Raw genomic sequence first — 138,014 nt, 5'->3', positions numbered from 1 at the left:
AAAAAACATGGAGTATAATTTTAATTATCTATATGAAAATATAAGTTCTATACATATTATGACCAAAATTATCGTAGCAAGGTACACATATTATATGGTCTTTTCATCATGCCAATTATGTATGTATTACTATATGATAGTATCATTCGTTATCATTATAGTTACGTAAGAGTTACACGTTCACCACAAGTTACATGACATGTTAGGCCATGTTTGGTAGGGTAGATAACACATCCAAAAGTATGTTACATGATCATGTTTGAAAGAGTATTTATCCCACTACCTATATAATTGTAATTATTATTATATTTCTATTACAGTTACATGTTGGATAGTACGTTGCAAGATCATATTGCATGTCAAAGTGGAATGACGTGCAAAGCACATAAATAACGACCATTGTCAACTAATTATTTGGATAATCGAGATACTTTCCACTTTTCATACGTAAGAATAGCTAAAAGAGTATTCATCCTATATAGGTCTGACATAATCATTATAGTTATGATACGGTTACACATTTGACAGTACATATGTTACAATTACACATTTGGCAATACATTATATGATTATGTTTGAAGTCAGCTATATAGTCCGTGCGTGCGTATGTTAACCTGGTCAAGAGGGACACCCTAGACCTAGTCGTGTCGTTGAGTGCTTGGCTCTAGTCTATCAAAACCTTAACCCACTAGATATTAACTAGCACAGGGAAGTAAGGATCGATCCCATAAAGACGGATGAAACGTAACGTTCATGTGTAGATATTTCGGGATGTTTTGGCCACTGTCACGCTATTTGAGTGGGTTAAGTTTAACTATTAACCCTGGCGGTTATCAGTGTTGATGATTAACTATGGAAAACATGTTCTTATACCATTGATGAGGATTTGGTCAATGAAGTCGTCAACTCTTCGAGGTAAGGAGTTTCAAAGCTCCATACCCAAGAGAGACCAAGAAAGCAGCATGATATTTTCATCATGAATGCCACTTTTATTTTCAAAATGGTGGTGGAGGTTCGCAAACAAACAAATGCAATTATGGAAAAATATTAAATCTAATCATAAAACTAAGTGTACCAAGTAGATGACCAATCATGAGAGAAGAAGAATGAATGTCATATATATGTATTAAAAATCAGATAGCCACCTCTAAGAGCTTCCACACTAGAAATGTAGATAAATGTAGGGAATGAAGCTCAAATGAGATTAGGGGTGAGCAAAAAAACCGAAAACCAAATATCCGAACCGAATCAAACCGAAATTTTGAAATTTGGTTCGATTTTTTCGGTTTTCCTGTTTGGTTCGGTTTTAAAAATACAAAAATTTCAGTTTTTCGGTTCGGTTCGGGCGAAAAAAATCGAAAAAACCGAATTATATTTAAATATAATATTATATATATTTATTCTATTAATTTAATATATTATATCATATATATAATACATATTCTTTTAATATATTTTATATAATATGTATTATATATATTCTATTAATTTTATATTATATATATTTATATTCTATTAGTATATATAAAATAAATTATATATATATATATATTAATATATACTATTTTTTTCGGTTTTTCGGTTTTTTTGAAAATTTCGGTTTAGTTCGGTTTTTGGAGTTTGGTTTTCTGTTTTTCAGTTTCGATTTTTCGGGTTCGGTTCGGTTTGGGTTTTGAACAAATTCGGTTTTTCGGGTTCAGTTCGGTTTTGGCAACAAATCGAACCGAAACCCGAATGCTCACCCCTAAATGAGATTATGACTTGACCATTGGACGTGAAAGAAAAAGTTCAATACATTTCTACAACTCGATCCACCATTCTCATTATTCACAATACATTTCTAAATCAATTTTGTCAAGGGCTATTCCTGTAAAATAGCTTTAATTTGGACCTCATAGTGATTTTTAGCCCAATTTGCAATAACTATACTTACTTTTGTCTTTCATTTTATAGCCAAAGTTTAATTCTCATCCCGCTGGCATCAAATATATACTGATGAAAATTTAAATTTGGCATTCAAATAAAATAATAATAACATCACAAAAAAAGTATACCGAAAGTCATTATGGAGGCAGGTTTGATAAATAAAGATATTTTATTAAGTTGAGTAAATTGACAAACTCTTGGTCCTTTATTTAATACTATAATAATAAATAAATAAATGTAATGAAAACAAAAATAAAAATTAAATAATTGTTTTATATAAATTAACTAAAATTGAAAATAAAACATAAATAAAAATGCATAAGATGAAACGAAATGTTTTGCCACCATTTCGGTATGAGCCGTGATTTATTCTTGCGCATAGCCAACAACATTGGTAGCGAAAAAGAGCATTTACAATAGTAATGCGAAAATACTAGTTGCCTAGGCCTGCAAATAAAGTGCACGTGGTAGTTCGACAACTTGCAACCAGTGGAGGTTCAAACATGTTCGACGAGTACTTACACGTTAAAGCACGAGGCAAGAGTGCTGAAGCGTTTCTGCAAAGCCATTCGAGACACATTCGAGCACGTGTACTTGAGATCACCAACAACCATTGACTGTCAGTACCTGATTTAAATGCATGAGATTATGCACGACTTCCTTGATATGCTTGGCAACATCATAATTGGGATGTTGTCCATCTGCCATGAGGGGCACATATACTAGCGATCATGGATCACACTGTCCATCATCTTAGGAGCATTTGCCAACCAACGACTATAGATATTATATGCGTTCTTCAGAGTCACTAGGTCGAATAACGACATCAAGTATTGAATCACTCCGACAACATCAATAATGTCATGACAGGAAGGAAACCCTCTATAAACTTCACCGAGCTATTACTTCAAAGACATGGTCGGCTCCTAAATTGCAAGCGACACTCCCATTTAAGGTGCTCCTCTATAATTATGAGCGTACGCAACTCGTCATGAGTCGATATATGTTAGAGATCAACATGATCTACTCCTACAAGTGTAGTTGAGAAAATATGGAAATACTTCGGCTACGTCGATTATGCACAAAACTTTAATTGATTAATGCATGGTTTTATTTGGTTTTTAATTATGTATTTTTTAATTTATTTTATAAATTTTTTAATTGTGCAATTTTTAGTTATTTAATAAAATTAAATACTTTATTTTTTATTCATAAATTTTAATTGTTATAATTACTAAGAAAAATGTAATAATAAATGTAAATAGTGTTAACTGCTTTTGCACGAACAAGAATATATATTGAAGATAATGACATAAATAGTTTAAATGCTTAAGATTAAATTATTTTTCCACTCAGTGAGATGTCATTGCCCTTAAGTCACAATTATCCATCTATGGATCTTTACATGCAAGTTATATTAATCATAATTATTTTGATAAGTTCTTAAGACATTACATCTTATAATTTCTTGAAGTATCTTAAATTAAATTAAATTTTTGGATATAATTTCTTGAAGTATCTTAAATTATAGTACTACTTAATTAAATTGGTGGAGCTTATAACCTCTCTTATATACCAAACACGCCTAAGTTAAGTAGAAACACACGGATGTAGTATCATAGAATCATTATGTACATACATAATTAAATAAATGAATATTATATTATATTCAAATATTCTTAAGTTGGTGTAACAATAAAACTTTGTCACGACATAAGTGTGACGAGAATAAAAGTTTACCAAAATAGATAGAATCATTGAATATGGTACAAGAGTGATCAAGTGCACATAGTATGTGTGAGGTGATATTGTTGTAGTAACGGAATTGATTTTGTGATTTTTGCCTCGATTTCTGCAAAATACCTACTTGCCTTTGTGTGCGACAGTACATCCATCGTATGCGTTCCACAAACCAAAATCCCTTCCCTTTATATTCAATCAACATTCACCAACTGGTTTTATTAGTATATGAATTTGAATATTATTAATTGATAACGCCAACATTATAGTAGTAGTAATTACTTCAAACCCCACTTAATTATAAACATATATACTTTCTCCAAATTTAGTCAACATCTTATATTTCTACGTTACAAGATAATAGAGCCATTTCTTTTCGGCATAAAATTAAGAAATACTTCTTAGATGTTCAGTATATTAAGTGGTGAGAAGATAAAATAAGAGAAAGAAGAAAATAATAAGAGAAAAGAGAATAAAATAGAAGAGGTAAAATTGAAAAAAATAAAGTAGGAGATGAAATAAGATATGATAGATCGACAAGATGTGTTAATTTTTGTCAAAAAATTGAAATGACTCTATTATTCTCCCCGTAAACTGCTAATTTGCAAAGGTACATGTTTTATTGCACAATTAGTATAATAAGAAAGCGAACGAAAAAATACGTATGAAGTAGTGTTAGTGGATAATGACGTGTATAAAATATTAAATTATTGATTCTAATGATACAAGTTGTAACTAAGATGACGTGTATGGTAATTTATTGTTCAAAACATTTCTAAATGAGAATTGCATAATTTTAAGAGAGACTAAAATGAAAACACTTGCTATTGTTAAGAGACAGAGGAAGATATTAGAACGTCCCAAATAAGAACCCGACTTCATTATTATGGAACGAAGTTATATACTCAATGAGCACTTTAAATAAAGGCTACAAATTATCCAACTCCTGTATAAATATACAAAACATAAAATAACTTTGGTGCAAAAGATAGGTTGTTAAAATTGGCACTAAATCCATTGAAGAAACTGTGGTGTCTATGTTAATCACAGACTTCTATCTAAAGTAGTAGTTGTCGAAATTAAATGGCACTAAATCCATTGAAGAAACTGTGGTGTCTATGTTAATCACAGACTTCTATCTAAAGTAGTAGTTGTCTAAATTACATGAATGGCTTATATATGTATGTACACGCAGACACAGAAAACTGTCTGAATCAACTGGATTTTGTTTATACTAGACTTTGGCTCAGTATGCAATGCCAATTGCTATGCATGCCTATAATATGGAAACAAATAAACTCTTTCCTATAAAATTCAACAAATATATATATATATATATATATATATATATATATAGGGATGTATTCATTTCCTTTTCCTATATTTCCTCCTTTTTCCTTCTTAATATCAGCCATTAGATTAGAGAAATGGACGGTCAAGATCAACATTGGGTAATTAATCCCGTGTTGCATTATTTGTCATATTTTGTGCATTATGAGGGTACAATAGTAATCTAATAATGGCTGGAAACCGCTACGAATAATGCACCACATGGTCACGAGTAATGCATATAATTGCCTATATAATGCACAATATGTGAACTGCAATGCATACGAACAAGATGTGTTGTGTTATGATGTTTGACACACGTTTCTTGTTTCCCCTAAGGGTTTAATAAGCTTAGTGCCTAGGGTATAGTACGTAGACAAGTATGTAATCTTCACATGGTAACGAGTAATGGATATATTTGTCTATATAATGCACAATTTGTGAACTGCAATGCATACGAACAAGATGTGCTGTGTTATGATGTTTGACACACGTTTCTTGTTTCCCCTAAGGGTTTAATAAGCTTAGGGGCTAGGGTATAGTACGTACGCATTAATAACAAATTATAAAACGATACGAATAATTCACCAAATTGTCACGAGTAATGGATGTTATTAACTATATAATGCACAATATGTGAACTGCAATGCATACGAATAAGATGTACCATGTTATGATGTTTGACACACGTTTCTTGTTTCCCCTAAGGGTTTAATAAGCCTAGGGGCTAGGGTATAGTACGTAGACATTACTAAATGCACGTATGTAATCTTCAATCCGTTGATTAACCCATATACACAATACCTCTAATAATGCATAATATACTGAGATAATGACAATTAACAGCTACATAATGCACTACCTAAACCAAATAATGCACATACGTATATTCCAATAACAACAATTTGTTAGTAATGTCTACGTACTATACCCTAGCCTCTAAGCTTATTAAACCCTTAGGGGAAACAAGAAACGTGTGTCAAACATCATAACATGGTACATCTTATTCGTATGCATTGCAGTTCACAAATTGTGCATTATACAGTTAATAACATCCATTACTCGTGACAATTTGGTGAATTATTCGTATCGTTTTATAATTTGTTATTAATGCGTACGTACTATACCCTAGCCCCTAAGCTTATTAAACCCTTAGGGGAAACAAGAAACGTGTGTCAAACATCATAACACAGCACATCTTGTTCGTATGCATTGCAGTTCACAAATTGTGCATTATATAGTCAATTATATCCATTACTCGTTACCATGTGAAGATTACATACGTGTCTACGTACTATACCCTAGCCCCTAAGCTTATTAAACCCGTAGGGGAAACAAGAAACGTGTGTCCAAACATCATAACATGGTACATCTTATTCGTATGCATTGCAGTTCACATATTGTGCATTATATAGTCAATTATATGCATTACTCGTGACCATGTGGTGCATTATTCGCAGATACTAAAATGTGGCAGTTACTTTTCCGTCAAATGTCAATAATAACCCTGTAATGCATACAACCACCTTCTATAATGCAACACAGTACCAGTTTTATAGAATCAATCTGATCCGTTGATGCCTTAGATCTAATGCGTAATATTAAGAAGGAAAAAGGATCTAAGATGTGAAAAGGAGATTAACGCTCCCCTATATATATATATATATATATATATATAGGGATATATTCATTTCCTTTTCCTATATTTCCTCCTTTTTCCTTCTTAATATCAGCCATTAGATTAGAGAAATGGACGGTGAAGATCAACATTGAGTAATTAATCCCGTGTTGCATTATTTGTCATATTTTGTGCATTATGAGGGTACAATAGTAATCTAATAATGGCTGGAAACCGCTACGAATAATGCACCACATGGTCACGAGTAATGCATATAATTGCCTATATAATGCACAATATGTGAACTGCAATGCATACGAACAAGATGTGCTGTGTTATGATGTTTGACAAACGTTTCTTGTTTCCCCTAAGGGTTTAATAAGCTTAGGGGCTAGGGTATAGTACGTAGACATGTATGTAATCTTCACATGGTAACGAGTAATAGATATAATTGACTATATAATGCACAATTTGTGAACTGCAATGCATACGAACAAGATGTGTTGTGTTATGATGTTTGACACACATTTCTTGTTTCCCCTAAGGGTTTAATAAGCTTAGGGGCTAGGGTATAGTACGTACGCATTAATAACAAATTATAAAACGATACGAATAATTCACCAAATTGTCACGAGTAATGGATGTTATTAACTATATAATGCACAATATGTGAACTGCAATGCATACGAATAAGATGTACCATGTTATGATGTTTGACACACGTTTCTTGTTTCCCCTAAGGGTTTAATAAGCTTAGGGGCTAGGGTATAGTACGTAGACATTACTAACAAATTGTTGTTATTGGAATATACGTATGTGCATTATTTGGTTTAGGTAGTGCATTATGTAGCTGTTAATTGTCATTATCTCAGTATATTATGCATTATTAGAGGTATTGTGTATATGGGTTAATCAACGGATTGAAGATTACATACTTGCATTTAGTAATGTCTACGTACTATACCCTAGCCCCTAAGCTTATTAAACCCTTAGGGGAAACAAGAAACGTGTGTCAAACATCATAACATGGTACATCTTATTCGTATGCATTGCAGTTCACATATTGTGCATTATATAGTTAATAACATCCATTACTCGTGACAATTTGATGAATTATTCGTATCGTTTTATAATTTGTTATTAATGCGTACGTACTATACCCTAGCCTCTAAGCTTATTAAACCCTTAGGGGAAACAAGAAACGTGTGTCAAACATCATAACACAGCACATCTTGTTCGTATGCATTGCAGTTCACAAATTGTGCATTATATAGTCAATTATATCCATTACTCGTTACCATGTGAAGATTACATACATGTCTACGTACTATACCCTAGCCCATAAGCTTATTAAACCCTTAGGGGAAACAAGAAACGTGTGTCAAACATCATAACACAGCACATCTTGTTCGTATGCATTGCAGTTCACATATTGTGCATTATATAGGCAATTATATGCATTACTCGTGACCATGTGGTGCATTATTCGCAGATACCAAAATGTGGCAGTTACTTTTCCTTCAAATGTCAATAATAACCCTGTAATGCATACAACCACCTTCTATAATGCAACACGGAACCAGTTTTATAGAATCAATCTGATCCGTTGATGCCTTATATCTAACGCGTAATATTAAGAAGGAAAAAGGATCTAAGATGTGAAAAGGAGAATAACGCTCCCCTATATATATATATATATATATATATATATATAGGGATGTATTCATTTCCTTTTTGCATTATATTTCCTCCTTTTTCCTTCTTGGTCTCAGCCCCACAATTTTGTCATCTGACGGTTAGATTGATGCCATGTGTCATTTAATAATGCAGATTTTCAGTTGAATAATGTACACCGACTAATAATGCAGATCATCTGGACCGTTGATGAATGAGATCTAACGGCCCATACTAAGAAGAATAAAGGATCTAAGGGATGAATAGGAGAATAACGCTCCCATATATTGTAACAACCCAGAATTTTATAAGGGGTTTTTACGAGATCAAATAAGAGCACGGTACAGCTGATACTGAGAATTTTCAAGGCAGCACTAAAGTTTTAAATAATCTTACGTCAAGTGAGGAGAATCTAGACAAGGCAACTTATAACTTTTGTGCGTTATTTAGCAATTATTTTCGATGAATATCCATAGAATAAATCCAAAATAAAAGTTGTTAATGCCCAGCATATCCATCGGAAGTTCGAAAAAGTCTTATGATACCAATTTATCGAATCCTAATCTAAATCAATTGGAGAGAAACGTGCGAGTGCCGAATAACCAGTTCGATGGTTGTAGTATATTCCCAAGGAAGCCCGATGTATCACCAATGTTCCCTACATAGAGAAAGAATTTAAAAAAAAAGTGATTTAAATAAATAGAAAAAGAAATTGGAAAATTGAATGAGATCTTTATCCATTTCTCTCCCATTTACGGGAACCATCTACACACTTTCAACTCCCACTTCTACACCGCCACACACATACACACACTAAATATCTCTCCCTCTGAACATTTCCCCACTCTCTTTCTAAACATACAAATACACGTAATGTTGGGAAGGAGGTGGACTCCCCCAAGACAGCCATCTACTGCTCCTCCGGCGACGAGCTCTTTCCCTACTAACTTCTTTTCCACCGATTCTCAATTCGAAGAATTCAGAGGCGGCGTCCTTTCTCCTCTGGCGGATTCGCCACCATCTCGTCGGAAATCTGGGGTCCCAGTGAGAGTGGTATCAGAGCATCCTTTCTCGCTCTGAACCCGAGAGTCTTCTTTGAAAGTCTTTGGTCTAGCCTTGTTCCACTAGACTGTCTAATCGATGAAAATTCTCTTAGCACTCCCACCAATCGCGCTCAATGAGGAAAAAGGTAACTTGTTCTTTTTCAAAAGAAAGTCGAGATGTTTGAAAGTTTGAAATGGAGGAATAACTCATGCAGTTAATTTGAGTGAACAAATGAAAATGCCAAGTTTAAAGAAAGAGTTGATGTTTCTTGATTTGGTAGTGTGCTTAAAGAAAGAGTTAGTATGTCTTTTCTTGGCTAAAGATTGAATGTATGAATAAAAGAAATAACTTTCCTAAATGGAAAAATGTACTGAAATGTGAAAGTATAAAGTGTACGAGTCTGGTACCAATTGGTGAAATGACACATCTTTTTGAGTTAGTCATTTAATCATGTTGCCAGTATGGGGAAATCGAAATTTTCAAGAACTTAGAATACTTAGTTATGCGTTCCTTCTAGAACACAATATGAACTCGAACTTAGAAGTACAGTATGAACATTTCTCGCTTTCCCGAGCGACGAAAAGAAAAGGACGCGATAAGAAAGAAACTTCGTCACGAGAAAAGCAATCTAACATAGAACAAAACAATGTTTCTAGAAAGATGGTAGGGGTTAGATGCTTTTTTTTACATCCCAATGACATGAATAATCTGGGTTAGCCATTGTCTTTCTTGACAATTCAATCACTCCAAAGGATCATACCTTTGATCAAACTAAGCGATGTACACATACATAGCAAGAAAATATGATTACAATGTAAAGATAGAACCTAGCTCTACAATATAAGTAAAAAGAAACGACGTGTTACGAGGATGAGCTTTATGAAGAACCGAGAGTACCAGAGAGTCGTAATCGCCACATATGGTCATCTGACGTGATCGTATGGTGAAAGTAGCTTGTGACCAAAGTTTCCCATAACTCGTTTACCATCCTCTCTAAAGAGTTAAACAAGGGAATACCACCATTGTAGTTAACCAGGAAAATTCATCAGCAACGCTTACTTGGGTTCCCATGAATTCCAATTTCTCGAATTCCCCTGATCAAAATACTTTTGTTGAATTAAGATCTTAAATGACTTTCTTTGCAAGGTAATGTGCCATTATTTTCCCTCTTATATGTCTAGGTTGTGAATCACTTTCAGTTTTGAGCTTGCTCCCTCATGTTTTCTGATAACCTCCAGTGACTACGGTCCTTCTTTACTCATTCTGTATAAAAGCAATATTTTGACTCTCTGAATTCTTGCCACCAAACTCTTATACTCGGAGCTGCTTTATTTATAGCCTTCAGAATGAACATGTTTCCCTAAACTATTGTCTCTTCAATGATAATATATTCTTCAAAGATCGTTGGTAGACCTTTTGTGATTTCAAATGTACTTATTGACAAGCTCATTAATAGTCACCTCTTCTTAATTCCACTATAATTATTCCATCATGTTTTGAGCTCTTCAGCAACTCCAGGTCTAAAGCAAATTGCTCTCTCCCTGAACTAGGTTGTTTTGATTGTCTTCTCTACTAGTTAATTTCCGTGAATTGATTATAAACGTTGTGAATTCATTAACGTGATATAGTATCACGATGTTGTTGACCCAAAAGGGTAGTTCCTTGTTATTCTTCTTTCTCAAATCCACTTGAGACCAATCATTTTCAGTCTTACTATTTTGGAGCAGCCATATGGTGAGACTTTAAACCTTTTAATTTGACTCTTTGTGTTTTCAGACATACTTATTGACAAGCTCTTTGTTTTACATGAGTACTCTCATCTTCTGAATTCAAATATGACTGTTGTCTCTTGATTTGAGCTTTTCTGCAAGCTCCATGTTAAAGCTGACACATTGCTTCTCCCTTGGCTAGTTTTCTCTTGTTGCCCTCTTTATTAGTTAGTTTCCTTGAACTGCTTATAAACTCTAAAAATTTCGTTGATATGATCTTCTATCACAGTGTTGTTGGGCAAATTGCAACTGTTTGTTTTTCCTATTCTTTTCAAATCCATTTGTAACCAACCATCTCAGGTCTTCCTGTTATCATCTAGGAATACTTGAAACTTTTCTACTTGACCGTTCATTTTGAATATAATATTGGCAACATATTATTGACATCTACATTTTATTCATCATACCCACACTTTCGCAATTTATTCCATCTAGCAAGCTCTTCCCACAATAAAATTTCCAAGCTCTATGGGTATAGGTCAAGCCCTTTAAAGTTGTATCTTTTCTTTTCTGGGAGTGAGCATAATGAGCCCAATTGAGCATAGTCTTTGCACTTCATGAAAATTTTATTGCGAGCTATCGGTGAGAGTTTGTGATGAACCAAATTACTCACGTAATCGAACTAATTAAGTCGTTTATTTCCATGGTGACCTTGGAGCCTCCCAGAGTAAAAACCATTCGAATGATTCTCTTTGAATCCCAAATTCGATTCCTATCAAAGTTAAAACTGTTAGACCACCTCAAAATTTACTCGCGCGAGACCCTCAAGGAATGCAAGACATTGACCGCTGAAAAAAAAAAACCCACGGACCGGAAGAGGCAACGTGGGAGCTAGAAGAGAAAATGAAGGAGCAATATCCCAAGCTTTTTGTCTAAATACTTTCTAAATTTCGGGATGAAATTTCTTTTAAGGAGGGTAGAATGTAACAACCCAGAATTTTATAAGGGGTTTTTACGAGATCAAATAAGAGCACGGTACAGCTGATACTGAGATTTTTCAAGGCAGCACTAAAGTTTTAAATAATCTTACGTCAAGTGAGGAGAATCTAGACAAGGCAACTTATAACTTTTGTGCGTTATTTAGCAATTATTTTCGATGAATATCCATAGAATAAATCCAAAATAAAAGTTGTTAATGCCCAGCATATCCATCGGAAGTTCGAAAAAGTCTTATGATACCAATTTATCGAATCCTAATCTAAATCAATTGGAGAGAAACGTGCGAGAGCCGAATAACCAGTTCGATGGTTGTAGTATATTCCCAAGGAAGCCCGATGTATCACCAATGTTCCCTACATAGAGAAAGAATTTTAAAAAAAAAGTGATTTAAATAAATAGAAAAAGAAATTGGAAAATTGAATGAGATCTTTATCCATTTCTCTCCCATTTACGGGAACCATCTACACACTTTCAACTCCCACTTCTACACCGCCACACACATACACACACTAAATATCTCTCCCTCTGAACATCTCCCCACTCTCTTTCTAAACATACAAATACACGTAATGTTGGGAAGGAGGTGGACTCCCCCAAGACAGCCATCTACTGCTCCTCCGGCGACGAGCTCTTTCCCTACTAACTTCTTTTCCACCGATTCTCAATTCGAAGAATTCAGAGGCGGCGTCCTTTCTCCTCTGGCGGATTCGCCACCATCTCGTCGGAAATCTGGGGTCCCGTCGGTGCGTGTTTCTCATCTCCAAAGGTACCTCAATTCCTCTACAATAGCCTCAATTTTGTGCATCTCATAGCTATGTAACCAATCCAATAATCTAGTAACCAAAACAAAACCGAATCAAAGAATCGAACTTTAATTTCACGAAATCAACGTAAGAACTTTACTTGCAGGATGGTTCGGGTTGGTTTCGGGGCTGCGCGGTGTCGTTTCGGAGCTGTTCGGGGACCATCGAGCAGCCACCGGACAACAACAACGGGCAGCGATAGCAGGCGCTGAACTTGGCGCTGCTGTACGTCAGCGGTGACCCCATGTGGCATGCGACGGAGGGGTGAGTAGTAGCTGACCGACGAGCAAAGGCTGCCGGCGTGGGGGTTGGCGCGATGGTGGAGGGTCTGGACGCGCGGCAGCAGCGTCTCACGGCGCCGAGCGACGGCGATTTCACAGCAGCGACCGTCGGCGAACAGCAGCGACGGCGATGCACGGCGAGGTCCGTTGCTATCTAAATCGGAGGCGACGAACAGGCTGACCGCCGGCGAGCCACGACGAATTCTGGAATTGGGCGTTTGGAAATCGAATGGATTGTTGTAATCTGAGATAGAGTCGAAGGAATATTAGAGACGACGTGCAACGGAGGAACGATCGACGGCGTCGTGGGGTGAATTGGAGAAAGCCGACGGAAATTGGGAGAGAGTAGTACCGGTTTGGTCGATTAGAGAGAGAGAAGCGTGGAGATGGTGGGAGTTAATATTGGGCCTTTGTGTGTTTTTTTTAAAAAAAAGAAGAAGAGAGAAATGGGGCCTTATAAATCAAATTGGATTTTATTTAGTTTGGGCTCCATTTAATTATTTTGGGGCTTTTAAGTAAATCTTTGGGCCGATAATTAATCGTGACGAAATTATGTAATTAATCCCGGAATATTTTGGAGGATGAATAATTTTATCCTAAGTCCGAAATAAATATATTTTCGAAGGGAAATGGTCGCGATAATTTAATTATGTACTTTTCTAATTTTGGATTTTTAATTCGACATCGTGGTTGAAAATACGAGGAGCCAACGGATGAATTATGGGCGTAAGCGGCCGACTGGCATTACCCCGCGACGCCTCGGGCGGCCGCTAAGGAAATGGAAAGAAAGAGGGAGACGACGTTCTCAAGTCACAGAAATAATTAAATTTAATAAAGAAGTGCTATTAATTAAATTTCCCAATTTAATTAATATGCAAGCTTCTAAAATTTTCTAACGGTGAACAAATGATAAAAGAAATAAAGTAGGGGCATGCATTTCTATAAGTATGTGAATTTCTATTAAGTACGTTGTTTGTTTTCAAAGGCTATCTCCGTGAGTTAAGGGTGGAGTCGGAACGAAAGATTCAAGTTAAGGGAACTAAACGATCAAGGTGAGCTTTCTTATACTAAAATACAAATCGTATTTTATGAAAAAAAGAACACATGTTCGTGATCTTTAAAGATGTTGTCATGCCATAAATGTTTTGTGTATGATGCCTATCTGTTTGGCTAAGGCCAAGTGAATTATGAACGATGATATAAGTCGAATTCGGGTCCCAGTGAGGGTGGTGTCCCGCTCGGACTAGTGTACACAAGCTACCTCTGACATGTTGGGCAGAGCAGGTGACCGTGGAAGGTGGCCACCTTCCCGGCACAAGAATACCTCTGACATGATGGGCAGAGAAGGTGACCGTGCGAGAACACCATCTCGACGGCACAATGTGATCAGATATGGCTAAGTACCGAAAAAAGGGTTGCAACCCAATGTGATATTTTTAGTAAGCTCGGGTCTTTTCAACAACACCCCGAGTGTTACTGTGATGATGGCTTGACAATATTTTCAAATGTATATGTGTAATTTTTGGCAATGGGTTCACTGAGTACTTTTGTACTCAACCCTGCATATAATTCTAAATGTGCAGGTTGAGCAGCGAAGTGGTGGAGGAAGTGCTATTGAGACAAGACATTTAATTCAGTCAGATTTTGACTCTCGGAGGTTCATGTCTTCACACATGGAACCGCGTTCATTTGCTTCCGTTGTGCATCTTAAAAGACTCAAGTCTATTTTGTTCAAAACTCTGATTTTATTTCGAGTTATTCCCATTTGTTTTGAGCTATGGTCGAATTGTGTTTTCCCCTTTCTTCTCCGCTTCTTTAATCCTCCCCTAGTCGCGATCAACCGTGTTTTCTATCCTTAGAAAATGCGGTCGTGACATATATACTATTCATCCCTTAGATCCTTTATTCTTCTTAATATGGGCCGTTAGATCTCATTCATCAACGGTCCAGATGATCTGCATTATTACACTATAATGGTGCATTATTAGTCGGTGTGCATTATTCAACTGAAAATCTGCATTATTAAATGACACGTGACACCAATCTAACCGTTGGATGACAAAATCGTGGGACTGAGATTAAAAAGAACAAAGAACAAAAGATACAAAAAGGAAATGAATACATCCATATATATATATATGTAGGGATATATATATATATAGGATTGTATTCAAATCCTTTTTCCACTATTAATCCAATCTCCTTTTTAATCTCAGCCGTGGATTTGTTGTGATCGGATGGTTAAAACATTGACAGATAATTAGTTAATTTCTTAAATTTTAACCGTTTAAAGGCATAATAGAGATTAACATTTGTAGTTAGTTATGGAATGCTCCATAATTTTAGCCGTATTATTTTATGCAGATTTCCCACTAAATATTTGTGCAGATTTTCATATTATTTTATGCAGATTTCGTTTAATTTTTAATCTCAGCCATATTTAGCTTCGAAGGAGGCATGTTGACATATAAAAACAGAAATGAACATAATGCAGGCACATAGGCAAATAATGTAAGCACATCAACTAATAATGAAGAGCTTATACCGAGTAATGAACTAACAAATATTCGATCAACTCCTTGACAATATAAAAAAACTTTGACATGATGCATGATACATGACATATAATGAATACAAATATACACATTAATGAACATAATCATTTACTTAATGAGCATAAGCTATTTCAACAATGACCAACGGCAATTCATGCATATATGAAAATAATTCATTAACATATGAACGTAATGCAGAGATTATATGAGGTAATGAATAAACAAATATTCCATTTGGCTGTTGACAATTAAAAACAGAAATGAACATAATGCATGCACATAGGCAAATAATGTAATCACATCACCTAATAATGAACAGCTTATGCCAAGTAATGAACAAACAAATATTCGATCAACTCCTTGACAATATTATAATTTAAGTTGTGCCGTGTGTCGTTGTTTGGCGAACGTTTCTTGTTCGCCCTAAGGGTTTGACAAGCCTAGGGGCTAGGGTGTAGTATGTTCTAAGTCTAAAAAATGTTGTCCAAATACACAAGCTGGAGTAATTCGTCTGGGGTTGCACATGCATAACGCGTGGGTATATTTTAAAACAGATATACGTAATGTACATATTGTGTAGTATAATGCGTAGTTTAGTTTCTGTAACGCATTGTTTGTGATATGTAATAAACATTTATCCTTACCCGTTTAGTTTAGGTTCTATAATGAACATTGTTTGTGGTATGTAATGAACACTTATCCTAGCCCCTAGTTTAGGTTGTGCCGTAATTCGATGTTTTACCCACGTTTCTTGTTTTCCCTAACGGTTTAACAAGCCTAGGGGCTAGGGTGTAGTATGTTCTAAGTCTAAAAAACGTTGTCCAAATACACGAGCTGCAGTAATTCCTCGGGGTTGCACATGCATAGCGCGTAGGCATTTTTTAAAACAGATATACATAATGTACATATTATGTAGTGTAATGCGTGACTTTAGTTTCTGTAATGCATTATTTGTGATATGTAATGAACATTTATCCAGCCCCGTTTCATTTAAGGTGTGCCGTGTTTCGATGTTTGGTGCACGTTCCTTGTTTTCCCTAAGGGTTTAACAAGCCTAGGGGCTAGGGTCTAGTACGTACAACAGCAACCACGTGATGCATAAAACAAGATAAATAATGCATTCAAATAGCCAAATAATGTTCAGAATCAATCAAGTAATGAACATACAAATAATGCTCTGAATGTTAACGAACAATGTATATTATTGGCTATATAATGGACCATATGTGAACTGCAATGAACACGAATAAGATGTGCCGTGTTTCGATGTTTGGCACACGTTTCTTGTTTCCCCTTAGGGTTTAATAAGTCTAGGGGCTAGGGTATAGTACGTACACATAAATAACAACGTTTAAACTGATACTAATAATGCATCGAATGGTTACGAATAATGGATATTATTGATTATATAATGCACCATATATGAACTGCAATGTATACAATTAAGATGTGTCGTGTTTCGATGATTGACACACGTTTTTTGTTTCCCCTAAGGGTTTAATAAGCCTAGGGGCTAGGGTATAGTACGTACTCATTAATAACAATGTTTAAACATAAACGTATAATGCACCGAATGGTAACGAGTAATGGATATTGTGGACTATATAATGCACCATTTGTGAACTGCAATGTATACGTATAAGATGTGTCGTGTTTCGATATTTGGCACACGTTTCTTGTTTCCCCTTAGGGTTTAATAAGCCTAGGGGCTAGGGTATAGTACGTACTCATTAATAACAACGTTTAAACCGATACGAATAATGCACCGAATGGAAACGAACTGATACAAATAATGCACCGAATGTTAACGAGTAATGGATTTTATTGACTATATAATGCACCATATTTGAACTGCAATGTATACGAATAAGATGTGACGTGTTTCGATGTTTGCCACACGTTTCTTGTTACCCCTAAGTGTTTAATAAGTGTAGGGGTTAGGGTGTAGTACGCACTCAATAATAACAACGTTTAAACTGATACATGCACCGAATTTTTGTTCGTTATTGGATTCTATAACACTGAATTACTCTAATAACTATGCGGTTAACTCATTGAAGTACTCATCAGCCCGTTGATAGTTCGTATTTCCTACAACAATCAAAATAATGACAACTACTATCTGGTGCCTTCAGCTTCTCCATGTTATTCAAGTAAGAGCACCAAGTGTCTATAATGACCGGGCTGACAGCTTTGAACGGTTCCAACGAAAGGAACTCACTCTGCACCGTTTGTTTTTAGTTGTCCTCATACACAATTGCATCTCTGCATATCAAAATCAAACGTAATGTAAACAAACAGGCTACATAATGCACTATCAAATCCAAATAATGAAATAATATACCATAATGCATTCACATATTCAAATAATGTAGTCATATTGGCAAATAATGAAGAAATTTTAACAAGTAATGAACAAGCAGATTTTCAATGTACTCGTTCACAATCTATAACCACACCAACAACTTTAATAATGTAATCATATAGGAAAATAATGCATTGATATACAGTTTTAATACACAGAATCTAACACTAAATACCCTTCCGCTTTTACGGTATAACACAGAATTACACATAATTCAAGAATATATGAAAATAATGCATTCACATATGAACATAATGCAGAGATTATATGAATTAATGAATATATTAATTTTAGATTTGTTATTTGACAATATAAAACAGAAATGACCATAATTCATTCACATTTTAAAATAATGTAGACACATTGGCAAATAATGAAGAGATTTTAAAAATTAATGAACAAGCAGATTTTCAATTTACTCTTCCGCAATCTATAACTGATGCGAAGCATATTTCTTATACTTTTCCCCCTAAACTACACACTTTTATGTTAATTATAACTCATCAAGTTGTATTTGTATTGAAGTTCAGGAGGGTTGGAAGCTGGAAGTTCGCCGGGTGAAATTGGCAAAGCAAGTAGAGATCAGAAACTTCGCCCGGTCGGGCGATTATGAGCTTCAAAACGCCCGGTCGGGCGAAACGCGTAAAAGCATGAGGAGAGTCCAGAAAGTTCGCCCGGTCGGGCGATTCTTCAAGACACTAAACGCCCGGTCGGGCGTTTCCTGCGAAACCATGCAGCAGACTTTCGCCCGGTCGGGCGATTCCCTCTTCTAATATCGCCCGGTCGGGCGTTCGGAATGTCAAGCAGTTTTCAGCAGTTTCAATCGACGGTTGAGTATAAAAAATAAGCGAAAAAGGAATCAGAGAAGGGGGGAATATACATAGAAAAAGACAGAGGGAGAGAAAGGAGGAGAGGAAGAAGAGAAGGAAGACATTCCGACCATTATTCCAACCATCAATTCCCGAATCCCGACTCCACTCGAAGAGAGCCACACACCTATGGTTTTGTTTCTACATTCTACTATGTGTATAGGCTAGACTCTCTTTGTTGCTCCAAGTTGTAATCTAGGCTTGTGCATTTGTTTTAACACCTTGAATCGTATGTTCGATACCAACAATGTGTTTGATAATTAAAATGCTACGTTTTTGGCTAATGATGTAGTGTTGTTAAATCTTAACTATCGTCTCTTTAACATAGCTTAGGATTGATCGTTTGTTGGTATGCTATCGATTTAGAACTGTTCAGGGGATAAATTGATAGTGGATTAGGTAAGTAATTATAGTAGACGACGTTTGTTCCCGCGCGTCTGCAGGAATTAAATGTCGTTGAAAGCTGGTTCATGGAACAAGTGTTCAGCTGACTGTGAACTATACGTCGTAGACATGTTCAGTGCACGCGATTAGGTTGATAATTCTAATCCCGTCATATGGTTCGTTGTAATGGTGTGTAACAACGCAAGCTCAGAGAGCAACTTGGAGTGACTTGTCTTTCACGTGTTAAAAACCTCACTTTAGTAGCTTAAGTTAGTTAACCTTCTCAAAATCAAAACAAAATCTTTACATGCTTTGTGTAGTCCTATTAAGTGTAAGCAATCTCGCCTCCCTGTGGATCGACACTTGAAATACTACTACGATACTGTATTCTTGCAGTAGTGTAGTATTATTAGAGTTTAAATAATTGAACTTGATAATCTTTATACATTGTTTGAGAACTCTAAAATATCGCATCAAGTTTTGGCGCCGTTGCCGGGGAGGCAATAGCTTGTTTATGCTTAATTGTTTTAGTTTTTATTTTGTTTTGTTTGATTTTTCTTTTTGAGTTTTATAGGTACATTGTTCGTGTTCTACGGTGTGATAGCCATCTACCACGTCCGGACTTGAAGACGAAGGAGTGTATTATTTTAGGTAATATTTAGCTTACTCTTAGTTTAGTTTTAGGTAATTTTGTTTGCACACTAGCACACACGATTTATAGGACTTACCCCGAAGTTGTCGAGAGGTCTCGCTTTCGGTAATAGGAATATTTTGTGCTTGTGCTTGGTGTATTTTCTGTTGTGTAGGTAAAAAAAAATAAAAAAAAGGAAAAGTGAATGCACACGCGATCACAGGGTACACCACCGTTTGGACTACTCTGTTATCAAAGAAGAAGGGTTAGAGGTTCAGAGTTTGAGATCTTCCCGGACTATTCGAGTCCATTCAGAAATAACCGAGAAGAAAGGGATCAGGATTCAGACGGTGAATCAATGGCTGAGAATAATGAGATTCCACCACCCGTGGTACGGTTTGGCGACACTCTTAGGTCGGGAATTGAGCACCCGGGGGAGTTCGCTTATGCAAACGACAACGTCAACATTCCACCTCACTACATTAGTTTGGTGAATGGAGGAAATCTTTTCCACGGACGGGATGAAGAAGATCCGGTGAGCCACCTCAATGCCTTTTATGAGCTGACAAACTCGCATAGACCTCCAAATGTGGAGCATCATCGGATTAAGAGGGCCCTATTTCCGTTCTCGTTGAGGGAGAACGCAAGAGCGTGGTATGACTCACTCCCGGGCTACAACATAGCAACGTTCCAAGAGTTGAAGACGCTGTTCCTCTTGGAATACAACTCTCCAATGAAGATTGAGAAATTGAGAGAGGAAATCACTTCATTCCGCCAGAAGTATGACGAGTCCTTCGCGGAAGCATGGAAGAGATTCACAGAGTTGATAAGGAAATGTCCAAGTCACGGACTAGCTCCGGGGCATGACCTTTTGAAATTCTACAAGGGACTCAACAGTGAAGGCACGGGATTGGTGACTGCAGGTTCGAATGGGAACCTAGATGATCTAACTCACGATGAGGTGAGGGCTTTGTTTCAACGGCTGGCCAACAATCAACGGAATTGGCACAATCCAAGGCGAGGGGCTGATAGAGCAGGAGATACATTTGGTGCTACAAAGGATGCGGAAAGAGTGACCGCAATTGAGGCTCAACTGGCGGACATTAGCACTCAAATGTCGTCGATGACAAAGGCAGTTAAATCCCTTCAACTGACTCCTCAACCCCAAGCTGTGACGGTGATGAGATGTGGGTTGTGCCAAGGCGGGCATCATACTGATCAGTGCCCAAGTCTTCAAGGACCACCTGTGGAAGATGTGAACTATATTGGCAACAATCGCCAAGGGTTCAATCAGGGCAACCAATACAACAATCAGCAAAATTGGAGGCCTCAACAAACGGGATGGAATCAGGCTGGTCCTAGCAACAACTCGGGAAATCAATGGAGGAACAACACTCAACCGCCGGGTTATGAGAAGAAGCCAACCGTCGAGGATCAGTTGGGGCAGATTCTCTCTTTCATGACTAAGAGTCAAAAGGAGAACGAAAATTTCAAGGAAAGGACGGTGGAAAAGTTTGGGCAGATGGAGGCGACAATGAGGAATCTTGAGACGCAGATAGGGCAGCTTGCCACGGCATCACACACGAGGATTCCTAACACCATCCCGAGCAATACCGTACCTAATCCGAGAGGCAATGAACAGTGTAAGGCAGTGGTCTTGAGAAGTGGTCGTGAGTTGGATTCGACACCATCAATGGACGGCCAAGGTACTTCCAGCATCTCACACGCAGGGGCGGATGAGATGTTAGGCTTGCATTCCTCGCACGCAAGGGCGGACGAAGCATGTAAGGGAAGTCCCGCGTTGGTGCAGGGTGCCCAACATGGTCAAGAACAGGCTGCATCCGGCAGCAAGGAAAATGGTGTGGAATCCAAGTTAAGCGAGAAGTTTTTGGCAGAGAAGAAGGGAAAGCAGAAAGTAGAGATGGGATCAAAGGAACAGCTGATGACAAGTCCGGCATTAGACCCGAAAAGCAAGTTCAACTTCCCTGATCACATTCCTCCTCCACCATATCCACCGAAGAGGAAGAAGAGAGCTCCAAAGGAGAAAAGCTTCGAGTGGATGATGAACGTGATTCGAAAAGTGAATGTGGATGTATCGTTGGTGGACCTCTTCACTAATTTCCCCAAGTTCTCCAAGTTCTTCAAGGACATGATGGCAAACAAGGAGAAACTTCAAGACGAGGGAATAGTGGCATTGAGCATGAATTGCTCACAACTGATTTCGGGAATGATGCCCATGAAGAAGAGGGATCCGGGAAGTTGTGTGATTCCTTGTGAGATAGGCAACACAATTTTCACCAAATGTCTATTGGATCAAGGATCGGGGATCTCACTGATGGCGTTGAAAACAGCACGTGCCATTGGACTGGAGAACAGAATGGAGCCCATCGACATTGCTCTACAATTGGCTGATCACTCCATTGTGAAGCCCACAGGAATAGTAGAGGATGTCTTGGTCAAGGTAGATAAGTTCGTCATCCCCGTTGATTTCATAGTATTGGATATGCCTGAGGACAAAGAGGTGCCAATTCTGTTTGGCAGACCGTTTCTTGCCACAGGGGACGTGTTGCTAGGAGCAAAGGACAACTCAGTCACGTTTAGAATTAATGGTGAGCAAGTGACCATTAATGTGGAGAAAGCGATGAAGCATCCTAGTGATGCAAAAGCGTGCTTTAGAGTTGATGTCCTCGACAAGTGTATCTTTGACAAGATGCGTTGCTCGGCAAGTATAGAAGGAAGCGTTTATGATAAGGGGAGCTTGGAAAGAGACTTTGGTTCGACAATTAAAGTTGATTTTGATTTTGATGAAAGTGAGGATGCTCAAATTGATCAACCAAGTCTCGAGAATGAATGTATGGTGGATACTTTCGTGGCGGATGTGCAGCCTTCAATTGAAGTACCACCAAAGCTAGAATTGAAGCCACTCCCGACAAATCTGAAATACGCATTCCTTGGTGAGAATGAATCTTTACCGGTTGTGATATCGGCGATGTTGAATGATGAAGAAGAATTGAAGTTGATAGAGCTACTGAAGTCACACAAGAAAGCTCTAGGTTGGTCCATTGCCGACATCAAAGGAATTAGCCCCGCAATATGCATGCATAAAATCTTGATGGAAGATGGAGCTAAGCCGGTAAGAGAGAGACAAAGGAGGTTGAACCCACTTATGCAAGAAGTGGTTGAAAAAGAAGTGAAGAAATTGTTGAAATATGGGATGATCTATCCCATTTCCGATAGTGAGTGGGTTAGCCCGGTGCAATGTGTACCAAAGAAAGGGGGAATAACCGTGACTGTCAATGAGAAGAATGAAGTTTTGGCAACTCGATTGGTGAACTCATGGAGAGTGTGCATGGATTATAGAAAGTTGAACACGGCGACGAGAAAAGATCACTTCCCGTTGCCATTTCTGGATCAGTTGCTCGATAGGATCGCGGGTTATTCCCATTATTGTTTTCTAGATGGATATTCGGGGTACAATCAGATTGCAATTGCCCCGGAAGATCAGGAAAAGACGACATTCACATGTCCTATTGGAACTTATGCCTTCCGCCGGATGCCTTTTGGTTTGTGTAATGCACCGGCTACATTCCAACGTTGCATGATGGCAATTTTTTCCGATATGAATGAAGATATCATGGAGATCTTCATGGATGATTTCTCCGTCTTTGGATCCTCATTTGACTTTTGCTTAGAAAACTTGAGACGGGTCCTACAAAGATGTGAGGAGTCAAATCTCGTGCTAAATTGGGAAAAGTGTCAATTTATGGTCAAGGAGGGCATAGTGTTGGGACACAAGGTGTCGGAGTTGGGGTTGGAGATGGATAAGGCGAAGATTGATGTGATCTCGAAGTTACCTCCCCCAACGAATGTGAAGGGCATCCGTAGTTTCCTTGGTCATGCGGGATTCTACCGACGGTTTATAAAAGATTTTTCAAAGATTGCAAAGCCACTTTACAACTTGCTTGAAAAGGATGCCAAGTTCGTCTTTGATGGGAAATGCCTTGAGGCATTTGAATTGTTGAAGAAAAAGCTAGTCAAAGCTCCTATTATTATCACACCCGATTGGTCAAAGCCGTTTGAGTTGATGTGTGATGCTTCGGACTATGCTGTGGGGGCCGTTCTAGGCCAAAGGAGAGACAAGGTCCTACACGCCGTCTACTATGCTAGCAAAGTACTCAATGAAGCTCAACTGAATTACACCACGACAGAGAAGGAAATGTTAGCAGTTGTGTATGCTTTCGAGAAGTTTCGTGCTTACTTACTTGGCACGAAAGTGGTAGTGTTCACGGACCATTCAGCTATCAAATATTTGATGAATAAGAAAGATGCAAAGCCTCGGTTGGTGAGGTGGATCCTCTTACTACAAGAGTTTGATGTGGAGATTAAAGACAAAAAGGGGACCGAGAACTTGGTAGCTGATCATCTCTCTAGACTAGAGGGATTGGAAGAGACGGAGGATGAAAGAAAGAAAAGGATAAATGAGAAATTTCCCGACGAGCAAGTGTTGCAAGTGGAGGCTCGGGAAACATATGTGCCGTGGTTTGCCAATTTGGCGAACTACCTTGTCACGGGCATTATACCAGAAGGGTTGTCTTCTAACCAAAAGAAGAAATTTTTGAGTGACACCCGCACGTATGTTTGGGAAGATCCGTTTCTCTTCCGCATTTGTAGTGATGGAGTTATTCGAAGGTGCGTTGGAGAGCATGAGCACCTTCAGATTTTGTCTGCATGCCATGATTCGTTGTATGGCGGCCACTTTGGAGCACGACGAACGGCTTTTAAAGTGCTTCAGTCCGGATTCTTTTGGCCATCGATCTTCAAGGATGCAAAAGCCTATGTAGAGAGATGTGACAGTTGCCAAAGAACCGGCAATATCTCGTGGAGAAATGAAATGCCGATGAATAATATTCACGAGGTAAAACTTTTTGATGTTTGGGGAATAGACTTCATGGGACCGTTTCCCAAGTCTAATGGGCAGCAATACATTCTCGTTGCTGTTGACTACGTTTCTAAGTGGGTAGAGGCAGTGGCCTCGGCGACCAATGATGCTAAAGTGGTGCTGAAGTTTATCAAGAGTCACATCTTTAACCGCTTTGGGATACCACGAGCCATTATCAGTGATGGAGGAACTCATTTTTGCAATAAGTTATTTGAGAACCTCCTAGGTAAGTATGGTGTCCAACACAAGGTTGCTACCCCTTATCATCCCCAAACGAGTGGTCAAGTTGAAGTATCCAATCGTGAGATAAAGCGGGTGCTTGAGAAAGTTGTAAGGCCGTCTCGGAAGGATTGGGCTCAAAAGTTAGATGATGCTTTGTGGGCATATCGAACGGCGTATAAGACTCCGATTGGAACTTCACCATACAAGTTGGTCTTTGGAAAGGCTTGCCATTTGCCGGTAGAGCTTGAGCATAAAGCTTTTTGGGCTTTGCAAAAGCTTAATTTGGATTATGATGCTGCAGCCGAGAAAAGGGTGTGTGATATGAATGAAATGGACGAGTTTAGGCTTCATGCATACGAGAGTGTTGATCTCTACAAAGAGCGTGCTAAGAGGGTACATGATGCAGCCATTAAGCCTCGTCAATTTCATGAGGGACAACGGGTCCTTTTGTACAACTCTCGGCTTAAACTGTTTCCGGGCAAGCTCAAGTCAAGATGGTGGGGGCCTTATGTGGTGCACAAGGTATACCCCTATGGTGCTGTGGATGTTCAGGATGAGAAGAATGGGAGCATTTGGAAGGTGAATGGCCAACGCTTGAAGGCCTATGTTGGAATTGAAGGTGGCATGGAGACAGAAGAGGTGGTCACACTAGAGAATCCGAAAGTGTAGACCAAGGATGAAGAAGGTCGAGCCAACGACTATAAACAAAGGCGCTGATTGGGAGGCAACCCAAGTTTTTTTTTTGTTTTTATTTTTGATTTCATTTGTTGGAGGTTTTGTTTGCTCAATTCTTTCCTCTAACGTTTTTTTGAATTGAGTGTTTCTTTTTGTAGTTTTTGTTCTTTTTGTAGGAGCAACTGGGAGTTAGGATTGGAGCTTAGGAGGAAGCACACCTGCAAAGGATTTTTACACCCACCCTCCCACCCGAATGCACTATGGACGTCATGCCAAGTTTGGGGGAGTTTCCTTTCCCTTTACTTTATTTATCTTTTTTGCATGCATTGAGGACAATGACGCATTCAAGTTTGGGGGGGTTATGAATGATTTGTGATGTATGTTTTTGGGTGTTTTGCGTGATAAAGATGTTTTGAATCTATGTAGTTGACGGGTGCATGCTTTATCTTCGGCTTTCTGGTTAGGAAATCTTACTTAATTTTACTTGAACTTTGAAGCTTAGGATGAATGGAATGGGTGCATGAATTTATTTGAAAGAGCATGTTGTGATTACATCCGATTTCTTGAGTTGAGGAGAGTGTGAAAATCGCATGACTTGTGGAAATTATGTTGGATTGATTTGCTTTATCGAGTGAAGTGCTTGCGTTCGTTTGTGTTAACGATATGGGAGGATAAGGCACTAGGATGAACTCCATGGCCAAATGATCACATGCCTAGTCCATCAAATGATCCCCTAGAAGCCACCTTGAGCTTAATTTCTTATTCTTTGTGTAAACACTTAGCCAAACACTTAGCCACTGAAATAAGCCTAATTTTAGCCTCATCGATAGACCTTGCTACTATTTGGGTGCTAAATACAAGTTGAGCTTTGTGGTTTGAGTTTGAGTGTGGGTGGTGAATTGTAAAGAGTAGACATTTCTAGACTTGATAGAAGGTGAAAAGAATGAAGTTCTAAGAAGAAAAAAAAACAAGAAAAAGAAAAAGACGACCTCCAAATTCACAAAAGTCGAGGTCTTTACAAAAACAAAAAAAAAGAATAAGTTGATGAAATAAAGATAGAGCTTCTATGTTTGTTTGTGTAATCTCGTCTGGAATAGATCTCAAGTTTGGGGGAGTGTGGGTTTGGTTGTAATTTTTCGTTGGTTAATCTTTGGAAGGAAGTTGTAGGAGGGAAGATTTTGGCACTCAAATGTGTAGCCTTTGAGCTCACTATCCATATTGATCCTACCTCGTCCCTAGCCCCATTACAACCTTGAAACAAGACCTTTGACCTTATCGTTGATGTGTGGATGTTGTGTAAATAACTTGGTAGAGTTAAAGAAGTTCGGTTTGAAATCCGTGTGTCTATGTGATTAGTAGTGCTTGATGAGTCGATGATGATGGTTTGAGTTGTTTGATCGCATGCTTGGACTTATTTTGAAGTGCACCTTAACTTGACGTTCTAGGAGGATGAGTGATTGTTCTTGAGAGTGGGAAATCTCGATTGGAAATGTTGGGGGTTTGGATTTTGTCACTCACGTCCCTACATGATTCTTTTTGATGAAAATCTCTTTGCGGGTGAAGTTTGGGTGAGTTGTCGTGCTTAAAATGTACCTTGCTCGGGGCGAGCAAGAGATCAAGTTTGGGGGTATTTGATGCGAAGCATATTTCTTATACTTTTCCCCCTAAACTACACACTTTTATGTTAATTATAACTCATCAAGTTGTATTTGTATTGAAGTTCAGGAGGGTTGGAAGCTGGAAGTTCGCCGGGTGAAATTGGCAAAGCAAGTAGAGATCAGAAACTTCGCCCGGTCGGGCGATTATGAGCTTCAAAACGCCCGGTCGGGCGAAACGCGTAAAAGCATGAGGAGAGTCCAGAAAGTTCGCCCGGTCGGGCGATTCTTCAAGACACTAAACGCCCGGTCGGGCGTTTCCTGCGAAACCATGTAGCAGACTTTCGCCCGGTCGGGCGATTCCCTCTTCTAATATCGCCCGGTCGGGCGTTCAGAATGTCAAGCAGTTTTCAGCAGTTTCAATCGACGGTTGAGTATAAAAAATAAGCGAAAAAGGAATCAGAGAAGGGGGGAATATACATAGAAAAAGACAGAGGGAGAGAAAGGAGGAGAGGAAGAAGAGAAGGAAGGCATTCCGACCATTATTCCAACCATCAATTCCCGAATCCCGACTCCACTCGAAGAGAGCCACACACCTATGGTTTTGTTTCTACATTCTACTATGTGTATAGGCTAGACTCTCTTTGTTGCTCCAAGTTGTAATCTAGGCTTGTGCATTTGTTTTAACACCTTGAATCGTATGTTCGATACCAACAATGTGTTTGATAATTAAAATGCTACGTTTTTGGCTAATGATGTAGTGTTGTTAAATCTTAACTATCGTCTCTTTAACATAGCTTAGGATTGATCGTTTGTTGGTATGCTATCGATTTAGAACTGTTCAGGGGATAAATTGATAGTGGATTAGGTAAGTAATTATAGTAGACGACGTTTGTTCCCGCGCGTCTGCAGGAATTAAATGTCGTTGAAAGCTGGTTCATGGAACAAGTGTTCAGCTGACTGTGAACTATACGTCGTAGACATGTTCAGTGCACGCGATTAGGTTGATAATTCTAATCCCGTCATATGGTTCGTTGTAATGGTGTGTAACAACGCAAGCTCAGAGAGCAACTTGGAGTGACTTGTCTTTCACGTGTTAAAAACCTCACTTTAGTAGCTTAAGTTAGTTAACCTTCTCAAAATCAAAACAAAATCTTTACATGCTTTGTGTAGTCCTATTAAGTGTAAGCAATCTAACCTCCCTGTGGATCGACACTTGAAATACTACTACGATACTGTATTCTTGCATTAGTGTAGTATTATTAGAGTTTAAATAATTGAACTTGATAATCTTTATACATTGTTTGAGAACTCTAAAATATCGCATCAATAACCACACCAACAACATTCATAATGTAATCATATAGGTAAATAATGCATTGATATACAGTTTTAATACACAGAATGTAACACTAAATACCTTTCCTCTTTTACTGTATAAAACAGCATTACACATAATTCAAGGATATAGTAAAATAATGCAATCACATTTGAACATAATGCAGAGATTATATGAATTAATGAGTATACTAATATTACATTTGTTATTTGACAATTTAAAACAGAAATGACCATAATGCATTCACATATTCAAATAATGTAGTAACATTGGCAAATAATGAAGAGATTTTAACAAGTACAGAACAAGCAGATATTTTGCAAATAAAATATCAATTCGAATTGCAAAATTATGTTAAACCATGTCAGAGTAAAATCCAAAAATAAACATCAATTCGAATTGCAAATGAAAAACAAAGGCTCACCCTCTTGCTGGGATTGTTGTGAATTTGTTGGTCGTCCTCTTTTTGTCATTTTAAGAACTGCGAAGGAATCCAACAAAACAAAGGGGAATTAGACTGTATTAACAAATACGGCCGGTCGGTGGTATGCAGTTGAATTGTGGTGTGTTACAGGCGAAACTTGGAGAAAGGGTTGTTGCAACTCGAAAATTAAACTAGTACATACACATTCGAAAACCCTACCTCTTCTTATTGGTGAAAACGGTGATGGTGGCGGTGGAGTATTGTTCAGAACAGAACGGATGACTGAAAATCGAAGGTAACAGCAGATGAATTTAAGCTTGTATCGGCGAAAACGGTGGTGGAGGCGGCTAGGGTTTGGCTGGAATTTGAGAAGTCAAAAATGGAGAGAGAAGCTGGAGTAATTAAGGATGATGATGAATGAGGCGTGGAGTACATGGAAAGTAGTGGGTGTATCCCGCTAAAATCTCGGCTCCTCGGTTTCTCCAGATTTGAGCACATATAATTACTAATTCACCCTCATAATGCACGAAATAAACTAAATAATGAACTACAGAATGCTACTATAAGAATTAAATCTAGATCGTTCATCCTCAAGATCCAACGATCCCAATAAAAACAGAACTTAAATCTAAGTGGTATATAGGATTTTAACACTACCCTATATTTATATATAGAGTTGTGATCAATGTCGAACCAATTTTAAAGACCGAACTAGAGACCAAATCTGAGCCATTAGATCTAGTTTTTTTGATGAGATGTGTTGCTGTGTAAATTTTTCGGTCTTCATTACAAGCCCATTTTACTTCATTGTATAGGTTTATTACTTCATTCCGTTCGTAATACCTTGAAACTACAACATGTTTTTACTTTCTTCCAGTAGGTTTTGAAATGATTCAACATATGTTTCATTTGAATTCATTGACCTGGGTTTTTACTTTATTTACATTAAAAAATGCACTTTATTCAAGGGCGTTTATTACTTCATTCAGAAACGTTATTACTTCATTGGATAAGGTTTTTACTTCATTCCAGTAGGACTTCAAATGCTTCTACACATACTTCATTCCAATAATTTATTACATCATTCTATGTGTTTATTACACCATATCAGCGTTGTGGCGGTGGTGACAGATATTGTAGAGAGAAAGAACGGCACGCGACGATGAAACCGCATTTACGTACTGGAATGAAGTAATAATCCTACTGGAATGAAGTAAAAACCAACTAGAATGAAGAAAAAACCTACTGGAATGAAGTTAAATCTTCGTAACATGTTAGTGTGACTTATTTACCTTCAGATGAATTAAAATAGGCTCGTGATGTAGGTGAAAATAATTGATAAATTTGTGTCTCTCATCCATAAAAAACTAGATCTAAAAACCCTAATTTGGTATGGTTCGGTGGTTCGGTCTTTAAGAGTGGATTTGTGAATAATGGGACTCTATATATATATATATATAGGGAGATGATCAAAATAAAAATGCATTTAAATCCAGAAATGCAGCCCAAATCTTGGCCCTAGGATTAGATGATCTAATGGTCATCCATTTTCTTAATATTGTGGTTAGGATTAATTTATAATTAATTTAATATTTTATTCAATAAAAACTTTTTTTTTATTTTTTAAAATTTTTATTTTTTTTTAATTTTAAAAAAAAAATTAATTTTTTTATTCAATAAAAACTTACCGGGGTAAATAATGAACTATATTAACTAAATAAGGAACTAAATGAAGTATGTTATGAAGTAATTTTGACATGTTATTGAAATACATTAATGATACAACAAATTTTAGTGTTAAACGTTAAGCGGTAGTAATGAACTATATCCAATAAATAATGAACCAAATGAACGCTAGTAATGAAGTACATATGACATTTTATTGAAATACAATGTTAACTGCGTTAAATGTCAAGCAGTAGTAATGAACTTATTATTTCATTCAGTCATATGCTATTATTTCATTCCATTAGTTTATTACTTCATTCCGTTAGTTTATTACTTCATTCAGTCATGCTATTATTTCTTTCCATTAGTTTATTACTTTATTCCATTAGTTTATTACTTCATAATGTGTTATGACATAATTATCTTTCAGTTGAAGTAAATTCGGTATGTAATGAATGCGAAAAATTACTTCATAACATACGTTCATTTAGTTCATTATGTAGTGAATATAGTTCATTATTTACTCCGATAAGTTTTGATTGAATAAAAAAAAGTTAAAATCATTTATTATTTTGATATATAGTCATTTATTATTGCATATTTATAATGTTATTTACATAATTATATGTTATATATATATATATATATATATATATATAGGGATATATATATAGGAAAATGATCAATACAAAACTTGACCTCAATACAAAATCCAGACCAAATCCTGACCATGAGATTTGACAATCCAATGGTCAATAATTAAACAAAAACACGGAGGGTCATTGTAAAGCAGTTTTAGGTCATATTATAAACTTTGGGTTTGAGGTCATGTTAAGATCATTTCATGTCATCCTTACTATAATGACGTAAAAATAAGCTTACAATGACCTAAAAATGACTTTTGTATGCTTGGTTCTGCATTTTTGTATTAAGAATGGTTTTGCATGGATCAAAACCCTATATAGGAAAATGTATATATATATATAAAAGTGTGCATGGGTATGTGACCTTGAATAGCTAATTTAAGTACAAATGCATGTGTAATAATACGTATGTGTGTGCATGGGAGTGTGTAGTGCATGGAAAATATATATATTTTGATAGTGATCCTAAATGAGATATAAATAATAGTAGTAGCATAGTTTAAAAAAATATATGTGTATGTGTTAGCATGTACGTTGCCACTAGTTAATAGTGCCACTAATCTTATTGGACAAATGTCAAAGAATGGACTATATAGTATGCATGCTGTTTTTTATTTTAATATTTATAATTGATATCAGTATCTTTAAGTTAATTTTTTTAATAACTGCCTTTGCATGTTTATATATATATACGCAGAGTTAGTGAGTTTGGAAGAAGATAAAAAGGGAGAAAAGGAAAAATGTAAAAGAAAGAAACATAGAATAGTAGTTGGAGACGGGAGCAGAAATTAGAAGAAGAAATAAGGGTAGTAGATCGCAAAGCAGAATTGAGATTTTAGTTAAATTGCTTATTTGTATGTATAAATTATACTTTTAATTTTATATGTATCATGTGGCTGATTGCTATGTGTTGAATTTGAATGAGAAATTGAATTATATGATGTGAAACTAATATGATACTCCCTCCTTCCCGCACTACTTGCACTTATTTCCTTTCTGGGCGTCCCAAGTTATTTGCACTCTTTCCATTTTTAGTAACAATTTATACCTACAGCCGTAATTGTTGACTTTGTATATCACTCATTCCTTAATCTCCGTGCCCAAAAGGAAAGGTGCGAGTAGTGCGGGACGGAAGAAGTATGTTTTATATATTGTGTTGGAATTATTTGGTGGAGTATGATATGGATATGTGATTGATTCAATGAATAAGTTTTGTATCATGACATTAGAAGTATTTGCATCATTGGATTAAAGAGGATATGTGATAGTCTTGCCCTAGGTCTGGTATCAAGAGTAATGGAAATACACATACGGGTCGTATACAATGATAATGAACCTACGAGTCAAAGAAAATATGCAAAGAGGGATCTTCGTGGAAAGGTCAAATCAAAGATGGGCCTGTAGAAAGGTCAAAATGCAAAGAGGGGCCTTCGTGGAAAGGTCAAATCAAAGATGGGCCTTCGTAGAAAGGTCAAAATGCAAAGAGGGGCCTTCGTGGAAAGGTCAAATCAAAGAGGGACCTTCGTGGAAAGGTCAAATAATTAAAAGGGACCTTCAGGTCGTATACAATGGAAATCCCAGGCAGATACCAGGCTTGATCCGTCACAGAATAATAAAAAGAATATAGAGGCATATGCATATGAATATTAAATTGTTTATGATATTTATTACTTCTGGTGATATATTTTGGCGAAAGAATGTGTTTGATCTTTGGGCTGTAGAATTAAAGGTAAAGTTTATATACACTGAGTTGTGACTCATCTAAACCACTATTATTTTTCAGGAATACGATATAAGTGAAGTTTTTGGTTGACGTGAGTCGTAGGAATTGCACGTATTATCAGGTTCGACGGCTGACACATTTTGGCAACTTTCTCCTACTCGTCATTTTTGCATGTAGATAAATGTATAGTATATAGAGTGGTGAGAGGGTCCCACTATTGTTCAGAATGTTTTGAAATATGCACCTGATAAATGTTGGATTTTGAACTTATATGGAGTATGTGTGTTTCATTTACTTGCATGTTGAATTATTTGTGATAAATGTTGGATTTATTTATTATAAGTCTATACCTTAGAAAGGATTGGGGTGTGACAGTTTAGGTGGTATCAGAGCGGGGATAGAGTTCCGCTAGGACATGGCATTTATAATTATCGTATGCTACATTTCGGTTAGAAGTTTAATTTGCATTTCAATTATCATGAACATGTGTCACCAAGGAGAGAAGGGTCGGCCGCCTGCATCATCAGTTAACTGTAAAAAACATCTCATTTACATGTTGCATCATATGAGAATTACCAGCAAATACATAGGCTTTTGGTGAAGGGGTTGACAGCGGAAGCGTGCGTTCTAACGGATCACATAAAACTGATCTATTTAGCAGATTATTTAGATAAATTCTATTCGCGCAATTATCATATGTATCATGCTCATAACTTGAATTCTAAACACGTTTTAGTACAAATAATCCCTAAAACATGCGTACTACGGAGTTAGCCAATTTACCTCGTTGATTAACTTAAGAATCGAAGATGGCTTGCGCCTTCTCCACATGAAGATCTTGAGAACTCGATCTCGGATCTTCTAACTGGTGTCCCTGACTGTAGACTGATATTTGTGTGGGCAAATCTCACCAGTGTACTAGGACTTAAATAATGAAGACAGAAATCTGCTCACGGAAGGAGAGCAATTTTCGATCCTTTCTCAACGATAGGGGGACGAAAATTATGATGTGGAAAAAGTGTTTATTTTGTCTCCTTTATTCTCCTATTTATATTAAGTCACATAGTGGACCCAGTCAGGGATCTAAGGAAGAATTTAGACATGGCCTCACCCAATTAGCTTTTCACTAATTAAATTGAACCCACAATTTAATACAAGCTTATATTGGAATATTACAAGCAGCCACTACAAAAGTAATATTGCACTGCCTTTCCAAATCCGAAATTACAAGTATTCCGGGTTTCCTTTTAGTGTGTTACATTCATTTCCCGCGCTTAAGATAGAAACATCCATTAATTAATCAATGTATGCTATGGACTTAATTAATTAACATATTTTAATCTTCAAGAGTGGACTTAGCAAGAAACTCTTATTTATTATTCATAGAGTAATCAAACTCTAACTAGCTAGGTTCCGAATAATAAAACCCTGTTTCGAGCTCCACTTGTGGATGTTATCAAACGAGACTCTCCTCGCGCACGATTCAACATAATAACAATCCTAGCACCGCTAGATAATGATCACCACTACCCAATATACCTGGATCGTTGGGTGACGAAAAACCCGCACCTTTGGTAAGTCAAAGTAGTAGATACTCAATATCGTATGCTCAATGCTAACGTACATTGATTAAGAAATTAATTATCAAGACCTCGTCTTTCAGTACATAGCATAAAGACTCGTCTTGCCGTTTAGATCCAATTCAGTGCTATACCACACCAACGTCATCTTATTTCAATAAGGCTTAGAAATAATCGGACTGACATTGCAACCTTTCACGATAGGTAGTCTAGGCCTATCTAGGTTGTGAAATTCTTATTTTTCTTTGTTCAGAACTGACCGTGTTACCTTAAATTGGACGCGGTCCACAACCGGTCTACTAAAACAAAGAATTAGACTTTGTTACGTTCGCTTATACATTTAAATATGCAATAAACATCCATTAAATGTAAAACATAACAACATTATGACAAAAATAATCTGTTGCATTTATTGGAAAATAATAAATAGAGTTTTACAGTATTCAGTCACTCGAAAGGTGATTTCTAGTATACAAACCCTAACATTTGGATCAAAAAGTACACAGACCAATGATGAGTCAAAGAGGTAGAAACATTAAATAACACCGAAAAATGGAATTGTTGATTTTATGAGACTACTGATCTGGCCGAGGCTGAGATATGGTTGAAAAGGATAGAACATGTGTTCAGTCAGATGAGTTGTATGTAAGAGAACGTTTTGATTACACAGTGTCTCTTCTTTGAACCAATACTTACTATTGGTGAAAAACAGGCCCACAAGCTATGATACAACCTCTAGTGCTCAGTTGGGATAACATTCTCAGAGACTTCAGTGATAATTATATACCAGCAATGTATTGCTATGAGATGTAAAGAGAGTTTTTTGTCTTTAAAGAATGAACTATGCTTGTTGTTGATTATGAGCAGTCGTTGCTTCTATAAACCCAGTTTATCGTGATTGCGTATTGTGAGTTAATTCAATAGAGCCATTTGCAGATTTGATTCTCTTATTCATACATGAGTTTGATATCATCATGATTATAGATTGGTTGTTACTTCACCAAACTAAGGTAGATTGTTTTTGTAAAAGAAATGGTAACAGAATCATCGAGAGGAGATCGAGTGATATTTTATGGTAACCGAAAAATTGTTCTAACTTGTTATATCAGCTACATCACCTTTTCGATTGATTTGAAGTGGGGATTCACCGGGATTTTTGCTTTAGACAAAATTCACTATTGAGTTACTACCAGGTATTACATCTATATATGTTCATCCTTATCAAATGTCTTCATTAAAGTTTCAAGAGTTGGGAAAACAATTACAAGAGTTGTTAGATAAGAGATTTGTATGATCTAATGTTTACCTTGGAGAGTACCAATATTATTTGCGAAGCAGAAAGAAGGCACATTGTGACTTTGTATACACTATTGAAAGTTGAATCAAGTGACAGTGAAGAATAAATATCCATCACCGAGAATTGAAGACCTATTTGATCAATTTCAAGGTACGCAAGTGTTTTCGAATATAAATCTTTGATCAAGGTACTATCAGTTGAAGATAGCTAAAGAGAACATTGACACAAATTTTCGAACTCAATACAACCATTATGAGTTTTGCTTATCCCTTTCGAATTGACAAATGTCCTACAATTTTTATGGCATTGATGAACAGTCTCTCAACCATTCAGGGATCAGTTAGTGGTTATTTTTATCGGTGACTTACTAGTATACGCAAAAACTACGTATGAGCATGTTAATCACTTGTAGTCAGTATTATATGTTCTGCGAGATGAATACCTCTATGCTAAGTTGAGTAAATGTTAGTTTTAACTAGATCATGTGGTATTATTGGGACACGTTGTGTCAGATCGAGGAATAGAAGTGGACCTATATAAGAAGATTCAAGTAGTTGGCAACTGGAAAAGATTCTCAATTATTGTTGAATTGATGACAAAGTTATTACAGAAGAGTTTTTCTTTTATGCGGAGTGAAACATGTCAAAAGTGCTTTGACGAGTCGAAGTATTGATTGACGTTCTTCTGCATTGATTATTTCCATAGGTAGATGATATTATGTTATTTATAGTGATGCATTGCAATATGGACTTGTTATCTTTTGATGAGAAATGGATATTTTATTACTTATGCGCTGGGACAATCACGAGTACATGAAGCTTCTTATTCTATTTCTGATCTAGATTTAGCAGTGTTGTTTTCCTTCGAAGATTTGGCATCATTATCTGTATGGAGAGACTTTGTCGAATTCTGATTGATCATGAGAGTTTGAAATATTTGAAGAGTGAAAAGGAGTTGAATATGAGACAAAGACGTTGGATAGATTTTCTAAAAGATTATGATTACCCCATGGAAATACCATCTTAAGAAGGAGAATGTTGTTACGGATGCTTTGAGTTACAAGTTTGAGCGACAGATGAGCGCTTCCATTCCACGTCAGAAGATTCCTTTTTTATCTATGAATTTCTCTCTCATCAACCTCTCTCCCTACTTGAACACCGCTCTCCAATCTCCATTTCTCTTTACAAAATGAAGCTCCAGGTCTCGTTCTTTTCTTCATCTTCTCTCTAATATTATTTTCACATATAGAACTTGGAAATTGCAACATCGTTTTTTCACTGTGAAATATGAATTCCCAGCACCTGTATTCCTTTCCTTCAATAATGTATCTATTCCCTCCCCGGCTTCACGATATTTGCTACCCCAATTTAATAATTTCATTGAAAATTTTAATCATCTCAACTAATTTCAATACGGAATATAACTTTATTTTAGATCTCTTTCAAGTAGTTATTCGACCACCCATTTTTCACTCTCCAATAACGTTTTAATTTTCTTCATCATTGTGCAAATTTTAAGCTTTTCTACTTTAACCCTTTACTACCCTTCTTCCATCTCCCCACAATCTGATCCTTTTTTGTTTTGACGACATACTTCTACCTCTTTCCTTTCTCTTAAAAAACCGTTAACATCATAGTTTCTATGTTCATAGATTCGGATATTTGGGGATAAGTCCAGTGGTCGGCGGTGGAATTCCAAATTTGGGAGAGTTGGAATTGTGGAAGCATCGTTGAGTCTTGTGAAGAAATAAGAGTAGTGGTTGGTGATGATGTTGTGTTTAGGGAAGGAAAATTTCTAAGTAGTTTATGACCTTTTAGAAAGAATGATGAATTGTGGTTTAAGAATTGATAAGAAAGGTTGGAATTCCGTAAGAATGAAGAGCAGTTTTTGCAGCTCATTTAGGGGAAGTTAAATTCAACGAAACTTTGTCTATTTGCCATTTTTGAGATAAAATTTCAATTGAAATAGTAGCCTCAACTTCGAAAATTGGTGAGCTTTGTTAGATACCTATCTTCTCTACTTGACTTGTATGCCAAAATTCTTGAAAATGTAGTCAAAACAATGGAAGGATAAAATTACGCAGAGTTCAATTTTATAAAAGAATGGTGGAGAGAGATTATTTGATGAGTTTATTTCTCAATTGGAAAAAAACAGAAGGAAGTGGAGCGGTGTTGACGAAGCAAAGAGGTGAGATCATTTAATATTGATAATACACGCAAAAGAAGTAAACATTTGTCTGACGTGGAATGGCGCTCATCTACCGCATAACATTTATATATATATATATATAGATGATCAAAATAAAAATGCATTTAAATCCAGAAATGCAGTCCAAATCTTGACCCTAAGATTAAATGATCTAATGGTCAATAATTAGCCAAAAACACGGAAGGTCATAATTAAACAATTTTAGGTAGGGGTGAGCAAAAAAACCGGAAACCGAATATCCGAACCGAACCAAACCGAAATTTTGAAATTCGGTTCGGTTTTTTCGGTTTTTCGGTTCAATTCGGTTTTAAAAATAAAAAAATTTCAGTTTTTCGGTTCGGTTCGGGTGAAGAAAAAAACCGAAAAGCCAAAAAACCGAATTATATATATATTCTATTAATTTAATATATTATATTATATATAATATATATATATTCTTTTAATATATTCTACTATATAATATATATTATATGTATTGTTAATTTTATATTATATATAAATATTCTATTAGTATATATAAAATAAAATAAAATACACATATATAAATATATATTTATATTATATTTATTTTTTAGGTTTTTCGGGTTTTTTCGGGTTTTTCGGTTTTTTTCGGGTTTTTCGGTTTTTTAAGTTCGGTTTTCAGTTTTTCGGTTTTTCGGTTTTTCGGGTTCGGTTCGGTTTGGATTTTGAACTAAATTCAGTTTTTCGGTTTTGGCAAAAAACCGAACTGAAACCCGAATGCACACCCCTAATTTTAGGTCATATTATAATATTTGGGTTTAATGTCATGCTAAGATCATTTTAGGCCATGCTTTGTTAGCATGACCTAAAAATTAACTAACTATGACCTAAAAGTGCCCTACGTATGATATTGTTCAGCGTTTCTGTATTTAAATCTAGTTTTCCATTGATCATATATATATATATATATATGGGAGTGACCAATTGCTAAGTCATCATTTAATTGCTAACTACAACTAATTTAAGACCATAAGATTTTACAAATCTTGTGGTCTACAATCTGCCATGTGTAATTTCATTTTTCATTATTTAATATTAAAAAGATAATAGCAACTATCAAATTTCGGGTTTAGAAACATAATGTCAATACAGTGTATGAAATACATCAACATAAAGACATGGCAATGTCAATACAATTTCATATTGACATTGTACAAGCATTGTATTAACATATTATATGTCGTGTATTGATATTAAGATGTTAACGAAATTTATGAAAATTTTTTATTTTTATTTCAAATTTTGACATCGGAACATATGCAAGTGAGATCTCGTTAGAATCCTTATGAAATTATCTTTAATTTATATATGTTGTGTGAAAAAATATTTTAAATCGAGAAAGTTATATGCGTTTTAAAGTTATGTGATATTTTTCAAAAGTTAGTTACAACTAATTTATTGTAAATTGACCTTAATACCCTTATTGACGTTTTTTGTTGATCATATTGACATTCCGAGGCTGATGATCTTGGCCCTTGATTTGAATATCTAATGGCTATTATTTAATTGTAGTTAGCAATTAAGTATAGAGTTAACAAGCGCATTTAGGTCCTAATGCCCTACAAGCCTTAAACATAGCACTAAATCAATCCGTCGGGTGTAGTAATCTAATGGCCCTGATTTAATGACATTCGGTACATTATATTAGTTTTTCGGTACATTAAGGGCAATTTGGTAGGCGTGTCATTTGTTGAAACCACTAATGCTAAAAATCCGGAATTTAATTTCATTGACGATTCATTTTCTCTCCCACTCTCTCTCTCTCCCACCCCCCATTACGCCTCTTTTCTCTTCTCCCTCATCAGATGATTTTGGTCCCAAAACCCTAACCTCCGTCGCGCCTCTACAATCCTATCATTTCTGACGGTGAAGTCGACGAAGAAGAAGTTGATTTGCTACCACCACCAAGTTGCTGTCACTTGACGACGAGGTATTGACAAAAATGAAACCCTTTCGACATCTTCGAATCGATTCGGGACCTGACAACCGGTTTTCAACTATTTTCGTACATGATTTCTTACCAATCGGTTTGCCTGGTGTAATTTATTTTTATGTAGGGTTTTTGGGTGAATCGTAGTCAGATTCGTCAAATTTGTGGATTGATTTTAATCATGTTGCTCTAAAATTCCATTTTGGATTTCGTACATTCGTTGTCTTTTGTTTACCTTTTATCATTATGGGTTCGATTATAAGATGATGGTTTTTGGTTTTATGTTGTGGTAGATTGTTGTTGCTGTACATTTTTGGGGAAGTTTCTAATGCTCTTTTTCCCCTCTCTTTTCTGTAAACTACAATGATACAGTGACTGACCGAAGAAGACGAATTTCAAGTAGAAAATGGTGAACAAACGAGGCAGGTCGAAGAGTCAGCCTACTCAAACGACATGTAATATTTGTTTTTGGGTTAACATTACATTAGTCATCACCTCTTATACATCATTGTAGAGTAAATCGTACATTACATAATGAATAGGTGTACATGATTTTAGAACAGATTTCTATGTAGTATGACGTTCTGGGCATTATACATCACACTATTTATATTATACATCATATTGCACATTACATTATGTGCATTACACATTACATTATGTACATTAGTATACCATAACTGATACATTATACATCAAACCTTGTACAAGAAGGGAAAATATTCTGCTGTTGTACAGCCTATACATTTAGTTTGAACTTGTCAACATTGTATGCTACATTATTTAATCTCTGAAGTACATTGTCTAACCTTTTTATCTTGGTACATTATTGTGACATTATGCATCACAATGCATACAATAATATAGGGTACACAGTAGTACATTATACATGATTGCTTGTACATTACTTCAAGTCATTCTAGTTTTGTACATCATTTAGTTCGAAGTACTACATTAACCAGATGCGACTTCATGTAGGTAAAACTTTGCTTCGTGTGCTTATACTTTATGTAATGGCTGATGTACATTCTTAAATATGTTTTTTACATTACCTACTGTAGACAGTCGACAAGATTAGTTTTCCTCATTTTTTTTATCAAAATGTCTTTGAATAGGGTCGAAGCGCCGAAGAAATCTTGAGGATGAGGATGAGCCTGAGGTTGCGGCGCGTAAATCTAGAAACAAGAAGGATAATAATCTGTATTTCAGGAGATCTCCAAATGAGTTTGTTAAGTATATAAAGAGACTCAATCCATGACAGAGAGAGGCAGTAAACGAATTAGGTTTTGGACCAATACTACACTACAACATACCCTACCTTCTCGTTATGTTGGCACACTGGATACTGTTGGTGTTCAACCCAGACCGATGCAGGATTGAGTTTTCCTCTGAAGAAAGCCTACCTATTTTTGAGGAAGACGTTCATCTGACGTTTGGTTTCCCAAAAGGAGCTACGCTGATTGAATGCCCTGATAAGGCTCACACCAATTTCGCGTTCCTTGATGATGTAGCTGGATGTTTAGGTAAAGACCGATATATGTGCACAGCGTCGGAGATAGGGGATCTAATGCTTCTGGACGTTGACGGTGGTCCTGAATTCAAGAAGCTCTTCATGTTCTTGCTGGAGAACGCACTAATTGAGATGCCTGGAGATGGAATGATGAAGCCAAAGGTTTTGCATTTCATCGAAGATGTTGATGAGATAAAGAACATGAACTGATGTGGCTACCTGCTATCTGTCCTCGAGTATACGTATGGGAGATGGAAATCAAAAAATAGTGTGTCATTTACCGGCCCAGTTAGCTTTCTTATGGTGAGTGATGTACTGAATATGTTGTTAGGGTTTTGTATACTAGAAATCACCTTTCGAGTGATTGGATACTGTAAAACTCTAATGGTTATTTTCCAATAAATGCAACAGATTATTTTTGTCATAATGTTGTTATGTTTTACATTTAATGGTTGTTTATTGCATATTTAAATGTATGAGCAAACGTAACAAAGTCTAAGTCTTTGTTTTAGTAGACCGGTTGTGGGCGTCGTCCAATTTAAGGTAACACGGTCAGTTCTAAACAAAGAAAAAAAAGAATTTCACAACCTAGATAGGCCTAGACTACCTATCGCGAAAGGTTGCAATGTCAGTCCGATTATTTCTAAACCTTATTGAAATAAGATGACGTTGGTGTGGTATAGCACTGAATGGATCTAACAGCAAGACGAGTCTTTATACTATCTACTGAAAGACGAGGTCTTGAGAATTAATTTCTTAATCAATGTACGTTAGCATTGAGCATACGATATTGAGTATCCACTACTTTGACTTACCAAAGGTGCGGGTTTTTTCGTAACCCAACGATCCAGGTATATTGGGTAGTGGTGATCATTATCTAGAGGTGCTAGGATTGCTATTATGTTGAAACGTGCGCGAGGAGAGTCTCGTTTGATAACATCCACAAGAGGAGCTCGAAACGAGGTTTTATTATTTGGAACCTAGCTAGTTGGAGTTTGATTACTCTATGAATAATAAATAAGAGTTTCTTGCTAAGTCCACTCTTGGAATTCGAAATATGTTAATTAATTAAGTCTATAGCGCGGGAAATAAATCAAATACAATTAAAGGAAACCCGGAATACTTGTAATTTCGGATTTGGAAGGCAGTGCAATATTACTTCTGTAGTGGCTGCTCGTAATATTCCAATATAAGCTTATATTAAATTGTGGGTTCAATTTAATTAGTAAAAAGCTAATTGGGTGAGGCCTGTTCCAGATTCTTCCTTAGATCCCTGACTGGGCCCAATATGTGACTTATATAAATAGGAGAATAAAGGAGACAGAAAAAAACAACAATTTATTCATAAAATTTTCATCCCCCTCCTTTAAGAGAATTTTCAAAAATTGTGCTCTCCTCTGTGAGCTGAGTTCTGTCTTCCATTATTCGAGTCCTAGTACGTTGGTGAGATTTGCCCACACAAATATCAGCGTGTAGTCCGGGACACCAGTCAGAAGATCCGAGGTCTTGTATTGAAGATCTTCACGTGGAGACGGAGCAAGCCATCATCGATTCTTGATTGAATCAACGAGGTAAATTGGCTAATTCCGTAGTAATCATGTTTTAGGAATATAATGTGCTAAAGCATGTTTTAATTCAAGTTATGAGCATGATACATGTGATAATCACGCGAATAGATTTTGTCTAAATAATCTGCTAAATAGATCAAATTCATGTGATCCGTTTTGTCTCGCACGCTTCCGCTGCCAGCCCCTTCAGTGGGTATCAGAGCCAGTCTTTGGCTCTGATTATTTGGATTTAAATTTCGCGAAATTCATGTATGCATGTATTATTTGATTGCGAAGCATGTTCTTGGTGTTTTGTTTAATTTATTATGCATGGTGAACTCAAGAACTAACGAATCAAGAACTTGAATTACTCGATTGTACGAGACGTGCGATCGAGATAGGGATGTCGAGACAGTGGGAGCCGGGGAGCCGGGATCACGGGGCGACGCGCAGGCGAGCAGGGGCTCGCGCGCGCTGCCGGCCAAGACCGCTGGCCCTAGACTCACCTGCGTCGAGAGAAACATGGTGGCTGGCGTGGTGTGGTGGCTCGTAATTGAACCACCGAGACACTGGGCGCCGGGAGCCGCAACCCTAGGCGGAAGGCCGAGAGCGGGCGCACCTCTGTGTGCGCCGCTGGCCGAGAAGCTCGCGCCGCCGGATGGCTTGGTTGTCCGAGACGGGCGCCGAGACACTGGCCGAGAGCGGGCGCGCCACCGTGCGCGCCGCTGGCCGAGAGATGTCGGTACCCGACGAGCCGAGAAGCCGCGACGGATGCGCGCCGCTGGCCGAGAGATGTCGGCACCCGACGGGCCGAGAAGCCGCGACAGATGCTCGCCGCTGGCCGAGAGGAGCTGCGCCTCCGCGCACGTCCTGGCCGAGACGCTGGCGAACCGCGACTACCCGCTGGCCGAGACGATGGCGCGCCACCTGCGCGCCTGTGGCCAAGACGCCATGTGCGTCGTGATCCAAAGACGAACTCGTCGGATTTTCGTCGTTCATCGTTCGTGCGAACCTCGTACAATGAGATAACGATGAAGAATTATTTTAATGATTATTTAATTATCTTATTAAAAGATATCATTAAAATATTATTATTTAATGGAAATAAAATCTTTTTGGAAGATTTATCTAGATTTTAGGAATATTTTGATTATTATCTATATCTATGGAATTAAATAATATTATTTTATTCTTAGAAGATATGGATGAGAATAATTTAATAGTTTCCTAATATTTTATCTAGATTTAAGGAATATCTTATTATTTTCTATATCTATGGAAATAAATAATATTATTTTGATTCCTAGATGATATAGATAAGAATAATATAATAGTTTCCTAATGTTTACATATCTAAGATCCTAATAAGGATAGATATGTATCAATACGTTAAATATCTCTTCCTAATCTTGAACATGGAAATAATTTGAATTTAATTTTTCATGTCTTATTAAGAATTAAGTAATTTAATTATTTTAGATATATCTTATAGTAGACATGAATAAGAATTAAATTCTAGAACAATAATTCCTAATGGAGGATACCAATTAATAAAAGATTTAATTATCCGGTAGATTAAATACCAACAGAATTTAATTAAGCCTTCAACTGCCTCAAGGCTAAGGATAATTAAAGAAAAACCATAACCCAAATATCTAAGCTATAATTATGAACTCAACATTTGTATATGGTCTCCAACAATTGGTCTGCAATTCATGAAGCCTTTTTCTAATATTATCGCCACATGCTCTGTGGGGACAATAATCCTAAGAAAATAGCAAGTTCATGAGGGCGGACTTCTCAAATATAAATAGTATGAACTGGAATGTAGTTTCGAATATTATCGCCACCTGCTCTGTGGGGACAATAATCCTAAGAAACTGCGAGATTCAGAAGTTCACACAGAATTTATGAGATAGCTTGATCTTGTTAGCAACACATAAGCATTATTATGGGAGTGTGTTGTAGAAATGAGACTCTGTAATGCTAAAGAGATGGTCTTGCTAAGGCAACATTAGGCGGCCATGCCACTCTGTGGTCTCTGGACTATTCGTCGGTGTTGTGACCAGTAAAATTGTAAGATTTTAATGCGTATTGACTTCCTCTAGAGGGTACAAAATTTTAATTTTACAGTTGTAAGATTTTGAAAAGTCTTATGGTTAATCTAATCAAACTTCTTACATAAGTTTATGACAATAGTAAAATACTCTATTTTGCAGTGCAAATCAAATCGTCAATATGTCATTCAATCCTCTTTCCGCAATTCTCAAAGAAAATAAATTCGAGGGCCAAAATTACATAGAATGGAAACAAAATTTGGGCATCGTTCTCACAGCAGATGAATACATCTTTGTGCTCACCACCCCGCGACCTCCAGTGCCGGTGGCTACCGCTGCGGCAGGAGTCAGAGATGCACACAGACGGTGGAATAAGGCGAATGAGATGGCTAAGTGCTACATGTTGGCTTCTATATCTTCAGTACTCAAGCATCAGCATTCAGCCATGGAAACAGCCGCCGAGATTATGCAGAATCTCAAAAATCTTTTTGGTACTCAGAATCGAACGGCGAAGTCTCAAGCCTTTCGGAGTATCATGTCGAAGACAATGAAGGAAGGCTCATCTGTGAGGGACCACGTCCTCAAGATGATGGGCAACCTCAACCAAATTGAGGTCTTGGGAGGGACGATCGATCCCGAGTCCCAGGTGACTATCATCCTTCAAAGTCTTCCCCCTAGCTTCCAACAGTTCAAGCTCAACTTCGAGATGAACAAAAGGAATTATACCTTGGCAGAGCTGTTGACTGAACTCCAGTCGGCCCTTATGGTCCAGGCTAAGGCGGCCATGATGATTTCGGCACCTCGTTCCTCTGGCTTAAAGCCTAGCAAAGGAAAAAGGCAGGCACCGAACTCAGGACCGGCCAAGATAGCTAAGGGAAAGAAGAAAAAGAGGGCTAACAAGAAGCCCACGGGGAAGTGTTTCAAGTGTGGAGGAAAGGGGCATTGGCAGCCAGACTGTCCTAAACGGGGCAAGGCTACAAGTATGCACCAGGATCTAGTTGTCGAGTCTTGTTTGACTTCGACATCAATTTGCACTTGGGTTATTGACACAGGAGCCACTGATCATATTTGTTTTGATCCTGACTTATTGCAGGTGACAAGACGGCTACATGATCGTGAGATCGAAGTCCAGCTGGGCGACGCTACCAAAGTGGCGGCCGTTGCAGTGGGAGACATTTATTTGCATTTTAGTAGTGATAGATTTTTTATTTTGAAGAATGTTTTGTTGATACCTTCTTTTAGAAGAAATTTAATTTCAGTTTCTAAATTGGTTTATGATGGATATTCGATTTCTTTTAATGACAACTGCGTTATTAAGAAAGATGGTTCTTATATCTGTAGTGGTATCATGGAAAACAATCTGTACACAATCACTTCTACACAGTTTAATAATCGCAAATCAGAACTCAATACAACATCAAAAATTTCAAAGAAACGAAAAGAACCTTCAAGTTCAATGAACGAAACGTACTTGTGGCACCTTAGACTTGGTCATGCCAATGAAAGGAGGATCCATTCTCTTGTTCAACAAGATCTTATCAAAGGTCTAGAGGAGGAACCTTTTCATAGGTGTGAGTCATGCTTAGAAGGCAAGATGACCAAGAGGCCTTTTTAGGCTAAGAGCAATAGGTCCAAGGAAGTACTTGAGCTCGTTCATTCCGATGTATGTGGACCAATGTCAACTGAGGCAAGAGGTGGTTTTCGATACTTCATCACATTTATTGATGACTTCTCGAAAATTGGATATGTCTACTTGATGCGTCACAAGTCAGAGTCTTTTGACAAGTTTAAAGACTTTAAGACTCTTGTGGAGAAGTATCATGGGAAGAATATCAAATGCCTACGATCTGATCGTGGAGGCGAATACATCAGTGCCGAATTCTTGGACTACTTATTGGAAGTGGGAATTCAATCCCAACTGACTGCACCGGGCACGCCCCAGCAGAACGGCGTGGCTGAAAGAAGGAACAGGACCTTATTAAACATGGTTCGATCGATGATGAGTTATGCACGTCTGCCTATTTCGTTTTGGGGACATGCCTTGCTTTCCGCAAGTCACATTTTAGACAATTTACCATCAAAATCCGTACCTAAAACTCCATATGAGTTGTGGACTGGGCGTAAGCCCAATCTAGCACATCTCAAGGTTTGGGGTTTCCCGGCTCATGTATTGGAAAAGGATCCAACTAAGCTAGGATCTAGGACGGAGGTATGTTTGTTTATAGGATACCCCAAAGGAACGAAAGGTTATGAATTCTTTAGTCTCCGAGATAAGAAAGTCATTATGAGCACTCACGCGACATTCTTAGAGGAAGACTATGTAATGAATCATAAACCCAGCAGTGAAGTGGCTCTTGATGAGCTAACTTCAGTCACAAGTTCCATTAACCAAGAACAAGTACCAAGTGTACAAACAATTCCCGAAACTTAAACTTCTACTCAAAATATTGTAGTGCCGCGCCGCAGTGGGAGGGTCTCACATGAGCCCGACAGATACATTGGTTTGGGAGAATCTATGGATCACTCCTCGGACAGCAATGTATTAGATCCCTGGAACTTTGCGGAGACGCAGGCAGATATCGATCATTGCGAATGGGTAAAAGCAATGGATTCGGAACTAAAATCTATGATAGACAAAGACGTCTACGATTTGTCCGTCCTACCCGAAGGTTGTACTGCCATTGGGAGCAAGTGGATATATAAACGTAAACGTGGACCCGATGGACGAGTTAAAGTCTTCAAAGCAAGACTAGTGGCCAAGGGGTATACCTAAAAGGAAGGCATCGATTATGATGAGACCTTCTCCCCAGTGGCCATGCTCAAATCGATCCGGATACTGTTGTCTATTGCAGCTTATATGGATTGGGATGTATGGCAGATGGACGTTAAGACTGCATTTCTAAACGGCAGTCTTGAGGAGACCATCTACATGGAACAACCCGAAGGATATGCCATAAAGGGCAAAGAACACATGGTTTGGAAGCTTAAGAAGGCCATTTATGGCCTCAAGCAAGCATCTAGATCGTGGAACCAATGTTTCGATCAAACTGTTTGCAAGTTTGGATTCGAAAAGTACCCAAGTGAAAGCTGTGTGTATAAGAAAGTTGATAAGAGGAATGTGGTGTTCTTAGTTTTATATGTAGATGACATTCTTCTAATTGGAAACAATAAAAAGATGTTGTCATCAGTTCAAACATGGTTATCAAACCAGTTCAAGATATCAGTCGAATCCAGGCCAAGGACATTGGACTGCCGTAAAGAACATACTCAAGTACCTTAAACGGACTAAGGACTATGCTCTAGTTAACAATACAGCGGAGCTCTGTCCTTTGGGATATACTGACTCAGACTTTCAAGCTGATCAGGACTCGAGAAAATCTACTTCAGGATATGTGTTCACCTTAGGAGGTGGAGCCGTAATTTGGAAGAGTGTGAAGCAGAAATCCATCGCGGACTCGACCATGGAAGCCGAGTATGTGGCCGCTTCAAAGGCTGCAAAAGAGGCTGTATAGTTCAAGAACTTCCTTATGGATTTAGGTGTGGTTTCGAATCTGCCCAAGAGCATCAACATTTATTGTGACAATTCTGGTGCTGTGGCAAACTCGAAAGAACCAAGAGCTCACAAAGCGAGCAAACACATAGAGCGGAAGTATCATATCATTAGAGATATAGTGCAGAGAGAAGACATAAAAGTGGTCAAGATTGCGTCAGAGAACAACCTGACAGATCCTTTTACAAAGGCTTTGGCGGTAAAACCGTTCGATTGCCACGTTGAAGGGATCGGAGTTCGACTCATTCAAGACCTCAACTCGCTTTCAGTATAAGTGGGAGAAATTTAGACGTGTGCACTACTATTTTGTATACTCGAAAGCTGTTTTGAGTATAAGTGGGAGATATGTTAGGGTTTTGTATACTAGAAATCACCTTTCGAGTGATTGGATACTGTAAAACTCTAATGGTTATTTTCCAATAAATGCAACAGATTATTTTTGTCATAATGTTGTTATGTTTTACATTTAATGGTTGTTTATTGCATATTTAAATGTATGAGCAAACGTAACAAAGTCTAAGTCTTTGTTTTAGTAGACCGGTTGTGGGCGTCGTCCAATTTAAGGTAACACGGTCAGTTCTAAACAAAGAAAAAAAAAGAATTTCACAACCTAGATAGGCCTAGACTACCTATCGCGAAAGGTTGCAATGTCAGTCCGATTATTTCTAAACCTTATTGAAATAAGATGACGTTGGTGTGGTATAGCACTGAATGGATCTAACAGCAAGACGAGTCTTTATGCTATCTACTGAAAGACGAGGTCTTGAGAATTAATTTCTTAATCAATGTACGTTAGCATTGAGCATACGATATTGAGTATCCACTACTTTGACTTACCAAAGGTGCGGGTTTTTTCGTAACCCAACGATCCAGGTATATTGGGTAGTGGTGATCATTATCTAGAGGTGCTAGGATTGCTATTATGTTGAAACGTGCGCGAGGAGAGTCTCGTTTGATAACATCCACAAGAGGAGCTCGAAACGAGGTTTTATTATTCGGAACCTAGCTAGTTGGAATTTGATTACTCTATGAATAATAAATAAGAGTTTCTTGCTAAGTCCACTCTTGGAATTCGAAATATGTTAATTAATTAAGTCTATAGCAGACATTAATTAATTAATGGATGTTTCTATCTTAAGCGCGAGAAATAAATCAAATACAATTAAAGGAAACCCGGAATACTTGTAATTTCGGATTTGGAAGGCAGTGCAATATTACTTCTGTAGTGGCTGCTCGTAATATTCCAATATAAGCTTATATTAAATTGTGGGTTCAATTTAATTAGTAAAAAGCTAATTGGGTGAGGCCTGTTCCAGATTCTTCCTTAGATCCCTGACTGGACCCAATATGTGACTTATATAAATAGGAGAATAAAGGAGACAGAAAATACAACAATTTATTCATAAAATTTTCGTCCCCCTCCTTTAAGAGAATTTTTGAAAATTGTGCTCTCCTCCGTGAGCTGAGTTTTGTCTTCCATTATTCGAGTCCTAGTACGTTGGTGAGATTTGCCCACACAAATATCAGTGTGTAGTCCGGGACACCAGTCAGAAGATCCGAGGTCTTGTATTGAAGATCTTCACGTAGAGACGAAGCAAGCCATCATCGATTCTTGATTGAATCAACGAGGTAAATTGGCTAATTCCGTAGTAAGCATGTTTTAGGAATTTAATGTGCTAAAGCATGTTTTAATTCAAGTTATGAGCATGATACATGTGATAATTACGCGAATAGATTTTGTCTAAATAATCTGCTAAATAGATCAAATTCATGTGATCCGTTTTGTCTCGCACGCTTCCGCTGCCAGCCCCTTCATATGTGTCATTATTCATATGAAATACAGTTACAATAACTCTAACATGATTCTGTGGTTTGTTGTCAGTGCGCGTATGTCAATAGAGTTGTTCACCGCCGGCGTACAGTCATTCGTGCATGGCCAATCGTAAAAGGGTGGACAACCAATGCACTTAAAGTACGACAGGAGAAAGAGTTGGAGGTTAAGAAATTAGGATCAGGAAGCTTGGAAGGCATAATCAACAAAGAGCAATACTTAATTGAGGAAGAAACGAGGAGGGTACAGGGCATGACCACATAGGAAAGGGAAGAGGGCACCCGACATAGAGCTAAACAAATAAAGGATGAATTCATCGCATCTAGTGGACACATGGCCAAATCAATCACGGAGTGGGTTGATCAATTTAAGCGTATACCGGTTCAGTTAATGAAAGAAGAATATTTCAGACTTGGATGCCTAATTGCCAAGAAGCTGCTTAGAATGGAGGTTGATGAAGGCCAACCAGATGAAGACATTGTTGCTACCCTAACTCAAAAAAATGAAGCAACGGAAGATGACGAGGAATTCAGTCTAGAGTGGATTGCCGAGATGGAGGTCATGATACAAGTGTATGACAAAACGAAGTCCATAAACTTGGACTTTGAAAGGCCGTTGTTCATACTACCAGGATTCCCAGATGGCTTTTTTGATTCCCAGCCTACTGATATGCCAGAGTCAAGTAGACGTGCGGAGGCAGCATGAACAAGCCAGCAAGGCAATCAATGTGCACCAGACCCCTTCTCAACAGCCTTTGGTAATGACGAATGTTGCATATTCTAATGAAGAAGATCATTCTATTGAGCATCATGTGCTGGACATGTTCTATGGTGCTTGTCCACAACAGGACCCACCTCCTTCTGACAAAGTTATGGCCACCGTTCTCCGCATATCAACAGATGGTGAAAGATCAAGATCCGATCAGCGTAGATCGAAAGGCGGGGCGGATGGTGACACCCACATTCTGGAACACAATCAGAAGGTATATTGTTACATTCAAATTATACATTAAATAATAAAACATTCTTAAATGTTGCTGACATACAGTGATGTTGTTTAGAAGAAATCTGATGGTGGTGTAAAGGAAAAAGATGTTGCTGTGGCAGATAAACAACCCCCCAAAATGCAAAAAAGAACCTGCATCTCGTCAACCAAAAGGGGTTCAAAAGACTACTAAAGTTGTCGGGGAGGCTGCACAAGGAAAGGGAAAAACTGTGGCAGCAATATTGGGGGATGCATCTGCATCAAAGAAGAAGACCTTTGTCGATTGTGTTGACCATAACAAGGTTCAGTACTGTATTAGTATTCTACATTTAATATATGTGATGACCCTTGTTGTAATAGTAAAGTACAGTATCTGTTTAATTTGTGGTTTACATTACAGGCAAGTGGAAAAGCTACTCTGGATGGTATGGTTAAAGGCAAGACTGTTGTTGTGCCCGTGAAACAGCCGGCGAAGAAGCAAATAGTTGCTGCATCGAGTAAGGAAAAATGGGTTCCGTTGACTGGTGAAACGCAGTTGATTGGCGGAAAAGTGGATGCAGCTTGTACACTTAAGGGCAAAGCCGTGGAAAGCACAGTCAAGGGAAAAGGTGTAGAAATCCCAACTGAGCGTGTGGATGATAAGGTTTTGCACCGTATACCTATTTTTGTTACATATTGTCCTTATTGTAATCTCACATTAAGCAATACATTGTGCATTAATGCATGGGGGGTCATGAATGCTGCTGGAACGCATTTTAAGAAGGAATGTTTTGCGCTGCGATCTCCTTTCTATGATAGAGAGGTCAGAATAACAATGAAGCCCAACCAACAGGACATGGAGCTGTTTTACTGGATACTAAACACGATTGACAAGGAACTGTAAGTTTCAAAACAATGTTGTTAAGTGTTGAAGTTTGTACGGTGTACATAACCTCATATTATTTATAGCAAAGTCGTTGTTTACCAAGACAACGTGGTGACGACTCCAAAGATTGAGTTTCTGTCTCTTGGCCCCTACAAGTTGGTGTCCATTGGAATCATAGATGCGTGGGCCGCATACCTAAACAACATGGAGAATTTGAAAGCGCCCGAAACATTGTCCATATTCTTCTTCTCAACACAGACATTCGTGAGTCAAAATTTTTGAGCCATGGTTTTTTTTTTATAGTTTTTGTGTGTTAACACTTGATATCGTTGTAAATCAGGAGCACCCCCTCGTGGGCAAAGGGGCTGGAGGTGTTGGACCAAGCTTGTCTGACTTCTTCTAGAAAAACCTTCTGAGTGACACTTTTAAAGCACCGCAATTCGAATCGGAAAGCTACGATCTGGTACCAATACATGGTTAACTTGTACATTAAGTGTCACTGATGTTACATTAAACTACTCATATATAGGGTTGAATACATCATACATCACATTATGTACATTAGTATATTTTAAGTGATACATTATACATTATACATTTTGTAGTACATCAGATAGAAATTGATGCTTCATCATGTACATCATCTAATCTCATTCGTACATGACCAAAATCAGATAAGTGTAACCATACATTTTATAGTCTATGTTGTACATCATTTGTCGTAGCTATGACACCTTATCTGTTCTTCTTCTGATGTAGTTTTTCTTCCCGGTTTACACCAACAATTCTTACTACCTCATTTGTTTTGATCTCGTTCACAACTTTATGAAAGTCATAGACCATACACCTGCCGAAACTCATATGCGTTTCAGTACAAAGTATGGGACAACACCTTCTATGCTGGTACGATGTTTTTGTTATGTTTTTAATGTTTTTACTTTTTATTTCTTTGTCGTATGTTATTCTGATTTTGTCGTATTATGTAATAGCAAAAATTCTTTGTTGAGGCCCTAGAGAAGTTAAGGCTTCCTAAACTAGCTGATCAAGTGCACAAATGTGCAGTCCATCTCTTGACATTGCCGTGGAGAAACAGACACAACCACACCGATGGTGGTGTATATTTGATGCGGCATATGGAGACATATTTTGGAGCATCAGACAAGGAATGCGATTGCGGTCTCACAAGTAAGGGGTTGAAGAGCTTGACGATGTTGAGGATTAAGTACGTTCATACCATGCTGACTTGTACTCACAATACGATGGTTGCCGTTAACCAGGAAAATGCATCGAGTCATTGGAAAGAACGTCCGGCTAAATTTGTCTTCGTAAAGTGGTTCGAAGCGTATGGTTTATGAGTAGGGAATCTTCATGGATTACATTAGGGTTTAGTAATAGATATTTGGTTTGGTAATATTTTGTTTTGGTAATGGATTACATTAGTCTATGTGGATATCTGTTTTGTTTGTGGGAAGGACCTGGATAATGTTTTGCAAAACAATGTGGTTGGTAGTGCGTTGGTTTTTGTGTATGGGTTAATTGAAAGTCGATGGTTTGGTCATATCTTGATGTTGTTTAGTAACCTGGTCTTGATGTATGTCAATATGTAACTAATGTATATTGATGTACTTAGTAATGTATGTTGATGTATGTGAATCTTTAACTAATGTACCGTAACGTACTTAGTAATGTACTATTTTCATAAACAATGTTATATTACACTACAAGCAACTATGAAAACAGTATGCACGTCACTAAGGTTGTTAAAGGCAAGCATAATCGAATTTGTAATGTACTTGAACCATACACTAATAACTTTGGCATAAGCATAGCTTATGTATAGTAACGTAGTGGTGAAATAGCAGTATAATGTACGCGATACAAAAAAGAATGTATATTCCAACATAATGTAGCATTTCGTAGGCATAATGTAGCATTGTTTTAGTTCCGTAAAGGCCTGAAAGTAAAACTATTTCCATTTGGGTTCAATAGTGCATTGGGCTTGGGTGTAGTATACACACATTCACACGTTATAGACAATGTACGTACATAAAATTATTATGTACATTATTTTTTTTACAATTGGATGTGAAAGCCAAACATAATCGATAATGTACGTCTACAAACTAACTAATGTACTTGAAATTACACAATGAATAACTTCTGCAAAATTACTCCTTTACATTACCAATGTAGATATAAGGTCGCATAATGTACGTCTGGAAAAAGGTACAATGACAGAATACATGGTGAATCAAATTAAACGTGTGCAAAAGTCAATTGATGGAAAACAAACAGTAAGACATCAAAGTTTCTCCTTGCCCTTGCCCTTTTCCTTCTCCAACTCCTTCTCCTTCACACGGTTGCAATTCCGGGAATCATGATGACCTAACTCTTGGAATTTACCGCATCTTCTAACAGGGCAGTTGAACTCATTTTTAGCCTTCTTTCTCTTCGAAATGATACGCTTATCTTTCGTACTACATGATCCTTTTGTCTGGACAACATCTAGAGCGTGAACTTCAACAACTTGGGTTTCACCATTCCATAGAATTCTTCTACCATCCTCCTATTTTCAGGTGCAGATATAGGAGGGGTCTCTGAATCTAGACTAACAGCAAGCTCGCTCACACCACTAACAAACGCCCGCAATGTATCAACATTGGCCTGGTACCGACCAAGGCAACTGTAAAACAGAGTGGTGGCTTCATTAGATAATTCATCTTCTCATCAACCACGTATGTGTTTTCCAAAGAGTCAGCCATGTGTCCATGTACAACTTTTGCTAACGGCGTCTTCATCCATCTGCTTTCAGCATACTTATCTGGGATGACACGCACTTCATTGTTCTTGAACAAGTAAATTATGTGGCAGCATAAAAATCCGTGCCTACCAAACAACTTGCATTCGCAGGCATATGAGTCATGATTCTTGTCGTGCGTTACAACAAATGTGTTGCGGTAGCTGTCACCAAATTTGTAAAAATGAATCATGCCTTCTGACGTCAAACCAACAATGCGACATCTGTTACAACCCTCCACAATTTCTACTTGCACTTTTCTGAACATGCTGTCGTTAAATAATGTGGATGCATGTTTTTCAAATGGTTGGTCAGTAGCCAATATTGGGACAAGAGTAGAATCAGCATAGTCCAACTTTGCAGAAGAATGTCGTTGAGATTCCAATGCATTATTAAAACTCAAGTAGAATTCTGCATGATTTAACCGAGGCTTCAAAAAGTTCTTGTAAAAACTATTTTCTGACTCAGAAACAGATGTAGTCCTTATCATTGAGCCCAGGGGGAAATCCCTAAAGTACGCAATATCCAATACTTCCGGTGGCGATACATGGTGTTGAACCACTCCACATCTTGAAGACCATATTCTTCAATGATTCCATTCCATATTACTTCAAACTCCGCCGGTTCATGTAAGTCGGACCACACGCAAGCGTTGAACTCCTTCTTGAAATGGTCATCTGTGAGGAGCTTCTTCGGCGCCTTGACAGCTAGCTTGTACGTTACATGCCACATACACCAACGATGTTTTGTGCCAACAAGAATTTCCTCAATAGCAGACCGCATAGCCATATCCTAGTCAGTTACGATCATTTTGGGAGCGACACCCATGCACTAGATGAAATGTTTAAACAACCATGCAAATGCACCTGTTTTCTCGTTCGAAACCAGCCCAGCTGCGAAAGTAACATGTTTCCCATGATTATCCTTCCCAGTGAATGGGGTAAATATCATACAGTACCTAGTGGTTGCAAAACGGAACATCATGTAAGCTGCAACACTATATGATGTACAAACTTATACTTTGTAGGGGGTGCAATTGTAATGTAGTTTCTATCATATTATAATGAGATTTGCTAAAAGTAAGTAATCAATACTTGTTTGTATTATATGTGGAGTCGAAAGCAACAATGTCACCAAACATGTGGTAATTCCTCTTCGACACACCATCGCACCAAAAAAGGGCTTGCAACTGGTTCTCACTGTTCACTTCGTAGTGATAAGTAAATGCATCAGATAGTTCATTCTTCCTACGCATGTTGTCCAACACCATTTGAACATCTCACCCATGTGTGTATGCTTTGATGTCTCGAGACGCATTACGTATATCACCAACGATGCACCCCATCATTTCATAGCCTCCCAATACCTCTTTCAAGAATCTGAAAGTCAGCATAGGCCCAATGTTAGCCTTGGAACAGTCGAGAATAAAATTTTCATGAACGTCACTCAATTTTTGATTTATACTCATGTATGGCTGATGTTGCACCTCTACCATGGTATGGTTATGTGTCTCCACAATCTCATGAAACTTGTAACCGGGAACTCCATCTTCACAGAAATACCGAAAGGATATCCTGGCTGGACAACCACAACTGTTTGTCAGGCGTCTGCGTTTTATTGAGAACCCCTTACTGGCATACAACCTGTCCTCCTCCTCTGTCTTCTACTTACCTTGTCGACTAAAAACCACATACTACCAAATAGTAATTAAAACTGCCTAAGGAAACAGTGTGTGCTTTTGTGCTAGGTCAAGCTCTCAGATCCAGAGAATCCGCTAGATCACAAGGTCTAGGAACTCAGAGGATTCTGGAAGTCTCAGTCGCCAGACACACTAATTCCGCGTTCAAAACCCTCAACCCGCTATATTATGAATTAGTACAGGGAAGTAGGGATCGATCCCACGAAGATGGACGCGAAAGAATGCATTCAAAAGACTCTGGAAAGGTGAATGGCTGCTGCCACACAAATTTGGGTTGAGGCAACTATTACTAAACCTAGGGATAAAATCTAACACTAGACGTAGGAAATTAAAAACATCATGCAGACACGGATTATCATTTAAACAGCAATAAGTCAAACGAACTTCCTTGACCTAGTAAACGGATACCTGATTTAGCTAAACAGAAAGCAACGTGCAGTTGGGACCATCGATAAGGCTAATTTCATGCATAAGTCTAGGGGATAAATTCATATAATTACGGGGTCTAACACACGTTTTAAGCCAGGTATGTAGAAGAATTTCGCCAGATGCAGGAAAGAGAGAGGACAATCACGTGGTCCGAGGAAACTGGCGAATGAGTGAGCATTGTGGAGCAAATTGCAAGACGGAGGAAATCTCGGAGCTGAATGGTAGAAGGGAGATTTCTACGAAGGCTTCTAGAAGATTATGTCCGCACCTATATAAGGAAGGAAGCATGCATTCTGGAGGGATCTTCTCGGTGGAGGCCTCATTAACAGTCTGTGGCTCGTAGCTCACTTTTACACACTTGGGTTCTTTAGAGGGAAATTCTAGGGGTTTGCATTTTGGGTTCACTTTTCGCTTTCTCACATTTCAGTTGGGTTGTAACACCGTCCTGTCGAGGGCGAAGAAACAAGTTCCATTTTAGTTTCTCGTATTTTGTGGATTTCACCGAGCTTCGCTGTTCGGAGCTCGGCCCTCTGTTTTTTTTACCGAATATTTCTGTGTTTAATGCAAGTTTAATTTTCTGTCATCTCGTTGATGTTGATTTCTGATTTCCTTTCTGTGATGATCTGGAGTTTGAGTTAGTTTACTTGTGTTGGATGCGTTTCGCAATTGTTCACTGAATCTGTGCAGAGTAATGGCTGGATCGGGTTGATCAGAGTTGTTGTTGGTTGAATCGGAGGTTTGAATTTGGTGTTGTAGCTGAGTTGAGGGGAATCGTTTGAATTCGGTGTTGATCGGTTTAGATTTGTTAGATCGGAAGTTATGGAGTTGATTGAGGTTGTTGTTTGGTTCGGATCGCTTGGATCCGGAGTGGATTAAGCATCCGACGTGAATCCGAGCAGAGTTGGTTTAAATTTATGCCTAGCCTTTGTGTTTTCATTTCATTCCGTCGAGTATATGTAGATCATTGTTATTTTCGGTTTGTTGCAAGTTTCCGACGACCCAACTTTTATATTCTGTTCGAATCTAGGTACATGCTCTGTTTTATTCATCTTCGTTTTTGATTCAGTTAAAAAATGCATGTCGTTGTTAGTTAGAGTTTCAGTTTGTTATTTGCAGCCTTTCTGCCGTACTTGCTAATTCTGGAATTATGGTTCCCACTGTTATATGCTTCATGTCTGGTACTATTAGGTAGCCGTTTACACGGTTTAGGAAGGGAATTTAATATCCCGTAGTCTTGATGATGTTTGATCTCAGCATGTTTACAGTTTCCTAGGTCTAGTGTTTACATTTCTTACCTAGGTCTAGTAGTAGTTATACCTCAACCCAGTTTGCGTGGCAGCAGCCGCCTTTGTCAAGAGTCTCTAAACGCTTTCTTACGTGTCCATCTTCGTGGGATCGACCCCTGCTTCTCTATACTAATCTATAGTATTCGAGTTGAGGGATCATTGAAGGGGAGTTTTGTGTGTACAACGACAGAGTATTCCGTGTTCCATTGAGTTCCTAGACCAAGTGATCTAGTGGATTCATAGGACTTGGTATCTCGACCTAGCATAGCACATCGCATTTTCACAACACGAACACACTTCTTTCTCTCTCTCCCTTCAACCATCTTCCAGAAACTTCAAGTACGGAAATAAAGCTGCAGATAACAAACTAAGAATTTAATTAACAACGACGTACATCTCATTACCTGATTTAAACGCGAACATGAAGCAACCATAGTAAATATTCAGATTCAAACAGAATGTAAAAGTTCGGACGTCGGAAACTTGCGATTAGCCGGAAATAAAATAGATCTACGTATACTAGACGAAGGGAAACAAAAATATGGAAACGAGACATCAACTATGATCAACTTTGGTTCAGATCCACCTGTCGGATGCTTAATCCACTCCGGATCCAAGCAATCCGAACCCAACCACAAACAAAATCAACTCCATAAACTCCGATTTGACTAATCTGTTCCGATCACAACAACTAACCACTACTCTACTCCGACTCTACAGATCAGCGCGAAAAGCATCCAGATCAGTAAACAACGACAAACTCAAAACAAATACCATCCATGCCACGAAATCAACAGCATCAAAGCAGAAAATAGGAATTGCATAGATCACGATAATTCGACGGAAAAACAGAGCCGAGCTTCAAACAGCGAAGCTCGCTGAAATTCACAGCAGCAAAATGAAATTAAAACAATAAATTGTATCTTCGCCCCACGTGAGGACGATGTTACGCAACAACTAACGGAAGTAAAACCCGAAACCCCTGCCTATTCCCGGAATTCTCAAGTGTGTAGAAGTGTATATGTGAGCTCCTCCCCGAAAGCAAAAGTTTTCCCCAGTTTTTATAGGTGTGGAGGTGATCTTCTAGAAGCCTTCGCAGAAATCTCAATTCTGCCCTTCAGCTTTGCGATCTCCTCCGTCAGGTCATTTTTCCTTCATACTGCTCACTTTATCGCCAATTTCCTTTCGCCGTGCAATTGTCTTCTTTTCTTCCTGGACCTGGCGAAACCTTCTACACACCTGGCTTAAAAAATGCGTTAGACCCCGTAAATGCATGAATTCCACCCTTTAACTAATGTATGAAATTAGCCTTATCAGTAATACCATCCACTTTTTTAATACCTTATTTGCGCGTGTCAAAACCAACGGCGCAGGCATACACGTCATAAAATGCAGTGGCATAATCTACTGATTTGAAACACTGACCAACGAAGGGCTTCAGTTCTTCAGAGCAATGAGGTACAACAACAACTGTTTCAATAAATGAGAGATCAGTTGGCCTTCACAGAAACACATATCGACAAAAACACATCAAACAAAAAACAAACAATATATATTATACGAGAATAGTAATATCCATTATCATTCGAATATCGTACATTACTAACAGCAAGTGAATGTGTGGATACTACCACCCAGCCCACATGGAATAATAAACCCTAGGGATGTGGTGTTATCTTCAGGCGTTGACGGAACTCAAATAATGCTACATTACGGCTTAAAAATGCTACACTATGCCTATGAAATGCTACATTACAGAGTAATATACATTATCAATAGATTATCGTACATTACTTACAGCATGTGAATGTGTGGATACTATACCCTAGCCCACATGGACTACTAAACCCTAGGGATGTGGTGTTATCTTCAGGCATTGACGAAACTCAAATAATGATACATCACGGCTTAAAAATGCTACATTATGCCTATGAAATGTCCACCTTTGCCCAATCATCAAGTAACATAGTGACTTCCATGTTTTTGGTGGAGAGATTGCTCATTTTGTCGTCTAGGACACAATCGCCGACACTAAAAGCTTGCTTAACAGCGACGGTGGAAGCAGGAACGACGAAAATCTCCTTAGCCATTATCGAGAGTATCGGAAACTCTTTGTCATGTGTTCTCCACCAATCAAGGACGTCAATTTATTGAGTAGGAGGACCTGCATCTTGAATAATAGAGCGCTATTCTAAATATATATCTAACTCACTAGTAGCTCTAGTCCTATTGGTTGTAGCACCGTATAGATCTTGCAATTGTGATACTACGTCTGGATCAATCATGACATTCCTATAGTTCCCGCCACCAAAATCAAATGTAGAAGGACTAGGAGGAGCACGTACCTGGTGAGTGGTGTTATACCGCATTTCATATTCCGCGTAGAGAGCACGAAGTGCACTATCTAACCTTAGTTTGATTTCATCAACATTCGGAAGATTTAGTTCGAAGCCTTCTCCTCTTGTCAAGCCCATTTCACGAAGTTGAGAAAAATCTAAATCGTGCAAACAACCATAGTATATGTCTAAAATTTTATGAACACCATGCAACTTCCACTTTGGATCCAAGCATTTTGCAATCAAAAACACATTTGGAATACGCGCAAAATATTTCAATCATTTTTCAACCATATAAAGCAAAATAGCCTTAAACTCTATGAATTGAGTATTTTTCACACATGTCTTAAAACCAATTGCCACATACATGCAATGCTCCAAAATCGCGCACAGAAGTAGGATAATATACACCGGATAACTCAACAGTGGCATTTTTGAAAGCTTGTAATAATCAAAACAAATCCATGCTGTGATCCCAACAAGAGGGTATCAAAAGCAAATCAGAAGGAACATGCGGGTAACTTCTAAACAATCACATAAATATTCAATGTGGTTCAAGGTCGACTCCAACATATCGTACGTCGAGTTCCAACGAGTTGAAACATCCAAACGAAAATTGGTGTACCTGCACTGCTTGCTATGACAATATTTCTTCCAAGCTCTACCAATAGGAGCTTTGCTATGAATCAACTTAACAACATTTCTAATATGATCAACATACTTTTGCCACAAATCGATCGCATCTTGAACACACAAATTCAAAATATGAGCAATACATCGCACATGAAAAAATTTGCCATCAATAACAGGAGAACATGCACTGATGAGTTCATCTATACTAGCAGTGTTAGCGCTTGCATTATCAAAACCAACAGAAAAATTTTTATTGATCAATTGAGCAATTGCTTGTGCAGTGTGTGGTGCGGGAAATTCCCAAAATGCAATCAAATGTTTGTTTAAAGTCCAACTGTGATCAACGAAATGCACAGTGATGCCCATATATGAATTTTTGCAAAAACAATCAGTCCACACATCAGAGCAAATAGAAACTTTATGACCCAAGTTAACAATAAACGTACCTAATTGCGCCTTCTTTTCCAAGCATTGTCTAACAATAGCTCGAGTCATAGAAGTTCGACTCAATTTTCTTGCAGCGGCATTTTAAACTTGTCGCATACTCGACTCAAACGCATCGTTATCAAAAGCATTGAACGGAAAATGTTTCATCACAGCAAATCTAGACATCACATTCAGAACATTTTTGTGATCATATTTTAAAAGAGTATTGCTACACATACCTGATGTTTGGGATGAACCCGTCCCACTCTCGGTCCCGACTCCATGTTGAAAGTTGAGTTGAGTTTGGGTTGGAGAGATACCAAACTCGACCGGATGTGCTTTCTCCATGTGACGGGAAAATGTACCATATCCTCCACCCTTTCGTACACATACCTGATGTTTGGGATGAACCCGTCCCACTCTCGGTCCCGACTCCATGATGAATGTTGAGTTGAGTTTGGGTTGGAGCGATACCAAACTCGACCGGATGCGCTTTCTCCATGTGACGGGAAAATGTACCATATCCTCCACCCTTTCGTAATGTGTATACGTTTTCGCAATAGTTGCAATACACATTATAAATGTCCGGATCGGTACTATCTCGTACCTTCTTGAAATGTTTCACCATGATGTTTGAGGTTAAAGACCTTTCAATTGGTTTAGGAGGTTGAGAAGGGTGTCCACGACCACGACGACTCCTTGTCCTTGGTGGTGGTGGGGGTGGCATTTCTTGTTGTTGTTCCTCTTCCACCTCTTCCTCCTCGTCGTCATCATCATCATCATCATCATCGTCGTCAAGATTCCCCGGGGTTGGAATTTGTTGAGAATAGGCATCGGGACCGGAAGCACCACTACCCGTACCAACATAAGCATCCCCACCACCATATCCACGTCCGCCTTGGAATTGAGAGCGAGTGAGAGCAATAGCATTGACCATATCTTGCTTTTCCTGAATCTACAAAATAATATTTGTATTGTAAATATCAAATAGAATTATGAATAATAATGTACTGTAATTCATAATTAATAATATTAGTAGATAATAATTATTAACCTGCCACATATCCATATTCCTTTGAGAAATCTCATCAATAACGGATTTTCGACTTGGCCTCTTGGACTTTCTCTTTCCCTTATCAACACGACCTTCTCGGAATGAAGACATCTTGATAGTAACAAATTATATAGTAGAAATATGGAATTATAGAAATTTTTTGTTTTAGCAATTGAGAAAGACAACTTATAGAACTACGGAACAAGTATAACAATGCGTAATATAAGAGTAGCACTTGAATAATTCAAATGTAAGAACAATAGCACAAATGAGAAATGAGAGACAAAGAGAGAGAATTGGGAGATTGAAGAGAGAAACTCTTGTTAACACAAGAATGAGGTGAATGTAAGTGAGGATAGAAGGGTATTTATAGATAAAAATGGGGGAAATGGATCAATTTGAATTCAAAATCAGAATTTTTAAAAAAAAATTAAAAATCGGACGAATGGTCAACAAACCGCCTGCAAAACCGCCTGCTGACCTGCATGAAACATCCCATCGGCTCTGCAACGTGTCAGCCTTGTGTTCCGCACCGGAACCGGAAAACCGCCGGTTTCACAGTTAACCGTCGGTTCCGGTAAAAAAAAAACGCCTGAAAAAGCCGCCAACGGCTGACGCCTCGGATACCTCGCCGGAACCGTGAAACCGCCGGTTAACCGGCGTTTCATAAAATCTTGAAACGGAACCGGCCCGCGGTTCTGGTTCGTAAAAATTGTCACGGTTCCGGTTCGGAGGTTAACCGCTGGAACCGGAAACCGTAGGCATGTCTAGTTTAGCCCGTAACCCGAGTAGGGTTGGCCCGATTGAAATCCATCCCTACTTCAAATAACCCTAATTTTGAACTGAATATCCTTTTATTTGCAGAAGCAGGTTTATAATAGAGCTGCAATATCTTTTCTCTAAGAATTAATAGATTCGGTTTTTGTAATTTATTCACTACCTAATCGTTTTGAAAAAAAATAAGTTCAGCAAAATATGCATCAACAGTACTCAATTATTACAATGAACTGGGGTCCACATGAGATTGGATGAAAACATGATTTTCCTGGGATATACGATGAACTTAGAAATTGAGTAAATCAAATGATTAAATACAGTATGCATAGAATAAAAGAAATGAAATTGCCTTCATTCAATTATTTCTATATTTGATATCTAGAATTAAGTTTCGAATGAAATAATAGTATCATTTTATATTGTATAAAATTTACAGTATTAGTAGTACTATTTAGCATCTCTATTCAACTTGGATTGTTGGATTACGTTAAAATTCGACATTATTTTGTAAATATTATGAAATTAATGAAAGAGGGAACATATTTTTTAGTCTACGAACTTTGCTAAGGTATTATTTTTTGTGCATAATGTTTTAAAATAGCATTTGACATTCATATATTTCGATTTAATATCATATGGACTTCTTTTTTCCCGTTTTAAAATATTTTAGACAACAATACAATCAAAATCATGAAGGGTAATATTTACTTTTTCCTTTTTTTATTAGACAGAATTGCCCTTTATGATGTTGAGGTATCTTTTAAAAAGAGTAGTGCATTGTGTACTAAAAAAAGTTATTGGTGATTGCATATATTGGGTTGGTGGATTGTATGGGTTGCCAAGTTTGGGCCTTCTGCTCAAGGCCCATTTTCTTCTCTTATTTGCTTCTTCATGTTCGAAATCACTCCAAACAAAAAAAGTTACATACAATTGTAAGATTTCTCTGGATCACCTATTTGAAAGATTTCTACAAAGACAACGATTAGTTGAAAGCAGGCAGCTAAACATTGCGATGATAAATAAAACGTTCAACATCTCATTTTCAATCAATACTATATATGAACAAATTATATTACTCATTTACTGATTTCTTTTCGTACTAGAAAAAAAAAACAAATCCAGAGTATGCTTGATTTAATTTGTGAAAGGAAAATCTAAATTGCAGGAGCAATTTTATACAATAAAGTACAATTTCTTATAACAAGTAGCAGTATAATTGAACATAACTTACATAGTGTGTGAGACGTTTTGAGGCTAAAAAAGAAACAAATGTAAAATAATCGAATCAGTTATTCTGCATTTACAGAACTTCGCTATTGTTGGAAAAAACATTTAAACCAAGGAAAAAGAGGGGAAATGGAAAAGGCAAAAAAAAAAGACGACAGAGAGAACAGAGAAGAGACACACATACATCGACATGTTTAAGTATTAATTATTTGCAATGTGGAAAAATTTAAGGCAACTAGTAATATTTCGTGCAGAAGTTTAGATCACTCACTATTAATTGTCAAAATTAATGAAAAATGTGAGTGCAAGTTGCAGTTTTGGCGAGTTTTAAAACTCAAATGGTGTATTTCATGCCAATTATGAGATATTTTTTAGTTTAACGAATTTGTTGACAACGTGCAAGAAAATTGGTGAATACGTGCCAAAAAGAAATATTATCACTCAAGACAAAGTGGACAAATGAATGAAGTTAGAATGTTAATAGTAATTGGGGCTACCAAGATGATCTCCAAATGCTATTTCAAGACTAGTGTCCTCTTCTATTTTAAAAGAGCTTCGCGTGGATACCTAGCATGCCTAAATCGGGGTCCGACAGAGGAAGTTATGACTGTTTTACGAATCCTGCGTTGCTCTAGAAACTTCTTCCAGGCCACTTTGGACACAAGTGACCCGGGCGGACCAATTTCGCAAGCCTTGGAGATTTTAGAAAGTTTGACCCAGATGGGTCAATCTGGACCCTTATTTTGAACCAACCGGGTCAACACGGTGGATTTTCAGCTGTGCACAGTCGATTTTGAAAAGGAAAAGAGAATTAAAAAAGAAAAGACACGCATAAAATTCATTTGAGTTCTTATCCCTCAAGGATGCTCTGGGACACGAAATTGAAGATTGAAGACTTTGAATTGAATATTGAAGCTTCCACTTCGATTATTCGTTCCTTGGGAGTGTCTATTTTGCTGTCACTTGTGTTTCTGATTGAATTCTTGTTTTCAAACTTTGCTTTCATAATGAGCATGAGTAGGGGTGGTTCGGTACGGTATACCGTACTGTGAATGTCATACCTTATACCGTACCAAAATTTACAGTATGACAAAATACCATACCGATACCGTACCGAATTTTTCGGTATACCGGAGTTCGGTATAACGGAAATTCGGTAAGGTAGTTTTTGATACAGTTACCATACCGTATTTTCGGTATATCGTACTTTTGCATTATACCGAACTGCGGTACGACATACCATTACACTTGTTATACCGGAAAAAAATCTATTATACCCAAAATATTCAAAAAAATAATTCTAGTGTTTAACTAATTCAAAAAGTCCAAAATAATTAAACTTCATCACAATCAAATCATGTTCATACAGTCATTCTTTTTAAATTTTAGTATAAATATAACATATATATGTATGTTTATATATATAATAATCAATCAGTATACCGGTATACCATGGTATACCGAAGCGTCGGTATGTCGGTATATACCGGTATACCGCGGTATAAGAAATCTAATACCGTTACCGTACCGAATCTTTCGGTACGATATGATACCGTACCAAAAACTACGGTATACCGAAAATAGTTATTATCGGTATTTTTTCGATACGGTAAGTCCGATATTCCGGTATTTTGGTATAATTCCCCACCCCTAAGCATGAGTAGCTAACCATTTTTGTAGTATTCTTGGTGAAGATGTATTAATTTCGTATAGTTTTTATCCCGATTGATTCTTTGTTACTTTGCTCTTGTAGTTGTTTGGATATTTCTTGTACTTTCTCCGTTGAATTGACTAGCTACCTCTTGAATGTGTTAGAGTTAATTAAATTAATAGGGAGATGAAATAATTAACTTGGAATTAAGAATAATTCACTCTTTTAGCAATAGAACGTGAGAGAGTTGAGGTTTTATATGAGATCTTTTGGTTTTAGTGTTTTTGGAAGTTAGATTGTTAGGGATATAAAGATAACTTTGTTCACGACCTAACCTACAGATTTCTCAACTTGGAAGTGGTTTTCTTAATTAAGTGACCGACCTAACAACTCTAGAGATACAAAAAGGCAAGCGGGATTGATTGGATACTGGCTTGAAATTGTGAATTAGATCTTAGGATTACACATTCTTTCATATTATCTTTTTCACATCATATTTAATGTGCTTAAGTTTTACTTATTTTTAATTTGAATTTGTTTAAGTACTGTACTTGTTTTAGAATAAAAAATCAATTTGATTGTTTATATTCTAGTTAAGATTAGTTCACATTAATTTCTATGGAATATGATACTTTGCTGCAATAGTCCCATGCATTAGAAATAATTTTAATAGTAAAATAAAAGTCAGTTAATAAAGTATGATATTAATAATGTTTATATTAAAATAATAATTATCATATAGCACTTTGAATCCAATAATATATGGTTAAAGGCAGTTATCATACGAGTCTTCATTTTCATTTGATTAAAACTGTGTCATATTATTACTATAACATTATACTACTACCGAATAAAGAACACTTGCGTAAGTGCATTCTTTGAGTAGCAATAGCAACAAACATACTCTTACCAATGATGACAAAGTTAGAATTAAAAATTAAAAATTATATCGACAAATCGAATTGATGACCGTCACCAGCACTAATCAACTACCAAGTCGTCTTAGGAAATTGGGTAATTATTGTGAATATGCCATCATCCTTATCTTAATCGCTTTCTCTTTCTACTTTCTCAAATATAAAACGACAAACCCTACCATTTTTTCAATCCCTCCAATAAATTCATCTTAAATTGCTAATCAAATGGTAATGATAAGTTATTCTATCTCGAGTTTGCGAAGTGAAAAGTAAAAGGTTTGTATAATTTGTTTGATTTTTGTGGTCGGGGTGAGAAATAAAGTAAATCGATGCTTTTGAATCACATATTCAGAATAATATAAATTATTTAAATTGTAAGATGTGCAATGCTATATATGAAATGATTATTTTAGTTTAGCACTTTATCAATAAAATTGATGTTGCAACTGTGAGCACATATATGATCACTAATAAAAAAATAATTAAAAAATATCTGGTCATGATAAAAGTAACATTAGCTTTAAAAAAAGGCACATAATCAAGAATATAAATATGTGTGCCTCTTGCCTTTATAACTGCTTTATGAAAAGCGACATTACATGAACCAAGTACAATATGAAAACGGTTTCATATCTTTTAAAATATTTGATGAGGTTGTGAGGTCACGGACATGGGTTTCTCAAACATTGGATTCGCATATGTCATATTGCTTTAAATATTTCATGAATGTGTCATGTTCCACTGTAAAAAGCCTTTCATGTGGAGTAGTACCTTTCATCCCTTTCTAGTCAGATTATGAAACGATGTTACAATAATTCCTATGTTGTTGTACTTGAGTTGTTTGTATTAATTTAACTTCAGATTGAAGGATTTTAATTACAAAACTTATGCAAGGATTTCATATTAATTCAAAGATTGTTTGTATTAATTTAACTTCAGATTGAAGGATTTTAATTACAAAACTTATGCAAGGATTTCATATTAATTCAAAGATTTCAAAAATAGTAGTAAAAATTCTATGATCCCTCCATAACCATGTTGGCATAGTGATGTGGTGTATCATACTAGTAACTTTTTGACAAATAGAATAAATAGGGTCCACATGTCACATTAAATGGAGAAATACATTTGATAAACTAACGATGCAATAAGAAACATCCATTTGCTATTTTATAGAAACTCTGCTTGAATATGCAAATTTTCATATGAAATTGACGTTTCTATATACTATTCCAATATATATATATAGATGTACATTGATCTCATAATATAGTATTATATTATATAGTATTTATAAAACAGTATTCATATCTCATTACTTTCACGTAAGGAAAAAAAGTCATACTACAACTCTTTGATAATAGTGCCATTTAAAATTTTATGGGTAAAACCTTCTTTTTCTTGTTTTATATATATACGAAAAATTTAAACAAATAAAACTTATGACTATAACTTATAGCATAATAAATTACCCCCTATATATTTTTTTAATCTTTTTAGTAGCATATAAAATTTCAAGATTTTAAAACAATAAAAATAGAAAATCAAAGATGAAATATTTGTATATTATTTCATAGTATAGAGTAGCATGATTTCTTCTCTGTATTCATGTGAAGAACAAATCTTAAATGTGATTATACATACAAGGAGTATTATTTTATAAGTGAGATATGTTGTATATGGCAAATATAATGGAAGAGATATGTTGTATAAAGCAGGCCAATATGAATATTGTTTTATAAGTACTATAATATAATATTATATTATGAGATCAATGTACATCTATATATATATTGGAATAGTATATAGAAACGTCAATTTCATATGAAAATTTCCATATTCAAGCAGAGTTTCTATAAAATAGCAAATGGACGTTTCTTATTGCACCGTTAGTTTATCAAATATGTGTTCAATTGATAAGTCCTATTTCATGCATCAGTTTAGGGGGTAAAATGTATTATACTCGGTCAGTTATCGCGCAAAACAAGTGTTAAATGTGCAGGAATACGGCTTGACCAAAGCAACAAGGACAAGTTGATCAAGTTGGTACAAAATGCGAAAAAGGCCAAAAATCGGGTGAACTGATCAAAGGGGGTGATCAAGCAGTTGGGCGGGGACCACTGGATTCTAGAAGGAGGACACGTGAGGATAATGAGCTGGATGGTGGGTATCATTCTGTTAGCAAGGACGACGTTCTAGAAGAGGGACACGTGCTGGTACATGAGACTCAAGGACGGAGCTGAGTCATGAATCTGTTATCGAAAAGCGACGTCATTCTAGAAGGAAGACACGTAGCAATTGATGAGTCGCTCGCTCACAGCGTGAGCGAATATCCTCTGCCAAGATCGTTATCCAGCTGGCGATTGTGTGAATTGCCTATAAATAGAAGATGTGCCACCATAATCAGAGGATCTCCTTTACGTTTAGTTTACGTTTTAGTTTAGTTTCCCAGTTATAAAGATAGTGAGAGAAATGGTTAGCTAGAGAGAGGGAGCGCGGCAGAGTATTCGATATCTGTTCGGCGTTTTCTCGAATTTCCATCCGAGAGTTTTCTCGATTCTACTTGCTTTCTTATTTCCCGAAGTTGTTAGCTTAGTTTGATTTCGAGTTGTTCTGTAGTTAAGGAATCAATCTTTCTGTATTTCGTATGCTTGCAACACTGTTCTGAGTTTTGAGTATAAAAGTGGAGTTGTTTAGTTTTCGCCTTCGTATTCACTGTTCTAGTTTAATTTTGCCTTAGACTTTGATCCAATGTTTAATCATGTCGAATAGCAAAGTGTTTGTGTTTTCGCCGCATGCCTAGGTAGTCATTATTCCAGCATGTCACTTACTTGATCCAGTAGTTAGCAGTACCTTGATCCAGTAGATAGTTTACTTTCTGCCTAGGGTAAAATCAGAATTTAAAAACTCCCAAAATTAAAGTGTGGCAGCAGCCGACCCCCTGTTCACTACTCACACATTTGATACACTGGTTTCTCTGTGGGATTGACCCCAAACTTGCCGCTTTACTGTTAAAGTAGTGCAAAATTGGGAGTTATAAATTACATTGGTGGCTAGCGAGATCGTGAACGCCTTGATCAAGTGGCAACGACATTTGCTAACTGATCCATCCGGTTCAGTTATCTTCCATATAACTTGATCCACTCGAATGCGAAAACGCTCCCCACCATCAATTAATGTGGCATGTGGACCCTATTTATTCTATTTGTCAAAAAGCTAGTGGTATGATACACCACATCACTATGCCAACATGGTATGGAAGGATCGTGGAATTTTTACTCCAAAAATAGAGAGTACTACTTGATATAGCTAATTTAAGATTGAGTTAGAGACTATTTTTTTTTTCCAAAGTTGAAGTCATAGATAGTGAATTATGATTAAAATTGAACTACATGACATTTTTAGTTTATTTTAGAAAATTCGAATTTGAAAATTGTGAAGCCCATTTTTATCATCTTAGATCATTCTTTCTAAAATAAACTAAAATTAAGCGCTGGTTTTTAGTTTTATAATAAGATTGAGTTCTGTGTACATAATGATCCCATGAATGATTATACTCCTTTCTAAAATAAACTAAAATTAAGCGCTGTTTTTTAGTTTTATAATAAGATCGAGTTCTGTGTACATAATGATCCCATGAATGATTATACTTTGTATAGTACTACTCCACTATATATTTATCTGTCGTATAAATTAGTGCACACATGGTATAAATTAGTGCACTAAAACAGCGCTGTTTTTTTTTGCCTTTGTTTTGCGAAGATGATAATAAATAGTTAGGGCTCGTTTGATACGTTGGTTGGGTTATACACAGATTAGATATATATGTTATTGGGCCTATTTCCCTACTCTAAAAGTTAAAGAAATAAACAAATAAACTATTACTCCTATTCCCTACTCTTCCTACACGTACACAGCCATTCCACTCCTATTTTCTCTCTCTTTGTGTCATCTTCTACAATTCACAAAACAGAAACAATCCCAACCCCCATCTCTTTTTCCTAAACTTTTGTATTATCATTCTCAAAACTCTCTCTCTATGTGACAAAGACTTCCACCTCTCTCTCTCTAGTTCTCAAATTGGGAAAACAAAGCCAGGCAGCTCCATCTCTCTCATTCTGCTGTCTCCCTCCATCTCTCTCATTCTGCTGTCTCCGTTCACACACCGCATTTGTCACTCTCACGCCGGGCGTCCGTTTGGAGTCCCGAGAAGAAGGTGCGGAAGAAGGAGGAGATCGGGTGGCGCGACTTGTCGGCGGCGGAGGAGGCGGAGGACGAGGAGGATGAGGTGGAGGAAGGATCGTCGTCGGAGATCACGCAGTCGACGCGGACAACGACGTTGTCGACCTGGGGAACAAGCGAGTGGAACCGCCTCGAAACGACGCAGCATCGCCCCAAGTGCTTGACGTCTCCGATTATATTGAAGATCAATAGGATGAGCGAGTCCGGCAACCGATCGAAGTCGTCCACCGCTCGAGGGTGGATTTTCCGGCTCAGATCTGCTCCAATCGAACCCATGGTTATCGGAAACAATCAGAGATCCTCCGCAGCCGTAATACCCCCAAAAATTTGGCGGAAAATACACGAGAATCGGAAGGTAATGGCGATGGGGGAATTAGGGTGGGAAATTTGGCGGAAAATACACGAGGGGGGTTAGTCGGAGGAATTAGGGTGGGAGATTAAGCAGGTGGGTGGAATTTGGGGGAAGTGAGAGAAAGAGGAGGAGGAAGAAGAGAATGGCGATGGCGAGCTGTTTTGGTGTGTGTTGTGCGTGTTGGGCTTTTGAAAAAAACAAGGCCCATTATAGTTTTATATCAAACACATGAAATATTCAGATATATATCCATATTTGGGCTTATCTTAACATAACCATAGTATCAAACAAGCCCTTAAAGTGTAGAGAAAGTAAAGTAAGAGATAGAATACTATAGAAGAGAGTCGTATATACTTTATTCTATGAATTATTTTACTTTCTCTTCATTTTAACTATTTATTATTATTTTCCTCAAACACGTGTCGAAAAGCAGTCAATCACTTGAGATTGGACTAATGAAGTAGAAATTTGGATCGAAGTAGCAACACCCTTTCATATATATGAGAATAAGATAAGTACTACTACTATACAATACTAGCGGTCAATATCATACACGATGTCAAGGAGCTTAAGTCTCTACCATGTTTATTTAAAAAAATTGTACTACAAATTTTTTTAATTAATTTATCCAAATTTTATATAAGTTGTTTTATAAAATCACATTCAATGATTTGAATTATCTACTTTTTAAAAAAAATTAACAAATTAAACCCTTAATTTTTTTAACATCTACCACTGATAGTCACACACCGTTCATTCTCTAGCATTACACAATGTGTCTATTTAAACATGTTATCTCTATTCACATACGATATTCCTTGGTCAATATAAACGTCTTCCTAATATTCTAAACAAGGGAAAGGGAATTAGAAGTTAGGACAAAGATGATGCCACATGCATCAATTAAGTACATTATCCTCTCATAGAGTTTGTAGAATTTCAATTTTTTTTAGAGAGTAAATATAGTCTTTGCCAATTGGTCTGTCCACTAATCTTGTGACACTTAACAGTAGCACATTGGTGGAAGTTGTAAAAGAATGAGTCAATCACAAAACTAAGTTGATTGGTATATATAGACCCAATTATTTGGCCTCTATGCAGTTGTTAAAGGGTGAGAGAAATTGGCACATAGCACCTACTCTTTATTTCGTACCACATTCATGTAGTTAATTAATTCTTTTAAGGGGTTTTTTTGTGGTCATGAGAAGTAGGAGTAAAAATGTACCAATGAATTTTGGAAAGATGACAAAGCTAATAAGAAGATCATGTGCAATATTATCCTATCCCCTTCGTTTTTTTACATGCAAACTCTCTTACAAGTAGAGTTGATGTGTGCAAATCTTTCAAATTGTAGTGACAAATTGAGAAAGAAACCTTTGTACATGATCTCAACCTACGTAACTAATTCCTAAGAGAGATAGACTTCCAACTCATATCAAATCCCCAACTATATTAACAAACCAATTCTTGTTACAAGAAGAAAAAGGGAAATCTCAATCTCCAAAGATGATCATCAACATGAATATGCAACCTTTTGGTGGACTCTATCTCTCAAAATGCCATTGTAAAGGGCCACTCTGTTGGCTGGCATTTCTTGAATTCTCCTACCTTTGTTTAAAGTGGTTGAATTTGAATATTTATTGAAATTAGCTTTCTGTGATTTCCTGTATTCTTCGCTGTTTCCTCTTGGGTCCACCACATCTTCTGCAAAGTGCACCTTCTTCTTCATCTTTCTTTTCTTCCCTTCATCTGTCCACATGCACTACATTAATTCATTTTTATAATAATTTTATTGGATTTCTTTTTATAAATAATATTTCTTTCTCAGCATCAAATACCACATATTCCAATGAAACATTACACAACTAGAGTCCAACTAAAATACAATATATATTACTATATATATATATATATAATTAAATCATTGCATATACACAAAAACACACACATAAATTTATATTTATATCCATGATTCTTGGACAAATAAATTGAATATTCGAGATCAGTTTTCCCTACTCCAAAAATGTTGTCTTTTCATGATTAACCGTTTTGAGCATGCAAAACTATATATTTTTAAATATTTGTAGAAGCATAAAATAAATCGAAAATTGAAATTAAAGTTGATACAAATACATACCTGAAGAAGAGATGATGCAAGATGGTGGCCGTGGAAAATTGACACTCGACGGCGGCGGCTTCTGGTGGCGGCGAGCGGCGAGCAGAATTACTGTGCCGGAAACCGCCATGGCGGTGGCCAAAACCACGCTCTGTGATGACAGGATCGAAGACATATATGATTGCTGATAGATAGAGAGAGAGAGAGTTGGAATTGGAATGAGAGATGGAGAAGAGAGGGACAATGGTTGTTGATTTAATGTGGCAGTTTTGGCTGATGGAGTTTTTTAATTGCTTTTAACATTTGTTGGTCATTTTTTATTAAGTGTTGTCTAAGGATGTTGAAGGATTCATTAGTCCTATTTGTTTAACTTTAAATGCCGTTTGGTCGTTTTATAATCATATTGGTGTGCCTTCGAATTAAAAAGTCAAGAAGTCATTTTATTTGGTTGTTACAATAAATGTTTCAATTAAGTAACTATTCACTAGTTGATTTTTAAAATATCAAAGGATGAGATAACTGATCTAAGAATTCAAATTTACTCTATAACCAAATATTAATCTTTTTTATCATTAAGGATGGACGTGAATATAATGTCACTCGATTATACTATTTAGTGCTACTACTATTAATATATAAGAAAACTAAAAATTAATGTGAAAAGCAGAACCATAGGTGACATACATGTTGAATAGTTATAAAAACCAATCAAATACTGGTGTTCTAGAAACGCCGGCTGATAGTGCCACTTTCCACTTCTGATGGGCTACATTTGGGAATCAGTCATTATTTGATTCACAAAATATATGTAAAATTTAAATAAAATAAGATTAAAAAAACAACCAAAGGTTCAAATTATCTTCTTGCCTATTTTATTTATATTTGATAAAAAGTTGAAACTTCTTCTAAAAGAAGCACGCATACACGTAATGCCATTAAAAAAAGATATATATTTTCATAAAATTAAATGAAAAGTAGCTACGGATCGGAATGGTGGTTGTGTGTGTAAGCATATAGGGAAATTTAGTTACACTAGTGATACATTAAAGTGAAATGTCGCCTATCTCATCCCTTACGTAAGTCCAATTCACACCAACTTTCCTTTTACTTATTATGAAAAAATATTTCCACAAGAATAATCTTATTTTCCATTTTAAGCAGTATGATATTTATTTATTTATTATAAATTTAGAGTCCCATTATTCACAAATCCACTCTTAAAGACCGAACCACCGAACCATACCAAATTAGGGTTTTTGGATCTAGTTTTTTATGGATGAGAGACACAAATTTATCAATTATTTTCGCCTTCATCACGAGCCTATTTTAATTCATCCGAATGTAAATAAGTCATACTAACATGTTACGAAGATTTAACTTCATTCCAGTAGGTTTTTAATTCATTCCAGTAGGATTATTACTTCATTCCAGTACGTAAATGCGGTTTCGCCGTCGCGTGCCGTTCTTTCTCTCTACAATATCTATCACCACCGCCACAACGCTGATATGGTGTAATAAACACATGGAATGATGTAATAAATTATTGGAATGAAGTATGTGTAGAAGCATTTGAAGTCCTACTGGAATGAAGTAAAAACCTTATCCAATGAAGTAATAACGTTTCTGAATGAAGTAATAAATGCACTTGACTAAATTGCATTTTTTAATGTAAATAAAGTAAAAACTCAGGTCAATGAATTCAAATGAAACATATGTTGAATCATTTCAAAACCTACTGGAAGAAAGTAAAAACATGTTGTAGTTTCAAGGTATTACGTACGGAATGAAGTAATAAACCTATACAATGACGTAAAATGTGCTTGTAATGAAGACCGAAAAATTTACACAACAACACATCTCATAAAAAAATTAGATCTAATGGCCCAGATTTGGTCTCTAGTTCGATCTTTAAAATTGGTTCGACATTGATCACAACTCTATAAAGATTTATATTGTATTTATAATGGACGAGTTTCATTTTTCACTATCATGAATAAAATTTGGTTGACCGTGTTTTTTCACAGCCCGGCCCGATTAAAGTCTGCATGTACACACCATAAATTTAAAACCTTATGACGTTGTGTCCTTTCCTAGTTTTTTGGATAAATCTAAGAATTTTGGCTGACAAAAATCAAAGTTTGGAGCTTTCTAAGTTAGAGTACTTCGAATCGGGAAAATGTAAATGGTCTACTTATTTGGAAAAATGTTCAGTGTATTTAAGGAAATATCTGATTAACAAATTAAAAATGCCACGCAATTCAGTTGGATCCGCCTTTTGATTCGTCGGGAGGAAAAACCAACTAAAGCCAAAATTTGGGATTTTTCATACCACTTTTATAATTCAATAAAAATAATAAATTTTTAGAAAAGTTAATGATGTTAAGGAACAAAATTCCAGTTTAAAATTACCATTTATTTTATAAATGATCAATGAGAAGACTACCAACTAGAGTATTAGAGATTTAGAGGCGACTTGAATAGTTTGATTCATCGGAGAAATAATCGAATTCGTAAATTTTCAACCCGTGGTAAGTTGGGCCTTCGGATAGTGGGCCGACACAATCCAACAAATTCACACTAGTTTTAATAATCTGATAACGCGTGGTAGTAAGTTGGGCCTTTGAATAGTGGGCCGATACAACCCATGTAATTCCCACTAGTTTTAATAAATCTGATAACGCGTGGTAAGTTGGGCCTTTGAGTAGTGGGCCGTCATCCAACGCATCTACCAATTCAATACAAACAAATATATATACATTCTATTCATCTCATAAAAATAGAATCTTTTAGAATGACACAAGTTTTAATCAGGATTGATAAGTACGGTATACTTTACCGAAACCACCATACCTTATACCTTGTCGAATTCAGTATGTGAAAAATTCATACTTTAATTTACCAAAATTTTTGGTATACCGTACTTTCGATATGGCAAATTTCCATACCGATACCGTACCTCATTTACGGTATACTGTACTTTTGCGGTATTCCCGACTTTCAACATCAATGAAAATAGAATATTTGAGTTTAAAATATTAATTATATTTTATAATTTAAAAATATATTAAAAATATTTTATATATAATTATATTTATATTTTATAATAGATTTTATAATTTAAAACTATATAAAAGATATTTTATAATATAATTATATTTATATTTTGCGGTATATATCGAATTTCAGCATGTCGCGATATACCACATTACATGAAAATTCATACCGTTATACCAAAATCTTTCGGTAAGGTATCATATCGTACCGAAAATCACGGTGTCCCAAAAATTTGATATTTTTTATATTTTCGATACGATAAGACAGGTATTTCGATAGTTCGGTATTTTTTCCCAGTCCTAGTTTTAATACAAAATTAATAAAATAAGAGAGTGATAGAAAAAAAAGTGATTGAGTATTATAAGTGGATGATGGGGTTCCCTTTGGTATAAAAAAATTATCAAAAATATAAATGAACTATTTTTATAAGACGAACTATAATAGAAATAGTGTTTATTTTTATGGGACGAGAAGAGTATAAGATCGCGAGAGTTAAACCAAGCACTTATATAGGATTCAAATTCAGTGAGAATTGCATTTTTCATGAAAAATGAAAATCTTGAACAAACACATAAAATCTTAAACAAGAAAGAACGAATAAATATAAAATTTTACTCGAGTACTTTAGCATTCATTCAATAAGAAGGTGCGTAGTTTGTTGTTATAAAAAATTGTAAATGAATCTGAGTTCTCATTCATATTTATCAATTTCAATAAATTATAAATATGGATGGAATTCAAATTCACTCTACCATTTTTTTTATAAACCAAACATCTCACACCATAAAACTAGGGAAAGAAAAGTACAAGAAAATAACAATTCAATAAAAAAAACACAAATATAAATGACATCACAACAATCAAAGAGCTAACAAAAAAGAAGACAACAAGAGTAAAAGCCAGCTAAGGGATAACAAGCCAAACACTAACCGATAAAACCAAACACAGCTAGCACCCAAGAACCGCTCGATATTAAAGCAGACACCAAACAAGAGAAGAAACAACCCTTCTCCAACAAGTCATCTTCTACGTGGGCTCGTTCCCCTTGCCCACCTTTTGATATCCTCAAAATTTTCCATAACATGTCAAGGTGAGAATGGAAATTCAAAGAACCATCCTCTCATCCAAGATTCAAGGCACCAAAAAATAAATTTCTTCTCAAAATTCCAGTTAAGCTTTGAACTTTTGGAAAATGATCTTATTACAGATATCCCAGATTGAACAAGAAATTACATAGAACAAGGCGACCCATATTTGTTTTTCAACCTTGATAAGAGGAAGACCAAGCCAGGACATGAGGCAAGCTCCTGGCTAATTAGGAAGACAGAGGGAGATATTCCACCGATCGTTGCAATAGTACCAGAAGTTGATTGAGATTCTGCAGTTGAAGAAGAGATGTTTAATAGTTTTGGTCCTCTTTACAGAATGTACATTGATCGTCTTCCACTCCAGTCACACTGAATTTGAATAATCAAGCTTTGGTGTTTAATCTTCCTTGAGAATAAACCACACCTATAATTGAAATTTAGGCAGGGTAAGCTTCCTCCAAGCCCATTTCATCCTTCCCCATGAGTTTTATGACCTATAAAACAAAGTTAAAACACGAGAAAGATTTCGAAGGAAGCCAAGACCAAAATCGGACATCCATCGTGTTTTTAAACCACGTGATAATTAATCTACAACTTAATTTACTAGAGTTCGCAAATGTCATGTAACTAATTTTCCAATGATTATGTGAAATTTATATGATGAGATGTCACATACGTGGCACTGATGTCGATTAAAGCACAACCATATTTGATTTTATTTTGCTGTATTTTATTAAAAAAAAATTTGGCTTGCACGTCACCATCAATTTAATCGGAAATTAGTCTCGTGTGATATTATTTTGCTGGATTTGATTTAAGTACCATTTTCCCAAAATAAGTGAATAGTTGGGGTTTGGAGTGAACAGGCTAATTAGCATCAATAAAACTTAAAGGAGTGCACTGCACCATATATATTTTCGGCAAATTAATGCCACTGAAACTAACCAATAAGACAAATAAATACTCTCTCGACTAGTTGAAATGGCCAGACAATCCAACTTACATTATCCAGTACATCATTTTTTTTATGTTCAATCTTATTATTAATTTGGGAAACAATTGACAACTGTATAAAAAATTTGAACCAATGAAAATTCGCATATAATGTAAATTGATCTTGTAATTTTTGTGCAAAGTTAAACATTTGTGAAATTTTGTCCTAGGCACAGTTCTCTATATAATATAATTTATACCATTAAATAAGCCTCCGATTTTTTCGACAAATAAATTACTCTAGGTTTTCAGTTTTTTACGTACATTCCAATTATTATTTAATAATATATATATGTAATATGACTCACAATCACGGAGACCAATTTTTGTTCCTACGTTTTGTTAATTTAAATATAAACAAAACATTCCAATTCTTCTTATGATGCCTGTAAACCTGGAGAAAATATTCCATAGTCTTGACATAGCAAGTTAGCAATATGATTTGGTGTGACCAACTAATAATTTTTTGACAAGTGTTATCAATAACCATGTGTATTATGGAAACTAAATACACCTAATATATGGAAGATTTCATCAATTTATTGGCCTTTATTTCTTTTATTTGAAATTTTTTATGCATATAAATTTTATTTCTTATTTTAAATTTTTTTATATTATACTATTAAATATTGAAATTAATTAATTTGAACTTTATTAGCATATTAATTAATTAATTAATTAATTACAATTTTTAATATATTTTATAACATGTAAAAATAACTAAAAAAATTTAAGAAAGAAAATAAAATATTAATAGTGAGACAACACTTACATTTGTTATGCAACGGTACAAATTAATTTATATGCATCAAAAATTCAATAACATATACAGTAAAATGTTAAAGATGGAAGAAAACTTATTTTTTGATGAATATCAATTAATTAATATGCCAACAAAATTAAATTGTAGTCGTAATAAATTAATATACTAAAACGATACTTTATTTTTTGGATGCATTTAGTTTCAATATTATATATAATTATACTTGTTAGCATATTTAGTTTCAATATTATATATAATTGCATTTAGTAGAAGAAATAAAAGCATAAAAATGCGAAAAGTACTTTAGATGCATTTAGTTTCAATATTATATATAATTACACTTGTTAGCATATTTATAAATTCATTCCAATATTTAATACTTAAATAGTACTATACTATAAAAAAATTAAAAATAAGAAAATAAAATTTATGTGCATCAAAAATTTCAATAAAAGAAATAAATGTCAATAAATTGATGAAATGTTCCATATATTAGGTGTATTTAGTTTCCATATTATACATAATTATTGATTACACTTGTCAAAAAACTATTAGTTGGTGATACGGTCCCCACTCCGCCAGAAGACACCGCGCCGGCAGAGACACGGACGGAGGCCACGGGGGTCAGGCAGGAAGGTCAGGGAGCATTGGGTCAAGAATCGATTGCAACCGCGAAGCCGAAGAGAACGCGGAAGCAGCCGGAGAGGCTAGGCGACTACGTCGCAAAGTAGACGGAGATAGCAGGAGTCTTTTATCTTTTATTTGTTTTTGCTTCTTTTTATTCTTTTTAATTATTATTTTAATGTTTTATTTCCGTTTGAGTCGAACGTAATTATAAGCTCCGTTTCGGGTTTTCTTTGTTGATTCTTTCCCGAGATGCTTAGGAGGTCGAATCAACCCTAGGGTCCTTATATTATAAATAGGGCTTGTTCATTCATATCAGAACATAATAAGAATATTGATTTTGCCCAACAACTCGTTGCTAAACTTACAAAACCTAGCATTCGCGCTGCCCGACGGGAGATCCCTGCGCACAGCCGAATCTTGGCTCCGCCGACCCGAGTCAGGGCGCCGGAGAGTTCATTGATCGTGGAGAGAAGCCTTTGATCGCGGTAAGGGGGAAACGCCCTTAACAGTTGGTTACACCAAGTCATGTTGCCAACTTGGTATGCCATGACCATGGAATATTTTCTTGTAAAGCTGGTGCTAAACTATCTTTCTTCTCATTGCTACAATTAGTAAGTTGGATGTAATCAAATAAACTCACTTAATATTTATGATTTTTGAGACAATTAATCAGAAAATATCTCCAAGGAAAAGCACCTTTAACTAAATCATGGTACAGATAAAGAGAGCAGTTTTAATATAACACCAAAATACATTTATTTTTATTGAGTGTAGCGACTCTTTACAGGGAAAAGGGAAGTGGAGTTGGAATTTTATCATTATTGTAATTATCTCAAATTATATTTCCCTTTGTGTAAACTCAACCTTTATAGACTTGCTAGTAACAAATTTAAATACTGTAATTTCTACATTTAAGTCTCAAACAAAATTAACGTCTGCACAAATCTCATGAAATCATAAGTCAATAACGAAAGCAATATCCCTAACTTTAACAGACCTCGAAGAAATTAATTTATACATATAACACCTGGATTCACCCCATTAATGGAGACAACAGTGACGACAAAAACGGCAAAAGTGCTCTCATCATTTTCTACTCATAAAAACAAAATTTTCAAAAAAGGTTTCTCCCTTATTCAGAACTCAGTAGTCAGACTTGGCCAACTCATGGTGTTAGTTAGAGATTTTTTATTTTTTTATTTTAAAACTTATTTTGGCGCACTCCTTTCCATTATGAAGGAATCGCGTGGATGGTAGAAATTTTTACATGGAAAAAAATTAGAATTTTAAATATTTTTTGCAGTTGCTTTCGTTATTACGTAGAAGTGACAGATATCTGTCTATGTGTCTACCAGATATATATCAATCGACCCTTCAAACAAAGTTCAATTGTAGTGAAATTTTTGAATGAATTAGCTTAGCTAGTATCAATATGAATAGTTTAAGTGACTGTATGATATTCAAGAATTAATTATGTGGAGTATACAATATATGAAGAAAAAGTGGTTATAATACTAGCATTGAGTAAAGATTCTTATTTAGAGCCAAAAATATAAAATATTAAGAACTCAAATGTCGGGTGATTTATTATAATGCTCAATTTGGGGAGTAGAAGTTGGTGTGGATAGAATATTGTGTACCAAGCAAAACTATCGAAAACGATAAATTTGCAATCATTAAGTATATATGTTGGATAATCAATCTAGATAGAATGGCATAATAATTTAATAAATCATCTATTGAAACACCCACCCTTTAATTGCCTCCAAATTAAATTCAATCTTTAATTAATGTTGAAATTATTATTTCAGTTAATTTTAAGTAAAATCAGAGGGATAATTGTCAATTGAAGGTATGCCACTTTTCTTAAATATATACATAAGCAATTTTCCAAGAGTAGCAAGTAAAATTCAAATTCAGATACAATGATTTATTTATTGAAACAGTCTTTATTTGAATTACTCTCTCTCTCTCTCTCTATATATATAGATATGCATGTACATTAATCAGTCACCATTTCCCCCCTCACCACCACCACCAATATGGCGGAGAATAGCCTGAAAATCCGGATCCGGCGCATGCTCCGATCATGCAAATCCAAAGACCAAATCTCCGACGTGGTTGCGCCGCCTCATTTCTCCCCACGATTCAGCTATGCACTCCTCTCCCCCGACGTCGTCAATGGTCGAAAATGCCCCCCGGCCTCCCCCATCATCAACAACTTCTACGATTTCCCGAGGGGCAAAAAAGGCAAGAGAAAAGGGCGTTACAAAAAGCGGGGTTTCGAAAAGCGATTTCCCGATTGCAAGTATGTCACCGGGGTGTTTAGCAGCGACGGTGAGTACGAAGACGACACGTGGCCAATGGCATCCTCGGTGGAGGACAGCTTGGCGGTGGTGAAGCGCTCCAGCGATCCGTACACTGATTTCAGGAATTCAATGGTGGAGATGATTGTAGAGAAGCATATCTTCGCTGCTACGGATTTGGAGAATTTGCTGCGCTGCTTTCTCTCTCTAAATTCATACCATCATCATAATCTTATTGTTCAGGTCTTTGCTGAGATTTGGGAAGCCTTCTTCTCCTCTAATCATCAATAATTCAATTATCATGTTTTATTCCACCATTAGTTTGAACTTTGAAATTGAATCATGGAGTTATAATAGAAAAATTTGTTTGTACATCTTTCATGTTGCACTTTTTTCTTCTGCTATCAATTTGAATTTCATCGTACCAAATTCTGAAATGTCGCTTTTGGTTGGATGTCAATTTTTAATTACTCCATAATGTATAATCAACTAAATGTTTTTATGTTGACAGATAATTATTTAATGGTTATTCTTCGAGCTTTGAAATCATATTGGTAGAGTAACTTTATTTGGGAATCTGGAAACATGAGTGGTGGACTCAAACAAGCCAGAATATAGGGCCACCATAATTCAAGAATGTCAAAAGGTGACAAAAAGTAATTTTCAATAATGGTCATTTGACAAAGAAATACTTTCAGAAAGTGGGGGCTACATGTTATATGCTTTTTCTTATCATAATAGTAAATAGTATTGCATTTTTTTGAATAATAAATTATTTTAGGTTATACGAAATAAATGTTACTCTTATATGTGCTTAATAATACTTATATATTTATAGGTGAAGTTCAATTCCTTAGATAAAATAGTAATGAGATATAATATGAGATAAGTAATTGGATTTATCTAATATTAAATTAGTTATACAAATAAAATAGAGATGGTTAATCACAAAATGCAATTATTCTTTACCTTAGGAAGGAGACAAGATACATTGTCACCAGCCAATTCTTTTAAGAAAACATAACCGACAAAAGATAAGATTAGTCATGACTTTTAATCAGAAATTTGAACAATCCCATAATATAGTATTAGTATCGTGTATATATTGAGGTCTAATTATTTCAAGTTTGTATCAATTCAAGAGTCTTACTATTATTTATCACGACAAACTCTTGATGATTTTTTATGATTAAACTATAACTATATCCAAAATTCTTTGTGAAGTCAAAGAAAATGTATGCCCTTATTTATTTATTTATTTATTTATTAATACTTGTGTATTTAATCAAAAAACACCATGTGAATAATGATAAATTATTGATATTCGCTACATGCATCGATGAAGTTAAACTAATACGCTGTATTGTAAATTATCTAGCTCATACCTACAAAATTAAGAAAAGGATTGGGAAGTACTTAGTATATTTTTCTAAAGAAGATTGGGCATTGCCCATGTGGATGAGTGATAATAGTCAAAGACAAATGCTCTGAGAAAACTATAGAATCCCCATATACATTTAACAATAAAATGTTAGGTTTCTGTTTTACCTGTCATTATAATTAGCACCATTATTCCGTTTGGACATGGTTTGTTTATGTCTATGTCTTTTTGTTGGATTAGTTTGTGGCTAAGCTATGTTTTGATAAAATTTTGTATTATTCGTTCATTTGCATCTTGCAGTTTCAATCGTTATAATTGTGAGTTGTGAACAAAACTTGAACGAAACCAAAAGCAGAAAGAAACAGAACACGGGCGATTACGTGATTCGGCTCTAGGCCTACGTCCACGGGCAGAAAACTAGTGTATGTTGTATTGATCACTCAAAGAAAAGATTACAAGAAGATTACATACTCTCACTGTTTACAAGATGAAGAACTATCTATCTCTCAACTCGCTCGAAGAAGTGCTACTTCGAGAGCTTCACACACAGTTGGAGAAAACCTCTTGCCTCACTCTCGATTTCTCACTTGGCTGAATAATAATCTTCCCAGCTGATTAACCAGTATTTATGTATGGTTAAAACCATCAAGAACCAACCCACACAAACTCAACTTCCGTCCCTCAGCTCCGCTCAAAAAGTTAGTTACTCCAACGGCTACTTCACTGTACCAGCGGTCATATTGAGTTTTGGCTAGCTCAATTACTAACAAATCCTCCACCTTGAGCGAATCCAAAACCTCACACATCTATCTCCGCCTTCCTCTCTTGCTTACAGCCTTCGAACCACCCTAACCAAATCCAAGCAGTGTCTAAACTTGGATCTTGGCAAAGCTTTCGTGAGCATATCTGCTGCATTGTGCTCAGTGCTCACTTTCTCAATTCTAACTCCACCCTTGTCAACCTCATCCCGAATAAAATGTAGCCTTACATCGATGTGTAGTCGCTCATGAAAAGTTTGATGCTTCGCAAGGCAAATAGCGCTATTACTATCGCATATGATAGCAACACTCTCCTGCTTCAACCCGAAGTCACCAACCATTCCCCTGAGCTAAAAACTTTCTTTTACAGCCTCTGTTAAGGCTATATACTCCGCCTCTGTTGTTGACAAAGCTACCACAGATTAGAGATTAGATTTCCAGCTCATTGCAGCTCCGAACATAGTAAATATGTATCCGGACTGTGAGCGTTTGTTATCTACATTGGCTGCGTAATCTGAATCACAGAAGCCAGTAATGACATCTCCATTGTCCTCATTCTCTGCTCCGAATATAATTCCCAAGTCACTACTCCCTCGCAAATACTTGAGAATTCCCTTCAAAGCCAACCAATGCTATCTTCCCGGACATGACATATATCGACTAACCACACTTATTGCGTGAGAGATGTCTGGCCTTGTACATATCATCATGTACATCACACTCCCAACTATATTAGAGTAAGGTATTTGGTTCATCTCCATTTTTTCTTGCTGGTTCCTGGGACATTGATCCTTAGATAGCTTGATCTGTTGAGATAATGGGACTGTTGTTGTCTTGCTCATTTCTATCTGATACTTCTGTATAACCTTCTTGATGTAATCCTCTTGAGCTAAACACAAAATCCCTTTATCTCTGTCTCTGGATATATCCATGCCCAATATTTTCTCAGTACTTCCCAGATCCTTAACCTCAAAGCCCTCCTTGAGCAAAAGTTTAACTCTGTCCAACTCTTTCCTATCAGGCCCAGCAAGTAGTATGTCTTCTACATATAGAAGTAGATACACCAATGGTCTCTTACTATCAGATTTGAAGTATACACAGTTATCATACTTGGAATTTGTGAATCCCATTTTCTACACATGCTCATCAAATTTGATATGTGATAAGGCTCGTTTCATGCATTTGTTTTGGATCTAAATTTTGTGTTTTCTATGGTGCTAACGTGCAATTGTAAGTCCAGGTGCGTGAATAATCTACCATACCTAGGAACGAAGATCAATCACCAGGGCAGAGAAAAAGTGAAGAAAATGAGCGAAATCCTCAAGGGCACAAATGTCAAATCAAGAAGATTGTTACCCTAGGGAATGGAGCCACAACTATAAATAGGAGAAGAAGAGAAGAAAGAAAAGGGAGGCAAATTAGATAGAAAAATCCTTAGTTAGTGGCAAGCTCTCTTTTAGTTAGAAAATTCCTTAGCCGTTCCGGCTCTCTCTTCATCTTCGCTCACTTAGCTCACGCATTTGGTTTCATATGGGGAATGCTGGGTAGTGTAGCATGGTGTATTTGCTCAGTTGGAAGTGTAACACCGTCCTAATAAGGGCGAAGAAACAATTTTAATTTTCTGCACGTACTTATTCTCGCCGACTTCCTTGCCGGAAGTTCGGCAACTGTTTTGAGGCTACATCTGCAGTTTGATGCTTAATCTAGTTTCTATTTTCTGTTTCCGCTCTGATTCTTATGCTTTACTGTTTATTTACTGATCTGGATGCTTTTCACAACTGTTGGATGTTTGAAGTTGAGATCGAAGAGATCTGAGTGGATTTGTTGGTTGTTGGCTTGATTCGGAGTTGAATCGGGAGTTGAAGGTTATGGATCTGAGTTTTGTTGGTGTTGAATCTGATGGAACTAGTGTAGATTTTCTTTTTAATGTTTAAATCTGAGTACGTACTTTTGGATCTGCATGGAATTATCTATTATTGTTGATTTGCTTGACCTGGTAGATTAGATCTGGTGATATTTAGCTTAATCGTTTTGTTTAACATTTGATTTGAAGTATGCTCTATTTCGTTCTAGTTCATGTTTGTTTGATGAAGAAGATGATGATAATCGGTAGTTAGAATCAGATCCGCTTTGGTTTGTTAGTTGCAGCTTTCTTGTCAGTAGCTATTTAGGGAAATCTGTTCTGTTACTTTTTCTTATGCTGCCAAGGGTACATGTTGTAGTACCCGGCCATCGGACCCCATCCACCTCCCACGGGTACCGTGGGAGTTTGAGACCCGCTCGTCACTGGAGTAGACTTGTTGTTGTTCTCCATTTTGCTTTATTGCTCTTGTACAGAAATTAAGTGAGAGAGAAAACTCGTTAAAACAAGCGGTGTGCTGTGCGAATGAAAATGACGAGTAAATCGTGTATATATAGTGTTTCGAAAATTAAAAAAAAAGTGTTGGCCGATCGCTCGCCGATCGCCCGCCTACAATGGCGGCCAGCCGATCAGCGAGCGCATCAGCCAGCGCTCAAAAATCGGCTTGCGCTCACCGAAATTCTCGCCGTTTTTCTACTCGCCGCCTACAATGGTTCGGCTAGCAGACCGGCCAGCGCCGGGAATCGGTTAGCCGGTCCGCTAGCCTCCATTGGAGATGCTCTAAGAGATAACATCTGCATCCCTCCATCTCTTAACCATCTCATCCCTTATCTATTCATTCAATTTCATTTTTTATTTTTATTTCCAACAAATTCAATTAATAAAAACACACTTCATTAAATAAAAGAAAGTTACAATTTAAAATCCTAAAAAAATAAAAAAAACACATAATTCAAATCTAAAAATAAAAAAATAAAAAAGACATAATTTAAAATACTAGAAATTAAAAATTACACACTTAAAAACTACTCCGATAGCGAATCATCCCCCGAAGGCGGTGGCGGTGCACCTAATGGAGGCGGAATACCAAGTTGTCCCGCCATATACGCAATGCCGGCATGATGGGCTTGATATTGGGCAGACGTCATGTGAGAAGTGTTCGCCATCGTGGCGGTGAAGTACATGGACATTAGGGAGGACGGCAGCCCTTGGGAGCCCGCCTGGCTTGATTCGCCTCGACCCCTCCCCCTCCCTCTAGCCGTCTTCGCCGCCTTGCGGCCGACGTTGTGTACCAGAGGAGCCCCCTGCATCGGATGTCGGGAACTCTACCTCTTGTGAGGCGTTGCCTTTCCCCCCATCAATAGACGAGTATTGGCCATCCGCCGTGTGTTTTGTGCGTTTCAAGCTCGAGCCCGTGCTGGACTGGACACCACCAGCCCACCTTTCAATGTCTTTGATCGACTCCCAAACATCGACATGTTTGAATTCTTTTTGGTGTCGGATTTAAAGACTCGCAAAGCCGCTCTCAGAATGTCGGCTCTGCTTTGGTAATTCGCCGCTTCATTCTTGTAGATCCCACAAAAGTTTTTGACATCTCTGTCGATTCGGTCAAAATGACTGCGAAGCATCTTCAAGTTCTGGCGGGCCCCCTTCGGCTTTTTATTGTTGTATGCGTCGGTGACCTTTTCCCAAAAATACTTGCCGGTTTTTTGATTCCCGACGATGGGATCGTACGAGATGTGGACCCAAGCGTTGAACAGAGCCATCATCTCCTTGGAGTTGTATGGATGATGGCCTAGGTCTTCCTCCTCCTCGTCCTCCTCGTCATCGAATCCGCGACTGTCGGAGCTTCCACCGCCTCGTCCTCCTCCGTCTTCTCCTCTTCTAGCTCTGGTTGAAAGGTTTTCCGGAGTGTGTTCCGCCGAAAAATTCTCCATAATCTGGGATAATCCCTGGGTTTGCCCCGCCCTCGGGGCGGAGGGACGATAGTATGCCTCAACTGGAAAAGATGGTGTTTGGTATGCCGGCGTCGACGAGCCTTGGGTGCCCGGCGACGAACCGAAACCGGAAGCACCCAAAACATTGTACATGCCCCCCAGTCGACAAACGCGTTCAAGTTGAAGCCGCCCTCTCCGCCGGAGTTTCCGTCACCGGACATTTTTGTAGAAATTGGAGAGGAAAGAGAGATGATATGATAGTGATGAGAAGTAAAAACGATGAGAGATGTATGTTTGTTTGTAAAATGAAAGAGGTAATTAGAGTATTTATATAATAAAAAAATTACCGTTATAAACGGTAATATTACCATTAAAATTTTTTTTTTCAGAAAATTGAATTTTTTAAAAAAAAATTATTTATTGAGTCAGCATGACGGCGCCCACTCGCGGGCCGGCAAGTGAGCGTCACGCGACGGGCCACGCGACGCGACGGGAAGGGAGTGTTGCATCGCCGTCTCGATGCGGTCTTGTCTCGCCGAGACGAGATCGAGCCCGCATCGAAACACAATGCGGATGCTCTTATGCACTAACAACTATGCTTAGTTTTTCTAATATTTTAGTAGTGTTCAGTATCATTATACCCTTGCGTGGATGACCATAAACCATATTATGGCTGTACAACATTAGTGTTATCAATGTTATCTACATAAATTCAGAAGCAATAGCGTTTGAAACCTCATTCTTCAACAAATTTCATTTCACTACAACAAATACACCATTATCATTTGTTACCCAATAAAAGAAAATGGATTTGTTTTTCAATGTGGAGTAATAATTTAAATGAGATAAGAGTATCAGTTCATTTCTGTACTCGTCTGGGGATGTTTATCCTGAAATAGCTTCCCTATCTCCTCTAGAGTCTTCCCTCTTGTCTCAGGCAACATAAAGTAGAAGAAAATGGAAGCCAACACCATTATCCCACTCAACACCAAAAACGTCCCCCCAAAACTAATCTTCTCCGACACACTCAGAAACGACATCGACACCGCCCCACTAACCAGCCGGTTCACGGATACGCCAGACTCGACCCCTGAGCCCTCAACCGAGTCGGAAATATCTCAGACGAGTACACCCACGTGATGGGCCCCAGCCCAATCGAGAAAAATGACACGTCAGCGCACACCGCAATAACACACACCACGATGGCCCACACTGGTTTCTGGGCCCTATGCTCGAGAAATTTGGACCCCAGGCCCAGCCCACACAGCGATAGAGCTTGGCCCATCGCGCCCAATAACAACAACGGCCTTCTCCCGTAGTGATCCAAGAATAACGCCGATATCAAAACAAAAGAGGTTTTAACCACCCCCATAATCACCGTAACTCCGACCACCCCTTTCCGGCTGTGAATTCCGGCGGCATCAAAAACCGCCGACGTGTAGTACACCACGGCGTCGTTTCCCGACGCCTGCATGAAGAAGTTGATCCCCACCGCCGCTATCAGAACTCGCCTTAGCGGCGGCGGGGGCCGGAGGAGCTCCCTCCAAACGCTTTGGCTTTGCTCCAACGTAGCCGCCGACTTGGTTATCTCATCGAGTCGGTTCTCGGCCTCCTCGTCGCTCGCGGAGGTGCGGCGCAGCACGGCCCGGGCCTCGTCGGCGCGGCCCCTCATGGCCAGCCACCGCGGCGACTCCGGCATGGCCATGACGCCGGCGGCGATTCCGACGGCTGGGACGGCGGCGAGGCCGAGCATGAGGCGCCAGTTGTAGCTCGGTGGGAGGCCGGAGAGGGCGTAGTTGACGACGTAGCCGACGAGGATGCCGACGTTGATGAAGACCTCGGGCAGCGAGGTGAGGAAGCCGCGGGTGGTGGCGGGGGAGACCTCTGCCGTGTAGAGCGGCGCGATCATGAGGGAGTACCCGACCCCGATCCCCGCCACCGCCCTTCCGGCTATGAGGAAAGGGTAGGACGGCGCCAACCCCATCAGCAGCGCTCCGGCTAAAAAAGCGGCGGCGGCTAAGACGATCGTATAGCGGCGGCCGATGCAATCGGAGGTCTTGCCGGAGGCTAGAGAGCCGATCAAGGAGAATAAATTGAGAGAGCCGACGAGAATCTCATGCTGAATTGATGAGATTTTGAGGTCTTGTTTGATGAAGAGAGCTGCGCCGCTCATTACTCCGATGTCTGCAATCGGAGAAATTACTGAATGCTACATGTGATGATGAAGAATTGGGGAAAAAAATTTGGTTACCGACTTACCGTAGCCTAAGAGGATGGAGTTGGTGGAGGCCAAGAGGGCGCTGGCGAGGGCGTAAGTGTTGAGGCGAGGTCTTCGCCATTGTTGAGATTGAGATGCGGAGTCCATTGGAATGCAAGGATGTGACAATGGATTTTTGGATTGGAGATTTTCAGTTGAGAAATTTTTGTGTAGTAAAAGGGGATAATGCTGAAACTTGGAAGTATTGTTATGAAGAGTGCCACGTGGAATGAGAGAGTTGAAAAAGTGTACAAATGTGGCGGCGAGATTTTTTGAGATGTGAGCGTCAGTCATTCGCATTTACTCTAACATTTACTATGTACAGTAATTAGTTATTCACCTTGGTAAAGGACATTTTCAAGGAAGGAGATTAATAAATTGAACTACATTTTACTTCTTTTCATAAAAACTCATTTGGAGGGATTATATATTTTTCCATTTTAAAGAGGTATTTTTAACTCTTTACCCAAAAGATAAATATGATAGCAATTATTTGTGTATACCCAAAAGATAAATATGATAGCAATTATTTGTGTATATCTTTATATTTACTTTTTTGAAGTGGTAATTGAGAAATATACCTTCTCAATGACTAATGAAATCAAACGCTCCACTCTAATCTCCCTTCTCTTCTTTCTGTTTCTATGAACTGATCTTGAATACAAATTGTCTCTCTCACTCATATTATTAGCGAAAAACAGGAAGAAAATGACAAGGAATCACATGGTTTTCATAATTGGAATTGTGTATTAGTTAAAACAATGTTATTTTTACGTTTTCTTTGACGCAAGTTAAAAGGTTGTTAATTTTGCAGCTGGCAGTAACCAACGGCATTTGTCAAGCTTCTTATGGATACGGGGTAACCTTTCACTTTAATTTGGTGTAACAAAATTTGTCTTTTACAAAAAAAAAAAAAATTCCTCTAAAAGGATATTATACCAAAGTTGTTCACGTGCTCGCCACGTGTCGTTTTAATTTACCCATCATATTCAAATTTTAAGAATTCCAAATTACTTGATAATGTAACGATTTTAAGAATTCTGAAAGTGAAAGCTGATGTTATTGCCGGACTCGATATTTGCCAAATCGAATCACCATTTCTTGATTCGACCTTCATCCTCTCATGAGTTATCATCCATGTTTTAGTGATTGGGATTTTAATCAAGGAGAATTGAAATAGCAGTAAAGAATTGTAAGAGTAGTAGAAAAAATACAAATACAAGTAATACTAGTGCTAAAGAGCACTACTTATCATACTCGCAAACAACATTTACAATAAATAATCTCCATTGATTTACCAAATGTTACAATAATACATTCACAAGAGATACGAATATCCAAATCAGATGAATTTATTGTTATCCGAAGTCACATTCGACACCCAATTGACAGTGGTGCCAAAAAATAATAGTTCCCAAAACCAGAGATCCAAAGCAAGAACCGAAGAAAATATGAGCAATGCAAGAGTTTGGTATCGGTTTAAGGGCCATTGAAAGATTTCAGCTAATGACTTGAGGAAGGGGAGAGAGCTACTTGTGAGATTCAGTATGTTAGGATCGTCGATTGCACATTAGTTTGATATTGTCCGCTTAGGATTTGTTTTTGGGTCACTCCCAAAAGGTCTCAAACTAATTGGAGTTGGACAAGAATTATATACACCTTCCAACAACCAGGCCGCAGCCGTCGTCCCAAGTCCGGCATGTGCCCACCGCTGTATAGGCATCGATGGCTCGCTGCAGAGCCTCTGTCGCAGCTCTGTTTCTGTCGCCGATGGTGACGGATGTCTCTTCCATATCAGCTGTTACTTGTGCAAAACTATAAACAGTGGAATTTTTTAAAAAGGGGTGGAATGAATTGTGGACATCCTCATCTACATTTTAGGCAAAACCTAACTGAGATGAGTGATCAGTTGGAAGGGGAAAAATAATGCAACAAAGTGGATGAGAAGGACCAAAAAGGTGAGCTTGTACCCTATTCGTAGTTGCTCATATATGACAATTGAGTTCAAAATTTACTAGAAATTTCTAAAACTTAACTGTGGCTGTGATAAGAACACAACATTATAACAGCCTGCCAATGACTCTGCAGAAGAAGCTATGGCCGGTCCTTCGCTCTATGCTCCAATCCGTTTCCAAGACTAAGTAGGGAGTTAGTTATTTATAGTTAGTTATGTTCATTTATCTAATGTAATAGAGTAGGAAGTAGAGCGTATTTATAAGCTCTATCTCGGGTTTTCTTTGTGGTTCTTTCTCGGGAGATAGGAAGTCGAACCGCCCTAGGGTTCTTAGATATAAAAAGGGAGCTTGTCAACGTATCAATGATAAGATATTTCCCAAATTTGTTGTTCTCTCTTTATTTTCTCTCAAAAAATTGATGAACTATCCGACGGATAAGACCTCCGCGTGCAGCCTGAATTTGATCGTATCATTTGGTGCTTTATTTGGAGAAGACCGCCGCCGACCCTTGTCTCGATACGACCAATATCGTATCATTTGGTGCTTTATTGACATTCTCATGGCAACACATCCTAACAACATTCCGCTACCCAGTCAGAAGCAACAGGGATCTACACCACCAGGTGACGTCCGGCGCAACCAAGACATGTCAACTGTGGTCGTCTCAGCCCCGACAGATTCAGCCCCGACGGTGATTCCATCTGCTCATTTGGAGTGGATCATGTCCACCATTAACAGATTGGAATCTCGTTTAGCCGCAACTGATCGCTGACCGACGAACCACCGTTTTTACCCACGCACGAGCACAGAACCGCCATATGCTCTACCCCTGTCAGCAACGGTTCGAGAAACTCAGGTGCACCAGCAACCGCTTCACACAGCAGTTAATGAGTTTCAACTCCCTTCTCAACCGTTTGTATGTACTACCCACAACCGCATACCCCAATTTTATAACTGCACATAACCGCCAACCACAATTCAGTTCCTACCCATCACAACCGTTTCCTCAAGGTTTTCAACTACCATTCTATGGCTCAGACAATCTGGAACAATCAAGACCTTATCCGAACCATACTACAACCGGTCCTCAAATTTTGCCACCACCAACTGGATTCAGCTCACAGTTCGATCGACCGTTCTACACCAATCTACCGGGTCCTCGGCCGACATCTTGTTGGTATCCGTCTGCTGATCGGTCACCCCGTAATTCTCAATTCCAGGATCAGCATGGTAGCGTTTGGATGGACCCTCCCCGTTTCGACGGCTCCGACGCAGCAAATTAGATTTTCAAAATCCAATATTATTTTGATCATATGATGATGCCGGATTCCAACAGGTTGCATTATGTCGTTCCTTTATTTGACCCACCTGCTTCGGAATGGATTAAACACTATTGCTCCAACAACGACTATGTCACGTGGTAAGAATTTTTGAATGAGGTTCGATACAGATTCGATCCAGATTGTTATGAAAGATACATCGGGTTGATAGCTAAGTTATGTCAAACCGGTACTGTCTCGGAGTATCAACTGGAGTTTGAGAAATTACAGAATAAATTATCCGGAGTTCCTGACTATGTACTTCTTCCGATCTATATTGTCAGTCTCAAACAACCGCTTCAACGTGAAGTCAAACTTCATCGACCTACAACCTTAGCGGCAGCTTTTGCATTGGCCAAGGAATTGTCGGCGTGTCATCCGGAGAATCAACCGTCAACCTCCAATTATCAGCATCAGTTGTGGATCCCTCATGAATCGAGGGCTCCATACAGTATTTCCCTGTACCAAACTCAAACGCAACGTCTTCTTCCCAAGGTCCACGTCCTTCAGGTGACCGATTCTGAGAGCTAGGCAAATTGCCTGTGGTGCGCCTTTCTGCGTCGGAGAAGGCAGATCGCTCTCTTCGGGGATTATGCTAGTATTGTAAGGACAAGTGGGCCTCAGGTCATGTGTGTAACCATAATTTTTTGGCTTACATGGGCATCGATGCTGAAGAAGATGATGTGATTGCATTAGAGAGTGATTTGCCGGATGATAATGGTATCACAGCGGATCTATCTCACTTGAATGTCGTCGAAGGCCGACAACACATGAAGTCCTTTAATATAGTAGGAACAATCCATAAATCCGCGGTGAAAATTCTGGTTGACAACGGAATCTCCCACGATTTTATACATCCGCGCATCGCCGAAAAACTAAGTCTTTCTTTGACTAAGATTAAACCTTTTCGTGTTTATGTCGGTAATGGTGAATCCTTAGTTTGCTCTAATGTCAGCAAGAAGACGATGGTCGATCTTCAAGGCCATTTGTTTCGAGTTGATCTATATATTTTGGACTTCCACGGTCCGGACATCATTCTAGGCATGGAGTGGTTGGAATCACTTGGTCATGTCACACAGGATTATATGGAACGCACTATGGAATTTTTTCGAGATGACTCCTTGGTTGTGCTACGGGGCTGTTCATCTATACCGCACAAGAACTCTGTTCACGCCTTGGCCGTTCTACTGTCACATACAGGTCAACATGACCTGTTAGAAATGGTAGTTGTGCCACTGAGTTCGGCCCCGGCACAATCCGACCAGCCGTCGGTATTTTACGCTGATCTGTCGCCGCCCACCTGGGATCCGATCACTTCCCTATTCAGGCGATTTCCTTTTCTTCTCTATGGGGACAAGGATGATCCTATCAAGGGGGGGAGTTGATAAGAACACAACATCATAACAGCCTGCCGATGACTCTGCAGAAGAAGCTATGGTCGGTCCTTCGCTCTATGCTCCAATCGTTTTGGCAGGATTGTCGGCGTCGGCATATTAGTTTGATATTGTCCGCTTTGAGTCAAACCCGCACGGATTTGTTTTTGGGTCACTCCCCAAAAGGCCTTAAACTAATTGGGGTTGGACAGGAATTATATACACCTTCCAACTTCCCTCAGATTTCCGATGTGAGATAGGTTTGTACTCAACACGTTTCCAATACTAAGTAGAAAGTTAGTTATTTATAGTTAGTAATGTTCGTTTATCTAATGTAATAGAGTAGGAAGTCGAGCGTATTTATACGCTCTATCTCGGATTTTCTCTATGGTTCTTTCCTGAGAGATAGGAAGTCGAACCGCCCTAGGGTCCTTAGATATAAAAAGGGAACTTGTCAACATATCAACAATGAATGATAAGATATTTCCCAAATTTGTTGTTTTCTCTTTATTTTTCTCTCAAAAAATTGACGAACTGTCCGACGGAGGAGACCTCCGCGTGCAACCTGAATTTGATCGCCGAGCTCCCTCGCCGTCAGTCCTTGTCTCGATACTACCAATATCGTATCAGGCTGCTTTGAAATCGGTATCATAGTGTTTTCTTTTTACTTTGGATGACTAGATATGACAAGTCAAGATAGGGTTAGGTTTTATAACTGTGTTTGGAGCATATACAATTTCTTGATAGGTTGTTTGGTTTGCAGTTTTATTATTACATGACAAATTTTCGAGAGTGTTACGGCACCCCCGTCAGCTAGGCTCAATGAGCGCGGGGCGTCGCAAGATGTGGAATTGGACGCCGACACCAACGTGCCGGCGGAGCAGCGAGGGACGGAAACAACGCGAAGGGATCGAGCGGAGAGAAGGCAGACGAGAAGGCCTTCGCGCTATGGCGACTTTGTCGCACGTTGAGTGCATGTCGCCAGATTAGTTTTTTTAATTAGTTAGGCGTCTTTTATTTTAGGTAATTAGTTAAGCTAGGGTATTTATTTTACGTTAATTATTTTATATCTTTTATTTTAGGTAATTAGGTATTTTAGTTGATCCTTTCCGGGATCGAAGTCGAATAACTCTAGGATCCTTAGCTTATAAATAGGCGTCTACTTCATTCTTTTCCTCAAGAAATAAAAATACCTTTTTTACGCAATTTATCATTTTTTTCTCTCGTGCACAACGCACGGATCCTAGAATTCGACGCCGGATTGATCGACGGGCAAAGCTTCCGCGACGTTTGACGCGATTTCATATCGTTTCGGGATTTCAATCATAACAAGTGGTGCTTTCATCCTGAACTCACGGAAGTATGTCGGAACGCACCGAACCGATGACTATCCGCGGTCTGGAGCCGCTGCCTCAGCCCACGCAGTTGGACGCGGGGTCTCTCGCGATGGACCACGTGCTCGCGTCGCTGGCAAGAATGGAGGCAGAGTTGAAAGAGTTGAAACTCAAGGACCAGCGTGACCGCGGTCCAGTCGCGACGAGCGCGCCGCAGCGCCCTGATCCGGAGCCGCCGTCGAGCAGATTCGCGCAGCCTATCAACACTACTGCGATCGGCAGGTCTCAGGCAGATCCCTCGCGACCCCTGCTGGGCAACTCAAACGCTGGAGGCTTTCTAGGGTTTCCATCGAACCCTAATCAGAATCTTGGAGTTCAGCCGCCTCTGACCGGAGCTCCTCCTGGGTTCCAGCAGAATAATAGCGTCAATCTTGGGCAGCAGGCTACTGCATCAGGAGCGTACCCAGCGTGCCAGCTGCGGCCTACTCCGAACCTGGGGTGGACTTCATGGACGGTTCCACAAACTACGTCGTGGGACCTTCCGAGGCCGAGCCCGGAGGTGCCTTTCCAACAACAACCGACGAGTTGGGATAATCCTGCGTTGCGACACACTTATGGTCAACATCTCGAGTTCACGAAACAATTTAAGATGCAACAACCACGCTTTGATGGCTCGGATGCAGCGAATTGGATTTCAAGAGTGCAGTACTATTTCGAGCATTTATTGATGCCCGAGGATCAGCGATTACACTATGTGGTGATGTTATTCGACCCCCCAGCCTCGGAATGGGTTTTCAACTATCGCGCGAACAACCCTCAGGTACGGTGGCTGGATTTTTTGGAGGATGTGCGTCACCGCTTCGATCCCCAGTACTTTTAGAACTTCATTGGGTTGATTGCCAAGCTATGTCAAACGGGGACCATGGCGGAGTACCACACGGCTTTTGAGACGATGCTTAACAGGGTTCGCGGGGTACCGGAGTATATACTGCTCCCGATTTACATCGAAGGTCTTCAGCAACCGGTTAAAAATCAGGCTAAACACCAGAATCCAGCTTCGGTGGCAGCGGCAATGGCTTTGGCGACGGAGTACGATAGTTGTTTGGAACGCCCTGCCCCGGCAACAGGCGGACATCGTCGTGTATGGCAGAACCGCGACCCGCGACCGCAGCGGCGCCCCCCGTTCAGCGTAATCGGCCCCCTCTGGCAAAGGCCTCGGAGTATGGCAAGTTCCCTGTGGTACGATTAACAGCGGCGGAATGAGCAGAACGGTCTAAGCTCGGTCTATGCTGGTATTGCCCAGAGAAGTGGGTTGCGGGACACGCCTGCAGGGGCCGCTTCTTGGTATACATGGGGGCGGATATGGATTCCGACGAGGAGACAGAGGGCTTCCAGGGGGAACATGATGAGCCACCAGTTATAACGGCAGATTTATCCCACATCTACGCCCTGGATGGCCGGCAGAGAGAGGACGACATTGAGTTACGGGGGTTGATTGGCGACCGCACCGTGAGGGTATTGGTGGACACATGAAGCTCCCACAATTTTTTACACCCTGATGTAGCGGAGAAATTGGCCCTTCCCCTGAGGCAGATACGACCCTTCCGGGTGTATGTAGGAAACGAGGAGTCCTTACTGTGCTCTTTCGCCAGGGTCCAGACCAGATTAGTGATTCAGAAACATGTGTTCTTGGTCGACTTACACATCCTGCCCGTGCACGGTCCTGATGTAATTTTGGGGAGGATTTGGCTCAAACAGATGCGCAGGGTGACAAGTGACTATGTCGACGGCACACTGGAGTTTACCAGAAATGGGAAGAGGATTTGTCTTAAAATTGTGCCCCCGTCAGCGAAGGAGGTCTCCTTGAGGACATTCTCTTCCCTTTTGACGCTGCAAGGTGGAGTGGAGTTGTATGAGTTAGTACGGCCCCCCTCAGAGAGTGATGATTCGGCGGCGGCTGATGGAGCTCTGTCGTTTCCCTGGGACATCCCGGATGAGATTCGGAGCGTGCTCGAATCGCACGGTGAGGTATTTGGTCTACCGACGGGCATGCCCTCTAGACGCCGCTTCGATCACAAGATACACCTATTACCGAACTCTAAACCGGTGAATGTGAGGCCATACCGTTATCCCTACTTCCAGAAGAATAAAATAGAGAAGCAAGTGCGGGAAATGTTAGAGTCCGGTTTGATTCGCGCGAGCCAGAGCCCGTTCTCGTCGTCGGTTCTGTTGATCAGGAAGAAAGATGGGTCGTTCAGGTTTTGCATCGACTACAGGGCCCTGAATGCGGCAACTGTCCCTGATCACTTTCCCATCCCCACGACGGACGAGCTGTTTGACGAATTGGGGGCAGCAAGGTTCTTTACGAAGTTGGACTTGCGTTCAGGCTACCAACAGATTCGTATGAGCGACGAGGATATCTTCAAGACGGCGTTTCGTACTCATGACGGCCATTTTGAGTTTTTAGTGATGCCATTTGGGCTGACGAACGCTCCCTCCATATTCCAGGCTGTGATGAATGAAATTTTCAGGCCACTTTTGCGATATTCGGTGATAGTGTTTTTTGACGATATACTCATCTATAGCCCATCGCTGCTTGCCCATGCCCGTCATATTCATGAGGTTCTGTCTATCCTCAGGACTCATCACTTTTTTGTGAAGATGTCAAAGTGCACATTCGCTTGTTCCACGGTGGAATATCTAGGACACCTTCTGTCGGACGGTAATCTGAAAGAAGACCCGGCTAAGATTGAGGCTATGGTGGCGTGGCTGAAACCCAAGACTGTGAAGCAGTTACGTGGCTTTCTCGAATTGACAGGGTATTACCGCCGCTTTATTGAACATTATGCGTCCATCGCAGGCCCCTTGACAGAGCTTTTAAAAAAGGACAGCTTCGAGTGGACCCCTGCGGCTGCAGACAGCTTCGCGGCACTGAAACACGCAATGTCTTCCGCCCCCGTCCTTCGGCTCCCGAATTTTGAGCGGACCTTTTACTTGGAAACTGATGCATCAGACTTCGGAATCGGGGCAGTTTTGCTTTAGGACGGGCATCCTTTGGCATTCTTTAGTAAGAAGTTGGGACCAAGGCGACGAGTCTCATCGACCTATCATAAGGAGTTATATGCCATCGTTGAGGCGGTACAGAAATGGCGGCAATATTTGTTGGGCAGAGAGTTCGTCATTCGCAGCGATCAGAAGAGCCTAAAAGAATTATTGCAGCAAATAATTCAAACGCCGGATCAACAATTTTACGCTCGGAAATTGATGGGGTACAAATTCCGCATTGAGTACAAGACCGGCGCGTCCAACAAAGTGGCGGATGCACTGTCCAGGCGGGATGTCGACGTCAATGACTGTGAAACGACGACCTCGGCAGATGAGGGCTCGACGGTGGAGGCCGCAGATGACCCCACTTTCGCAACTGCAGCGGATGATATCGGCCAGGCGCTTATGGCAATCGCACACCCGATTCCGGACATTTGGGATCTGCTGCGACGAGAGACCCAAAACACACCGGACTTGATTGAGTTACAGGCAGCACTGCAGCATGGAAAGACGGACCCAACAATTTCCCTACTGGACGGATTATTGTACTTTAACCGTCGCGTATATGTGAGCCGTGACTCCGAAGCTAAAACACCCCTATTACATGAACATCACTCGTCTCCGGCTGCGGTCATCCGGGGGTGGATAGGACGTTTAAGCATTTTGCGGCCTTGTTCTACTGGAAAGGGATGCATAAGGAAGTTAAGAGGTTTGTCAACTCTTGTTACATTTGCCAGACCACGAAATACTCTACCCAGAAGCCGGCAGGACTGTTGCAACCATTGCCGATTCCTTCGCAAGTGTGGGAGGATGTCTCGATGGACTTCATCACAGGGCTTCCGCCGTCTCGCGGTTACACAAGCATCATGGTCGCAGTGGATCGCCTTTCGAAGTATGCTCACTTCGCTTTACTGCCCATGCGCTACAATGCTTTGAAGATCGCAAACTTGTTCATCGAGACGGTAGTCTAACACCATGGGTTTCCTAAGACCTTGGTATCGGATCGGGACCCTGTTTTCTTGAATGAAGTTTGGGAGGAGATGTTGAGGCTGAGCGGCACTAAACTTCATTTTTCCATAGCATATCATCCACAAACGGACGGCCAGACGGAGGTTAGGAATCGAGGACTAGAGCAATATCTCCGGGCGTTCACCGCTGATAGCCCGACTAAGTGGGCAAATTTTTTACCATGGGCCGAGCTCGCCTTGAACTGTTTCCATCATGAGGGCTTGGGAACGTCGCCTTTTGAGGCTCTGTACGGACGCGAGCCCCCTTCCTTAGTTGTCGCGCAACACTCGGCACGGACTCCTCCCGATGTGGTGGCGCAGATCCTGAAACGGCGGGAGATTATCGGGTTGCTACGGCAGAATTTAGAGAGGGCGCAGCAACGAATGCGAAAGGCAGCAAATAAGCATTGTCGCGAGGTGGAGTTTAACGTGGGGGATAAGGTTTTGCTCAAGCTTCAGCAATACATGCAGCATTCTGTAGCAAAGCCGTTGTCTTCCAAGTTATCTCGACGTTATTATGGCCCTTTCGAGGTGCTGGAACGTATTGGTCAAGTGGCCTACCGGTTGGCACTACGCGAGGGAAGCCGTGTGCATAATGTGTTCCATGTAGGGCTATTGAAGCCGTTTGTGGAGAAGGCCAACGGGGTGTCTTCAGAACTACCACCCGTATTCGCCATGAGTAGGCCAGTGGCACGGCCTGTGCGAGTCATAGATAGAAGAACGGTTTGGCATGATGGCGCGGCGGTAGAGGAGGTTCGGCTCGAGTGGTCGGATGACTCGGGGGATAGCCCCACTTGGGAGCCAGTGGACTTGGTGCGCAGAAAGTTTCCGTCTCTCCTTGAGGACAAGGAGCATTCCGAGGGTGGGGGGAGTTGTTACGGCACCCCCGTCAGCTAGGCTCAATGAGCGCGGGGCGTCGCAAGATGTGGAATTGGACGCCGACACCAACGTGCCGGTGGAGCAGCGAGGGACGGAAACAACGCGAAGGGATCGAGCGGAGAGAAGGCAGACGAGAAGGCCTTCGCGCTATGGCGACTTTGTCGCACGTTTGAGTGCATGTCGCAAGATTAGTTTTTTTAATTAGTTAGGCGTCTTTTATTTTAGGTAATTAGTTAAGCTAGGGTATTTATTTTACGTCAATTATTTTATATCTTTTATTTTAGGTAATTAGGTATTTTAGTTGATCCTTTCCGGGATCGAAGTCGAATAACTCTAGGATCCTTAGCTTATAAATAGGCGTCTACTTCATTCTTTTCCTCAAGAAATAAAAATACCTTTTTTACGCAATTTATCGTTTTTTTCTCTCGTGCACAACGCACGGATCCTAGAATTCGACGCCGGATTGATCGACGGGCAAAGCTTCCGCGACGTTCGACGCGATTTCATATCGTTTCGGGATTTCAATCATAACAGAGAGCCAATCAGAAATTGTAATTTGAAAACTTGTACCGTGACTGCTTTAAAATTTATCAGATCATTAGTGATGGGGAAAATTGCACTAGTGTGGTGAGTAAGAAGTTGGTAGCAAAATTGGGAAGAAGGTGCTTAAACACCTTAATCAATACAAGTTCCAATTGTTTGGGGAAAATGAGAGATGTAAAGGCAAAAGCTAAGGTAAACGTCTAATACTACTTGCCATATAAAATGTAATCGAAAGGCTTTTAAAAATGAGTAAGGAAATGAAAATTTGATATGTACTCCTCAATTTTAATTAATCATTCATAAGGTAGCTATATATAGTACATTATGAATAAGTAGTGATGATGAATTTTAGTTAGTCATTCATAAGTTGTAGTGAAATTAATACGTTAACATAAGGTAGCTAAATTATATATACGTATTGTCAATAATGGCAAATGCGTCTTATTTCATGTTATTTATGTTACAATCATGAAGATTATCTTGGAGTAATATAAAATATTTATCTTGTTCACAATATTGAATTTGGCTCGTGTTTTCTTATCATGAGTTAAATATTTTGTTATTATTTGGTCTACCATATTCTCATGTTTTATAATCCTATATAGTATGACCTACCATTTTTCCTCTTTTCAAATTTCAACTAATAAATGACTAGTATTTAAAAAAAATTAACAAATTTTAATAATTTTACTTTATAATTAGTTTCGTTAGGCAGCTCGCCTATGTTGGCAGTCTCCTGTCTCCCTTATTATTTAAAGCAGACAGCTTAGGTCCATTAACCTTTAATCTACATCTTGAGAGAGACAGAGAGAAGCAATGGCGCTACCAAAAATCAAGTTTACACAGCTTTTCATCGACGGCCAATTCGTCGACGCCGTTTCAGGTTACATTCTTCATATATATATATATATATATATATATATATATATATATATATATATATATATATATATATATCTGCGCGTATATCTATACATCCACTCTCTCTCTATATATATAAGAGGATCAAATGGAAATCACTTTATCTTGATTGGTGAATGATATGGAGTACTACTTTTTTAAGCATAAGATTTGTTTTTAATATTGTAGTAATCACCGGATTCAGTCCTCTCTAGTTTCAGGTGCTTAAATTAATTTGTGTATTTCCGTTTGATTGACCTTTTGGATAATTCATTGTGTGGAGAAGAAGAAGAAGAAGAAGTAGAAAGGAGATTCCAATTGATTAGGCTAAAACTAATGTAATATACACGAGCACCGACAGTCATACTTTTATAAATCACATGCTTCCGTTTTTAGACGTTGTGTTCATAAATAATTTAAGAGTTTATAAAACTTCTAATTTGAGATTAACAATATCGACTAAATACAAGATTATTATATATATGTACTCCCTCTCTTCTTTTCAGTTTCTAGTTGTTCAACAAGTCTTTCATTTTAATTTAAGAGTAAATTATGATATTATTTTCATATCTGTAATATTTCTTGTAATTTTATACTTAGTTTATGCACCCATTGTGATAATAATGTTATACTCCTAAAATTATCTATGCAGGATTGTGTTTGGATGATAAATAGCTTAATGTGATAACTTTGATAACTAATCAACACAATATATTAACAATGTCAACAAAGTGATATTAGTATGTCAACACACATTTATATAGATATCCTTATGCTTGTCTTAGATATTTATTTTCTATTGTGAATCTAAATTTATGTTGACATACTAATATCGTTCCATTGATATTTTTAAATTTATTGAGTTGATTAGTTATCAAAGTTATCACATTAAGCTAGTTATCATTTTGATTACACCTCTCAATTTTATCATAAACGAAGCAATACATGACGAACTGCGATACAGAGTATTAAAAATTGCAAGGAGCACTCACATAAATTGGGATGTATAGAAAACATTTCAATTTAGAACCTCGAATGATCCGCATGAGTTGGAAATTGCTTCGTGGACAGTTAATTTCATTTAATTTTAAATTTTGGTGTATACTTAAATTGAGGTTAATGAGGATAGAGGGCTATATTAACATAGGCAATAAAAGTAAGGTTCTAGACTTACCAAACTGATGGTTGATTTATGTCTTGATCGTATGGTAATTTATATTTTTTAGACTGACACCTCAGCAACTTTAATTGTAGTAGATATTAAATGAAGGTAAACCATTGCTTAGTTGGTAATAATGCTATTTTAAAGCTAGCTAATTTGCTTGATTATGTTAGTTGGATAGTGTAGTCCGGACATATATGTAGATTAGAAAAATCTTACTCCCTCTCCCTCTGTCTCACTTAAGATGTTCATTTTGTTTTTAGTTTGTCTCATTCAAATTATGAATATTCTATATTTGAAAACAAATCCATCTCTCTTTTCTCCTTATTAAAATATTCAACTATTTTTTTCTCTCTACTTACTCAATCTAACAACCACTTCTAAGATCCGTATCACTTAAAAATGTGAACATCTTAAATGAGAGATGGAGGAAGTACTATTTTCCAAGAGATTGTTTTGGGTAAAATATTTTAATATGACTGAATCTCAAACAAAAAATGCTAATTTTGTCGTTTTACCATTGGATAAAAATAGTCTACTTATATTTTTTTATATAAATTATACTCCCTCCGTTCCTGAAAATTTGTCACTTATTTCCTTTTTCGTCGGTCCCTAAAAATTTATCACCTTTCACTTTTACTATTTTTGGTAGTAGACCTCACATTCTACTAACTCATTCCCACTAATATTTTATTTAAAAACTAATAAATAAAAGTAGGATCTACATGTCACTAATTTTTTCAACTCACTTTCTATTACATTTCTTAAAATCTGTGTCGGGTCAAATGGTGCCAAATTTTAGGGGAGTAATATTTCTTAATTCATGATCAATTCCATATTTTTTTAAATTAGAACATAATAATAACTTTTCCAATTTTTTACAATGATCTTATTTTGGTCAATAAAATTACATTGTTTCAGATAAATCGGTATTGTTTGAATTAACTATAAAAATTGAATGATGTTGTTTTATCCAAATCAATATTATTGTGATGTTGTCACGTCATATTTGAAAGGAGACAATTGCAAAAAATACATGAAAGTTATGATTTACTCCATATAGGTATTTTAGTTCAAAAGGTTTGAAATTGATTAGTAACGAACGAAAAATTATGATTTGAATGACATTTATCTCAATAGTGTGTGTGACCATTTTCAATACTAGTTAGTTTAGTTGAGAAACAATATGAAAAATACCCTGTTCAATATTTTTGTAGTGGTAATTTGTGTAAAATACTGAATTGATGGTAAAATTGTGAACGAAAAACAGGGAAAACATTTGAGACAATAGATCCAAGAAATGGAGAAGTAATAGCAAAAATAGCAGAAGGGGATAAAGATGATATTGATTTGGCTGTGAAAGCTGCTCGCCATGCTTTTGACAATGGCCCATGGCCTCGTTTCCCTCCTTCCGTAACTTCATTTACCATTTTTTATTTTTTTACAACTTTATAGCTTCATTAATTAGTTTAATCGTCGAAAAAACAAAACTTTTTCCAAATAAACTTACAGGAAAGAAGAAGAATGATGCTCAAGTTTGCCGACTTGATCGACCAAAACATGGAAGAATTGGCAGCACTTGATAGTCTCGACGCCGGGAAGCTATACAGCTTGGGGAAGCTCGTCGAGATCCCTAACGCGGCCGAGAAGCTCCGGTACTACGCGGGCGCAGCCGACAAGATTCACGGATCGACATTGAAGATGTCCGGGCAGCTACACGGCTACACGCTTCGGGAACCCATAGGGGTGGTGGGGCTTATCATACCCTGGAACTTCCCCTCCCAAATGTTCACTATGAAGGTGGGCCCCGCATTGGCCGCAGGCTGCACCATGGTCGTCAAGCCCGCCGAGCAGACCCCTCTCTCCGCCCTCTTCCTCGCCCATTTGGCCAAGCTGGTTAGACTTTTTTTTATTGCTTACACATTTGTCACATTCGTTGATTTTCCATGCGTGCGTGCAGGCTAGCCTCCCTGATGGAGTGTTGAATGTGGTGACGGGGTATGGCCACTCTGCTGGCGCTGCAGTAAGCTCCCACATGGACATAGACAAGGTCATCATCCATTCATGCATTTCTTGGTAAAATTAAAGAAACAAAAATTATGTATAACAATATTTCACATCAGTGTAATGAAAGAACTGAAACTACTTATATAAGTATCATGAGTCACTCCTATCACGGTATCACCAATTGGTTTTAGAATCGAACTTATGGATTTCTGTCAGCAGTATTGATGCGCATGTTGTGTGTCAGGTTTTTTTTTGTATATTTTTTTAATGTGTAGACTACACACCAAAAATCATGTTGTGTGTCAGGTTAGTTTCACAGGGTCGACGGAAGTAGGGCGTCTGGTGATGCAGGCGGCCGCTGCCACTAACCTAAAACCTGTGACGCTAGAACTTGGAGGGAAATCGCCTTTCATTATATTCGACGATGTTGATATCGATAAAGTTGCCGATCTTGCTTGGCGTGCGATTACATACAACAAGGCAAATCCGATACCTATATTCGTCATCTTTTTTATCATTTCATCATCCCAATTCTCACCCATTGCTTTAACCAGGGGGAAATATGTGTTGCTGGTACGCGCGTTTTTGTTCAAGAAGGGATATACGACGCGTTTGTAGTTAAGCTGTTGGAGAAGGTCGAATCGTGGGTGGTCGGAGATCCATTCGATCCAAATGTTCATCAAGGCCCCCAAGTGGATGAGAAGCAATACAACAAGATTCTTTCGTACATAGAAATTGGGAAAAAGGAAGGAGCCACTTTGTTAACAGGTGGTAAGCCTGCAGCCAACAAAGGCTACTACATTGAGCCTACAATTTTCACTGATGTAACAGTAAGTATTCCAAATTCAAATACTATACAACTAAGTATACTTGTATGGTTATAAATATATACTCCATTTGGGGATTTTAGGATGATATGACTATAGCCAAGGAAGAAATATTTGGACCTGTGATGTCACTTATGAAATTCAAGTAAGTAACTCTGTGGTATGGTGATTTAAGTAAAATTTAAGTAGAATTAGGAGATTAAAAATTGTGGTGGCGCAGGAGCGTGGAGGAAGCGATCAAGAGAGGGAACGCGACTAAGTATGGGCTGGCAGCAGGTGTGATGACCAACGATTTGAACATTGCGAACACGGTGTCTCGGTCTATTCGTGCGGGGATAGTGTGGATAAACTGCTACTTTGCATTTAGTGATACTCTTCCTTACGGAGGTTATAAGATGAGTGGTTTTGGAAGAGATATGGGAATGGAGTCTCTCGAGAGTTACCTTCAGACAAAATCTGTGGCCATGCCCATTCACAACTCTCCTTGGCTCTAATCTTATGTATCCATATATTTATGTACTAGAACCTCTACAATTCTGATAATGAATCAAACGCATCATCAGTTTCCCCCCTGTCTTCGAATAGAGAAAACTGATTTCACCTACACTCTCTTTATCTATGCTAGAGCCAATCAAAGGTGAAGAAACATTTACATAAAGATAGAGATTATATAGCATATTTCAAGAGTGTGACATACCTAAGAAAAGAAAGACCCCTTCACATAGTCGACACTTGAATTCAGTAGATGATGAAAGTGCATAATAACATACATACAGCAGCAGGAAGAATTTACGAGGCAGGCTGAGGACGTGTTCCTTCTCGTCATCAGTTCTCCTTGAGAGATCTTTTCAGCTCATGCCACAGGCAAAACAAGAAATCAAACGCATCGTCGTCAAAATCAGTTTCCTTTGTCTTCGAAATAGATAGAATTGATTTCAGCCACTCTTCATGCAACGTCGAGAAATTCTCCCTCTGCTCGCTTGACTTGAAGCTTTCTCCCACAATTTCTTTCATGACTTGTCTTGCTTTTGAGGCTGCTAGAATCACTGTGTTTGGAATTCCAGCCATAGCTGCGATTTGCATTCCATAACTCTGTGGGCACGCTCCAGAGGCCAGCCGGTAGAGGAAAATCAGCTTTTGGTCGGCTTCTGATGATGTGTCAGAAGTCCGATCAAAACAGCATGCCATATGTTGCAGTTTTACGTGAGGATGGGCTGAAAACTCCTTTGTTAGAGGGTGATAATGTGTTGCAAATAACAATCGGCAGTTGACTGACTCCACAAGATGACGAAACACCTGGACAAAATATTGGTGAGCGCACGCAAAAAACAAGTAACTGACTTCCACATAGTTTTTAAAACATTGTGTTGGCAGATATGTTAACCAAATGGAGGATGGGCAACTCACAGCATAGGCAATAGCATATCCATCAAAAGTACTAGTTCCTCGACCCAATTCGTCAAGAATAACCAGAGAATTCTTAGTAGCATTTTGCAAAACTGATGCTGTCTCCGTGCACTCGATTAGGAAGGTACCTACAGAAAGATGTTTTTATCTCTACATTAGTAGGAAGAAGCTTCATCAACATCTTTTGAATGTTATGTTTCTTGCAGAACTATATCAGAAGAATAGTTCTCCAGCAAAACCAAAATTAAATAGTAGAGAAAATTGGACTTTCAAATCTGTCTGCCATAAGCATCTAGTTCTGCATTAGTATTGTAGACTGCAAACACCTTGAGGCCAATCACATGCAGGAACTATTTCGGATTATCAATTCTAACTGGCAGAGTTTATTTCTGTGAGGACGATAGCGATCACAAGAAGTAATAGTATCAACTCAAACTCTCAAAAGCAACCTAGAATTCGTCTCTTGGGAATTCTAGAGATATAATCATGAATCATCAAGTCACTTTCTATGAATAATTTATCTGAGTGATATTAAAACTCACTACTAAAGTTTCAGTCCTATATCAAACAAATCAACTTCATATTATCATCAGGATCGTGTGATTGAGTCAGGAATGTACTAGTGACAAATAGATCCAAGATAGGCAGAACACAAATTATTTGACATATTTCTACAATAGCCTTTTTCTTCCATCGATATATGTTGTTCGTATTCATTATTCTCAGACACGTGTTGTCACAATTACCATGTAATTTTTACTACAATCACAAGTTTTAGCTTTCGGGATTCTTCATCCAAGAAAAGGTACACTACTAAATGAAGAAACTTACTCTCGCCAGTCATAATACGATCCGTTGCACCAAGCCGGGTAAATATGATGTCGACAACTGATAGAGTGCATGTTCTGCCCGGCACATAACAACCTAACTGTGGAACAGAAACACTTGTTGTTAAGCAATGATATTATGAAACTGAGATGAAGCTGCATGCTTCCACCAATTCCTGACTAACAAAACAAACCTGTGCCAGTACAACAGCCAGACAAGTTGCACGCAAGAGTGTTGACTTCCCACCCATATTTGGCCCGGTCAATAGCAATGTCACTGGAGTACAACTACTACCATCTTCTCCAAGAATAATATCATTGGGTACAGGTGCCCCCCCATTCTCATCAAGGGCATAAGGATGCCATAGCCCTTCCATATGAAGTATCTGGTTTTTCGCCATGAATGAGTTAGTAACGGTGGCGTGGGGCAAAACATTAGGTCGACACATCGATCCACAAGAAGAAATCGCAGACACAGCAAAAGATCTTAATACATCTATGCAATTTATGGCATGTATCATTTGAGACAACCGAGCTGCCTTCTCGACAAGTAACTCAATCAAAATAGTTAATGTTTCAGCCTCCGAGTCTGTAACATTATGGTCCTGTCATCACAAAAAAAGGAAAACTTACCAATATAAAGATATTACTTTCCACAAGGCTTACTCTTACGGATCAAGGCAACTAGTAAATAAAATCATGATAGAGCAAGCAAAAGAGAAAGGAAGGGAGAATAACTAGTAGCATTGAGAATGAAATTATATGAATTGCATACTAGTCATATATTTCAGCATCTATCGAAGATAAATACAAGGCAAAGAAGTTGGCAGAAACTTGGTATTACTATTATCTGGCAATGGATCAGAATTCAAAGTAGTTTTAAGGGAGAAAAGAAAAAAAGGAATAGACTTCAACAGTTCCCTATTACTGACGCAAAGATTATTCCAAGACCCAGCAGCCAGCAGAACATTATTGAGGTCATATTTCAGTCTAAAAGCAAGAAAATAAATGCTTGAGATATTTAGACATTTTGCAGATGGTGCTGGGAGAGAAAAATAAAGAGGGATCTTAATCAGCATCGTTGCTTAATGGTTGACATAACTAAGAAAACAATGAGACCAGAAAGCATTATAAGAACACCACAAAAATTCCCAGAATAGCATATATATTTGCAACTAAACACTCCAGAGGGCATTCACAGAGATTTATTGTATGTTTGTAATGTTTTGGAAACTTTCTAAATAATTTCATTCCAGTATTTCATGCTTATAATAATGTTTTGAGAATTAGATCAAGAATTAATTTCATTGACCAAATTTTTCCTGAGATTTTATTTTCCAAGACATAAGCATCGGTATACATAAAAAGTATCAAGACTGAGTAAGATCCCAAGGATAAAGAACAGTGAAAAAGCACGAAAAAATAATTTATATAACTTTAAATGCATAACTATGTCGAGAAATCAACAAAGCAGACCTGGTAGTTGGGGAATTCGCTATCAATTGCTGCTTCAAACTGAGAAAGGTATTCATCAAGCCCCCCGCTGCCACTTAGAACAGGAACAGTTATAACTTTTGACAATGATGCAGTCATGACTTCATCGTTTTGCAATAGCATTAGCATTTCCATTCCGATTCGCAGTCCTCTTACAAGAGATCCAAAAGCTTTTAGCTGTGGAAGCATGGTTCATATTTGATTATTTCAAGGCATTATGTGTTAAATATAAGTTCTGAATTTTTTATAAAATGCAACCTATGATATACAAAAGCTGGATATGCTAAGTTGAAATAGGACAAATTGAGTAGCAACACGAGAAAACTTAAAGATAGTTAGCAATGCAAAAATACAAAGACAGTTAGCTGCAAAAGGAAGTACGTGTTTGCACAATATTGTAAAGTGGTATGTTTTGTAGGTATACTTTATAGTTTATAGGTACTCCAAACATTTACTGTGATTTTTGAAGAATTACAATTTATCAGGCAACATAAATTATTGAATTAAGGAGACAATTACCTCAATACTGTTAGAAGCTGAAGTATAACCTAGAATCAAGTGTACTCATACTAGACAAAAAGAGAAGGCTGTGATCGTGTGATTCTTAGAGCTACTAGTGAAACCCACACTTTAAATAAGTCATCCATCAATATTCAATAGTGAAAAAAATGTTAAAGCCAATTAGGGGAATAAGCAATGGCCACCATTCAGAAAATACAGAAGCTAAGAACTTGTGTGGAACTTTGTCGTGTCAATTTTTCAAAGACAGGGTACAGAAAGGTGACTTTAAAAAGTGAGGGAAAAATAAATGCTCCCGTACTCTCTCCAAAGTAAGCAAAGTTAGGGAGCAAAAAGAAAGAATGAATCAGTGTCAGGAAAAAAGTGCTTACTCGCTGTTTCAGTAACTTGCTACCAAGTAAGGGCAATGAAAGTACATAAGAAGATTGAAAGCTCGACTTTACACGTCCGAGTAACCTTTCTACATCTGGAAGCTTGCGAAGTAATTGGGCAATGTGTGAGACGATTTCTGAATTTGCCATCATGTTTTCAACTACATCAAGCCTTTTGTTTATTTTGTCTACATCTTGAAGGGGATGACATATCCAATTCTTTAAGAGCCGTTTCCCAGATGAAGTTATGCAATTATCAAGATACTTGTACAGAGTGCCTGTAGATATATCAATGCATATCACATACTAGAGAGGGTGGGGAGAGAGGGAGAGGGAGAGGGAGATGGGGGGAGAGAGAGAGTCACTAGCCTGATTGGCTACCATCCGCACTATTATTAAAGACCTCCAAATTTACCAGAGTCTGACCATCCATTCTAAGGAAACCCTTATAAACTTCGTAAGAAAAAATATCTCCATTACGGATGACATTATTTAACTGGAAAAATCATAAACAAAAAGCTGTTAATAAGTAGGAAACAAATTAAATTCTAATCTTAGCACACAATTCAGACAAAAAAACATCTCTTTACCATCAATCTTGATAGATGACTAATAAGTCCCCCCAAGGCACACAACGCAAGATCACAGTGCACAACTCCATCAAGAACTTGCTTCCATGAATCAGAAGACCCAGCGAAGTACTTGTTTGAATCAATAATACTTCTAATTTCAAAGGCATCTCCAAAAGAGTCACTTGCATTCAATTGGAATGAAGTTGATCCTGAAGATATTAGAGAATATATAAAATTTCCACTTGCTTGTTTGGTACTTATAGTTATTTAAGTAGCGTTGTTACAACTATACAGTTATCTAACAAACAACTTTGATAAGACTATCCACGTGATGTTGACTGAGCATGTAAAGCATCTAAAACCTATAAGCAAGGAAAGAAAATCATGTGGATGAACAATTCAGAAAAAAATTGTTCAACTGGAATGATAAAAGAAAATTATTTCCTAACAGCCAAAGACAGAAAATTTGTTTATAAATTTCTTCTACAAAAAGGAAAAGAAGGATAAGATAGCATAAGAAAACAAGACAGACAAAATAACCAAGCTGTGAGAAAAGGATGGTTTCAGCATGTGAGAGTTCATGCAAAGATAATTAATTAAGCAAACTAGGATGTAGAGAATTTCACATGAGACAAGAAAAATGATGCATGTGATAACATGATAAAATGATTTATAACCTGTCAAATTTAACTTCTTGAGAGCTCTTTGAGCATCTTTAGACAGCCCTATAATAGAGAATATAGATAAAACACATCAGTAAGATGTAAAGAAAATTTCATGCCCATTAATCTTGTATATAGAACACTTTTACCTTGTCCTTCAAAAATAATTTCCTTAGGAGACACCTAAGGAGAAATTGAAAGTAATATAAGATACATTATGTTATAAAAAAATGCATATACACCAATATCTTATATAGAACACTCAACACTAGTTAGAAGGCATACCTGCATTAACAAAGCCCCCACCGCTGCATATGAAGCATCATCCCTGATAGAACCAACCCAAAATTGTAATGCAGCGCAATCAACAAATGCAAACCCAAACAGAATCGAATCATCTTCCAGCATACGACCCTGGATGCAAACAGGCAGCATAAGCAAGCAGCAAATCTTAATTTTACGTCTATAGGTAGCAATAATATGTTGCAAATAATATTCGATCTTGATGAAGAAAAAAAATATATAGGAAAAGCAAAACATCTAACCTCCTTTATAGCAAGAAGATGAACTGCATCAGGACCAATATTGCCATCAATAGTGGTTGCAGGAGTTTGCACATGAACCAACTTTCGTCGAATAACCTTTACAAACCAACTCTCATTAGTTTTACCATAAAAAGAATGGAAAATTTTGGAAATTCTATGTGGAGGAGAAAAAAAGAACAAAAAGGATGGGAGGGAGTGGGGGACAAAAAGCCTCAAGTATGTGCAGCCACATCTGCACATCCTAAGTTTTTTACCACCACCCTTCCAACCTCACAAGGTCATTTACAGAAGTGTTCGTATAATCAAATCAAGGAGACAGCAATCATTTTAAAAGCCCTGTTATCATCATCACTCCATATTAAGTGTGTATTTTTCAGTTTAAAGTTGGAAGTGGTTGCACTTCTGACATTCTCTAGCTACATGACTCAAAAATGAACTTTTCAGATGCCCTATTTCATTTCATCATATCGATGGAAATGCAGAGAGGTAAATTGCTCATAGCTAAGACAACAACAGCATGATACAATACTTGATCTCCAGCGGGTGGACAGAACATTGTATAAATAAAAGTTTTTGAGGTACTTACAGATGTAGAACCCCTGGATTTCGCCTGCTCTGAGGTCTCCAACTGTTCTATTCGACCAACCTTGTACCTTCCGGAAAGGATGCCACAGAAGCAATGGCATTATATTAGTTTCCATAGTTAGGTTGTTACCTTCTAACAATTTATAAAGTAGCTTTTTAATCTTACAATATACTGGTAAATCAGTACAAAGTGTCAGATATCCTCAACTGATGGTGCTTTATGCAAGAAATTAAAATGTTATACCAATTTACTTTTCACTATAGAAGGGTCCTGAAGAATAAGGTGTAGAATCGGTAGACAAATATCAAAGCCAAGTTATTTTCACCATCAGATATAGCACATAATTTTAAAAGGAATCAATGCATAAGTGGGGAATTGTTCATACCCACGAGCTATCAACTTCTGAACAGCATCATCAATTCCATTCTCAGATACACCAACCTAAGGAAAAAAGCAATAATTTATGGAGAGATTAGGTTTATGGATGAGAGAAATCTTTTACGGCATCAGGCTTACAGAAATATCCATATTGGCATGTAAACATAAGATGAAGGCATTGAGCTCACTTGTCGACACTTCCCCACACCACTTTGTGTTATTTTCCAATCGAGTTCCTTATGACCGATTTCAGCATCTATTTCATAGAGCTCATAGAACTTTCCCTGTACAGAGTGATGATACTACTGTTAAAGAATGCCATAACTCATAGATGAAGAGTGTTAACAAAAATTATTTGTAGAACTTTGATAGTTTTGTAAAAAGAACATCAAGGAAGTAACATTATACACTTCCTACGATGGCAATTTATGGGATAAAAACATGTAGCTCCTATGATGACTTAGTATTTCAAAATCATATATTGTAGTTAGGGATTGTGATTAAAGAACCAAACAAAAATTAATCTATTGCTAAGTATCTTCTTATACGTGCATTTTGTCTAATCCAGAAAGTTACTCAGCACATGGAGGGTTCTCAGGTATAAAAAATAATCAAGAACACCATAAAATAATAGACATGAAACATAGAGTAGGAATCACTTTCTATGCAAACTGAAAATGAAGATGGAACAAAAATGATACTGACCACTTTAAAGAAGAGAATCACGTCCATATACTGGCATTTGACATCCCAGTATTGCCTTTGAGATGCTGACATCTTTCTCAGTGCATCAGGAGGGATGTAAAGTGTCCTCTTATCATAAAGAGGGTGTGCCGGCTTTCTTCCATTGGCATCCTTGATTTGGGATTGATGCAACCATTCAAACTTGCTAATTGTATCTGAATCCACATCATAAATTTTCTTTGAAACATCAGAAGCTTGCTCAAGTTTCATTCTCTTCCTATTATCTTGCAAAGAAAAATCAGCCTTCGCCTCAAAATTACAGACATCCTCTTGCACTCGTTTTACCCTAGGAACGAGCGGTCTCATGCCTGGCGTCTCTGGGCCAGGAAGGTCATCCTCCAAATTTTTTAGGAGCAAAGAACCTTTGTCCCCTTCAGGAAACACTGTTCTGCTGGAATTTAACGCATGTTGTTCACTGGGATGCTTGGAGACTGCCAAATGTCCATTTCCTGAATCCTCTGATGCATCAAAGCTGAGGGGGAGAGACTGAATAGTAAAATTTTCACCCCATCACACCTGCATGTTGCACCAAAATAAAATTAAAATATTGTACTTGAACATGAACCCAGAGCATGCTGAAATTATTTTCACCCTTAATGTGTCCAAAAATAGATTTCATCAGACGTATAGATGACTTACAAAAATTAAAAAAAAGAGACTAGTTAACTGCAAACACGCATTCCACTTTAAAAGTGAGCTTTGCACCAGTAAAGATCATATATTACAATTGTACCCAAAGTCCTCATTGCTTTCACACCCCTGACCAAACCAGTTACCAGTATTCCATATCTGCAATTTCCTAATCACCTTTTACCGCAAAAACATTAGAGCAAAGAGAGAAAAAAATAGAAAAATACGCTGAACAAAACTCAGTAACTGTCCTCCATAACACGCATAGTAGCTATTCATGGGGGAATACATCTTTTCTTTTTTATCCGTCCACAACTGCTAGCATACACTTACATATAAATCTCCAGTCATGCTATCAGACTTCATTTTTTCACATACCACGAGCCAATACAAATCAATGTCGAAAAAGATAGGGGGAAAACAGCAGGATCATTGAATTACAGCAAAAAAAAGGCTAAAGCTGGTACGGAAGAGCATAAAGTATAACGAAGAGCGTCGCGCCAGGGCACTCACACTAAACACAGAGAATCAACATAAAATATCACAGAAATGCCAAACAGTTCCGTGAAGCATCTAATTCTAGGCACACAACAAAAAAGAAAAAATATGAGCAGGCGCACCTGGTGGAGTTGTGAGGTTTAGCGAACTTGTGCTTAATGGTGGAGAAGAGAGAAGGACGGCTGTCCGGAAATATTCGACGGGGCACTTTCTCGGGCGGAGTATCGGTTCCTGTGATTTCTGCGTCGGAAACGGCGGGTTTGGCTCCGGTGGAGGGCTCCGGTTTGTTGAGGAAGGACAGTATCGACTTCTGGCGCTGCATATTGGATTGGATTTCCGGTGAGAAGGGCTTGCTAGCTTAGGTCATAAACTGGTAATACAATCCCCTTATCACAAATGCGTAATACATAGATATACGATGGAGCCGTTTCGTTGGAACTTGTGATAATTAAACTGCCGCCAAAATACAATTCCTTGCCAATTGAATTTTAGGATTTTAGTCTTCTTTTTTTTTTTTAATTTCAATTCTTTATTTTTATTTGAAAATTTAAAGTTATTTAATAAATGTTTGAAAATTAGAAAATTAATTTAAAAAGTATAGATAGAAAAAGTTTGGTCCGATTGTGGAGTTATTGGACAAAATCTATCATGCATCACCCTCTCTCCATTTTAGTAGTTTGATTATAAGGTTATTAAGATTTTTCCCTGATAAATCTGTCACTCTAAGTGAACATTTCTTATTCAGGACGAGATTTTAATTGCAGTTTTATTTTGTAAGTTGAGTAAAGAGAGAATTAAAATAGAAGGAATAGTAAGTTAGATGCAATGACTTTCTATTTTTAAAAATGTGTCAATTAAAGTGAAACATCCATAATAAAATAATGTATAAGAGACAAATGGAGTAATATTTAAGTTGCTAAGAGTGACTCACAAAAGACTATCCCAATCTAATGTGAGTATCATAACATTATAGGCTTGTTCATTTGTGGCCTGTGCATAGTGAGTGTTCTAATAACCCTTTAAACATTTATAATAATTTTATTTAATGAAAATTATTATAATAAGTTTTGATAATTACTTTTAGTAACCCGGTGCAATTAGGTGAAATGTGTATACTGTACGAAACTCTGTATGATTAGGTTGGCTTTTTTAAATTTGACTGAGTCACCTTTTTTTCCTTGTAATTTGACGAGTTACCAAAATAACTTATCCAGCCAATACATTTGTGTAGATTAGAGAAAATTGGAACTGAATAAACTAGTCCATCACGAAAGATGTGTCTTGTGAAGGACATTATTCATTATTGGATTTTTATAAACGTCATCAGCACAAAACATCTCTCTCTCTCATGAAAAATAGTGTATATGAGATTTAGAATAAAACTCTGAAGTAAATGTAACCTGGAACCAAGTTTTTTAACCTAGAAATATTGACAACATCTTAGCATATTACAACGAGGATCCATCCTTCTAGACATAAAATATGCAGCCTGCAACAGCAAAACTGCCTCGAGTTTACTATTTAAACGTACATGGAGATATTGGCTACACCTAAAACCAATGGCCGGATTCAATTGTCCAACCCCATCTAAGAGTCTAGTACTGCCGGAATAAACTTACCTGCATATGCACCATTATACTGCGCATGGAGTAATCACATGGCTTCTTCACCAGGGTTCGACTTGTCACCTTCACCGACCAGGAAAACTGCAACAAGTAAGACAAACTTTACTTCTCTGTAAGATGGCATGACAACCATATTATCAGCAAACCCCACAGATCAACAAGCTACTTATAAGCCATAGTTGGACTAGGATGAAAAGGCCCAGCCAAGTGTGGAACAACTTTTTGCAGAAATTTACCAACCCCTAATACGGAATAAATGATCTATTTATGAATTGGTGTGACTGTGAGTAGTGAAAACTCCGCGACAGCCAAGCACTGTAAATCTGTAAAATTACAGCCATTTTAACACTTCATGGATCAAAGAAGAAAAACTTATCATAGTGGTTCTAACACACTCAATCTATTGAGCTGGAACAGCTGATCCATTGAAATCTACTAAAGACTCTCCGTGGTTGCATGCTCACTCTCACTGTCATACGGAAAGTTGGGCACAGGGTGTATTCAATGTTTATAAATTTACAAATGTCAGGATGTTGGCAGCGAATGTAGAAAAACTCTATTGTGGCAACTCAAGCACTTGACAATTAGTATCATTTAAATCACATAATGAGCGATATAAGGATCATACAAATCTAGCCTGATGCTATACATGGTAATGTCATAGTTGTAAGAACAGCTACTACCGGGGTATGTAGGCCCAACTAGTGACATCACTATGACACTATTTAAGCAACTACCAACAGCTTGTAAATTGTAATACGGCAGGGCGGCTTCACATTCTTAACCAGTCATAGTTCTCCCACCATACAAAACTGGATAACGAAAACCATCTCTCTTATTGATTGTATTAGTTAACGAAACATTAGTGGTTGTTGGAATTCAAACACTTGCACACTTCCAATCCAATGGCTGAAGTACTGCAGTTGTTGAATGTCATGGATTTTTTGCAGCCCAGTCACACCTCGGCAGAGCTTAGAGTCCACATTTACAGGATAAAATGAAAGTTTTATCAAATCTAAGGAAAAGGGAGAGTGATATTTGTAAAAGGAAATAAAATAACAACAGGTTACAAATAACTGGGTAAAAAAAGTAAAAGGAAAGCTAAAGGCGCTATGCTGCACAGTACTAGAAGGAAAGTGCTGTGAACACACTGCTTAACTTCTGAAAACAGATAAAATTACTGAATCAGAAAACTAAAATGTTTGTTGATTTAACACTTCATCAGACGCATTACCCTGCTAATGCATTCCTCCATTTCTTAAGGGAAGTAAAGGAAGTTACAAAATTAAAAAGGAACTATAATACTTTGCGAAGCATTATTTTCATATTTTATTTTTGCTCTGGCAACACACTGATTACCATAGAGAGAGTCACTGATGCAAAGTAATTGGAATTGTGAAAGAGCACTTTCATTGACTCATTCTATAAGATCTTTTTATCAATTCTTTATGAAGAGAACTAGTTGCTGTAAGTATAACCATTCATATAAAACCAGCTATGAAGCAGCCTAATGCATTCTCTCAGCAATCTATATGTAAGGTAAACTGTATTCCTACAGCTATGAACAAAAATTGAGCATCATCTCATCCTACATAAGGGATATCTTCCTTTTCCCTTTTCTTATTTGTTTTAAATTCCATAGCACAGTATGATGATTATCCAATAAACTAAGCTAAAAGGTAAGTTGACAGACAGTCCCAGAAAATAATAAGATCAAAGTTTGAGAAATACAACATTAGGAAATACGAGAAAGATTAACAAAGACAACTCATTCCATTTAGCGTCACCAGCTTACTAATTTAAATATTTCTCTAATTTCAATTTTCAAACAATGGATAATTGCACGAACTAATATAGTGAAAATTTATAAGAAACAAAAAATGTGAACCCAGGAACAAACATCAATACAGATAATGCAATTTTCGAAGTCGAGGAAATTTAAAGAGCATTGCCATTCAATAATATTTTGGATAGTTTTCATCTCAAAATCTTCATTCATCAATAAGTAAACTATACTATAAACTCAAAGGCCACCAAAACAGACAAAATATTCACGAGTAAATTGATAGAGCATTAAGAGCATTGCCATTCAATAATATTTTGGATAGTTTTCATCTTAATACCTTCATTCATCAATAAGTAAACTATACTATAAACTCAAAGGCCACCAAAAACAGACAAATTCACGAATAAACTGAGAGAGCATTAAGCTTCCATAACCACTCATATGTTGAGCTGAAAAATTACCATATCAATCTCCAAAATTCTCAGCAGAAGTATCAGTGTTCTCATCCTCGTCATCATCCATTTCACGAATTTTAGCAATCTCCGCCTGCGCTCGCTCAACAATCTGCTTCTTCTGCAACTCCAAATCCCTCTGAAAATCCTGCTTCAGTGTCTCCAACTCCACCATCTGCATCCTCTTACTCTCCTCAATCTTCTCATACACCTCTCCAAACTTCTGAATCGAATTGGCCAACATTCTAGCAGACTCCCCATCCACCATATCGTCCCCACTCAAATCCTCCTCCCCGTCCTCACCCCCATCCTCATCGGTATCTTCATCCGACTGCCCCGGGCTATCTCTCATCTCATCCAACACATTCGACATGTCCAAATACACCCTCGGATTCATAAACACGTACTCCCCGGAATCCAAACCACACCCCAAACCGCCATACCCTCGGGCCCTGAGGCTCAGCAAAGCATCCATCTTCTTAAAAAACACCCACTTGCTGGCACTCCCGCTCTCCACCTTCACCATCTCCTTCTTGTACTTGTTCTTCAGCATATCCAACTGGCTCCTGCACTCCCCCTCCGTCCTCTCGCGCCCACTCATCTCGGTGACCTTCTCCACCACGTCGACCCAGTCCTCGGCGCGAAGGCTGCGCCTGCCGAGCTCTACGTAGCGCTCCCCCCAGACCTCGAGCAGGCCGAAGATCTCGTCTTCGGTCCAGGACTCGCTGTGTGGGGCGAATTCGTAGTTGGAGACGAAGGATTCGAGCTTTCGCTTCTTAGGGTGGCGCTTAGAGTTGTCGAAATTGTAGAAATTGCCGTTTTGGGCGAAGGACTTGTCGGGGCTGTCTTCATTGTCGTCGAAATCGTTGTCTTCGTCGTCGTCGTAATCGACGGCGGGGCTTCTGTAAGCGTAGAAATTGGTGTTTTTCATCGGCGTAGGGTTCTGATTTGAGATTCAAGGGATTTTTGGGACACTGTTTTGGTTTGCGGAAAGGGAACAAAATGGAACTCTCCAATTCTGAAATAAATTTTCGTATAAATTATAATTCTACCATTATTTCTCACACACAACTTTTGATTTTCCAAGATATTCACTATCCAATACTACTTTATAAATAGCATATGGTAAATTGTCACAAAAATCTAAAAAGTATGGTTGATCAATTTTATAATTATAAAAAATTAGTCAATTAGTATATGTCCAATTGATTTAGATTTATGGGAAAATAGTAGTAGATGTGTATTATTTGGAAGTAAAATTACTTTAGCTTTATTTTTTTATATTAAAATCAATGGCTTTTGTTACTTTAGCTTTATTTTTTTATATTAAAATCAATGACTTTTGTTAGTATATTCATTTGTAAACAATCATGGAATTCAACTTCCAAGTTGTTACATGGGGGTGCGTATCACAACATCAAAATACAGCGGATTGAGCATGCATGAGATGGGTTTAGTTGAGGGTGTACGTGAGCATTTGTGAGGGCTCATGTGCATGAGATTATTCACACCCAAGAATCAGTTGAAGGTTAAGTATATAAGCTCACAACTTCCCACACGTGAGTTAGTTCAGTTTTAACAGAATCTTCATTCATTCAATCAAGAGAGAGTGAGTAAAACAACCGTGAGAAAAAGAAGAAGCTAAGGGGATTCATTGTTCAATCCAAGTTGTGATTGATCAGCGATCTCAGTGATCAAGGAAGGAGTCTCAGCTCTTGTTCGTGGTGTTGTTGGTCTTCTCGGAGTGTGGATCTCATAGTCGAGTTTCTTGGGAGATTCAAGAGAGAAGAGCTTGTTCTTGTTGTAAGTTTCTGATTGAAAGGTAGCTTGTAATCTCGTTTCCATATTAATACAAATCGCTCGAGTTCTCCCGTGGATGTAGGCTGATTTTGGCCGAACCACGTATGCCCGTTGTTCTTTCATTTCAAGTTATATTTTCGTGCTTGTGCGTTTTCAATTCAGTGGATAAGTTTCACAAATTGGCGCCGTCTGTGGGAAATTCTTGAAGGCGCGGCGAGAGAAATGGCTGGGAATCGATTTGAGTTCGAGAAATTCACGGGGAAAAATGATTTTGGATTATGGAAAGTGAAGATGAGGGCCATGCTCGTGCAACAAGGCCTCTGGGAGGCTATGAAGTATGAGATGCCTGACAAGACAGACGATCCTGATGATAAGGATGTGTTCAAGAAGATTGATGCGATGGATAGAGCTCATAGTGCTTCTGATGCTCAGCCTTGGAGATCGAGTATTGCGAGAAGTCTGCAAGGAGAAGACTCCTTCGGATGTGTGGAAGAAATTGGAGTCCATATACATGACCAAGTCTTTGGCTAACCGGTTATTCTTGAAGCAAAGGCTGTACTCGATCAAGTTTCTTGAAGGAAAGGGTATCATGGAGAAGATGGATGACTTTGTGAAGGCAGTTGACGATCTTAAGAGTGTAGATGGTGAAATAAAAGATGAAGACAAGGCAATCATGCTCTTGAATGCTCTGCCAAGGAGCTATGATCAACTCAAGGATGCTCTCTTGTATGGGAGAAGCTCTTCACTCACATATGAAGAGGTACTAACTACTTTAAAGTCCAAGGAATTCCAAAGAGTATCTGTGAGCAAACCTATTGATTCGGCTGGGGAAGTTCTCAATGTCAAAGTGGCTGATAAAAGGGCAGGCAAGAAGAAATGGCAGAAGAAAGGAAAATTTGACAAAAAGGAAGAGAAAGAGTCAAGGTCCTGCCACTATTGCAAGAAGCCGGGTCACATTAAGAACTGTTATGCACTCAAAAGGAAGAAAGAAGAAGAGGCAGCAGGTGCTCCTATTGCTGATGTGGCTCAAGAAATAGAGAATGCTCAAGTTTTGAATGTGGCTGATGTTGAGATCTCTGAATCTTGGATTATGGACAGTGGATGCGGCTTCCACATGTGTCCTAAGATTGGATGGTTTGACAATTTGAAGAAGCCATCAGGGTCAGTGTATCTGGGGAACAATCACAAATGCAGCATCAAGGGCATTGGTGATGTGAAGCTTAGAATGAAGGATGGATCAGTCAAGATATTGTCTGAAGTCAGATTAATCCCATAAATTAAAAGAAATCTGATCTCTTTGGGGGCACTAGAGAGGAGAGGGTGTTCTTTTCTATCAGCTGATGGGATCATGAATGTGATGAAGGGCTCTCATGTGGTCATGACAGCTAAGAGGATTCACAGCTTATACTACTTGGAAGCTATTGTCATAACCAATGAAGTTAATGTTGCAGATCATCAAAGTCCAGAATCTTGGCACTTAAGGCTGGGACATGTCTCAAAGGACGGAGTGAATCGGTTGATAAAGGATGGAGTAATCAAGGCAACCTCTATGTTGAATTCGAGGGACTGTGAGGTGTGCATACTTGGCAAGAGTAAGAAATTGGTATACCCTGCTGGGAAACACACATCTTCATCAGTTTTAGACTATGCTCACAGTGACATTTGGGGGCCTTCACAGGTGGCTTCTATAGGGGGATGCAAATATTTCTTGTCTATCATAGATGATCATTCCAGGAAGTTGTGGCTATATGTGATGAAAGAAAAGTCGGATGCATTTAGCAAGTTCAGAGACTGGTGTAAAGAGGTGGAGGTGGAGAAAGCAACCACTCTCAAATGCCTCAGGACAGACAATGGGTTAGAATTTCTATCCCGTGAATTTTATGATTTCTGCAAGCTCAAAGGGATTAAACGACATAGGACAGTGCCCAATAATCCACAACAAAATAGAGTTGCGGAGAGAGCAAATAGAACCATCCTTGAAAGGGTAAGATGCATGCTTATTTCATCTGGAATGCCATCAAGATTCTGGGGAGAAGCAGCTGCTACTGCTACAGTTCTTATGAATAAGTGCCCTACAGCCTCGATTGATTTCCAGACACCAGATTACAAGTGGTATGGGAAGCATGGTGATTACAATAGGCTAAGGCCGTTCGGATGTAGAGCTTACTCACACTTAAAGCAAGGAAAGCTCCAGCCTAGAGCTCTCAAGTGTGCTATGCTTGGATATCAAAGTGGAGTTAAAGGATATCGACTGTGGTCCATGGAGGCTGGAAATCAGAAGGTTGTGATAAGTAGGGATGTAATATTCAGAGAAGAGGAAATGCCATACAAGGATCTTGAGAAGGCTGAGATATCAGAGAAGGTGAGAGTTCCAATTGAGGTGGAGCTACAACTACAACATGACACTGGTCAAGTTTCAGATGAAGCAAGTTCCTCAGAATCAGAGCAAGGACTTCATGAATCCAATGAAGAAGTTGAGAGTACTGATCAAGCTGATCAAGAGGGAGAGGATCTCACTGATTACCAATTAGCAAGAGATAGAACAAGAAGAGAAGTAATTAGAAGACCTGATACAGCAATTCAAGCTTGATGTATTATGCTCTCTGTGTAGCGGATGAGGTGGAGTCAGTGGAACCTAGCAACTATGGTGAGGCAGTTAAGGGGAAAGAAAAGACCAAGTGGATCAAGGCTATGCAAGAAGAGATTGACTCCCTGCTTAGAAATAAAACATGGAATCTAGTTACAAAGAAAAGGATGCAAAAGCTGATTGGTTGCAAGTGGATCTTCAAGAAGAAGATTGAAGCATCAGAGAGTAATAGAATCAGATATAAAGCAAGATTAGTGGCTAAGGGATACAATCAGAGGGAAAGCATTGATTTCAATGAGATATTCTCTCCGGTTGTAAAGCATAGCTCCATCAGATTACTCTTGGCAATGGTTGCTCAAAATGATTGGGAGTTGCATCAAATGGATGTGAAGACAGCCTTTCTTCATGGAGAGTTGGAAGAAAGCATCTTCATGGAGCAGCCTGAGGGGTTTGTGAAGCCCGAGGATGAGAATAAGGTGTGCTTATTGATGAAAAGCATCTACGGACTAAAGCAGTCCAGTAGACAATGGAACATTCAGTTTGAAACTCATATGAAGAAGATGGATAGCTGTGTATATGTGAAGAAGAGAGATGGCAAGCCAGTGGCATTCTTACTTTTGTATGTAGATGATATGTTGGTGACAGGATCAGACATCAATGAAATATTGAAGGTGAAGCATGACCTAAATGGCAGATTTGAGATGAAGGATTTAGGTGAAGCTAAAAGGATTCTGGGTATAGATATCATTAGAGACAGAAAGAGAAGGCTTTTATGGCTGAGTCAGCAGCATTACATCGACAAGCTACTCAATAAATTCCAAATGAATGAGTCAAGAATTGTTTCTACACCAATTGGACAGCAGTTTGTTCTGTCAGCTGCTCATTTCCCCAAGAGTAAAGAAGAAGAGGAGCAGATGAAGAGGATTCCTTATTCCAACATCATATGGAGTGTGATGTATCTCATGATCTGCACAAGGCCTGACTTGGCTCATGCAGTGAGTGTCACTAGTAGGTACATGAGCAATCCGGGGAAAGTGCATTGGCAAGCACTAAAATGGATGCTAAGATACCTTGGTGGAACTGCAGATTATGGAATCTTGTATAAAGGTAACAATGACTGCATCAAGGATAGTTTGGAGGGATTTTGTGATTCGGACTTCGCATCCAATAGAGACAACAGGAAATCACAGACCGGGTATGTTTTTACATTGTTTGGTGCGGCTGTAACTTGGAAGTCGAACTTGCAATCAGTGGTGGCTTTATCCACAACTGAAGCCGAGTATATTGCACTAACTGATGCGGTGAAAGAGAGTTTTTGGATCAAGGGAATCCTTGAAGACTTGGGTCTGATACAGAAGAAAGTGGTGATAAATTGTGATAGCAACAGCGCTATATGTTTATCGAGGCATCAGACTTTCCATGACCGAAGCAAGCACATAGATGTGCGTTTGCATTTCATCCGAGATGAGGTGAAGAAGGGAATGGTGGAAGTGAGGAAGATTGCAACTGAGCACAATCCGGCTGACGCTTTAACAAAGAGTATTCCAGCATCCAAGTTTGCATATTGCTTGGAGCTGGTGAGTGTTATTAGAAGATGAAAGTCAAAGGAGTTGGAGAATTAGGACAACGAGTTATTGATGTCGGAAACGAGGTGGAGATTTGTTACATGTGTGTGCGTATCACAACATCAAAAATACAGCGGATTGAGCATGCATGAGATGGGTTTAGTTGAGGGTGTACGTGAGCATTCGTGAGGGCTCATGTGCATGAGATTATTCACACCCAAGAATCAGTTGAAGGTTAAGTATATAAGCTCACAACTTCCCACACGTGAGTTAGTTCAGTTTTAACATAATCTTCATTCATTCATTCATTCAATCAAGAGAGAGTGAGTAAAACAACCGTGAGAAAAAGAAGAAGCTAAGGGGATTCATTGTTCAATCCAAGTTGTGATTGATCAGCGATCTCAGTGATCAAGGAAGGAGTCTCAGCTCTTGTTCGTGGTGTTGTTGGTCTTCTCGGAGTGTGGATCTCAGAGTCGAGTTTCTTGGGAGATTCAAGAGAGAAGAACTTGTTCTTGTTGTAAGTTTCTGATTGAAAGGTAGCTTGTAATCTCGTTTCCATATTAATACAAATCGCTCGAGTTCTCCCGTGGATGTAGGCTGATTTTGGCCGAACCACGTATGCCCGTTGTTCTTTCATTTCAAGTTATATTTTCGTGCTTGTGCGTTTTCAATTCGGTGGATAAGTTTCACACAAGTCATACACAATTTTCTCCAAATAGTATTAAAAACCAGACATACTCATCCAAGAACTTCTCTTTCTTCCACAATGAAGCATGACAAAATTCGGGTACAAGAGCATCCACAGCGGCGAGCAATTGCTCGTCCGTCCGTCCGTGCTAGCGGCGCTGCACCGCTGTCCGTCGCTGCGCTCTTGCCACTGGCACGGCGCTGCTCAATGCCTCGAGCACGTCCGTGCTGGCTAGCAGGCGACGTGACGCGTTCTGATTGGCCAACGGCATATCCGTTGGAATTTTTTTTTAATCGAAAATAATACAAAAATAAAATCACAACCCCAAAAAAATGGCCGTTTTTTGCCCATTTTTCTGTATTTTTTTGAATTTTTTCCCCAAAATCATCTATAAATACACACATTCATCATCTATTTTTCACATCAAATCATCTCTCATTCATCTCTCATTCACAACATGATTATAGCCGACGAAGGACCAAGAGCGGCTAGCTTTTACGACGAGGATGAAGCCGGAAGCTCAAGCGCGAGGTCTCCCCCACGCCGAGGTATGCATACGACGGAGGGTGAGAGGATCGAAACAAGGCACACAATGCGCGATACCCGAACCCACGTTGAGCTACAAGAAGACCTAATCAAACACATGTGGGCAAATTCGGCCACGAGTAGTGGGTTTTTTAATTTTATGAATTTAATTATGTAATTTTTAATTTTTAGGAGTTTAATTATGTAATTTTTAATTTTTAGGATTTTAATTGTGTAATTTTTATTTTTTAGGATTTTAATTATGCAATTTTCAATTTTTAATGTATTTTGTAATATTATTCCGGGTATTTTTAATGCATTTTAATTTTGTGAAAATATTTTTATTTAAATTGAATAATGGAATGGTGGGACCCTTGTGCTCGTCCTTGCGGAAGAGCACGGATGTGGGTGTTGTGCTCTTGCCTAAGAGCAGGCAGAAAAAGTGGGGCCGGGCCCACATCCGTGCTCGTTGGCAAGAGCGGAGGTGGATGCTCTAATTGTATAAGACAAAGGTACATGTTGAAGAATTTAGTGCTATGAGTATTTTCCTTCACAAGATCTTTAATTCTGAGCGCTATCTATATACACCTTGGAGTGGTTTTATAGCCTATGACTAAACAGATAAAAAATAAATAGAAATATGAGCTTTTACTGCTGCCCAACATGTTTCAGAGAATGGACTGAGAAGCATCTGTCCGCAGGTACAAATTTGAGGTGGATCTTCAGAGATGCTATTAGTCCAGGAGTATAGGAACATCAACTAAACGCTCCATCGTTTGAAGCTGATCGTATGGTGCAATCTGCAAGATAATGAACTAGTTTCAAGCTTTGGCTCTGGTGAATAGGGCTGGATGTCTTATATTGCATGTCACTTCAGTAAAGGTTGTATATGATTGATTGAGGATATAAAAATAGATTAAATTGCTGTATTCATATCCCTGTCATTTCTGGTAGACAAGTTACCTGGTTAAATCCATCAGGCCATGTTATGGATACTGCATAGTTCCCCATTGGCCGGATTTCTTCAGGTTCGATGTCCTCTGGTATGTCTCCATACTGCAGTTTCTGCTCACCGGTCCATTCATCCTGGTTTCACCATAAGCCAACGTTTTTCATATAATTTCAATACGAACTTTCAAATGTTGCAAGTAAAATATTTCAGAGCTACTGGTTTTTATGTACTAAGGTTATTTCAAAAAAGTGGATTTCACTGGAGCGTTATCATTTTACTTAAATGATCTAACGAGTACCTGCCGGATTTATGTTAACAACCTCAAACCTTTCTACTCAGTTACTTTATTGCTCGTTCATTATTTGTTAATCGTTATCCAAAAGTTTCATTATGAAGAACTTTTTTCCATACCACACTTTCTGCAGATCGATCATTTCGCCTCACAGTTGCCGGGTGCAAATAGAATTCATCATCTGATGTAGGTACTTTGACTCGGATTGCCTTCATAGATTTATCATAAGTGACTGCCGTTGACACTGCATTAAAACAAGCATAATAAGAAGTGCCTTCAATCCCATTATATTTTTAAGTGATTATTAGATATCTGTCATCTGACTCATGACCTGGCCTCAAGAGTCAAGAGTATCAACCAATCACGAATTGATCAGAATCTACCATCACATCATTGAAGAAGAATATAAAGATACCTTGTTGGCGGATTTTGGCACACTGTTGCACTACGCAGACACCTAAATCCTGAAACGTTCCTGCTACTTCACCTTGGGGATCAGCCACGACTTCAGGTACTCCACTATCCCCAGAAACAGATAGCTGTAAAGCAAGCACCTTATTATGTCACAAATACACTTCAAATAATATGTGCTTGATATTTTTCAACAGTTGATCATATTAAATTGATGAGATAAGAAAAGCATTGCAAAATTAACCAGTTGATCGGTTGCTTAAGTGAAATCATTAACCAGTTGATATGTTGCTTAAGTGAAATCTGGAAGTTCTTACTCCCCCAGCTTGTTCTTCCAGTAAAAAATAATCCTATAACTTTTGGTTCAATTATATACAATATGAATTTGGTAATTTATGAGTTTGTATTTTTCAGATAAGATGAAACAATAGTTCATTGCAATACAGATTTAACAATCAGAATCTACAATGATATCACATGAACTGCCCATCTGAATATTTTTCCGTAAGTTAGCATCATATGCTGCCACATCTATGTTTTCTTGGTATAGATTTTTTTTCTTCAGTTCAAATGTTTAATTAACATTGATCCTATCGTAATGATATCAACATGCTAACATGACCTAAAAGGAACTCACAGTCGGTCTTATAGGAAGCTCAAACAGATTAGGGATCCCAAACTCCTGAACCACCTGCAAATAAGCATATGTAGTTAGCAACTGTAGCCCTCTGAATCTGAACAGCTGTATGAAATATAGTGAGATAATTCCAGGCATTTTACTCCCACTTTAAAAAAAAATAAGCATTTTACTACCACCCTTTCATGAGCTGTTTCAGTCTCGATAATTTCTCAAGAAGAACAGGATTAAAAAAAATTAAGAACTTTTTAAGATATTAAAACATGGGGAAAACCTGAGAACCTGAACCTCTGCCAAAAGGATAATATCGTTTTCCATCAGCGTCAAAATGGCACATATTCTCAACCACTGCGACACATGGTACCTGAAGATATAAGTCACAGTTCTCAAAGAGCACCAAAGGGGTAAATCCCAGACAATGCAAGTTCTGGAAAAATAATCTATTTTTATGATGTAATCTTCCACTGATAAGATTACAAGAAAAAAGGCAGTTAATGGTTTTAGGGGACTGAAAGTATGTGACAGTAGAGAAGGGACCAGCCTTTAGCTTAGAAAACATGCGGACTCCTTTTGCAACATCTATGAATGCTAGCTTCTGAGGTGTGGTAACAATAACGGCAGCAGTCAATGGGACAACCTAAAATTACAGTTTGACCAACCCCAGTTAGTTCACAAGGAAATTTAGCAATCAGGCAAAGCATATAACAGAAGAAGAAGAATACTTCATATTCCAAATTATAATAGCACCTGGCATAATGTAAGTTGAATGTCACCTGTTCCAGGCGGCATGTCTATGACTAGGTAGTCAAGTTCACCCCTACACATTAGGAACATGAAACTTAAGTCGAAACCTTGATAATGATGTCGATAACATGATACATATACAAATTACATGGATGAGCCAAATACATAAGAGCATGTGGTATGTACTAGACAGGTTCTCTGTACAACTGCAACATGCATTGAAGACATGGGTGCTGTTTAATTTGAATCTAGAGTAGCAACATAGTGTGAAAATTTTCTAAGTAATCAAAATTAGTATTTATTCAGCCAAAATGAAAAGTGAACAAATGAGAAAGAGACCACCCACAGCTCGCTCTGATACCATATTAGAAATGGACCACCCACCCCTTAAAAGGCCTTATAAGAGGGAGGGTTATCCATACTTATATAGATGAGCTAGGATCATCACCAAGTCGATGTGGGACAAGATTTAAGAGTTTTAACAAAAACAAACAGAGAAAATTAATCATATGAACCAGAGAAAATTTATTTAGACTGAAATCTTGGCAAGGTGGCACTGGCAGTGGCAGTACAATTAGTGAAAATTGGAAACAAACAGAGATAGATAATTTGAAGAAAAAAACAAGTTTATGCATCAAATGGTAACGGATATAATGGGCGAATACATTCTTATGAAATAAAAAGATTAGGTCATCCTCAAGGACCACAACATACCATTCAGTAGTAGTCAGTAGTTGATCAATCACACCTGAAACCATTGGGCCACGCATAATAGCTCGACCTTGTCCAGCAAATCCAAAAGAAACGAGCTTGACTCCCATGTACTCGGTTGGAATTATAGTTCTCTTCTCTGGGTTCTAAAGAGCCATTCAGTTGTCATGCAGAAATGCAGGCAGCTAAGAGCAATTGCAATGCAAGAGTTTGATGAATTACCATTTCCAGCAACCGATTTTCTGGAGATACCATTGTAGGCAAACTTGGACCATATACATCAGCATCAAATATACCAACTCTTGCACCCATACCAGCCAAAGTATATGCAAGGTTTACTGCCACAGTTGATTTTCCCACACCTCCCTGGAATTGTTGGAGTATTTATTTAGAAAATCAAACTGTTATGAAGCTTCAAGGAGATAGCCAAACATTGAATCTAACAATGCAAAATATTGGGCAATTTGTATCTAAAGGATCCTATCCGGGGGAACCTCTATATGACTAGTGTATTTTCTTACGTGAATAGCAGATGATGATTTGCAGAATAAAAACAAATCCAAAATAATGTATGTACCCTCCTCAAATCCTTTTCTACATCAGGTGGGAGAACATAATCTTTAATTTGTAATGAATGTACAAGACAGAGGCAAGTATTAATAGAAAAAACAACATCAAAAGAGCAGAATAATTACTTCAGGGAAATACTGAGACATGTAACATGTTATCAAACACCTACCTTGCAACTTGAAACAGCCACTATATTTGATATCGTCTGTAGACCAGCTGGAAGTTGTGACCCAAAAAGAGGTCTTGCTGGTTGAGCGGACATAGTCACCTCAACCTTTTCAACCCAGGGAAGAGCTGCAACCACCTCATTGGCTTTCTGCTCAAACTGCACAGTGAATTATCCTTATTTAGCAGATTTATTTATACACAACATTCACAAAGCAGAAAAAGAACATGTACAATGATTCCTGAAACTTTAGTTCTGAAGCTTCTTATGAATACCGTGTGAGAAGTTTATATCACTACTACCTCTGTCTCTAGTTATAATGTGATTTAGGAGTTCTTATTAGTATAATTACCATGTCTTTCACTGGACACGCTGGTGTTGTGAGCTCTAACCGAAATGAAACCTGAGATTAAAAGTGTTAATATTAGATAAGGTGATGTAGTATATTATGCAAATGAAGAGCTCATCAAATACAATTTCTTCAGAGACCTTGCCCGATTCTTTGTTGACATCAAGATCCTTCACAAATCCACATGAGACGATATCAGTACCAAAATCAGGATCGATGATCTGAGACAAAGCCTTTAGGACATCCGCCTCGGCTGTTTGACTTGATACTTCAGTAACGGGCGCTGCAGTTATAATTTGGTTATATGAATTGAGAAGAACTCTATCTCCATCAACCAAAAGTGTTGTGACGATGGAGCTGGATAGACTCCCAAGTTTACAAACGTGTCAAACTCATGACGTTCGATCAACTGATCAAGAGCTTATTAAAAAACAAATCAAGCAATTTACAATTTATTCATCAACCTTGAGGCATATAAACACACATACATGCATGATGTGCTATCTTATAGGTAATGGTAGACTGTAATCAAGTTGGCCGCTGCTCGTTACAGAGAGCAGAGAAGGATTTTTATAGTTAAAGGCGATCACAACATAGCAAAATTTTCAGTTACCAACAAAGATAGCAGAAGCAAACTATCAAAATTGATGCTTCGGTTACAGTATCTACGATTGTTAAAACGAAAGTAATTTATTTAATGAGCATAGATAAGTTAATTAATTTCCCCTATGTTGTGAAAGCAAAAACATAAATGAAGGAGAGTAATGATGACCTTGGGATGAAGCAGCTTTAGGTGAAATTGAGGTAGATAGTGCATCGCCATAAGAAATGAAGGCAGGCTTAAAATGCCTAGGAGGTAAGGCGGAAGCAGCTTCGGAAAATGACTTCCCGGCGACATGCGCGGCTCCTACACAAGTTAAAGTTAGTTTGAGAATGAAGAAGTAAGTGAAGGCATGAAACTCAATCAAACTCACTGGCGTTTGATTGCGATATGGAGCAGCGGAATGGCAGAGGAGCCTGAAGCAGCTGCATTTTAGCCTCGGCTGTGTGTGTGTGTGTGTGTGAAAAAGAGAAAGAGAGGTGAGTTTTTTAGCAGAGAATTGGGGCCTCACGTTTGCATCCATGCTGGGGGTGTGAGTGTGAGTGTGGGGTCATGTAATCTCTTTTCTTAGAATTTTATGGAATGTCATCCACAACATAATCCTGCACTACTATTGCAAATAAAACATTAAATAAAAAGAGTTTCCAAATTTAGAAATCGCATATTCATGGGAAATGACTAAAAATAAAAGAGTGCATATTCTTGTGGAATGAAAAAAAGTACAAAAAAGTAGCCACTAGATTAATAAACAAAACAAAATTGTGTCAAGTTGCTCGCGTGAGTTAGCCTAGTGATTGATGGTTAAGGTCAAAGATCTTGCATTTTATTCTATTTTGACACGGCCCTTTAAATAATATAAATTAAAATACATAATAAATTAATTCTTCGATGTATTATAATATTTGAAAAAAGAATGCAACGATAAGCGAATTTCAATAAAATTACATAAAAATATATAAGTATTTTCTTTTTCTATCCGTTCAATGATTGCGTTGTTCTCGCCGGCGTCGGAATCCGAATCCGAATCGGAAGAGAAATTGAAAAATTGAAAGGATGTGGATGTGTGAAATGAATAGGATTGTGAGGCATTTATAATACGAGAAGAAATTTAATAAATTAATTATAAAAAAATTGAATATCAGCCGCTACGCCCCACAATGGGGGTCTATCTTGGGGCCGATTGAGAGCCGATGGCGGATCGGCTGAGGCTTATCATCGGCCATGGCAGAGGCGTTGGTGAGTGGCGATCGGCTCCCTCTCCACAATGGGAGCCAATCGAAGGCGATGGGGTGGCCGATCGCTAGGTCATCGCGATTGGCCACCATTGAGAATGCCCTAGAGAAAAATTAGTGAAATATGAGTGTCACTTTTTATATACTCTTTATAATGAAATGTGAGTGTAATGATTTAGTGGACCTAAAATGAAAATAATAATTGAATGAGACTGTATATCGTGGATATCCTGTAATTGCTAAAGATTCACCTTTATAACTCACGCAGGAAGAGGAGAGAGAAATTTGAGAGAATGTGAGAGCGCTTTCTCGTATAAAGAGACATAGAAAAGATAAAAGTGTGAGAGTGAAATGAGAGAACGAGATAGAGAGGCTCAAAGAAGGGAAGTCATTAAAATGACTCTTCGGTGACCGTCTCGCAAATTAACGGTCAAAACAAACGATCCGAGTGGAGCGATAGGTAGCGACAATCCAGGAAGTCTTCGGACATGAGTAGAATACATGAGATAGGCAGGCTAATACAAAATGTTAGTGAGCCGAGATAGTGTATGGGACATATATCACAATACTAAACACGAAATTGTATTGTTATCCCAATCCATTATTCAAGAAACCAAGAAATAGATAGTAGTAAATTAAAGGAAGAAACCCACAAATTTGATTTCATCACTAAGAAACCCATAATTGTATTTCATAACCATCAAGCCAAACATTAGCTAGGATATGCCACAACTTTTGTAGCCAAACAATTTGAAAATTTTAATTAGCGGTAGTTAAATAGCATGATGCCATGGATCCAACTATGTTCATCACGCCATAAGGCCATCCACAACGCTGTTCCTATACCGTTCCTAAACCGTTCCTTAAACCACTATTTGAGGGCCCCACTGTACTTTTTTACTCCATTCCTTAACTAAGGAACGGAACCTGCAACCATCGTTCCTTAACCGTTCCTTAACCGTTCCTTAAATTACTATTCATTCAATTTCATTTTTTTTTAATTTCAACTCAATTCAATTAAAAAAACAAACACATTTTATTAAAAAACACACAACATTAAAACAAAGTTACAACTTAAACTTAAAAAAATAAAAAGCACACAATTAAAATCATAAAAAAATAAAAGTACACAATTTTAATAATTTCATCCGCCAAAGTTTGCCCAAATGTGCTCAATTAGATCATGTTGGAGTTGGGTGTGGGCGCTAGAGTCGCGTGTCCTTGCACGAATAGATAACCGTTCTTGTATAGACGGATGCGCTCCACTTCGAGGCGGACTACTTGCGGTTGAGCTTCCGGGGGATTCGGGGTCGAACCAATTTCCCGCCTCGGGTCCTTCGTCTTGGACAATCATGTTGTGCAAGATTATGCACGTATACATGATGTCGACCATGTTCTCCATGAACCACGTACGAGCCGGGGCTTTGATGATGTTGAAGCGCGCTTGGAGAACCCCGAACGCCCTCTCCACATCCTTGCGAGCAGCCTCCTGCTTCTGCGCAAAAAGAGCCTGCTTTGGGTTCGCAGACCCACTGCACGTCTTCACGAAGGTAGGCCACTTCGGGTAGATGCCATCGGCGAGATAGTACCCCATTTTATAAAGCCGATTGTTGGCGACGAAGTTGATGGCCGGCGCTTTACCATCCAAAACTTCGGTCAAGAGGTCGGACTGGTTGAGCACGTTTACGTCGTTGTTCGACCCGGGGACCCCGAAGTACGCGTGCCAGATCCAAAGGCGGTAGTCGGCAACAGCCTCGAGTATAACGGTTGGGTGGGTACCTTTGTGGCCGCTCGTGTAGGACCCCTTCCACGCCACCGGGCAATTCTTCTATTGCCAGTGCATGCAATCGACGCTGCCGAGCATCCCTGGGAATCCGTGCACTGTTTCGTGAAGGTCGAGAAGGAACTGACAATCGGCCGTGCTTGGCCTCCGGAGAAATTCGTCGGTGAAGGCTGCCCGGACGCCTTTGCAGAATTTGAGCAAGCACATTCGCCCAGTGCTATCTCCGATGTGGAGGTATTCGTCGAACATGTCGGCCGTTTGTCCAGTCGCAAGCTGGCGGATTGCTGCAGTACATTTCTGCAGCGTCGTGTGGCTGGGACGTCCGACCGCGTCGAACCCTTCCTGGAAGAACTCTTCCCGGGCTGCCAAAGTATTCGCGATGTGGAGAAATAACGGTTTCCCCATGCGGAAACGGCGACGGAAGTACGTATCTCCCCAAACCGGGTTATCGCAGAAGTAGTCGCGTACTAACCTTGCGGCGGCTTCCTCCCGGTTACGATGGATGTACGTACGGGAGCGACGTTGGGGCGGAGCGGCTTCTTCCGCCTCCCGTCGTCGATCTTCTTCAAGTGATTGTTCCAATATTTGACGCATTTGTTCATAAGGATCCATTAGTTTGATTAAATTTGGGAGAAGGAAAATAGAGTTGATTTGAGATGAAAATTGGGGTGGAAATAGAGAGAAATAGATGTGTGTTTGTGATTGAAATGAGTATGAAATAGGAGTATTTATAGAGTAAATAAATAAAAAAAAAAAACAAACGGCTATAAAATTAACGGTCTCATTACCGTTAATAAAAAAATTTTTTATTTTTTTTTTATTAAATTCGAATTTTTTTTAAAAAAAATGAATTATTGCGTCATCGGGACGAAGCCCACTCGCGGGGCAGCGAGTGGGCTTCACGCGTCGAATGGGAGTCCGCCACGTCGCCTCGGCGCGTGGCGGAACGTTTCGTTCCGCGTTCCGGAGGAACGAAACGCGGCACGGCATGGGAACGGTGGCGGCACGGAATGGCGACGGAACGCACGCTGCAACGCGTGCCGCCGCGAAACCGTTCCTCCGGAACGGCATAGGAACGGCGACGGCACCGCGTTGCGGATGCTCTAAGCTATCATCTCCTTGTTACCATCAATGTGGTCGTTTGTTGATAGTGCAAAACTTCTTCCAATTGCTATTCCTTCCTGTAATTAAATAATGTTATATTTATACATTTCCCTCTCTTTTCATGATTAAAAACACATACCGTGAGAGCAATCATTCCAGTGATTATTCCAGCTTTCAGTGGCGCAAAAACATACTTGGAAAATGCGTTTATTCCTTTCTTCAGAGGCCCCATCTGCAGCAATCACTTACCATTTTAGTACTATTAATTAATTTGATTACGTCAAAATCAAATGATTAGCTGATAATTGAAAAGTTACCGTGGAAAGACCCAATTTGGGACCAACAGA

At 38.2% G+C, this 138,014-nt stretch overlaps 6 protein-coding genes, 1 long non-coding RNA gene, 1 other non-coding gene and 2 pseudogenes across 8 annotated transcripts; 3 read left to right on the top strand and 7 right to left on the bottom strand.

Moving 5' to 3' along the window:
- Window positions 1-20,672: 20,672 nt before the first annotated feature.
- LOC121806107 lies at window positions 20,673-20,779 on the bottom strand. Its single transcript, XR_006051640.1, has one exon. It is a non-coding gene; the product is annotated as a small nucleolar RNA R71 (small nucleolar RNA).
- Window positions 20,780-39,974: 19,195 nt separating this feature from the next.
- On the top strand, window positions 39,975-42,126 carry LOC121802568. The gene is made up of 3 exons (XR_006050812.1): window positions 39,975-40,192; window positions 40,565-40,647; window positions 41,308-42,126. It is a non-coding gene; the product is annotated as an uncharacterized LOC121802568 (long non-coding RNA).
- Window positions 42,127-54,838: 12,712 nt separating this feature from the next.
- Window positions 54,839-56,122, bottom strand: LOC121803882 (protein FAR1-RELATED SEQUENCE 5-like). Its single transcript, XM_042203461.1, has 3 exons — window positions 55,852-56,122; window positions 55,212-55,744; window positions 54,839-55,102 (listed from the first exon to the last, which is right to left on the bottom strand). The coding sequence occupies exons 1-3, from the start codon at window positions 56,120-56,122 to the stop codon at window positions 54,839-54,841; spliced, it is 1,068 nt and encodes a 355-aa protein (XP_042059395.1).
- Window positions 56,123-73,614: 17,492 nt separating this feature from the next.
- LOC121803085 lies at window positions 73,615-74,852 on the bottom strand. The gene is made up of 2 exons (XM_042202792.1): window positions 74,500-74,852; window positions 73,615-74,111 (listed from the first exon to the last, which is right to left on the bottom strand). Exons 1-2 carry the CDS (start codon window positions 74,651-74,653, stop codon window positions 73,876-73,878), a joined length of 390 nt encoding a protein of 129 aa, XP_042058726.1. The 5' UTR covers window positions 74,654-74,852; the 3' UTR covers window positions 73,615-73,875.
- Window positions 74,853-82,947: 8,095 nt separating this feature from the next.
- Window positions 82,948-83,671, top strand: LOC121803327 (transcription repressor OFP8-like). The gene has a single exon (XM_042203007.1). It carries the CDS (start codon window positions 83,046-83,048, stop codon window positions 83,598-83,600), a length of 555 nt encoding a protein of 184 aa, XP_042058941.1. The 5' UTR covers window positions 82,948-83,045; the 3' UTR covers window positions 83,601-83,671.
- Window positions 83,672-90,082: 6,411 nt separating this feature from the next.
- On the bottom strand, window positions 90,083-91,618 carry LOC121803349 (annotated as a pseudogene).
- A 12,090-nt stretch (window positions 91,619-103,708) lies between these two features.
- LOC121804802 (aldehyde dehydrogenase family 2 member C4-like) lies at window positions 103,709-108,426 on the top strand. The gene is made up of 8 exons (XM_042204479.1): window positions 103,709-103,841; window positions 106,291-106,433; window positions 106,533-106,916; window positions 106,981-107,070; window positions 107,334-107,507; window positions 107,582-107,857; window positions 107,938-107,999; window positions 108,075-108,426. Exons 1-8 carry the CDS (start codon window positions 103,775-103,777, stop codon window positions 108,346-108,348), a joined length of 1,470 nt encoding a protein of 489 aa, XP_042060413.1. The 5' UTR covers window positions 103,709-103,774; the 3' UTR covers window positions 108,349-108,426.
- A 76-nt stretch (window positions 108,427-108,502) lies between these two features.
- Window positions 108,503-117,500, bottom strand: LOC121804803 (annotated as a pseudogene).
- A 977-nt stretch (window positions 117,501-118,477) lies between these two features.
- Window positions 118,478-121,980, bottom strand: LOC121803123 (trihelix transcription factor ASIL2-like). The gene is made up of 2 exons (XM_042202826.1): window positions 120,960-121,980; window positions 118,478-118,793 (listed from the first exon to the last, which is right to left on the bottom strand). Exon 1 carries the CDS (start codon window positions 121,879-121,881, stop codon window positions 120,964-120,966), a length of 918 nt encoding a protein of 305 aa, XP_042058760.1. The 5' UTR covers window positions 121,882-121,980; the 3' UTR covers window positions 118,478-118,793; window positions 120,960-120,963.
- A 6,652-nt stretch (window positions 121,981-128,632) lies between these two features.
- LOC121803451 (fe-S cluster assembly factor HCF101, chloroplastic-like) lies at window positions 128,633-134,078 on the bottom strand. The gene is made up of 15 exons (XM_042203114.1): window positions 133,922-134,078; window positions 133,720-133,854; window positions 133,088-133,230; window positions 132,951-133,001; window positions 132,602-132,757; window positions 132,085-132,228; window positions 131,866-132,008; window positions 131,155-131,224; window positions 130,949-131,044; window positions 130,682-130,771; window positions 130,408-130,461; window positions 129,775-129,898; window positions 129,479-129,603; window positions 129,079-129,201; window positions 128,633-128,915 (listed from the first exon to the last, which is right to left on the bottom strand). Exons 1-15 carry the CDS (start codon window positions 133,977-133,979, stop codon window positions 128,850-128,852), a joined length of 1,578 nt encoding a protein of 525 aa, XP_042059048.1. The 5' UTR covers window positions 133,980-134,078; the 3' UTR covers window positions 128,633-128,849.
- Between the last annotated feature and the right edge of the window lie 3,936 nt (window positions 134,079-138,014).

This window comes from Salvia splendens, chromosome 5 (assembly GCF_004379255.2).
Source record: "Salvia splendens isolate huo1 chromosome 5, SspV2, whole genome shotgun sequence".
Taxonomy (NCBI): Eukaryota; Viridiplantae; Streptophyta; class Magnoliopsida; order Lamiales; family Lamiaceae; genus Salvia; species Salvia splendens.
This window is presented reverse-complemented; position numbering and strand designations above follow the sequence as displayed.

Bases quoted from the DNA above. Each gene is read 5' to 3' on its own strand.
- LOC121803085 (XM_042202792.1), bottom strand. From the start codon at position 74,653: ATGTCTTCGATCCTGTCATCACAGAGCGTGGTTTTGGCCACCGCCATG. The intron at 74,112-74,499 runs GTATGTATTTGT...GCATGTGGACAG, and splicing joins TTGCATCATCTCTTCTTCAG to ATGAAGGGAAGAAAAGAAAG.
- LOC121803451 (XM_042203114.1), bottom strand. From the start codon at position 133,979: ATGCAGCTGCTTCAGGCTCCTCTGCCATTCCGCTGCTCCATATCGCAA. The intron at 133,231-133,719 runs GTCATCATTACT...TTATAACTGCAG, and splicing joins TAAAGCTGCTTCATCCCAAG to CGCCCGTTACTGAAGTATCA. The intron at 130,462-130,681 runs GTTTTCCCCATG...GCTTATTTGCAG, and splicing joins GCAGAGGTTCAGGTTCTCAG to GTGGTTCAGGAGTTTGGGAT.
- LOC121803882 (XM_042203461.1), bottom strand. From the start codon at position 56,122: ATGGCTATGCGGTCTGCTATTGAGGAAATTCTTGTTGGCACAAAACAT. The intron at 55,745-55,851 runs GTACTTTAGGGA...TAAATCATGCAG, and splicing joins CCGGAAGTATTGGATATTGC to AATTCTACTTGAGTTTTAAT. The intron at 55,103-55,211 runs GTCGGTACCAGG...ACCTGAAAATAG, and splicing joins TCTGTTTTACAGTTGCCTTG to GAGGATGGTAGAAGAATTCT.
- LOC121804802 (XM_042204479.1), top strand. From the start codon at position 103,775: ATGGCGCTACCAAAAATCAAGTTTACACAGCTTTTCATCGACGGCCAA. The intron at 103,842-106,290 runs GTTACATTCTTC...AACGAAAAACAG, and splicing joins ATTCGTCGACGCCGTTTCAG to GGAAAACATTTGAGACAATA. The intron at 108,000-108,074 runs GTAAGTAACTCT...GTGGTGGCGCAG, and splicing joins ATGTCACTTATGAAATTCAA to GAGCGTGGAGGAAGCGATCA.
- LOC121803327 (XM_042203007.1), top strand. From the start codon at position 83,046: ATGGCGGAGAATAGCCTGAAAATCCGGATCCGGCGCATGCTCCGATCA.
- LOC121803123 (XM_042202826.1), bottom strand. From the start codon at position 121,881: ATGAAAAACACCAATTTCTACGCTTACAGAAGCCCCGCCGTCGATTAC.